At 43.6% G+C, this 144179-nt stretch overlaps 5 protein-coding genes across 10 annotated transcripts in view; 1 reads left to right on the top strand and 4 right to left on the bottom strand.

The window, feature by feature from the left end:
• The window catches only part of LOC121850063 (macrophage receptor MARCO-like), a gene marked incomplete at its 5' end in the record, with an annotated part of 4928 nt that extends 3133 nt beyond the window's left edge, over positions 1-1795 (bottom strand). Inside the window, one exon of the mRNA XM_042340112.1 lies at positions 1754-1795. Coding sequence (XP_042196046.1) covers positions 1754-1795 — 42 coding nt within the window. The remainder of the gene's footprint in view (positions 1-1753) is intronic.
• Positions 1796-7926: 6131 nt separating this feature from the next.
• LOC103188205 (heart- and neural crest derivatives-expressed protein 2) lies at positions 7927-11458 on the bottom strand. The gene is made up of 2 exons (XM_007908101.2): positions 10688-11458; positions 7927-9345 (listed from the first exon to the last, which is right to left on the bottom strand). The coding sequence occupies exons 1-2, from the start codon at positions 11177-11179 to the stop codon at positions 9247-9249; spliced, it is 591 nt and encodes a 196-aa protein (XP_007906292.1). The 5' UTR covers positions 11180-11458; the 3' UTR covers positions 7927-9246.
• Positions 11459-53187: 41729 nt separating this feature from the next.
• larp1 (La ribonucleoprotein 1, translational regulator) lies at positions 53188-84236 on the top strand. Of its 3 annotated transcripts, none has more exons than XM_007908102.2 (20): positions 53192-53616; positions 62411-62472; positions 62856-62915; positions 65333-65359; positions 66245-66425; positions 66716-66853; positions 67323-67481; positions 67651-67816; positions 68923-69067; positions 69249-69399; positions 70835-71004; positions 71771-72133; positions 73296-73419; positions 73634-73845; positions 74199-74305; positions 74687-74844; positions 75231-75375; positions 77415-77524; positions 77789-77916; positions 78622-84236. In XM_007908102.2, exons 1-20 carry the CDS (start codon positions 53262-53264, stop codon positions 78823-78825), a joined length of 3165 nt encoding a protein of 1054 aa, XP_007906293.1. In that variant the 5' UTR covers positions 53192-53261; the 3' UTR covers positions 78826-84236. The 3 variants fall into 3 exon arrangements, 2 of the variants coding, with proteins under 2 accessions (XP_007906293.1, XP_007906294.1); XM_007908103.2 differs by lacking the exon at positions 53192-53616 and adding an exon at positions 59237-59356 and having other exon boundaries at positions 78622-84235; XR_488963.2 differs by lacking the exons at positions 71771-72133; positions 73296-73419; positions 73634-73845; ... (4 more) ...; positions 77789-77916; positions 78622-84236 and adding an exon at positions 70558-70684 and having other exon boundaries at positions 53188-53616; positions 70835-70893.
• A 4056-nt stretch (positions 84237-88292) lies between these two features.
• Positions 88293-95059, bottom strand: faxdc2 (fatty acid hydroxylase domain containing 2). The gene is made up of 9 exons (NM_001293000.1): positions 94992-95059; positions 93957-93998; positions 92694-92785; positions 92215-92318; positions 91756-91877; positions 91050-91255; positions 90416-90521; positions 89436-89602; positions 88293-88635 (listed from the first exon to the last, which is right to left on the bottom strand). The coding sequence occupies exons 2-9, from the start codon at positions 93996-93998 to the stop codon at positions 88482-88484; spliced, it is 993 nt and encodes a 330-aa protein (NP_001279929.1). The 5' UTR covers positions 94992-95059; the 3' UTR covers positions 88293-88481.
• Positions 95060-115688: 20629 nt separating this feature from the next.
• Positions 115689-142650, bottom strand: LOC103188209 (glutamate receptor 1). 4 transcript variants are annotated; one of them, XM_007908105.2, is made up of 16 exons: positions 142263-142650; positions 141874-142017; positions 133199-133438; positions 132880-133064; positions 132012-132065; positions 130281-130442; positions 129913-130080; positions 129565-129669; positions 129256-129366; positions 128357-128563; positions 127837-128207; positions 124784-124982; positions 124334-124581; positions 120718-120832; positions 117684-117818; positions 115689-116768 (listed from the first exon to the last, which is right to left on the bottom strand). In XM_007908105.2, the coding sequence occupies exons 1-16, from the start codon at positions 142342-142344 to the stop codon at positions 116601-116603; spliced, it is 2694 nt and encodes an 897-aa protein (XP_007906296.1). In that variant the 5' UTR covers positions 142345-142650; the 3' UTR covers positions 115689-116600. The 4 variants fall into 4 exon arrangements, with proteins under 4 accessions (XP_007906296.1, XP_042195841.1, XP_042195842.1 ...); XM_042339907.1 differs by lacking the exon at positions 120718-120832 and adding an exon at positions 119499-119613; XM_042339908.1 differs by lacking the exons at positions 115689-116768; positions 117684-117818 and adding an exon at positions 119520-119613.
• Positions 142651-144179: the final 1529 nt, after the last annotated feature.

Here is a 144179-nt window from a genome sequence, read left to right as displayed (position 1 = left end):
CGAATGGTACCAGGTGACAGCAACAACAGCTTGCATTTATATTGCGCTCCTTCACCTAGAGGAGGGATGGGGAGGAGGGAGGTGATTGGGGGCACAGTCAAAGAGATTGATTTTTAGTCTGATTTTGAAGAGAAAGGCAGCAAACTGGTGAGGTTGAGGGAGTTCCAGATGGAGGGATCATAGTGGCTGATCCTTCGATCAGCCTTTGATGGGCGGGTGGAAGGGGTGGGGGCCATGCAAAATTTGTCAAATGTAGTAGTAGGTAGGAAAGTGAGGCTGAAGAAGATTTCAGAGAAGGGAGGTGCGACAACACAAATTGATTTGTAAGTCAGGAGCCAGAGAGAAAGTGGAGTCCGGTGTGTATAGGGGATGATAAGTAGACAAAGGTTAATGCAGCAGGTAATGATGTGGACAACGGATCTTTGGATGAGCTAGATGGTGAAGCTGGGGAGAAAGACAAGGAGGGCATTTGAGACACCGAATAACAAAGGCCTGAATGAGGGTTTTAACAGCAATGGGTGTGGGATAGGGAACAAGGGGAAGGTGCCTTGGTCAGGGAGGAAGGAATGGAAGCTGAGAGTTAAACTAAATGCTAAGATTGCATAGTGAGAGACTGGGGTGGCATCCAGAAGAAATAATTATAATAATCCTGGCAATTGATATAGTGCCTTATCGAGTCTTTGAGATGTCTCAAAGTGCTTCATAGAATATACTGTAAAGTGAATTGACTATATTTTGTGAGCGAAAAAGCAAGGAATCATTGGTGGGATTTGAAGATATCCATATTCAGCTGAAGAAAGTTTATGCTCATCAAGGAAGTTGGTAGACCTGAAATCAAGGGTAGGAGTAGAGAAATATGTTTGGATGTCATTTGCATATATATGAAAACTTAATATTTGAGGATGAAAGTCACCAAAGGGGAAATGTAGATGAGGATGGGACCACAGGTGATTGTGCGAGAGGAGAAACTATTTGAGGAAACAAAGTGGAGGCGATGGATCAAATTGGATTGGAAATAGAAAAGTTTGGATCCACAGATGTAGATGCGAGAGAGGAGAGGCAATCGGAAGATTCAGTGGTCAACAGTGTTCAAAGAAATGGAGAGCTTTGAAGGATTAACTGGGAAGATAACAACAATAGATTACATTTGTAATGCACTCTCTGCACTCTCCACCTCTCAAAGCCAGTCAGGAACCTCGGCGTTTTGTTCGACCCTGAGCTGTCCTTTCTCCCTCACATCCGCACCACAACTGGCACCGCCTTCCATCACCTCCGGAACATCGCCAGACTACGGCACTACCTCACCCCTCACGCTGCTGAAACCCTGGTTCACGCCTTTGTCACCTCAAGGCTGGACTATGGGAACTCTCTCCTCGCCGGCCTTCCCGCCACCTCTCTCCACAAGCTGCAGGTCATTCAGAACTCTGCAGCTCGTGTACTGTCCCGCACCAGACACCGCGACCACATCACTCCCACCCTCGCTTGCCTCCACTGGCTCCCCATCCCCCAGAGGATTGATTTCAAGATCCTCATCCTCACCTACAATGCCATTCACGGCCTTGCTCCCTCCTACCTCTCCAACCTACTATCCCCCTACCTACCTGCCCGTACCCTCCGTTCCTCCGGCTCCGGTCTGCTCCACGTCCCCCGCCCCAATCGCCCTACCATTGGTGGTCGGGCCTTCAGCCTCTCAGCCCCGAGGCTCTGGAACTCTATCCCCCAGTGCCTTCGCCTTGCTTCCTCCCTCTCCTCCTTCAAGGCCGGTCTCAAAACCTTTCTCTTTGACCGAGCCTTCAGCTCCCCTCTCGACTCTCTTCCCCCTTCTCGCTCCCTCCCCTCACCCTGACCATTTCCCCCCTCCTCGCTCCCTCCCCTCACCCTGACCATTTCCCCCCTGCTCGGGTCATGACCCAACTGTGCAGCGCCTTGGGACGTCCTCCTGACGTGAAAGGCGCTTCATAAATGGAATCTTGTTGTTGTTGTTGTTGTATAACGCCTTTCACTTCGGGAGAATGTCCAAAGGTGCTGGACAAGCCTGAGAAACATTAAATTATGCTTTTTACTGGATCCATTATTTCCAGTACATTTCATGGTCGTCTCTTGTTGCTGTCAAAATCACTGGAGAGATCAGCTGAATCATTGACAAAGAGCCTTTAGAAGAAGATCATAACCTCCATTGCCGTCTTTCAGGGAAATTCAGAATGGAACTTGTAAAGAGTAATGAGGTGTTATCTTCTGTGAAACGTCCTGTACTTGTGTTTCTCATTCCATGCAGTTACGTTTGTATCTCCTGTACATTTTAAGATTGTGATTGCGGTGACATGTGTTTCAAGCTGTATTTTTCAGGGCTGAATGTACCCCATTTGTGAGGTCACGCCCAACCTCAGGACTTGGAAGTTGTGTTTCAGTCCAGTGTGTTTGGACTGTACACATTGCATTTCAGTGCTGTATATACAATGCTGTTTTTTCATGCGGTGTGTTCATTGGGCCTTGTGGTAGCTCTCATGTCTGACACTGGCTCCTACATCGCAAATCAGAAAGCATTCTTAGATTTTTGAGCCTTTTCATTATTCTTAATTTGAAAATCTTAAGTAAGCATTATTTATAAAATCAGTATCACTAGGTGAAACAATTTTTGATGTATATTTTATTTCAATAACAAAAATCGATGATAACTTTGCCATAGTTTGTTTTTCATTACAGAGAGGCCTAGTCTGGGTCTGCATTGCTTTACTTCCATCATTAAGAATATTAAAGGCTGAATAATTAAATATCCAATAGGTGTGTCTTCCAAGTACTGTGTTACTTTTAAGTGAACAATTTAAAGTAGCTCATGAACATATATACAAAGTCAGACTTTCCCATCATTGGCTAATCCTGCTTTGCTGTGAATTTAGCCACTGCACTCTGACTTTTTAATGTCAAATGGGTATTTTGTTTGGCTCCATGCTGTCTACCAGGCTGGTCATGTTAACCCTTTGTTTGCTCGGTACCTCCATAAGGACTGATAAGAGGGAGACTCCTAGATCTTAGATAAATAAGCTGGTGATTGAACTGAAAAACAGCCTGCAATTCACTCAGCAATGTGAGATTGTTGTGGGAAAACTGATTTCACACATAATTGTATTCCCTTAATCAAGAGCACAAGTGGAATCTTGTTAGCTGTTATTGCTGGAATGAAGAAATAAATTGCTCCTAATCAGACTTTCAGATTACAAGAATGCCTGAATTATTTGGAATGTATAGTATTTGGTTACTTGGGGGTTGATATTTGTTGGTCTCACTCCATTTTACATCACAGGTATATTCATATTGAGATGTTACTTTCTTTGTTATAATAAATTGCATTATTAGTAAGAAAGACAATTATTTGGGATTCATTTCAACTTTAGCTTCCTAAATATTGGTGAAAAGTCAAACTACCAAACTAACTGCATTGACCATTCAGAAGGATTTTCTGTCTTAACTTGTAACTTGCATACTATCGTCATGGTGTGCATCATATGCAAAAAGGTATTTTCAAATGACATTTATCAAATGGAATTTGTTGATTTCAATCAACACATTCCCTGTCTAAGGTTCTGAATGTGCATTGTAATTACGTAGTTTGTCTCACAATAAACATTGTTAATATTTATATTAGTAATAATGAGCTTCAAATTTATGCTTCATTAAAATATCAACAATAGTCTTTTCAACTATCTCTCACCATGAATAGCTACAACATAAATTGCAAATGCGTAAAAACAGACATATTGTGAAACATCTAAAGTTTAAAGCATTCACCTAAGGGAGAACAAAATTTAGTTTTACACTTCCTGTTCATTAAATTGAAATTGAAATTACATCCACTTATATAGAAATGGCTTGATTTGGGTAGTGAACATTTATAACTTTTGGGAGAAAACTTGCAATATATGATTAAATACTACACATTTATGTCTTGTGTTCAATTGAAGTGATGAAACAATGGTTGAAAACAACTGATATTTTGCTTTTTTTAAGTTGAGTATTTGAACTTGATTTGATTTGCAGTTTGACTAGTTATAAGCATTTCTATCTTAGAAACATTTTAAAGAAAGCATCAACATTGAAAGCAGATTCAACATTTAACTTAATTATTTTAAAATGATTTATTATAACTTGGATTGTTGGCATGCACAAAGTGGGTATTGTATGGAAAGCTTTCGCTTTAAAGTACTAACTTTCCATTTTTTTTTATGAAGAGAGATCAAGAGTTTTCAGAATAGAGCACTTCCTGTTGAGCAATGTCCATCTCTCTCACACCAGGTAAACCTGGGAAACATACAAGCTTTTATTTACATTTACTATGTACCTCTTGACTACAGGTTTACAAAAGCACCCGTCCTGTTCCAGTCTGATCCTTTCCATTATTTTATTATTCAAATCATCAATCCTTATGGTAGTGGAGTCCTGTAGTGTATTGGTAAGAACACACAACTCACAAACAAGAGGACCTGGGTTTGATTCCAGGACAGGACAAAATGTTAGGCGCATGCCTCTCTTTACCTAACAGTAAGTAGGAAGCTGGTTGTTAGTCGATAAGGAGATTGGTTTACCGGTGATAATAATTCCTTAAAAAAAAGTAATGTATGGAAGTGTTTCGCCTAAAAATGTACCATCAATTTACTTTACAGTATATTCTGTGAAGTGCTTTGAGACTTCTCGAAGACGTGTTTAATTAATCTGCCATTAAAGAGAAAATAATTTTTGATGCGTCTAATGGATAAAGCATATTTGATGAATTAATTAACCCCTTTCCAACCCAAATTTGACTTAGTTTAAAGGAATTGGAGCAGATGTTTGGCAATACATTGCCCCATTAGCAAATGCTGGATTGTCATAATTTTCCACAATGGGAGGAATGTGAAGCATTTTCAGATGTCCTGCAAAAGTTAAAAAAGCATGATATCAAATGGAAAGATTAGTAAAATTATTATTATATACACAGCATATAGGGAGAGGGAGGGCTGCTTTTACACACACAGTACCTGAGGCTACGTTTATGTAAACGGAAAAGCAGAGTGGGGAACTGTATATTTTGTCAGTGAATGCAGCAGTCAATTTGCATACAGCAATATCTCAGAAACAGCCGTAAAGTGAACTAACCAATTTTATCTGGGGGATTGTTGGCTAGGACAACGAATGAATCTTCCTTCTATTTTTGAATAATGCCATGGCATCTTTTAACATTCATTTGAACAGGCAGATGGGACTTGATATGTTAATGTTCCAACTGAGGGAACAATGCAGCAGCCTCCTAACACTGTGGCAAAAAGTCTACCAACTGAGCCAGGCTACCACCCAAGTGTAACAACCTTGTTGTACTTTATGTGCAAGGGAAGCCCCACCTGCTGTTCTGTGTGTGCAAGTGCTGATCCGCCCACAATATTTCTGAAATACTCCTCAGTGGTCTCCCTGGCCTTGCCCATTTGAGATCCAGCTTACCTAGACTTCTACAACTCTTTGAGCTGTTTCTCCATCAGCCCATTCTTCCCAAGCTCCACTGGCTTCCTGTTCCCTGCTGACTAAATTCAAGAGCCCTCATTCTAACTTTCAAATACCACACCTTTGCCCCACCTGAATCAGCAATTTCCTTCAGCCACATACTTCCTCTGGGCTGCAAAATTAGGCCTGCTACATGTACCCCACCTCCTCCATCCATTATTTGTATCTGAGCTTTCAGTCGTTACGTTTCAGGAGGAAATTCCTGCTCTCTGGAACCCAGCATGCACAGTCCCGTTCTCTCTTAAAAACTTTTCTAAAAGCCTAACTCTTGGACCATACATTTGGTTGACCTCCTATCCATTCCCACCTTGCTATGGTTTCCATTTTTTTTCTCTTGATTTCTTTTCAGATGTTAGAATGTGAATGTATTATGTAAAAAGTTGCTACGTGAGTGCGTCAGGTGCTGACACTGCTGTGCTGTTGTATAACCTCTGCTCTGCCATGTATATATGAATATTAATATATATTCATATATGACTGAAACTATTCCACACTTGAAACTGGAGCTACCAATAGTGCTGTGTTCCAAACAGAAATTTATATTCACCAATCTAAATTCAAATGGTGAATATATCATGTTATGTAAAACCGCATTCAGATATCAAGTTATTGTCCCAAAGTGTTTGGGAAAGTGGAAGGGAATTTGATGAAATCCTAAATATACTGAACTGATGTGAATGGCTTAAGGTAGACAGATATTGCCACAGATGTTAAACAGAACTGGGCTTGAATTCCAAAATAGATTTAACCTGACAGCATTGTGACAGATGTTTGCAACCCACCAATGAACATTTTTTCCATTTAAAGTTGTAGTGTTTGTTTGTGCTCTGATGCGCTGTCAATAACATGTATGACCAAATATTGAATTTAATGAAGTCTGACATAATCATACCGTTCATCTTTGCTGTCCACGGCCAATAACTAGAGATGCTTGGTTGATGTGGCATGTCCCAACAGGAGAATCAATAGCTGAGAAGTTTCAGCTGAAGAGAGCACGTGTGCAATTTAGTTACACATTTGGCAGAATAATAGAAATATTCAGGAAAAATAAAATATTCCAAGAAAATTAATTATTTACTTGGCTTCAACAACTAACTGTAATATGAAGAGACAACATTGAATTGTGCCATTATTGCTATCACTAATGGCTCCCTTTGTAAATTCCCTGTTGACACCAGCCAAGTTTAAGGGAAAGACTTCCCAAACCCTTGCCAGAGATTGTAGCCCTTCCCATACTACAAATATTTTGTGTGACTTGGTGAACAGCGATTGGAAAATTCACCTTTCAGTCCCTTTTGCTAATAACGGGGCACTGCCTTTATCACGTGCCACACTATCCGCGATCTTGCATATGTTGACGTCACTTAACTAAACCCTCAGGTCTAGAATGGGGCGATAACAAAACATAGCACAAAAATACCGTGAGCAAAATCCTCTTAATCCTTTTGGGCCTGGTCAAATGCTTATTCTGTCAAAACGTATGGCAGATGGAAGTTGAGATTGCGATATACAAAATGTAAGCGCTCTGAGACGCTATCCTGTGTGAAATGCGCTATATAAATGTAAGTTATGTGTGCTGGGCGAGGAAGTTGCCCTGATCTCCGGAAGGACTTGCGTAACATCGCTTTAAACAAAAACTGTGCTCAGTGTTCTGTGCTTTAAATCATTCGCTCCTAGACCCAAGTTCAAACGTGTATTTTTTTAAAGTTTAAAACAATTTTCATTCCATAAACTGTTATGGTATTAGGTTAGAGGCTTTGGGACGGGATCCAAATTTGTTGACGTTCTGCGAGTGATGTGGAGGTGCTCATTTATAAAGGTGGATATTATCACATTGTTCATCAACTCATTGGCTCATAGGATTAAACATTTACGATAGTTTACAGTCTTGCCGTTTCTGAAGGATCCCAGCCCACCTGAAACCCACCTCCTAGCGCTGTTTCATTATAATACACACAAGCGGTGTTTAATTGGTGCCATTGATGGACATAAGCAATAGTGTGAAGTGAGCTCAGAGGTGAGGAGGCCTTTGGATTTGTAATGTCAGAAACTGAAAGCTGATGTCAAAAGCAATCTCAGCAGGTCCCAGAGAAGAGAATCAGTTTTGAGAGAATGAGCATCTCAATTACTTGAAAACAGTCAAATAAAAAATAGTTATCCCTTAGAAAAATAGACTGCTCTAGAATTCATATTTATAAATTCAAAAATTCAACCAAATTGTCTCTTAGCAACATTAGTTATGGTTTTGACATTAATACACAAACTGGCATAGCTAGTGGTGCCGAATACATTTTCATTCATATTATTTTGCAACACTATTTTTATTCATCTGAAAATGATTGAATGCTAAAAGTCATAACATGCTTTGCTATAATTTTGTGGCAAACCATTCCTCCTAAATAAATTTTGATATTAAAAATAGTTCAAATTCAAATATTGCTGTTACTATAAATTTTCCAAAGATTGAGAAATTCAGCACAAATTCCAGAGAGGTCAGTTGTGATTTTACTGCTTAAAGTTCTTTCGCTGGATTGGGTATAAAGGTCCATGAAACACTGAAAAGATACCACGACTCAAACTTTTAAGCTTTAATATTCGCCGCAGCTGGATCCATGTTTGAGGTATCCACATGTTGTAATATCTCAGCATTTACACAACCCATTCCTTCGGGAAAGCAGCAAAGGTTGGAATTCGATGGCTACATCATTGCAAGTAGTTTGTGAGTTTTGCTGGAATGTAACGTCTATTTTTAATAATAATAATAACATTTAGCTTTAGACCGCCTAACCATCTCCGCAGTTCCAATGAAGAAAGATTAATATTTCTCCGTTTCACTAAAATTTATTTTAAATTAAAAATTGAAATTTGTATTCTTTAAAGAATGTAATCAAGTTTTGTGAATATCTTGATCCAATTTCATACTTATGGGAAATGGCAGAATTTCCCCTCTAGAGCAAGAATGTTCCCGGCTCTGAATCGATCCAAACAAATACTTGGTGTTACATACACTAAAGCGCTCCGAGACACCGTCCGGTATGAAGGGCGCTACATAAAGGGCGCAAGTTGTTGTTGGTGGAGGTGGTTAGTGCACGAATTAACAACACTTGGAAGTACAACCGCCTATTATACTACGCTGCAAACAAAACTATTTGAAATTGTAGTTAAAAACTTTTATTTAAATAAAGTTTTCAATCGCACGTCCACGATTTGCAACTTTTGTTTGGAGAAAAGGGGAGCAGGACGCAACATTCCCTTCAAGCCTTTGGAAGTTGCTGCTCAATATCGCTGTCAAAATATGTTAGAAACGCTCTGGTAGATTATATGGATGACCACAATCTCGATGTAGCATTCGGATGAGTTAGATAAAATGTATGAACCCTCCCCTCCCCCGATTGTTTTCTGTCAGAGAATTCCAATTTCTGTGTATAATTCCAATTTCAAGATCGATTTTTTTGGACAATTTTTTAAGCCAGAGCTGGCACTTTATCTCTGGCTATTGTGAATCATACACTTTTGACAAATTGCAGTACCAGTGAAAACAATATTTTAAATGGTTATTTTTCCCTTTTCGCAGTCCTTAACTTAAGAGGATATAACATTGCACATAAATAGTCCTTGAAGTGGTTTGATGCCCAGTCTGGAAGCTTAGCAGGTTTCTGGGATCAGGTCCAGTCCTTTTGAGTCTGAACAAAGTTGTGAAAGTTTTCAGTTTGACTGTCACTGATTGAGCTCCAGAGCCCAGACCTGCTGTGGCCAGCCCGTCCGCCCTTTCATCTTCTTGTCACTGCCCCTAATGGAGCCGTTTACTATTTCATTCTAGGTATAAAAACAAAATAGTGTTTAAAGTGATTTCGGTACATTCGTGAAGGATCTATATAAAAGTCATATTTATAACGTATTTGGTTGTTGTGGAAACAAACCCATCTTAACTGGAATAACCAAAGTAACCAAACTCACATTAGTTCAGTTTCTTTTGTACAAATGAAATGAATGGAATAGCAGAATTCTACGTTGAGATTATCTAAATATTATCCATAAGGTACTCTCAATACTCTTCTCAGTGGTGGAACGATTTGTTTAATATGTTAAAAAAAACAGTACACAAACTAATCTGGAAAGGAAAGCAATTTGATATGAGAACGTTTCGATTGTTTATTAGGTAAATAACCTAATAAGCAATGTGCACAAATCGCTGTGGGATTATTAAATCAACCAAATATTGACTCTTTAAAGAATGGAAATCTGGTATGAGCTGGATCGCCGCACTGTTCGCTGTAATTTACTCGGGTGAACATTTCGGGTATGATAAGAATTATAATTGTTGGGTGGTACAGAGAAAACAACAAAGGACCATCAGATTTCCAAACTGCCCTGAAAATCATTCTGGACAATTTTACGAAAACTTAGTACAGTAATTCCTGCTATCTTTCCATTCAATTATGAAAATGATGCAACACATTGCAATAAAATTCACGAACTAAATTACACTGGTGTAAATTCATAAGTGTTGGGTTTATATGTTATATCCTCTCAACAAAAAATACACTCGTCCTTAATCACATAATCTCAAATTCCAGTAAACAACAACATCAGCATTCAAGACGCAGAATATTTAAATTCGAGAATTATGAACGTTTACCAAAAAAAAGCGATAATCTTAAATTGATAGTTTACATGGTTTCACTCTTTCAATATTTGTATTTCAGATTTTTTTACATTGTAAAGATAGTTTAGATTCAAAGATGTATATTTAGCAATTAGGAACTACCCGAATGATTAAATATGAGGGTTCCAAGATTCAACGGTTATTAGTGTTTCAGGCATTGGTTTCATTAATTGGGTTCAGTTCCTCAATAATTGTTTCTACCGTCCACATCCTATTTTGATGAGAGTTGGAAAATGTAACATTTTGTTTAACTTTACATTTATTTACCTGTTTTAAGAGATATGAATACCCATATCTTGTCAATCTAGTTTACGGTAAAGTGTAACATGTTATGTGTTCACTGAAAAACACGTGTACATAATCGAAACGGATTTGACATCTAAACGCGGTAAAACGTTGTCTGGTCAAAAGCTACAGAATCGAATTGAACTAACTTCAATTTAGTTAGTTAAAGTTTGGATAATTCTTTCATGTAAATCGTGAGCTTTTTACCATTTCTCGTTTGCGTTTCCCTTCCTTGCTGTCTATTTTCTTGAGATCTGCTTTGAAAGCCTCAGTCTCTCCATTCTGGGTGTCTTTCGCCAGAAGGTCCATGAGATAAGCGATGTAACTAGTTGCCAGTCTCAGCGTTTTGATTTTAGACAGTTTGGTATCTGCCGGAACATTCGGGATACATTCTCTTAACTCAGCAAACGCACTGTTGATGCTCTCGGTCCTGCGTCTCTCCTTCTTCGGGATCGCGGTTCCTCGTCGCCTCCCAGGCCGATCTGCAACCGCCCCAAAGCGGCCTGGCTCCTGCGCCGATCCGCTGATCCCATAGTCCGGGCTGTAGGAAGGCTGTCCCGGGTAATCGGGAGATAGTTCTCCCTGGTTTAACACCCAGCTTTGGAAGAAGGGATGGTCTTGGTGGCAACGACTATTTGTGGCAAATGGGAAACCTTCATGCATTAAAGGATGATGTTGGAAACCTCCAACTAAACTCATGTTGTCGAATGGAGATTCAGTGCAGGATCCGAGCTATTCAAATGCGCAATTCCAAACTCCAGATCCTTAAAATGTAAAGTGCCTTTTGAGAAATCTACTCGCCATGGGCGATTCCAGCTCTATTCCTGTTATCCGACTCTCCCAAATATTTCTTTTACCAGTTTTTATCAGTGTCTTTTACAACTTTATTTCCTCCGTGTTTTCCGCCTCGATGCTTACAGGTACGTCTATGCTTTGCTCGAATTGCACAGTTTAACCCTTCAGTTAATTCCAAGTTATATAGTAGAGTCTCAATCCATGTGAAGTATTACAACCAATAGACCAAGGAGCAGTGGAGTGGGAGGAGACTGATAGGGCCGTTTACTTTACTAAATACTTTGTTTCTTTAGGCAATTGGTCACGTTTCTAATCGCTTCAGAATGAAAGAGATACGAGGTGAAGCGCAATGAATGTGAGGATTCGGAGAATAAGTAAAGATTGACACTAGAATAAGATGGATTTATATTATATTCTTTCCCAGTGTTTTAAATAATCCTAATCTCGTTTCTGTCAGTTATTTCCCGATTCGAAACGGAACTACCACAATTTCAACCCTACCACGCAGATACCGAACCCCTAACCCCAACCCTAATTCTGAACCCCAACCCTCACCCTATTTAATGTTTATCAACAGCAACAACAACTTGCATTTTTAAATTTCAGTGAATTTATGGTTAGGGTGATTCTTTAGTGACTTGAAAAACCTTGATAGATGCAGCAAGATCACTGCTACTGCCATTGATTTTTTAAATTAAAATATTACAAATTAAAATAGACAACCTTTTCAAACCGTTTAGCATTTACAATATTGTAATCTAAATTATTATATTCATGTTAAACAGGAAGTATGTTTTTACTTTGAATGTATCAGACCTTATTGAGAAATTACATCAAGTTCCATGGAACAGTAACAAACATTTAACAATATAGTAAATTGCTTCTAAGCTGTTGTTGACAATAGTCTAACAGCCATGTAACTGCAGGATCCACATGAAATGAGTTACGCCTCCTTGGTTAGTGAATGGTATGACTAAAATTGTACCAAGAATAAATATGTTATAGAGTAAGATATGGAAAAAATGCTCCACCACTGCCTCTCCCGACAGGCTGTTGAAACCCTATCCATGCATTTATTACATTTAGGCTCAACTATGCTAACCCGTATCAATTTGTCAGCTCGCTCCACTGAGCAGCCTCTGGCCTGCTCCACGTGGCCTGCCTGGTCCACCCCACCATCAGCGGCCAGGCCTTCAGATTCTGCCGCCACCCTTTGGAACTCCATTCCACAGTCTCTTCATCTTGCTCCCTCCCTTGCCTCCTTCAAAGTACATCTCAAGACCCTCCTCTTCGACTGCACATTCAGCCACCATCGTACTCCTACCCTCCCTGCCCTCCACTCCTTTGATCTCAACTCCTGCTTGGGTCCAAATCCCTGACTGTCCAGAGCTTTGAGACATCCTCCCAATGTGAAAGGCATTTTACACATGTAAGTTGTTCTTCTTAAAGTGTAGTTGCTGCTTCATAGTTCCATGCTTACAAATACATAGTCACTGTCCTTTACAGAAAGCTTTGTGAAGCATTCTGCGAGATGTTTTAAGCTCTCCCAGATGCAGTCTGGCTTGAAGGGCGCTATATAAACCCAAGTTGTTGTTGTTTTTGACATGATGAGGTGCTTTGCCAAATGCAAGTATCTTTATATCAGAGATATAAGATTTATATATATATTTATATATATATAAGATATAAGATTTATAATTTATAAGATAATAATGATAATCTTTGCATTGGATGTAGCACCTTATCATATCATCAGTGTCTTGAAGCACTTCACTAGAATTACTGTGAGAGTGGTGGTTATGTATTTTGTAGGAGTATACAGTTGAGAACCCATTATCTGCACTAATTGGGATAAGCCTAATTGTGGATATGGAACAAGGGTCAATCAGAATACTAATTGGCTGCACTGCTAACTGAAATTGTCTTCTTTTGGTAGTTATTTTTGCCCACAAAATATACAGTCAATTCACTTTACAATATATTCTGTGAAGTGCTTTGAGACATTCGAAGACGTGATAAGGTGCCATATCAAATGCAAGGCTTATTATTATTATGATACTGTCACACTGTACTAACTCTTAGTTAGTACTGTACTCTGTCTCTCTGTTTTTTTTCTCGCTCTTTCTTTCTCTCTCTGTGATACTCCTCGAATTTCTTTTTCCCTCTGACACTTTCATTCTCTCCCTGAGTTAAAATCATAGAAACCATAGACATTTAAAAATAAAAATAAATCATTGCATTTCATATGGCACCTTTCACATCGGGCACCTATGTCTGACACTCAATCAGACAGAACAGCAGTGGAGTCACCGGTACAGACAGAGAGATAGAGTTGAGTGCCCTCAGTGGGCACGTGCAAATGGACCTTATGTCTGTGGATTTGGTGACTCATTATCTGGCCACTGCTCTTTGCTGCTTCTCTAAAATGCCAAAATGTCCTGACTACAATATGACAACCAGAATTGTATACAGTACTGCAGAATTCCACATAGCCTGTAAACTATCAAACAGAATTATTAAAAAAAACTTAAAAGTCAGTCTTAAATGGAAGCTGGATTCCTGCAGTTCTTAATAAGAACTGACTTTCAAATTAAAATTGTTTGTCTTTTAAAAATCTGCCTATTCTTAACATTTGAGATAAAATTCATTTTTTGCTTCATGGCTGTTTGTGGGACCTTGAAGTGCACAATACCGCTGCCACATTTGCCTACTTTTGTTGGTGTAAATAGCAGCCAATTTGCACGCAACAGTGTTCACAAACAGTCATAAAGTGAATTTTATCTGTTGGCCAGGACACCAGGAGAAACTTCCTTCTCATTTTCAATACTATAATATAATAAATTGGTCACTTCAATCCACGACTGTTTGTGGGACGCTGCTGTGCGCAAATGGCTGCCGCGTTTCGCCCACAAATATACAGTCAATTCACTTTACAGTCTATTCTGTGAAACGCTTTGAGACGTCGAGAAGATGTGAAAAGTGCTATATCAAATGCAAGGATTATTATTATTATATTGTTCGATGCAATCTTTAAAGTCCACCTGAACAGGCAGATGGGACTTTGGTTTAATTTCTCATCCCAAGGACTAAACCTCTGACAATGCACTCAAGTGCAATCTTCCTTAAAGATAAAAAGATTAGAGCTTTTAATTCCTAAGTTTATTTTTTGTGATATTTAGTGAAGTTGCACATCACAAATTACTGTTTTATGGCCCCTCAACAGGTTTAACCATTTTTTTCACCTTCAGGTGGCAATGGCTGTTTTATGTTGTTGGTGTATGTATGTGTGTGTCTATCTGTGTGTGCTTGTCTCTGTGCGTGTGTACATTATGCCTCTGTTTGTATATGTAACTACATAGATACACATAAATATAAATTATTTATAATGTATCATTCTGACAAAAAGATTGTAAACTAGTTCTCACCGTATTGTGCCTTCATGTATGGAAATTTCCTTATGGAAATTATTTTTCCAAAAGATTTCTGCAGGACACACACTGAGGGGCGGAGAAGACTTAGGACACAACCTTAGTTCATTAGTTCTAATCGGCTGTTTTACTTCCTCCGTTCTCAGTTAGACACAAATATGATTTATGCTCTTTGCTGTTTTCTTCAAAAATGCATTTTGTTGACAGTCCTTTAATCATCATGCTTTATTGTGAAATGGCGATTGTTTTGTTTTCCTGCAAATCTTTATGTCTTAATTGTTTCAACCAATGTTCAAATGGGATCTGCAATTTCAAGACGAAGCTATACCTTGTAGCATGTTGTTATGTGACTCTCAGCTGCTGCAGCCGGAGATGTGCTTTTAGCAACTTTTGAAAGGAGCCAGGAAATATGGTCACCGAGTGTGATCAACCGAAAATAATCCATATTGGAATAACAAGGTGTTTTACAGGAAAGTGTCGGATCCTGTTAATGTTTAGAACTACAAATGTAGTTCTGCAATGTGTCTTTTGATTTTAACTTGCTGCGATTTGGTAGAAAAGGTGAAAGGTCGGAGATTCCACGATGGTCTATAAATTACAAATGTAACATCGGGAAACCTCAGTCATTTGGCCGAAAGGACTTTAGGTGTAGATGAAACTGGATTAAAGCTATTGCCGTATTTGTGTTATGATACCGGTATATTTATTTCAGCAGATTTGATAATATTATTAAATGTACATTAAATACAAGTGGATCTGTCTGCATAATTTTGCAAGATCTTTTGATGGAATCTATTAAACTGACACTGATTGTGGCATACATTTCTAAAGTTGAACAAGAGTGATGCGAGCACTGGGAATGAAGTGAAAAAGTGCATACTCGCTAAACTGCAGAGTTTTTGTGAGATTGGGTTAGTGAATTTGTCCGAAAGATAGTGTCTGTAATTACTCAGTGAGCTTCAACAGGGTTGGGGCATTAGGGTTTATTTGTTAAAATACATTTTAATCAAGTAAACATCTCAAATGTGATCCAAATACTGAATACAATTCCCTGTATGTCAGAACTCAGTAACTCGCTTAACATTGCAAATGCTGAAGTTATTAAAAGTGGGATTTATGGAAAAACACACCGCTTTGATAGGGAGTAAGGCATCTCAGAATTGGGGAAGAAATAGTGCTTCAAAATGCACAGGGTTTTGGGAAGTGATCGTTTTATTTCAGGTGACAAAATATTTTATATAAATCAAAGTATCGACAAATTGAATGTGGTCATGAACGAGTCTTAAATTCAAACCATAAAGTTTGAACCCAAACGTCTGTATGTTATTACAGATTAGGAGTGAAAAATAATTCAGAAGTCACTTTCAAAGTGTAAGTGTAAATGATATGAAACGCTCAATCATTCAACCAAACAGACTTTTGATTTCTGAGTTTTGTATGTGGCAGTTCAGTCCCAGCAATAGAGTTTTCTGTAAATATCCCATACACGTATCTATTCTGAGAAAACGAGCGCAATTTTCAACTGTAATTAGAATTTCCAGATCTTTTGAGTTTGGACCATCTCTGTCGCCGATATAATAAACAATCTCTCGGGTTAATTGAGAATTACATTTGTGCTTCTGTTTATAAAAATAAACCACTTACAAGCTTCAATAATTTGTTTCCAAAGTTAACCCGAAACTGCGATTTCTGCAGATGTTACTGTAGCCCGAGCCGCACTGGTGTGAAACTGTTTTATAAATACACAGAATGCGGAAATGGGATGAAACGTCTGTTTTCATTTAATGTTTATGCTGCCGATTTATCCTTTATTAAATTTGAAGAGACTTCAACTGTGGCCACATTTTTATTGGGCTATAAACATGGATAATAATAATAAAAGGTGGAAAATCCCCGCAAGTATTAGTTGAGAAATATCTCCATCATTGATGTCAAGAAGACATTCACACTGTGATAACTACATCTTACAACCGATATGTACACTAAAACCAAGAGAAAGAGTAACATTCAGCCAAGAATAAATCGAAACTATTTGAGTTGCTGAAGCGAGTTGCTGTTCTTTTTCAGAAACGAAGTTACCGAGAACCTAACTCTGTTGACGCTAACTCTTCCGACTCGAAATCCACCTTTAACTTTTGTCCTCACAACTCAGAAAAGGTAAACAATTCAACCATAATTACCAGATCTATGCTGCAGAGGGTACAACATTGAGGAGATAGAGAACTGGACACCAGTTGGATGCTGTAAGGAGAGGAAGATAGTGTGGAAATAATGGAAGGATGTTCCAAATGGAACAAAAGACATTACTCGCCTGTATCTTTCGTCATCTTATTTGAGTCAAATAGTCCACAGACATGATATTTCCACACACACACGAACAATGACCACTTGGCCCTATATCGTGTTTGTGGAACTACATCCCAACTGTTAGAAAGTGCATATTTATCAGGTACAGAACCACGTTCAGCCTCAGTGGATTGTTACTTTCATAAGTTGCAACAGTCAAGCAAAATGGTAGAATGTAAAATGACAAATTGTGTTAACTATATATATTCTATATGTGCAGAATTACAGGTACCCTTAAATATGTTATTAACAAGTAATAAAAAGAATAACAATGATGGGTTGTTAATGATAATAATTGTATTTGATATAGCTCCTTATCACATCTTCGAGATGTCTCAAAGCGCTTCACAGAATATACTGTAAAGTGAATTGACTGTATATTTTGTGGGCAAAACACAGCAGCCAATTGCGCACAGCAGCGTCCCACAAACAGCTGTGGATTGAGTGACCAAATTATTATTATTTTTTAAAAATGTTTTAGAAGGCCCAATTACCCTTCAGAAAAGTGATTCGCCAATCGACTATCAACTGGGTTCCTACTTACTGCTGGGTAAACAGAGGCTTGTGGAGTAAGGAAACTTGCCCAAAGTTTTGCCCTGCCCAGGAATCAAACCTAGGATCCTCTCACTTACGAGGCGAGTGCTCTGACCACTGAGCTAATTACATGATTGATTGTTCAGTGCCTTTCACAAAGGAAGGAAGAGTGAATAATTATACAAAAATAGGTTTTGAATATATATGACTGAATTAATAATAGTTAGAGAAAGCAAGATTACAATATATCAGGATTACATAACCCAGCCAGATATAGAACTTGACCACAAGTTCAAAATATTTACAAAGTACATATATAGGATAGGTTAATGTTTTACAACTTTTCAGGGAAGATGCTACAATGTATTTCATTCAGAGCACTGAGCGCCAAAGTATAAATAATAAGCCTCTGCCTTTGGGGATAAAAATTGTGCCTTGAATTGTATAAGGAAGAGGTTCTCTTTGATAGTAATCTTTAAATTAGCCTAAATAAAAAACACCCAAACCAGTTTTGCTGTAACTAGAAACAAATGATAACTGCATATAAATTGTTACATCACAAGAGCTAATTCATCAGCTATCTAAATAATTCAATGTTGAATATTGTGTTGCTTCAAAATATATCACATTATTATACTACACCCAAGTCCCAGTGATGCCAGAATGATGCAAACACATTGAGTGTGCTCATTCAAAACCTTAATCTTATTATGTGTAAAATAGAAAACATGAAAACAATTGCTAATTTATGATCCACATCTAAAAGGCAAAGCTGTCCATAAACATTTAGGAAAACCAGAAATGTTAATCCCTGTAATAAATGTAATATTATCCTGATGCATTTATATTCAATTATATTTTACTTGGAACAAGTGGAACATATCTCACTTTTTGCTGCTTTCAACAGTGAATTCCAACAGAAAATGTCTGTGCTGAAAGCTACCGCTTGTAATAGCCATTAGACCTTTAATTCTATTTACAATGTTACTCCTGGAGCATTCACTGCCTGTATTGCAGTTGGTGCAGTTTATGTTGAACACCTGTATGACCAACACTGTCTGTGTGGAAGGCTGCACCGCAGTATGTAAGATATTGCACTTTTCAAATGGTGCAGAACTTTGTAAGAGAAAATGTGATCACTAGATGATTCGTCCAAACAATATGTCTTTGAAATGTATGGAGGAAGGGGCTAAGATATCTCCCATTTAATATTGGAAGATGTTTTTGGATCCACTGCTACGTCCTTTTTAATTTCTCTCTCTTTGTTTTTTTAACCTGCTTCTGTCTCACCCTCCACTTGTTCCAAATGTATTTCTTTTCTTTCTCACTACAAGCTTCGTAAACCATGTTTTTTCTGAGTCTATCTTAATTTTCCTGTTGGTGCAATTTGAATCATTTGGGTTTAATTTGCTTATGGTGTACTTAACCGGCAGGTTCTACTAATATTTTTGAAAGAAAATAATATTCCTTGCATTTAACATAGAGCTTTTCATTAGAGGAAAAGTTTCAAAGCATTTCAAAGCATTTACGGTAATGTTTATTGACTGTGTGTTTTGCAGATGAATGCAGCTGCTAATTTGTACACAGTAACATTCTGCTGACAATCATGAAGTGAATGACACATTTTATCTGGGGGGGGGGGGGGGGGGGGTTGTTGGACAGAATACCAGAAGAAATAACCTTCTCTTTTCAAGTAGTGGGACCTTTAACGTCCTCCTAAACAGGCAGACAGGATCTTGGTTTAATGTCTAATCTGATAGACAGGACCTCTGACAATGCAGTGCTGGAGTGTCATTTTAGATAATGAGTTCAAAATCCTTATGTGGGGTTTGACCCTCAATCTTCTGACTCAGAGATGAGAGTGCTGCCAACTGAGCCAGGCTGACACACATGATGTCTATTTATCCTTGATGATTATTTTCGAGCAATATTTGACTACATCAAAATTAATTCATAAATTCCTGAATTGTCCTGTTGCTTGTTCCCAGGAATTTCTTTCCTGGGTGGACTTAATAATAACTTAATATAATTGTATAAAATGTTGAAATGTTACAAAGTAGTTTTATGCCATAGTGCACTTTGTCCATGTCAGATCCCCTGATATTACAGAGAATTATTGGCCTAACTTGTCCGCGTTATGTTAATACCCATCCTAATCCCCATCCCAGCCTCCCTCATACCCCTCTATCTCATATTTATGCAACTCTATATAAAAGAAAAAATACTTTGGAATTCTGTCCTGTTGATGTTTGACACGTATATAAAAAGTTTACAAAAGAAATCTCCAAATCAAAACAGCAAGCAAATATTCTAGAAAAATCTGTAAAGTAAGTGAACCATATCAAGATTATTTTAATGTTCTTAAATTAATTTTAGTCATGTCTGAAATGCCTATGACATTATTAGTTTAAACTATTATTAACCAGGTTTGTAATCTGAGATAGACCGTCCTTAAAACTGATAAATCTTTCCAAGAATGCTCTGCAGCTTTTCCTGAAAGATTTGTTGATATCGCCAGGGGATTTGTACCATTGTAGTTTTAACTCCTGTCTGCCCTTGTTTGTTGCATTTAACTCCTATGGTGCTCCTAGTGAGCTAAGAATCATCACTAGAACATGTGTCTTTCGAAACAATATGACATCTTGCAATTGACAAATATAGTGGCACTCACCAAATGTCAGCCTGGCTCAATAGCAGGACTCTTGCCTCTGAGTCAGAAGGTTGTGGGTTCAAGGCTTATATCAGGACTTTGAGTTCTGTTTTTAGGCTGACATTCCTATGCAGTGCTGGAAGTGTGCTGTGGTTTTGGAGGTGCTGTCCTTGATAATGTTATTTGTAATTTAAAATGACCGCATGGTTATTTACCCTGATGTGGACCCTGATAGCGATATACATAGCGATATGCATCAAACAAATACATACACCGATATATGTACACTAGTGCACACATGCACATACACCACCACTAATACCAAGACACAAACTTATGTAGGTGAGGAGATAAACATTGCGAATATGTCTCAAAGGAAGTGAGAGGCCATTGTATATTCATCAAGCAGAAACAATTTGGTTTTAAAAAAGCTTAACGCATTTCTACAATTTTCTTTAATCTGAAAATCCAATAAGTGTTGTATTCAAAAATAAATCCACTAATAACTTAAAAAATTACTTAAAATGCCCTCAGGCCACCACTTGCTTTTCTTTGTTTAATTTCATTATGACATTTGCATTAAACATGCATTGCCCGCCTGGCTGATTTACAGAGCGCAGCTTGTAATAAGAGATTGTATCTGGCTTCTAGGGCTGTTAGAAGCCAGGGCCTGAAGGCTAAGTTTCCCTGAACTACAAATAAATCCCTCTGTTTTGTACCCACTGTCTCAGACCACCAACAGCCGGGCCCTGAACACTGCAGAAAGGTTGGGCTGTCTCTAACATTATGTACCGATTCCCTTAAGGTAAATGGTAGGAGCCTGAATTTTGGCATTGTTGGAGTGGTGTAGCAATTGCAGAGTGGGTGAGGAACACTGAGCTGCCACTTTAGGAGGCAGCAAAACTGCAGTTTTGCAGCAACCCAACCGTGTTCTCACCTAATGCTCATATACACACACATTCTAGCGGGGTGTTTCTGAATAGAGATCAAGATTAAGAATCTGTCTGATTCCCCCACCTGTTCTGATATCAGTCAGTCAGCAGAGACCAAAGAGAATTATTTTTAATGAACCTTCAACTTTTGAATCTCAGTAGACACTTTTTGGGAAAGGGAATCACATTCTGTTGTTAAAGGCTCCACATCAGCTGTTGTGTAAATAAAACAATGCCCATTTATGGAAACCCTCTTCTATTTAATTCTGCCAAATATTTCTGAAAGCCTCAGTTGGGATCCTGCATGGTAGAAAGTTACTAGAAGTGCTGTCCATGTGTCTTGTCATATTAATGTAAGGCCTAGAAATTAGGCACCATGGTAGAGAAGCTTAATTTAATTGTTATTCAGCATTACACCACTACATTATTGGCAGAAGAAATAGTGGGAACTCGAGAAGTATTTTGGCTTGTCCAGCATTCCCAGTTTGTAAAAATATATTAAATAATTTAAGATTATAATATTACAGTCACGCAAAGGCAGCTTCACAAAATGCTACATAAGCAAGTTTCTGTACCTTATCTGTCACTCAATATAACAACTAACATTTATATACACTAACACCCTTCATGTAGGTTAATATATCTGAGTGGGGGCAGGTGGCAGCAAGGGTGGGGGTGCGGAGAAGATGACCATAAGAGCGGCAACAATAACTTGCATTGATACAGCGCCCTCACACAGGGTCATCCCTGCATGAGGGGCGCTACATAAATGATGTTGTTCTCCTTGCAGTTTTAGACTTAGAAAAGAATTTGCACAATTTGCCAATCCTTTCAATTTAGCATTTATCATCAAACGTACTGGAACCCTCCCACCTAGACATTCCAAACATACTCCTTGCAGGTCCCCCCAGTTTCACCATCTGTAGCTCCAGCTAATACAAAACTCCATTGCCCACACCCTCATCTGCTCCAAACTCCATCTGCCTATGTCCTCTGCCCCCACCTGCCTCCCAACAGATCAACTTCAAGGTACTGACCTTCACATATAAATTCCTCAATGCCCTAGCACCTCCATATCTTTCTGATCTTCTCCTACCCACCCCACCCCAACCACTTGTCAACTTGGACAGCCCCCTCCATCTCCATGCCACCATTGGTTACCATGCCTTCAAGTGAAGGGGTGGGGAGGAGAAGGTGAGCATTTATTGACCATTTTCAGTTACTATACTCCTTACCTCTGAAATTCCCTCCTTCTCGTCCCCTCTATGCCCATCTTTAAATCCTAACTTAAATCTTATCTTTTCAACCACTCTTATGGTCACCTTCTCCCCTCTGCATGCCCCACACACCCTTGCTGGCATCTGACCCCACTCAGATACATTAACCTACATGAAGGATGTTACTGTATATATATATATATCTTAGTTGTTGTATTGAGTGGACAGTTTGAGCAATACAAACTGTAGTTAGAGGTGGAAAAAGAACATAATCACTGGTAAATAAAGTTAATACAGTTAGGTGCAAGGTCCTGTGTATAGAAAGAAAAAGTAGGCGGCAAATGGACTCAATGGATGGGCCAAAACTTGCCAAGGAGAAAGTTGAACTAATCCTAGTGATTTTAGTTCATTTTCAATCTACGACTGTTTGTGGGACATTGCTGTGCGCAATTGGCTGCCGCGTTCGCCCACAAATATACAGTCAATTCACTTTACAGTGTGTTCTGTGAAGCACTTTGGGACGTCCTCCCGACGTAAAAAGCGCTATATCAAATGCAAGGATTATTATTAGTATTATTATTAGTTGATTTCTCACTCAGCATGTCCCAACAGTAATGAGGCAATCCTGCCCTGAAGTTTGGAGAACAGCTCAGGTTGCTGTAACCTAGGCATTCGAGGCAGTGAGGCTGATGCCCAGTATGAGAGAAATGAGCTACAAAGAATGATTAGATAACTTTCTTCATCCTTGAATAGAGAGGTCTACAATGAGACATTATAGAGGAATAAAAGATGCTTAATAGAATAGAGTAATAAAGCCGAAAGCAATACCTTCAGAAACATTAAGGAAGTAGATCAAGAAGGCAAAGGTTCAGTTATGAAGAGCATGTTTTGGCCACAAAATACACAGTCAATCCACTTTACAGTATATCCTGTGAAGTGTTTTGAGACGTCTTAATGATGTGATAACAACAAATCTTATTTATATAGCAACTTTCATGTCAGGAGGAAATCCAAAGATGATAGACAGTGAAGGATTTGCACCCAAGCTGGGTGTTGAAGTTAAGAGGGCAAGGTGGGGGGGGTGGAATTGGGAGGTGGGGGTTGGAATTGGGAGGATGACTGAAGGCACGATCAAAGAGGAAGGTCTTGAGACAAACCTTGAAGGAAGCAATGGAGGGGCGAGACAGAGGGGCTCTGAGATGGAGTCCAAAGGGTGGGGGGAGAAAACTGAAGGCCTAACTGCTGAAGGTGGAGCAGGGAGGGCAGGGACATGGAGCAGGCCAGTGCTTGCCAAGCGAAGGGAGTGGACAGGTTGGTAATGTTTTAGTCGGTCACAGAAATTGGAAGGAACAAGATTGACGAACGTAAGGTCTCTGCTGCTTTAAGCCTTCAAAATCAGGAAAGATTTGGCACCTCAAGTCTGGGAGAAGTTCTTTTAACTCCTATTCCTCATGTCACAATCTCAAATTCAGGCCCTCTTGTCCTGAAATCTATCTGCAGAGAGTATTTTTCATGCTTAATTCTCTCAAGCCCTTTCATTATCTTGTCATTAACCCCTCAATCGTGTAACCTTCTTTGCTCCAATGGAAAGAGTCCTAAGCTCTCTCGCTGCTCCTCACCGCTACAATAGTAATTTAAATACCAAATTGTTTATAATACATTAGAATCTGGTATATGTTTCTTGCTTTGAACTTTTCTCTGAATCCACTTTCAATTATTCATCCTAAAGGTACGGAACATCGCTTGCTATGATAGAAAATGTTTATATTGATTTGAAATCACAATTCATTACCAAGCGGTTAGAGCAGAATTGTGCAGAAGCTTATTGCTGACACTTGTACAAAGTAACCCTGTAAGAGGCCCATGTGAAGTGATTGTTATCAGTCTCTTGTGATCACCACACTGGTGCCAGGGCTCACGCTACCAGCCTCAAGGAGGAGCCAGGCTCGTTCGCTCTCAGGGCTTCCATGTCTCTTTCATTCTGGGGCTCCATATGTGAGAAAGAACAGATGTCGACCCCTGTTTCTCTGTTGCTAACTGCAGTCTTAGAGAAACGTGACCTTTGTAATGTCTTAATGGCTAAAAGATTCATGAATATTTCAATGGGAAAGAACAAAATATGAATGAAAGAGAGCTGACTGTAGCATGAAAGCTGAAAAATAAATCATTAATTGTATAGAAAAACATGTCAGTGGAAAAGTAAAAGAATTAAGACTGAGATAAAGATAATGTTTAGCTCTGCTTTACAGCTGTTAAATTAACTAATCCTGTTAGCCTCTGTGATGGTAAATGCTCTTCTCAATAATAGTGCTAAAATATAAGATTTTATGCAAGAAAACGGTACTAAACTCGAAAGTACTAATTTTACTTGATTCAACTGCTAAGATTATTTTTACAAGTGTGCATTGTTTCTTTGCGCTGAAGACTAATTTTAATTGTAAGCACATTTCACTGAGGGACTGGCCCACCCTCATTACAGCTCGGCAATGCGCAGGGCTGGTTAGATGGCAACAAAAATTATATTTTAATTGTTGTTGACACATAACAAAAGATAGTGTCAGTTGGAATGATTAATGCCAAATTTGAAAGACAATATTATTTTGATATACCAGATATGAAAATTATGGTTGTTTTGGGTAGCCCTTGGAAGGGCAGAACAGTCACTGGGGGCAGGGACTCTTTGCACTCAGTTCCTGTTAACCCTGCAAGCCAAAGCCCTAACAGTTAGAGTTGTCCTTTGTGGACAAGCAGTGAGAAAGCTTGCCATCAGTGTCCTCAGTGGCAAGCTATGCAGTTTTAGCTGGTTAGAATCCACCAGTTACCCCAACGCACACTCTGTAGTGTGAAGTCCCCAAGCCTTGACTCTTGCCAAACTGCACCTAATACTCTCCGGAATTAGGTACAGCAACAACTTGTATTTATATAGTGCCCTCCAGGCTGGACGGCGTCTCAGAGCGCTTCACAATAACGGATCCCGGGGCCGAGCCAGGGGGAGGGGGAGGAAGGTGTCCAAAGACGCGGTTGAAAAGAAAGGTCCTTCAGCCAAGACCTGAAAATAGGAAGAGAGGGGACGAGGCAAAGGGAGTGAGGAAGGGAGTTCCAGAGCCTCGGGGCATAGTGGCTGAAGGCACGGCTGCCGATGGCGGAGCAAAGGACAAGGAGGAGGCCAAACCCGGTGGAGCAACCGGCTGGAGCAAAGGCAATCGGCACTGTTGTAAGGAGAGAGGAGGTCAGAGAGGTAGGGAGGTACAGAGGAGTGGAGGGATTTGAAGACAAGAGTGAGGATCTTGAAGTCAATCCTCTCTGGGACAGGCAGCCAGTGCAGTCTGGCAAGGACTGGGGTAATTGGGGAGTGGAGTTTGGTGTGGGTAAGGTAAGTAGGATGCATCCCTCCAGGGAAAGAGTCCTTATTCCATTCCAACAAATATCTCTGAATTTTCATGTGTAGGTGGGATGTATGGAACTCTTAGGTTGGTTTGGATATTCTTAATCATGGTGATGGGTTTCCATGTGTGTCAAACAACCGGCTGACCAAAATAAATGCATTATCCAAGAGCGTTTTAAAGTCCTTTCTTCATCAGGAATTTCTGGTGTAAAAGAGGCTTCCTTTTCCACTTGCTAAAAAGAGTAGCTAATTTGTAACATAAAAATTGGTGACTAAGAAGGAGAATTGAACTGAACGTTACACAATATAATAATAATAAATAATAATCCTTGCATTTGATATAGCGCTTTTCACATATTTTAGACATCTCAAAGAGCTTCACAGAATAGACTGTAAAGTGTAGTGACTGTCTATTTTGTGGGCAAAATTTATTGAAGTGACCAATTTTTTAATATATTTTTGTANTTTTTTCGTGAGGGATTATTATCAGGCATGTGGAGTAAGGAAACTTGCCCATATGTTTGTGGAGAACCTTGCTTTCAATAAAATGAGTGTGATTTTAGTTTTATAAAGTTTTATGTGAAGATTGGACCATTTAAGACTAACATTTCTGTCTCCTTGCCTTCTTCTTTGATGTTATAGTTCATTCTGCTAATGACTGGTGGTTTTCTAAGACTGTAGAATGTTGCCTCCAACTCCTCCCAATGGGATCATAGAGGGACATAGTGTAGACCTGCTTACATCAATAGTAAGCCATTTTAAAGAATGATATTTGTAATAAATATTAAGTAATAATAAATATTTCACTTAATAAATTTCTGTAAAAACACATCAAACTTAAGGATTCTGCACAAAACACATTGCATCCTCCAGTTTGTAACCAGCCGTATGGGAAGAGTTTCAATAAGGGCCTGGTGCAGCCCTCCCACTCCAAGTGCACACAAGAAGGCATTTGTGTTGGTTTGCTATTCATATTTCTTTAGTTCTATATTTCTACATTGAGAAACTGTTGCACAAACTGAAGTTAATGTTCCTGAGATCCATCGCCTGCTGCTATTTGCACAAAGTGCACTTTCATTGCCTGTTCACCATTGGTAGCAAAGCACAGATATAAATGGCAGCACTGAAAGCAAGGTTTTTCATCTCTTTGATGTCACTTTTCACTACAGTATATAAATCCAGACACTGAGGAAACCAGATGCCAGAATTTACAAAGCAACAGTTTAGATACAGGCCTGGTGACTGGAGAGCTTGTGGAAAGTGTACAGCATATTTGTCTCACTTCTAATGTGGATAGAAATAGGACATTCTATTGGAATGGAACAGTCTTCTATCCAATTTTTTTTATAACTGACCTAATATGAAAATATGAAATTGATGTTGATGCACATTTTGTTATCAGGAGCTTAGTATTACAAATTTGCATTTAAATTGTTTCTTATATTTGAAACCAATTCCAACCATAAAAAGGGTTTTATTGTATGAGGAGCCTGATACAGAGGTCACCTCCCAGAGACAATCAAAAGAACAGAAAGTCTCTCTAATTAGCTATTTGGAAAGTTGTTCTTCATATCACAGAATGGCTACATCCTATCTGCAAATCTCATTGGCGTTCCCAGGACTTGACGTCAGGGATGCCTGGACTATTGTAAGATTTAGATCTCAGTAATGGTTTCTGTTGAGGTGCTTGGTATGCCCATCAGCACTAAGCTGGGGTACCCCCCCCCCCCCACACACAAACGGAACAAGACCCTGACAGCCCCTCAAGAGCTCCCTCAAAGTTTATGCAATGTGACGTCCTCTCCAGAATTTAAATTCTCAAAACTTTACAGGCCTCCGAAGACTGATAGCAAATTACAGAAAATCTAAGTTTGACATTTCTGTATTAAGCAGCAAATGTTCCTGTTCAGTGGCAACATGGCACCTGTTTCTGCGCTTGTCTCATGCTAATTCAGACTTTCTATTGACCTGCTGGCTGTAATCCATTAAGTCCTTTCCCTAACAATCCCTCTACAGCAATACATACAAGCTAAAGGATTTCAACTTATTGCCACTTAGAGTCCCCATATATAATCTCCAGTTTGTATTTCACAAACCGTTCACAATTACTTGCCAAATGTCCTTTCATTCTGTAATATATTATAATATAAATAAACCATTTTCTAACTTCAAACATGCCACTCCAGATCTATGGCTGCAGATTACATAGTTTGTAAAAGCCTGAGCCCCTCAATCACTCTGACAACCTCAGCTTCTCAGGCAATTGTAGATCCGTGCTAAGGTTTATGGTAGGCTGTCCCATGACTAGGCAAAATCCCTTTTTTATGTCTTGCTTATGCATTCTTTGGGAGATGGTTTACATACCAGGCCTGGGAGCTCCACTAAATCAGCTGCCGGCAGCAGATGTGGAAAGTGCCGCCCAGCTGACTGCTGGGATTAATGAGCCGAGATGTCAGTAAGCAATGGTGTTACATCACTTCCCAATAAATTAATTCTCAAATCAATACAAATGTAAGAAACAGAGCTGGGTGGATTCTATTTAAAACAAATCCTTCCCAATGTGACTGAAGGGATACTCTGACTTTTTTTCTTATTGTAGCTGTTGGTTTTAAGACCCCAATCCTCAATGTGTACCAGTTTGAGTGGAAGTTGCAGTGAGGGCTCAGTACTGCAATAATGTGACTATACCTGAATGTCCCGCACTCTAATTATTAGGCAGAGACTGTAAAAGCTAGGAACGGTGAATTTATCAACTCATTAGCTTTGAAAAGAGAAGGGAGGTTCTCTTGATGAAGCAGCAAACAATCACCTATGTAAAATTGGTTATTCGCTTTGTGGGACATGACTTTGCCCAAATTTGCTGAGGAGGGACGTGGACAGTTGGCCAAATTTGTCTAAAATTGTTACTTATTTTACTAAGGAAATACAGTTTAGTTTCTATCAGGTATTTGACTACACTTCTAGGGGAGTATAGCAGCAAAGTAGCAAGGACTCGAATTGACCAGTTAATTCATCAGCAATTTAGACAAATATGGCCAACTGTCCATTTTCTTACTCAGCAAATTTACACACAGTAATGTCCTACAGAGCGAATAACCAATTTTACATGGGGGGATTGTTTGCTGGTTCACTGAGAGAACCTTCATTCTCTTTTAAAATTGGGCCATGGGAACTGTAGCATCCATCTGAACAGGCAGACAGGACCTCAGTTTAATGTTTCATTTGAAGGACAGCATCTGCAACACTGCACTGGACTGTGAGGCAGAACAGCATGAGTTCAAAGTACTGATGTTTGGTTTGAACCCACAATCTTTTCAATGCCAAGAGTGCTACCAACTGAACCAGGCGATACCCCTGACACAGTGGGCCAAATGATTAAATCCCTGCTATACATTTCTGATTCTATGAAGGAGGTGCCCAAGAGCATTGATGCAAATTATCCATATGCCTTTCACTTTTAGTTCCCACAGCATTCCGTTGGGAGGAGGAGGATATTTGCTGGCTGCACCAATGGTTTGCTGCTCAGGTGAATTCACAGCATTTGCTACAATATTACGATAACTTTGGGTAAAAGTATTCCATCAGATAGATGCATATAAATAAATATTATGTCACAGGCTGTTAGCTACACGTTTGTAAGGCTTTTTGAATGATAGCACCCTTTGGCTTCTGCTTCATTCTCAGAGGCCAAGCCAGTAGCAATTCACAGCAGTTAGAGGTGCCAGGGTTAGGGTTTGTGGATCTCAGTGGTCACAGGAACATACCCTGTTTAGGAATGACATGAAGCAGCTGTTAATAGGCAGGATATGGAAAAAAAAACCTTTGTAACATGAAGGGTCTTTGACTATATGTAAAAGGACAAATGATATCTGAAACAGAAATGATCTCTTTGAGAAATGAATGGTTTTGCAACATAATGTTTTGTAACACAGTCTTTGTGCGTAAAAACTCACAATCCCAGATCTGCTTCACATTGACGTACCTTGATTTCATATAAACACACGCCGGTAGAGGTTTCCTGGCAGGACTTCAGACCCAGTTGACGTGCAGTAAAACATTTACAGTCTGTGCTCAGCACAAAACATTTTGCATTAGCCAGACCCCCAAACCCTCCAATCAGCAAATGAGAACGAGTGCAAGTCAAAGCAGACTTGGAGCTGGGTTCAATTTGACTTCAACTCAAGTCAGAGAAATAGTCTTTTCTCCATTCAGGCCAGATAAGTTAGTATTTGTTCTAAAACTCAAGAGCAAGTGATGAATATTTCCCCCTACATCCATCAATGTAGAACAATGCTATTACCATTTGAAATGGTACTGTATCGCATAAGGGGTGAAAACTGTGAATTCTTAAAAACAGTGTTAATTCTTATATTGTTATTAAATATAATCAACAAAATCAATCAAATAGATTAAGACAGTCAAATAACAGAAGACCCCACACAACATGCCCAAAGACTCCACCACAATAGATGGGCCTGAAGATAGCTGCGGCATTTCCCTTCAAGACGGCTTTGCCCACCTTTTAAGCTAGAATCCATGAACGTTGTGATGAAGTTGGGGAGAGGGGTAAACTTTAAATATTGATCGGCCTCATTGGCCACATTTTTCAACAATGTGATACTTAGCACTAGTGTTTACTGACATATTATTCATCCCATAAAGATTACATAGACAAACATTGTATCTAACCTATAGCACCAATGTCGCTAAAACAGCATCGAGAAGAAAGTAAGCCTGATAATGGAGATATGTTGGCCACAACACTGGGAGAAACTCCCTGATTTTCTTTGAAGTATTGAATGGAGGGGACGGGGGAGGGGTGGGGTGTGGTTAGTGGGGTCTCTTTGGAGCTACAAGGTGATATGCATAGTAATGGAATGTCGGAATTGAGTCATCCCGTCTGTGACAGGCTCCTGAGACAGTTGGGTCCATAGAACTCCAGGGCACTGCTGTTGACAGCCAAGCCAACTTGGATCATCAGCAGGACTTGGAGGGGCAGATCAGTCACTCGGGGCAGGGACTTGTTCTACTCAGCAACTGTTAACCCTGCAAACCAAAGCCCTAATGCTGGAGCCAAAGCCCTAACTCTGGTCCTGGCTGGACAAGAAGCGAGGTTTGCCAGATGGTCTTCTCAATGGCAAGCTATGTTAGACTTTAGCAGCTACCCCAACATACACCCTGGGGTCCCCAATGTCTTAGTGCTTGCCAACCTGAACTTAATACTCTCCCGAATTAGGTGAGCAGGTAGAGTTTGGATACTCTTAAGCTTTCCACATGTATTAGAAACCTGACTGACCGAAATAAAGATTTGAAAGTGTGCTACAGAATCTTTATTGTCTACCCAAACCACTGAAATAGACCAGTATTTTATTGAAAGCCCGGCCACCGATGGTAGGGCGGTTGGGGCGGGGGTGTGGAGCAGACCGGAGCCAGAGGAACGGAGGGTACTGGCACGTAGGTAGGGGGATAGTAGGTCGGAGAGGTAGGAGGGTGCAAGGCCGTGAATGGCCTTGTAGGTGAGGATGAGGATCTTGAATTCGATCCTCTGGGGGATGGGGAGCCAGTGGAGGCTCACCCCATCACCCTCACTGTATTGTTAGCTTGGATTATAAATTTAGGTATTGGTTCAAGGTTCAAACTCCTAATCTTCTAGGAGACATCATAGTTGCAGAATATAAAGAAAGAAAAATCAGCTTCTTGCCTCTGACAAGATGCTTTTCGTCAGGAGTCAGACTGTGTTCCTTGTAGGTGAATTCAGGGTCTGAATTCCCCCAACCAAAACTATTTAATGGGAAATCAATGAGTGGTCTTCCATCCAAAGCAATATTGTACACTGGCTATCCGCAGTATTATCCATTCAGAGTATCAAACAGTATTTGAGGAAGCATTATTGATCATTTTAAGATTCAATCAGTGTGTAACAATAAAAAGGAACTGTTCCTCTTTAAGGAATTGCTTTCTTTAGTGTCTGGTTAATACATTGCTAATTTATCGTGTCATAGTGTAGACAAGATTCTGTAGGCCTCCTCTTTGATCTTGTTCCACTTGGAGCATAACACCACATTTTCCACTGTGTTTAGATCCAAGGACCGTCTAGTCATTTATCTTACTTCAAAACCATATGCTGTATCTTTGGCCAGAGCCTGCTTCGCAGTTCTGTGCATCACATTGTATTAGGAGATTCATAATTCTTGCCTCAGGCTCACCTGAACATATCGTGTTCATTTCTGGGCCCAATCATTTTTATGTTTTTATGCATAAACCTGTGGAGTTTATCAATTCAGTCATTTAGAATATTAGTTGATACAATATCAGTTCACTGAAGTATGACAGTGGACAAGGGGTCAAGCATTGGCTCCACCTCTACAGTAGATTTTTAAACTGGACTACGGTTACTGTTTGCACTTTGTGTCTTCATGTGAGACACAATATTTTATTCCATTACGTTGCCTTTTAAAAGCCAGTATATTTGGAACCTTACATAAGAAAGCAGTCATTCAGTCCATTTGGCCCACTCCTTGCATTGCCCCAATCCCTACCCTATCATGGACTTTACCCCATCTCCCCTCTCTCTTGTGAGTAAGTCGCTGATCCCGTCAGGTAACACAGCACAACCCTAGAATACTTTTCTGCCTCCACATCAAACTTGTTCTTCTCTGCAGAGAAAATTGACAGGGAAACTAAATTAGGTGAGGCCAGGAGGCTGCAGTGTAAATGTACCCACTCTCAAAGGAACGTAAGGAAACCATTCAGCCCGTCAAGCCTGCTCCACCAGTTTATTAATTCCTGTTCAAGTAGTCATCAGAAATCCAGAGAAGTTTGAGTTGTTCAAACAGAAATGTATGAAATTGTTTATTTTGCCCAGGTCTCTCATGTATTACATGGGCCCTTGTCTCAATGCAGATGTAGATCCATTGTGAGTGATCTTACTTCCCTTTAATACCAATCAGTAGTGTCATTTTAATATTGATTTTTTAAAAACTTGCTAACAATTTTCACAATGTAATTTTTTTAGCACTTTCTACTCAATGACAAATTTCACTTACTTACTTTAAAACTGGGACTGCTGTGACTCATGCCATTGGCTAAATATTTACTTATGTTGATCCTTCACCTGTGATGTGCTCCTGTAACATGATCTCAAAGTACAATCGATTCCCCTCCCAGGCCAGTTTGTTACTTGTCTCCCTGTTTATCACCCTAATGTCCAGCATTCTCCACCCCTCCCCCAAACTCATCACAGTGTGGGCTGCTGCCACAGCTCCTGATAAGACCTGATGGATGAGAGAAGTTTGGCTCCATCAGAACCATTTAGTCTTCACTTGACAAAAGAGTTTCTTCAAAAATCCCATTTCAGTACTACTTCATTTATTTTTTATTCACAGCAGAAGTGAATTTACTGCTACTCTAATTAAGTGATAGTATAAAATCCAAAGTTCCCTCCACTGTGCCATCCATTTATTTCTACTGTGATAAATTGTCCTAAAATGCACTCAGGAAATAGTTGTTTACTAAGACAAGTACATGTGTAGAACATACATCAGGAAATTTTTGCGCAACACTGACATTTCAGTTCTGTGCTGGAAGAGTGCTGTATTGTTGTGGAAAAATTTCCTAATGTATGTGCCACACGTCTTGGTAAACAATGATTTACTTGTCTCTGGGAAAATAAATTGTTCTAACAAGTCCAGCCCATGAAGTAAATGACCACTTTATCTTGAGGAATGTTGACAGGATAAAAGGAGAAACTCCTTTCTGTTTCATGGGATCTTAAACATCTACCTGAATAGGTAGATGGGACACCAGTTTAACATTTCATCTAACAGACCACACCATCATCAATGAAGCACCTCTCCAGCACTGCATTGAAGTGTCAGTGTAGATTGTGAATTCATAATCACAATTTGGCACTTGAACCTACATACTTCAGACCCAGAGGCAAATGTTGATACCTGACATTGATGTAGCAATGTGTGCAGCTGTCTTATATTCTTTCCGTGAATATTGCCTGTGCTTCTGCAGAGGTTTGTTCTGTTAAGTATATAATAAGAAAAGAAAGTGTAGGCTTTTGCACTTCTTTCTTACCTTTGTAAATACAACAGTAAAATGTAACATTATGCAAATGAAGGGATTATTATTGTAAAATGTTAATTTCTTTGACCCCAACAGCCCAAAAGTGCAAATATCACAATGTGTTTACTTCATGCAGGGTTGCATAGAAATTATATTGTCACTGTTCTTAAATCCCTTGTCATGTACTAGGTGCCAAGGAGGTTCTGCTTATCTCCCCTCCTCTCTCAATGTCAGGTCTTTAAACTTTTTTCTCTTATTCCTATATTTGTTTCCACTTCATTTCATCCCCATTATGTTGGAATGAATACTAATTGCAGCATCTTCTGCGCTAATATATCACCTTTCTTAGAACTCTGGAACTCCTGCCCTCCCTCAGAGATTCGGGCTCACTGGACTGGATCTCAACAACAACTTGCATTTCTCTTCAACCGTGCCTTCAGCTCCCCTCTCGACTCTCTACCCACTCCTCGCTCCCTCCCTTCTCTCCCCTCACCCTGACCATTCCCCCTGCTCGGGTCCCGACCCAACTGTCCAGCGCCTTGGGACGTCCTCCCGACGTGAAAAGCGCTCTATAAATGCAATCTTGTTGTTGTTGTTGTTATATAGCACCCCTCATACAGGGTCCCCTCCAGCCATGCCTTTAATGTACTGGATTGTAATGGTAAGTCATTTAGAAGTTCACCTAGCAGGAAATCACAAGTGCATGACTGGACATGTGGCTCAAACAAGCATCTCTTTCAAACATTATTACTGATATAAATTCATAGTCTTGGTTATTATTTTTGACACTGTTACAACTATCAATCTGTAAGAGTGAGATGCTGAAATATTCCAGCAAAACTAATTATGCAGCAATCTGACCCTCTTAAGTAACATTTCTGCATCTTAATGCTCCACACTGCAGTGCTAACATTGTTCAGTTTAGTGACAGATCGAAGAAGATATTTGTACCTGGTGACGTGCCATGGCAATAACCTCTTGTATCTGATTAGCTGAAGGGTGTGGAGACTGAGTGTGAGCTGGTTACAGTGATAGGCTTCCCAGAATAACCCTAATCTGCTGCACGCTCACAGATAGGACTCATACTTTTCTTGGAGGCATTTGCAATGTGCCATTACAGAATGAAAAGCCTCACTTATGTATGTCAGCATTGGATAAAGGATTCTTTCTTCCCAAAACCTTAGATACACAGGAAAATTGGAAAATGAAACAGGAGGAGGACATACATAGAGCTTGTTCCACCAGTTTTATCAAATCTTGGGTGATCTTTTAATCCCAATGCCCTGGTTTTTAACCATACCCTTCAATACCTCTACTACCCAACTCTCTGTTTATCTCTCTTTTAAATATCTATCTTAATTGATAGATTTTACAGCAGTTATTTTTCATAACCTTCTGCATGAAGAAATGCTTCCTTATCTCAGTTCTAACTGCCTTGGTTGAGAATTTAAGGCTATATCCCCTTGTAATACCACATCGCTTAAAAGATTTGTAAACACAAGCTTTTTTGAATTCTTTGCATTTATAGCTGCTAAGAATTTATAAGTATTGCCAAGAAAAAAACAGTACACTGACCCAACAACATATTGACCTGAGTTTGATTATCTTTTCTGAGGTAGAAAGCCAGACCTTGGAATTAGCCTTATTACCCTTGGTCAAGGAAGGGGTAAATCAGGCAGAATTTCCACCCAGTGATCTCTACTGGAAACTCTATAAGGCAACAACAAATGTGAGGACAGGACCGGGTACAGTTGTGATGCTTCCATGACCAAATGTGCCAAACTTCACTGTCATAACAGACAACCAATAAGTCAATAATTTGTCATTAAGAACATTAATCTGTAAAGTCTACATGTCATGCTTACAATATATACATGTTCATGTATACATGCTGAGCCCCAGGAAGGGAGCTATGGAAACAAACTCAGTGAGGAGGAGGGCAGTCAGATACAGTGGTACAGAGGCAGCACCAACAATAGGAAATATAGTGAGCTCCTGTTAACTCGACCCTGGTTTAATTTGTCACCATGCTGTCCATACCCAGCCACTTCCAATGCAAAATATTAACAATGGACTCAGTTTTACTTGTCACTCCACTTTCCATGTAACTAGTCATATTCTAGAAATCCTTACAAGTACTTACAATATAAAATTGTTTAAATAACTTGTCCTATAAGATGGTGTCTTGGATCGCAGAGGCATCTACCCCTATCTGAGAACCAGCAACAGTCAGAGTACCCCTCCTGAAACCAATGCTACTCAAGTCCAAATCACTGACTGTCCTCCCGACGCGAAAGGCGCTTTGTACATGTCATTTGTTGTTCTTGTGGCCTGAGAGGACCTATGCTTACCTCGCCACTATAGATAACTCAGCACTGATCCCTTTTCCTTTGAGGTAATGAGATATCCAGAGCTTAATGTATTTAAAGAATAAAAACGAGACAATAAATCACAGCCATTTATTCAGCTTTAAAGAGGTATTGTATGAAAAGCAGTTTAAAAGCTTATTTTGTTTAGAAAGAGAGAGAAAAGCCTTAGTCCTTGCTGCATCTTTTCTTGAGAGAGGATCTAAATCACTGTGTGCTGATTATGCTGACATGACATATAAGTACACAATGAAAATGCTTTGAAAATTAAGTATTTCTGTCATGTAAAAGGAGGAAATTCTACTGAATTGATTTGGTTTAAATTTGGAGGTTTAGGCCCAATGAGTAGTGTACAGCAGCAATCTTTGAGTCTGTGTGTGGAATTTAAGGCACTCATGCTGTTCCTCACTCTTACTCTTGATGCTGTCCATACGTTAAGGAACCATGTCTAGCACCAAAAGGTCTCATTCCACACAATGCAGAAACACTGTATCCTGATCTTTTCCTGAGATAGCACTAGTGGCTGTCGCATTTGACTAGTGGGAGAGGCATCTGGCTCAACTGAGGTGTTTAGTCTAGCAATCAGATTGGTGTCTGAATGTCTGCTGATACCCAAAGGTGCAGCAAGTGCTGCTGGGTACTGCTGACACATAGCCAGACATGTCCAGCGAGGTTCTGCAGGTCCCCTCTGACACAGAACAGTTACTTGCACTGAATGCAAGAACACAGTAACAATAATACATTGTGTTGCATATAACCAGGGACATCACTGTGTGCGTGAGCAAATCTTCACTGCAGAATGACCAAAAATAGGCAAAAATATTGACTTTAACCATCACACAGATCAGTAAGAGGTGAGAATTTGTTGTTCCATTCACTGCTATGATGCATATCAAATCTACAAGATTAGATCCTGTTTAGATTCACAAATGTTATGTGTGGATTACAGGACCATTAACGGCTGATTTTTACTCTCCTAAACACCAATTTGCTGATGAAATGATCATATTATTGTACAGCAAATCACTAACTGCACTCAACAAACATGTCACAACCAAAAATCATTCCATTTGGAATATCTCGGACAGAATGCATCTCGGACAGAATGCATCTCGGACAGAATGCATCTCGGACAGATTATATATCACACAGATTATATCATATCGAATATATCGCACAGAATTTGATACACTTCAATAACAACAACAAAATTACATTGTATAGCACGTTTCACGTTGGGAGGATGTACGAAGGTGCTGGACAATCAGTGTTTCACATAACAAGGCTCAACTGACACAACCTGCAGTTATTTTCTACAGTTTTAAAATAATGCAATATTGAGTCATTCTATTAGAAATATTGGAAATGCCATTATTCCGTATTTCTGATAAGAAACTTCATTATCCCTCAGGGCTCTGTCCTCGGTCCCCTCCTCTCCACCCTCTACATGCTCCCACTTGGTGACATCATCCGCAGACATGGGGTAAATTTCCAAATGTATGCGGATGACACACAATTCTATCTCTCTGTCTCCACCCTCAACTCCAGGACTACTGGCGTCCTGACCGACTGCCTGTCCGACATCAAGTCCTGGACGAGGGACATCTTTCTCCAACTCAACGTCAGCAAGACCTAGGCTGTCCTGATTGGCTTGCGCCAGCACCTCCGCACCTCGGTTACTGGCAGCATCAGCATCCACAGCTGCACACTCAACCTCACTAAGCCAGTCAGGAACCTGGGTGTCTTGTTTGACCCCGAACTGTCCTTTCTCCCCCACATCCGCACCATGAGCAGCACTGGCTACCACCAACATTGCTAGACTCCGCCACTGCCTCACACCTCAAACTGCCGAAAACCTCACCTACGCATTCGTCACATCAAAGCTCGATTATGGAAACTCCCTTCTCATCGGCCTTCCCAACTCTTCCCTTCACAAGCTGCAGATCATCCAAAACTCTGCAGCTCGTGTACTCTCGCGCACCAGGCTCCGCGATCCCATCACTCCCACCCTCGACCGACTCCACTGGCTCTCCATCCCTCAGAGGATCGAGTTCAAGATCCTCGTCCTCAATTTTAAGGCCATCCATGGCCTTGCCCCCTCCTACCTCTCTGACCTGCTGACTCCCTATCAATCTGCCCGCTTCCTCCGTTCAGCGGGCTCCGGTCTTCTCCATGTCTCCCGCCCGATGTGAAAGACGCTCTATAAATGTCATTTTGTTGTTGTTATCACAAAATAATTTCAAAATAGGTTTGAACTCGGAGCAGTGAAAGGGTTTGGTTTGCGTTCTGCTGATTGAACTAAATTAGCACAATTGGTCAACAAAGAGAAGCAATGAGCAAGCTATCCTGGAGGGAAGGACTGGTTACTGGCTGCACCTGTTGTTATGTTGAAGGGATCTCAGACAGGGTGACACCCACATTTACCTCAAAACACAACTGGGTTTATTCAATAGTTGTAACTTTAGTTAACGCAGAATCACAGGAGTAAATGAGACTCTACAATCTGATAACTGGAAAGGAATGCTATATCTCCGTGACTTCCATTCGTGACATCATTCCAAATGTTCACAGATACAACCCTTACTAATTCCACTTGTACATATTAGGGGCAAGAGTTAAAACAATGGAATTCCACAATACTATTCCAATGGACAACCCACTGTAATCGTCTCTGTAGCTTTCCGTGGAACTACTCAAAGTGCAATTTCTAGAGCTTGTGGAGTTACCTCTAACTGACAGTTCTGTACACTAGCCACGACACACCCACACTGACAACTACACACCCACACTGATCACTACACACCCACACTGACAACTACACACCCACACTGATGACGACACACCCACACTGACCACGACACATCCACACTGACCACTGCACACCCACACTGACCACTGCACACCTACACTGACCACAACATACCCATACTGACTGCTACAAACTAACACTGACTACAACACACTCACACCGACCACTACACACTGACACTGACCATGACACACCTACACTGAACACTATACACCCACACTGACCACTCACTCTACACTGACACTGACCGCTACAAACTAACACTGACCACAACGCACCCACACTGACCACTACACACTGACACTGACCACCACACACCAACACTGACCACTGCACACCTGTGCCAATAGATTCACACCAGCTCTGATACCAATATCTCCACACTGGTGCCCCTGTATAGACAGATCTGCACTGATAGCAAGCGATCGGCATGAACACAAATTCCATATTAAGGAAGGAAGCGTATTATAAATCGCAGAGTACAGTATTAGAACCTGATGTCACTTTTGCCACTTTGACAAAAATATGTCATACAACAATAAGAATCAATTTCACACTTACTTGCACAAGGTTTCTTGTTTAAGGTCACAGAGGAGATAATGTTCATGGGGTGTGAAACCATCTGATCAAGAGAATGCTACAGTCTTACTGAGGCTATTGGCATATTCTGTAAACATGTTTAAGGAAAAGAGCAGCTATCAATAATCAAAAGCTGTTCCCTGAGATTAGACCTCCACTTCAGGCACAAAGGGCAAAGCAGAGGCTCAGCAACAGCCAAGCCAAGCTGAGCAGGAGACGGCTGACTTCTAGAGCAGCTAATTAAGCTGTAAAAGGGGAATTGTTTATTTTTTTGGCTAAGGCGGTGTGATATTGTCATTTATAACACCTCTGAATTACAGGCAGTGGGGGAGTGAATGGCTTAAAGTAGTTACTTTGATTTTGCACAAAATAGGCCTGGGTGACTCCTCTTAAATCATGCAACAGAACCTTCTCTGGAGACGGTGTTTCAGGACACATATTGTTTGTTAAAAGGTATAGTGTCCATGGGGAGGCTTAGGGAGCTCAATTATTGGTAACAGTAAAAAAATTGAAAAAAAATCTTTTGGTACAAGCACCAAACTGAAATCAAATTGGAAACTATCTGTAATGGGTCGTGCAGTTACTCAAGAAAATGCAAGGTGTGATGCAGAAGTGCTTTAATACCATAATGCAGCTCAGTCCATCATTACCATCTCAACTAGAAAATAATAGCTTCTCTTCCATTTTTAGAAACATTTCCCAAGCACATACAGTATTACACGTGCCTCTACACTAGTGCCAAGTGCTCTTGAATGGCCCAATGTGATCCATGCAATAGATTCCCATACTACTCATAAGGAGTTTAGAGTTTTTACTGTTTCTTGGTGGTTCTTGGGGTGCCTGTGGTGGTCCCAGCTGGGTGTGCATGTTCGATTTCTCTGATGGTTTCAATATGCTCTGGATGTAATGGATGTTCAGAAGGAATGCATATGCCTCCTCACTGCTGGAGCATATTGGGAACATAGAAACAGAATTTGGACATCAAGCTTATTTCACCGATTTAATTGGATCAAGGCCGATCTTTTGAATAGCTCAATTAATTTGTCCACCGTCTGGAGCAACAGCTCTCATTGTGAATAATGTGAACTCTCCAGGTGTTAGCACTCTCACCTCTGAGTGAAAACATTGTGTGTTCAAGCCCCACACTAGGGACATTGAGCTCATTTTCTAGGTTGACACTGCAGTCCAGTACTGCGGGAGTGCTGCAATGTCATGAATGCTGTCTGTTAGATAAAACATTAAACCAGGGTTCCCTCAATGCCTATTCAGGTGGATGTTAAAGATCTCATAGTACTATTGAAAAAGTGAAGGGATTTTGTCCTGGCACCCAGGCTAATAATTCTCCAGATAATATTGATCACTCACTTCATGGCTGCATGTGGGACACTGCTGTATGCAAATAGTCTTTGCCTACAATACACTTTATGATAAATCCCATGAAGCATTTCAAGACCTTTCAACACCACAATCAGATCAGCCCTTAACCTCTTCAGCTCTAAACAAATATACCCCAAGTCCGGCCAGGCTCTCAACAAAGCTAATCTAGCGAAACGTGGCTGGATAGTTACTAAAGCTGTTATATTTTTCTGAACATTGATCAACCAAAACTGAACACATTTCTCCAAATAAGGTCTGAACAATGGTCAATGTAACTTGATCAAGACTTCCTTGACTTTATACTCCAGATCCTTGTTATAAAGTACAGCATAACATTAACCTTAGATATTGCTTTGTGCATCTTCAAACTAGACTTGATTAATATAATTTGTTGTTGTTATGATAATAATAATCCTTGCATTTGATATAGGGCCTTATCAAGTTGTCAAGACGTCTTAAAAGGCTTTACAGGATATACTATAAAGTGTAGTGATGGTATTTTGTGGGCGAAATGCAGCAGCCAATTTAGCACAGCCATGGAGTGAGTACCCAATTTTATTTTGGGAATTTGTTGGTCAGCACACTGGGAGAAATTCCATTCTCTTTTCGAATAGTGTCACGGGATCTTTAATGTCCACCTGGACAGGCAGATAGGACCTCGGTTTAACGTCTCATCCAAAGGAAGGCATTTCCGACAATGCAACCCCAAGCCCACCCTCAGCATTGCATTGGAGTGTCACCTTAGACAATGTGATTCCAAGTCCTGACGTGGGGCTTGAATCCACAATCTTCTGACTCTCAGACAAGAGTCGTACCACTTACACACATACTGACACACAATCTGAACAACTTGTTGTTGCGCTGATAATGTTTGGACTGAAATTGCTCTCCATTATCCAAGGATTTTTATTTCTCTGTTTTGGAGCAATAAAAGTTTACAGATGGAATAGTAAAACAACATCTAAAATTAGATAGCTGGAAAAGGGTTGCAGCATATACCAGTTAAAGGGTGTGAAACACAGAATTCGACATTAGATAGCACCCTCACTTGGGCTAATAATGTTACTACTACTGTTGGATTCTTCAGACACATTTTAATGTTGTGGTTAGAATAAGCCACAATTTATCCTCCAGCTGAATTGTGCAGCAATTGTGAGCACAATCTCCTTTGCTTGGTTTTGAAGACTTTCCTCATGGGTTATCTGTTATTTTACATCAATGTGTATAATTCAAAATATTATCAATTTATAATAATAATAATCGTTGTATTTGATATTGAACCTTACTACACCTTCTAGACGTCTCAGAGTGCTTCACAGAATATACTGTAAAGTGAATTGACTATGTTTTATGGGCGAAACGCAGCAGCCAATCGTGGCAGCCAATTAATGACCAAATTGTTATTTTTTCGAAGGTATTATTACCCCTGGAAAGTGATGCGACAATCAACTAACAATCGGTTTCCTACCTACTGCTAGGTAAACAGAGGTGTGTGTGTGGAGTAAGGAAACATTTCGCCCTGCCCAGGAATCGAACTCAGGTCCTCTTTCTTGCAAGGCAAGTGCTCTAACCACTGAGCTACAGGACTGCAACTGTGACTGACCATATTGTTATCAGTCAAGGTTCTTTCCTGATGCACATTTGTCTTGCTAAGAAGGTGGTGGAGCATTAATTAGGGATTGGTGGAATTGTTTGTCCAATTGCCTCCATTGTTTTCAGATTATATCAGCAAACGTTTGTTTGGTTCCAAGATTCAATAAACAATTATTTTGTGTGAAATGTGGCTCCATGATTATGGCCTTTGTTACATTGCAATGGAGATGCCCTATAGCTTCTACAATAATTGCCTGAGTAACACAGCTGCATGTTGATTACACCAATAGCAGAATACATGTTCCAACAGATAACTTTCTACTGTGCTCCATTGTTCAAAAATTATTCATGTGAATATCTTGGTGTACAGGTTGTTCACTATACATAACCTGCATTTATATAGTGCCCTTCATTTAGGATACATTGATCACCTCAAGGCTGGACTATGGGAACTCTCTCCTCGCCGGCCTTCCCAGCACCTCCCTCCACAAGCTGCAGGTCATTCAGAACTCTGCAGCTCATGTACTGTCCCGCACCAGGCTTTGCGACCACATCACTCCCACCCTCGCTCACCTCCACTGGCTCCCCATCCCCCAGAGGATCGATTTCAAGATCCTCATCCTCACCTACAAGGCCATTCACGGCCTTGCTCCCTCCTACCTCTCCGACCTACTATCCCCCTACCTACCTGGCCGTACCCTCTGTTCCTCTGGCTCTGGTCTGCTCCACATCCCCCGCTCCAACCGCCCTACCATCGGTGGCCGGGCCTTCAGCCTCTCAGCCCCCAGGCTCTGGAACTCTATCCCCCAGTGCCTTCGCGTTGCTTTCTCCCTTTCCTCCTTCAAGGTCGGTCTGAAGACCTTTCTCTTTGACCGTGCCTTCAGCTCCCCTCTCGACTCTCTTCCCCCTTCTCGCTCCCTCCCATCCCTCCCCTCACCCTGACCATTTCCCCCCTCCTCGCTCCCTCCCCTCACCCTGACCATGTCCCCCCTGCTCGGGTCCTGATCCAACTGTACAGCGCCTTGGGACGTCCTCCCGACGTGAAAGGCGCTCTATAAATGGAATATTGTTGTTGTTGTTGTTGTACAGTCTCAGGGCACTATGTTCAAGCATAATTGTACATTTCCCTCACGGACTTTCAATGGAATGTTAAATGGGTTAAGCTAGAAAAAGATTCTATCAGGTTTTCTGTTATATCGGTGCCTAGAATTATCGGCTACTAGTTAAGCTAAAATGCCTCCCCCCTAAAAATATCATTTTTATTTTTGCACCATCTGTAAATGAACTTTTCCCAAGTGAGGAATGTCTTTATTATTTGCAGCTATATCAGGTAGAGAGAGCGGTAATGGCAGCATTAACTTGCAGCAATATGAAGCTCAGGAAGTAAAATACAAAATGACTGCCTTTAATTCATGAGCCTTCACATTTCATATTGAATTGATAATGATTTTTGCAATGGCTCCTTATTTTGAACAGTGACCTTAATTCTAGCAACAAAATTGCATGAGTTCTAGCCATACTGTCAAAATGAATTAGTTACTAAACATCTACTCCTGTACCTCCCTGCTTTAAGATGAATGCAATGGCAATTAATTTAACTCTCAGCATCTGCTTTGCATTATTTCAGCAGCAGGTTAATTGCAGCTGTTTTTCTCTTGAAAACTTTGTTGAGTTACTGAGTTACTGTAATGAATGGCACGAAGTGGCCATTTCGTTCCTTCCTACTGCCTGGAGTGCTGGCCAAACAAAATTATTCCATTAAGTAACTGGTTGTAAATTTCTCTGAAAGTAATGAAAAGGCTGAGCTATTTAATGGCACAACCATAAACACAATTTCAGAAGCAAACACTCTGTTTACCAGTAAAGGCAAATGGTTTATGCATATATTTGTCCTTTATTCTTTTTTGAGATGAGACAGTTAAAGTACAGTCCATATCCAGTGTAGGCCTGGGCAGCCTTACGTTGTCAGAGAAGGCTCCAGTTACTGTTCAGAAGAATGCCTTGACAAATATCAGAAGAGTTGCGTATTGTTTGTTTAATGAGTTAGTGACTTGCCTACACAGGGGCACATATTCTTTCTTGCAGCTGCTCTAATTTTGTCATATCCTTATTCTGAATTTGTACGTAATTTTATGGTTAACCAGACTTATAAACCAGACTTATTAACTGGACAGACTTATTAAACAAACTTATTAAGCTTAATGTGATGAAGAAGATAATCCTGCTCTGCTGGATTTGTCTCCATCCATAGCATCTTCCCCGCCAGGTCACCTGCGGTGATCCCCAAGGCTCCATCCTTGGCTCCTTTCTTTTCCTCATTTACATGCTCTCTCTCGGTGATGTCATCTGCAGACATGGGGTCAACTTCCACATATATGCAGATGACACACAGTTCTATTTTTCCCCCTCCAGCTGCGATCCGACGTTCAGTCCTCTTGCTTGTCCACAGGCTGCAGATCATCCAGAACTCTGCAGCCCATGTCCTCTCCCGCACTAAGCTCCGTGACCCTATCACTACCATCCTTTCTGAACTCCACTGGCTTCCCATCACACGGAGGATACAGTTCAAGATCCTGGTCCTCACCTTCAAAGCCCTCCACAGTCTTGCTCTCCCCTACACTCCGACCTCCTAACCCCCTTATCACCCTATTCACTCTCTCCGCTCAGCGGGCTCCGGCCTGCTTCATGTCCCCCGCCTCGCTCGCCCCACTATTGGCAGGCGGGCCTTCCGCCACTCTGCCCCGACCCTCTGGAACTCCATCCCCCAGTCCTTCCGTTTCACCCCCTCCCTTCAAGACCCACCTCAAGACCCTACTCTTCGACCGTGCTTTCGATCTCCATGCTTGCCCCCCCGCCCTCCACCCTCCCCATTCCCCTGCTCAGGTCCGTATCTCTGTCTGTCCATCATCTTGGGACGTCCTCGCGACATGAAAGACGCTTTACAAATGTCATTTTGTTGCTGTTGTTGTCAAATATCAAGCCTGGATGAGTGCCATCTTTCTGCAGTTGAATGTTGACAAGACTCCTTGGCTCACATCAACATCTTCTCAACTACGGCTCCAACCTCTTTAATCTCCCTGTTCTATCCCTCAGACTTACTGAACCTTTGCATAACCTAGATCCCCAGCTGGCCATCCTTTCCCAAAATCGGTCCCTGCTTTGCTTCACCAATGCACCTGAAACCCTTATCCACATATTTCTCACCTCCTGTTTCAATTATTTAAGGCAATTATTGCCTTCCTCGCAGGTCTCCCCAGCTCTACTATTCATAATATCCAATAAAATTCAAAACTCCACAGCCTATATCCTCACCCGCACCAAACTCCATACCCCATCTCACCCCAGTCCTTGCCAGGCTCCACTGGCTCCCTATTGCAGAACAGATCGATTACAAGATCCTCACACTCGCATACAATTCATTTCATGCCCTGGCAACTTTTTACCTCTCCAATCTGCTTACCCTCCACTCCCCACCACCTTCGCTCAGCTGGCTTTGGTTTCCTGTATTTCCCTCCCTCCGCCCTGCTTTCAGCCACTGGGCCCCAAACTATGGAACCCTCAATCTCTCTAGCTTGCTTCTTCCTTGCCCATCTTCATATCACACCTGAAGACCTTCTTCTTCGACTGTGTCTACCATGGCTCGGTGTCATGGTTACGTGCTCTGAGACACTGCTCGACATAAAAGGCACTTTATAAATACAAGTTGTTTTCATTATTGTTGTTGCTGTTACTCAGCAACAATCGATGGTTCTACAGGGGAACTTCTCGGTCTGTTGTTCTGAACTGTAATAGGTTGTCCATCTATCCAGTGATAATGTCTCCAGTAATAATAATTCTGATTAGCTGCCCCAATCCATTTCATTCTAATCCCTCCAAAAAACCAAAAACAATAATTAAATTGGTCATTTTCAATCTACGACTGTTTGTGGGACATTGCTGTGCACAATTGGCTGCCGCGTTCGCCCACAAATATACAGTTAATTCACTTTACAGTGTATTCTGTGAAGCGCTTTGGGACGTCCTCCCGACGTGAAAAGCGCTATATCAAATGCAAGGATTATTATTATTATTATTATTATTATTCTCCAGTGATGAGGTATTGATTCCATCTGCAACTAACTATATTCTGTGAATATATTTGATATAATAAATAAGTATATTATATATTATAAAAAATAAATATATTATGTTGAAACATAAAATCAAATATATTCCTTGAAGCACTTTTCAACAACATGATACGGCACTATATCAATTGCAAAAAATATTATTATTATCAAATAGCTGGTGCCCAGAAACCAGAAGCAGAAATGACATAGAGTTTAAAGTAACTTTCGTAAGTAATTTTACTGTCACCCGTTCTATTTGTAACTGGCTCATAAGCAGCCTCCATTTAAAGTTCTCAGAAGCTGCAACTTGTCTCATATGCAATCTGTCATTTCTTTTCATCTCCCCAAAATGAGTTTATGTCCAGATGTGGTTAAATAGAGTTGGTGGGTATCCCGTTTCAATAACTCCACACCTGTGTATTTGCCCAGATCTTCTCACAAGGATAATTGAGCTGGAAGTAGAGGTTGTGGTTGATACCTGAAAGTATGTTGAGAGTATCATTGATTTTAAGGCCTGGCAAGAGGTGGAATAAGGGAGGGATTTCCCAAAGCAATAATCGGTACTAATTGGGCCACTTTCAATGTTATAATTACAACCGTACCTTCCCCCAAGACCATTGAAACAGAGAAGCAGGTAACCTTTTTGTAAGTTAATTGAGCTACTTTATGAAACCAAAACCAATTTATAGGAGAAGTCATGTTTGTAATACTTCAGGAGAGTTTGTAAATATAGTATTAATTTTACTTCTTTTTATTAAACTGCTCTTGGTATATTTGCCACTGTCTGTAATAAACTTTACACTGAAATTGATATTCCATTGCAAGAGTTTCTGATCACGACATGAACCCAAAGCTTACAGACTGCAGCCCACAAAAGCAGCTTGTAAAAGCATGGGCTCTAATTGCTAATTGCCTATTTAACGAGAGCAACCGCTTCACTTTCATGTTGGTGTTTTGGTTTTTGGTTTTACAGAACGACTTTGTAAAGTGAACTAATGGTCCAGTTATATTACAGACAAGGTGTTTGGAACAGAGCCATTGCAAACACAAGAACAGAACATGTGATGCCTTCTCCATACTCCTCAATTTGCTGTTAATGCACGTGAGGTGCACTCTGCAGGGGTTCATCCCATCATAATCAGTTTATATCCATCCTCACGCTTTACAACTTACTTCACCGACTATCTCAGTATCAACTGCAAACTGCTCAGTGAGAGGACAATTCTTGTCTCACATCCAGGTCAATTGTATGTAGAGTGAAAAGTTGGGCCCTTGCACCAATTTCTATGGCACACAGCACCCACAGACCAGAATGTGTCCCTTTTATCAACAACAACAAGAAGGTTACACTTGTATAGCGCCTTTCATGTTGGGAGGACATCCCAAGGTGCTCTGCCATTCTGTCTCTCCGCCATCCTAATATGCTATGGTTTGTATCACATATTTATTATTCCAAGGAGTGGACCTAATCTGCTACACAATTGCAATGCATTGCTGCACTTATCCATTTAATAAGAAATGTTCCATTATGTAAAATGGCTGAATGTATCAAATGTACATCTTGGATTGTGCTTACATCAAAAGCTAATATTTTCACTGGTGTGAACTGACTATTTAATGCTGTAAAATCCCCATTGAATTGTATATTTCCTTTCCATATGCACAATGCCAGGCAGGCGTGACATTTCATTGAATGAACACAAATGATGACAGCTCTGCAAACAGAAGCCCAGCTCTGTGCTTGCAGAATGCAGAGTTAATATAGTTCAATGCTAGTGAATCAGGTAAAACATTGAAGCCAGTTTCAGGGCTCTGAGGAACAGAAGCAACAGTCAAATCATGAAAATAAAGAGGGCGCTTCATGCTGCCCAGATTGGCCACATCTTCAGCCAATTAACATTCCTTTAAGGGTTTACAACCCGCCATAAGACTGAGGCTTCACTGTCACCTCGTAAAAAACACAAACATCAATTCAGGCAAACCATTACTGTCATTATAATCGCATTAAAGTAACATGTGCCACAATTTACGACATGGAACTAAGACAAAACAGATGAAATGTGTAGCGATCAGGAAGTATTTCTGAGACTCAGCCCTGACACAAGTGAATCACACAGTTGCAATCCTTGATAAATCAGATTATATTTTATTGTGGGGTTTTGCTCTTGGTGTCTAATGGTGGAGCAGTTACAACTTCTGCAGTGTTCTCTTCATTGATATGCAACTTGTGTTCTGATCAGTGGTTCCACAGAGGAAGGCAAGTCCTGTTGTAACAGATTTAATAATGTCTGCAGGTCAAAGGGCATGGCCTAATAGCTTACATCTTTGTTTTGTCAGTGCTCCTAAACGGTTTAAAATAAAATTACTCTGGATATTGTAGCGTTCGGTAACAAGCTTCAATCCATTTTCAGAGCGTGTTTGATTCCCAATTTTCTCATTGGGGAAATAGTGTTGTTTCCAATCATTGCTGGCACCCGGACAGGACCTGTCAACATGTTGCAGAGAATTTTAAATCAAATTGTGATCGGAGGAAGGAGCAGCATTAAGTGGGAACGTAGTTGGTGCAAATATACACTGAGTGTTGGTCGCAGGGCAATGGGTGCAGGGTAATTCTGCTGCGAGTCAATGTCATAGTTCGTTGCAACAGATCTTCATTTCTGCTGATGTGCCAGACTCAGCCACTCTCGATTATGTCATCCATTTCCCTTTTACACAGAAATATTAACAAAACAAATTAGAGACAGAGGCGCTGGAACTTGTTCAAGAATGATTATAATTTTTCTTAACCATTTACAGGTAAGGTTATATTCATGTTTCATAGCAATGTTGGAACTATAACAATTTACAGCACTGAAGAAGGTCATTTGGCCCAACATGTCTGTGCCGGCTCTTTTAAGAACATTCCTTTCAAGCCCATTTACCTGTCCTTTCCCTATACCCTTGTAGTTAACTCCTTTGTAGATATTTATCTGGTTCCAATTTCAAGCTAATATGGATTCTGCCTCAACAACCACTCCCAGCAAAAGCATTCCATATCCTAACTATTCTGTATGTGAAAACAATTCTCCTGACCTGCCCATTTGCTACTTTGTTAACTATCTTAAATTGATGCCCTCTAGTCACTGACACACTGACCAGTGGAAATAATAATAATTCTTGCATTTGATACAATGCTTTTCACATCTTCGACACGTCTGAAAGAGCTTCACAGAATATACTGTAAAGTGAATTGACTGTATATTTTGTGGGCGAAACGCAGCAGCGATTCTTCCAACATGAAAGGCCTTTGTAATTGTAATTTTTTGTTGTTATACAAATTCCCACCAACCTCCTGTTAACACTGCAAGGCAAAGCCCTAATAAGTAGGGTGGTCCTAGCTGGACAAATGAACAAAATTCCAGATGATTTGTTTTCGTGGCCAACTGAGCAATGTTTTGGGGGGAAAATATGTTCAAATGTTTCAAGATCCAAAATGAGGTTTTTGCAGCACCAAAGGCAAATTAAAAAGAGAAAAGATAAAAGAGAATTGTTTTTATTGGAAACAAAGAAGTAGATAAGCTGAAAATGTAAAATAATTTGTTATATTCAATGAACTGGAGACTCTTTTATGGGTTATTGCGAACAGAGAGTGAAAGCAAGCGGCAGTCACTCCAGCTGGATCTCACGGGAGAGGGAAATGATGTGGTATCCTGAAAATAAACTCTTTGGGTACTTCTTGTAACTTAATTCCCTTAGACTTTGTTACTGTCATAACTTCTTCATTCTTGGATTCATCAACAACTTCCAAGAATTCCTCTGTGACCACAGAAGCGCTGTAGAAACAACAGAAGCTTCTGTTATATGACTGAGACCAGCACTGGGCTAGATCTCAATAAGCAGAGTAAGATTGCAATATTTGCCTCTATTCCTATACTCTCCAATGGAATAAATTATTGCGTGATCATAAGTTAACTTTAGTATTCAGCCTGTTACATCCTCAACCACTGACACAGGCGGTAACAGTAGAAAATGTGTCCAATGCGCCACCTTGTGGGTATTCCTATTCCTGGTTAATAATCCTTGCACAGGCAACAACGGTAAAGCTTAACACCCTGAATAAACATGGCGAGTCCCATACCGTAGTGGTTAGCACACAAACCTCGCAAGTGACATTCATGAGTGGGGCGAAACCTCAGGCAAGTTTCCTTACAACACACACCTTTGTTTACCTAGCAATGTGAAGGAACATGGTTGTTGGTCAATTAGTGGATTGCTTTCCAGGGGTAATAACCCCTTTTTTAAAAAATAATAATTTGGTCACTCAATCCACAACTGTTTGTGGGGTACTGATGTGCTGCTGAAACCCTGGTCCACGCCTTTGTCACCTCAAGGCTGGACTATGGGAACTCTCTCCTCGCCGGCCTTCCCACCACCTCCCTCCACACTGCAGGTCATTCAGAACTCTGCAGCTCGTGTACTGTCCCGCACCAGACACCGCGACCACATCACTCCTACCCTCGCTCGCCTCCACTGGCTCCCCATCCCCCAGAGGATTGATTTCAAGATCCTCATCCTCACCTATAAGGCCATCCACGGCCTTGCTCCCTCCTACCTCTCTGACCTACTATCCCCCTACCTACCTGCCCGTACCCTCCGTTCCTCCGGCTCCGGTCTGCTCCACGTCCCCCGCCCCAACCGCCCTACCATCGGTGGTCGGGCCTTCAGCCTCTCAGCCCCCAGGCTCTGGAACTCCATCCCCCAGTACCTTCGCCGCTTCCTCCCTCTCCTCCTTCAAGGCCGGTCTCAAAACCTTTCTCTTTGACCGAGCCTTCAGCTCCCCTCTCGACTCTCTTCCCCCTCCTCGCTCCCTCCCTTCCCTCCCCTCACCCTGACCATTTCCCCCAGCTCGGGTCCTGACCCAACTGTGCAGCGCCTTGGGACGTCCTCCTGACGTGAAAGGCGCTTTATAAATGGAATCTTGTTGTTGTTGTTGCTGCGTTTTGCCCACAAAATATATAGTATAATCTGTGAAGTGCTTTGAGATGTCTCAACAATGTGATAACGTGCTACATCAAATGGAAGGATTATTATTATATCAAAAATACCATACATTTATTTCAACAATAGCTAACCTTCCCCCAGATCTGAAGTAAAACCTATTCATTTGCAGACAATTGAACTCCAATTGACACTAAAATGGGAATTGGATTTCCTGCCTCTTCTGCAGCTGACTCACAGCTCTGTCCACAAATATCATCTTTTCTGACACAAAATTTAACTTTTTAAAATCTTAACCAGGCTCAATCATTTCTGGGTTAGATGTGTGTTTAAGCCTCATGTCACAGTTTGAATTTGCAATCCAAGCTGACAACAACAAAATTACATTTATGGAGCACCTTTCACGTCGGGAGGACGTCCCAAGGCGCTGATTACGGTGCAGTACAAGAGAAGTGCTGCATTATCAGAGGTGACGTCCTTCAGATGAGACATTAAACCAAGGTTCTATCTGTCTGATCAGAACAATGTTAAAGATCCTGTGACTCTTTCGTAAAAGAGAAGGGAGTTTCTTCCAGGATCTGTGCCAACAATCCTCTGGATTATTGGCAAAGATTCTGTCTGATTTCCAACCTACCCTTCCTTGCTAAAGTCCTGGAACAATTGTTGCAGGTCAACTTTGATCACAACTCTCCCTCCATTCCCTCCTTGAGCCCCTGCAGTCTGGGTTTTTCAGCTCTGGCACTTATTGATACATTCAATTTGGTAAATATTGTATTCACTGCTGAAGTGAATCCCTTTTTTGAATTACATCACACATTCAAGGAGGTATCTACACCCTGGACACTGCTACAGGTTGTGTAATTCTGCTGCTGCTCTTGCTGACCGGCTGCTGCCCTGGACACCGGAGCGGCGCTCGGTTGGTTCCATGTTGAGCTGACGGGCCGCCTGGAGGCATCACTGGTGTTAAGTGGGAGTGGGCTTTGCTGATGTGCTTTGCTGATGTGCAGTTTGCTGACGAGCTGCTGACCAGTGACTACCATTGACCAGGAGATTAGATGGCGGAGACTGCGGGTCGGAACAATAGCTGCCAATGTTACACAGGACCGCAGTCAGTGAGAGCGCGAGGGCCGCATCCCCGGGTTTCCCGGTGCGGTTCAGGAGTCTTTGTGGTCATCTTTTGTCACTGATTTTGAAACCGATCGCCACGGTTTCCGGCCCCAAACCCCACGTGGCACAAGTTACACTTGGACATTGCTGTGGAGTGGAACGCGATGTCCAGTGACTGACCGTCTCCCACTCACCCCCCGCGGGCAGTGAGGTCAGGGTCAGGGCCCGCGGGGTTTACGGACTGACCGGCCAGTCCCGGCCCCGGGAGCCCACCGCAGGTCAAGGCCATCTCCCTTTGTGCGCGCGCGCTCCCGGTCCCATGAGTCCGCGCTGACGCTGCGCGCCACCCCACCCCGTTGACGCTCTGCGTGCGCGCACCCGGCCACACGTTGACGCTCCTGTGCTCGTTGCCGCTGAGCGAGAGGCCGAGGCCGGACACACGGCGGCGAGAGGCCGAGGCCGGGAAGTCGGGAGCCTCGGGGCGCAGTGAGTGACGGCCGAGCCATGGCTACGCAGGTGGAGACGCTGTTGCCGCCGAACCCGCTGCAGCCTCCGGGGGCCGAGGCCGCGCAGGAGGCCGGGGAGCAGCCCTCGCGGGCTCGAGCCGGCGCCAGGCCCGACACCGCGCACCTCGTGGCGGCGCCACCGCCTAAAGTCAACCCCTGGAGCAAAGCGGCCCCGGGTCAGGCCGAGCCCCCGGCACAGCCGCTCCCCGAGGGGGACGGACCCCACACACAGCCCGGGGGCCGCAGGAAGGAGTTCATCGAGGCCCCTCCGCCCAAAGTCAATCCCTGGACCAAGAAGCTGAGCAGCGGCTCCGCCGCCACCGACAGCGAGACTCCGCCTGAGCCCGGAGCAGGTGGGTCAGGGCCCGCCCCGGGCAGCCGCCATTACTGCCTGCCTCCCCCTCCCCCACTCACTGACCCCCACACAGACACTGACCCCCACACAGACACTGACCCCCACACAGACACTGACCCCCACACAGACACTGACCCCCACACAGACACTGACCCCCACACAGACACTGACCCCCACACAGACACTGACCCCCACACAGACACTGACCCCCACACAGACACTGTCCCCCACACAGACACTGACCCCCCACAGACACACTGTCCCCCACACAGACACTGTCCCCCCCTATAGACACACTGACCCCCCCCCTACAGACACACTGACCCCCCCCACAGACACACTGACCCCCCCCCACAGACACACTGACCCCCCCCCACAGACACACTGACCCCCCCCCCACAGACACACTGACCCCCCCCACAGACACACTGACCCCACCCCCCACAGACACACTGACCCCCCCCACAGACACACTGACCCCCCCCACAGACACACTGACCCCCCCACACACACGACCCCCCCCACACACACTGACCCCCCCCACACACACTGACCCCCCCACACAGACACACTGACCCCCCCCCACACAGACACACTGACCCCCCCCACACAGACACACTGACCCCCCCACAGACACACTGACCCCCCCACAGACACACTGACCCCCCACAGACACACTGACCCCCCCACAGACACACTGACCCCCCCACACTGACCCCCCCACACAAACACACTGACCCCCCACAGACACACTGACCCCCCACAGACACACTGAGCCCCCACAGACACACTGACCCCCCCACACACACACTGACCCTCCCCCCACACACACTGACCCCCCACAAACACACTGACCTCCTCCCCCACTAACTGACCCCCCCACAGACACACTGACCCCCCCCCACAGACACACTGACCCCCCCCCCCCACAGACACACTGACCCCCCCCACAGACACACTGACCCCCCCCACAGACACACTGACCCCCCACAGACACACTGATCCCCCCACACACACACTGACCCCCCACAAACACACTGACCTCCTCCCCCACTAACTGACCCCCCCCACAGACACACTGACCCCCCCACAGACACACTGACCCCCCCACAGACACACTGACCCCCCCACAGACACACTGACCCCCCCACAGACACACTGACCCCCCCACAGACACACTGACCCCCCCACAGACACACTGACCCCCCACAGACACACTGACCCCCCCACAGACACACTGACCCCCCCACAGACACACTGACCCCCCCACAGACACACTGACCCCCCCACAGACACACTGACCCCCCCACACACACTGACCCCCCCCACAGACACACTGACCCCCCCCACAGACACACTGACCCCCCCACAGACACACTGACCCCCTCCCCCACTCACTGACCCCTACACACACACACTGATCCCCCCCCACAGACAGACTGACCCCCTCACAGACACACTGACCCCTTCACAGACACACTGATCCCCCCCACACACTCACTGACCCCCCCACACACTCACTGACCCCCACACACACACACACTGACCCCCCCCCACACACTGCCCCCCCACACACACACTGACCCCCACACACACACTGACCCCTCCCCAGACACACTGACCCCTCCCCAGACACACTGACCACCCCCAGACACACTGACCACCCCACAGACACACTGTCCCCCACACAGACACACTGTCCCCCACACAGATACACTGTCCCCCGCCAGGCACACTGACCCCCCCCCAACCAGACACACTCCCCCCCCCCCCCCCAGACACACTGGCCCCCAAACAAACACTGGCCCCCACACAGACACACTGTCCCCCACACAGACACTGTCCCCCACACAGACACTGATCCCCCCCCTCAACCCCCACACAGACACACGGGGACTGGGCCCCCTCTCCCAACGCAGACTGGGCCCTCTCTCCCCACGCAGACTGGGCCCCCTCTCCCCACGCAGACTGGGCCCCCTCTCCCCACGGAGACTGGCCTCCTGCACAGATACCGAGACCCTTTTTTTCAGGTGTGTGTGTCCACTGATCATTGGCTATTGCTTTATCCGGCTGAGTTGGTGTGAGTTGTTGCTGCTGGCTGTAATACTGTAAAACTCACAAGTCATATTAGTCAGGACTGTAACATTTTATGTGACTTACACAAAGTCCGAGTTGCAGGCAATCTGTATAAATTGTATAAAATCCAAATGAATCAATAATCTATATTGCGGGTGAGTAATTCAATGCAGCCGGTAAGTGCACATGTGGTAGTTCATTGCTGCAGCGGATAATGCACATATAGTGACAGGTCAAGGCTACGTTTCCCGTGTTTCAGTGTAGCCGGTAAGTGCAGCAGTAATGGAGCGGAGCAGTGTTATGAGTTAGAAGATGAAAAATCCGAATAGTAGAACAAAATCTAAATGGTTTTGATAGAAAACTGAATGGGACTTGGGTGCACATACAACTTTGGTGATTGTATGGTGTATCAAGATAAGACTTAAACGAAACACAAAATATTGCAGATGCTGGAAATCAGAACCAAAACAGAAGGATAAGACTTACACGTTTTACTGTCTGCTGTACTTGTCCCTGTGCACTGTGGCTCCACCTCCTGGGACAGCCTGTCTCACTGTACACCATGTGCTCATTCTTCCAGCTGCTTCCACAACCAGATCTCCAACCTGAGCACATTTTGGCATAGAATCTCTCTGTACGCATCCAGATTTGTAGGGTATTTGCTTGACTGTGCTAAAGATCATGCAGTTAGTGGAGATAAATTCTCATTCCCACAAAGCTTGGGTTAATTTCCTCTGTAACATTGAATAGGCATGCAATGTCACCAGAAAGCAGCATGATAGACAAGTGTCTGGCTATTATTAATACTAAAAGTAACATGACTAATGCTTGTCAAATGAGTTTTAAATGAATATTTGGATATTGAAAGCCCTTTTTAGTTAATACTGGAGTTAATTTTAATATTTAAACTACGTTTTCATCTTTTTGACAAAATTAAACCAGGTTACATGATAAGTGAGCATTGGCAAAGATTGAAATGCAGCACTGCCACTTTCCCAGCATAAGAAGATGTGTTCTTGCCGCTTGCTCTGGTACTGGAAAGTTAAGAATAGGACCAAAGCATTCCTGGTCTGAAATTTAGTGAAGTAAATGTTTTAAATGTACTGGAGACAGCACGGCTGCCCACTTGCTGATATCGCATAGTGCCTGGGTATTTTGTACTTGTGGACTTTTTGTTATGAAATTCAGTGATTGAAAAATGCAATACACCAAACTGTAGCTGTGGGCGTGCTTCAGGCTGTTTGTATGTTGCTGCCCTGGGGTAACTATACAGGGACACGTTGCAGTGCTGTTGATGCAGATGGGAAAGTTGCACCAAAAAACCTCAGTACCTGAGAGGTTAGTATATGTGACATTTTTGACCTTTTTAAAGTGAGAACGTTAGTGATTGTTCTAGGCAGATAGTGCATTTACCCCACCCCACAAGGTGCAGTGTAGAATAGAAGATGGGGTCAGCCTTTGTGAGTATTAGAAACTTGTAGATTATAGTAAGACAGGAAGACAAAGGGTGGTAAGGGGTTAGAATCGGCAATAGTGTGATGAAAATTGAGAAAAAAGATTCTGATCTCCTATCTTACTCTCGGCTTGCCCCCTCTCCGCTCTTACTTGGGCCTGCTGCGTGTTTCCCTCGAGCAGGGGGGCTGATTTTGCCCATCTTAATCCCAGGGGCACGAGACCCAAATGCTGCCTTGGTTGAGAAGCATATCCTCTTCTTACACTGTGGCAAGTGTTGCATTACTCACAAAAGAACAAGGTGTGGAGTAAGCTAAGGCTGAGGGGGATTATAAAATATAATCCTTACATTTGGTATAGCTCGTTTCACATGGGGATAATGTACTGTAAAGCGTAGCCATGGTGTATTTTGTAGGGATGTTTAAAAACACTAGAAAATTAAAAATAATGAATAATCTGCACAATTTGTGTTTAATTGTAAAGTTTCTGGGAAGAGATTCTTTTAAACTCGTGGCATGAGGTACACATAGTTTACATTAAATATTTTCTACAGAAAGAGAATCAGGGGATTTAGTGAGACCAACCAAATGGGAAATAGTTTATTGGGTCAGTGGATATCTTTGTATAGTTCCTTTTATTGAATAGTCAACATAAGGCAATTATCCCAAATAATGTATTGGCAGTATTGTAAAAATCTGTTCCAATAGGGTTCTGATAGTGTTGCACTAAATAAATAATGCATTTTCTGTTGCAATCTGCAAATATTAAACTGTGGAAAACAAATTCCTTTGGCATTTCTCTGTTTGAAGCACTGATTTCTCAATATGTATTATTACATTGAGATTTCTTTCCTGGTAAATGTGTGAACCTACAAATGGGGGGTTCGTGGTTCAGGGTCTATGTTTACATGGCATGTGTTGTTTGCCTTGCCTAACTGAATTGAAAGCAGAGCTGAGAATTTAGTTTCAACTCGATCAATAGTTTTTTTTAAATGCGGAGCTTCTCACTTTTAAGTTGGATTGCACTGTTCCCACTATATTATTGTGATCTTCAGTATATCTACAGCACCATGAGCTCATGGATTCCTTTTTCACTTGAGTTCTGGTAAGCAGCTTTCGATCTCCCTGCTCCCCCAACCCCACCCCGACCCTCAGCTAGGGTCCGTAACTGTCCAGCGCCTTGGAACGTTCTCCTGGCCTGAAAGGCATGATACAAATGTAATTTTGTTGTCGGTGGTGGTGGTATTGTTTACTGCTCAGTGTGTAAGCAGCTTCAAATTCCTGCCTTTTTTATTAACAGAGGCAGCAACATTGCTGAATGCTGCACTTTCTTTTTTCTGCTTTTATAGACCTTTGGTAAAAACCATGCTCGAATAGGAAATTTGGGATAAACACTATGCTGTCACCTTGCAGACCTGGAAGGGAATCCAACCCATCCAATGGGAAGTTTTCCTATTGTTAACTGAAAGGTTTCCATATGAACACATTTAAACCAGTTCCTAGTACGTGTGAATTCACTGCACAAAAGAGCCACGGTTAGTCATGGATTAGAATTCTGTTCAAACAAAAAGAATGATTGGCTAATTTTAACGGTTAAGGGAAATAAAGGAACTCTTCAAATTTTAAGAGGATAAATATTAAATAATAATAACAATAAATAATAAATTATATCATTATTATCGATATTAAAACATTCCTGCAGGTTTGGAAGGCATAAACTCAGCATTGTCATTGCAAGAGTTAAGCAGGAGGTTAGAAGAAATGTTTTCCAAATAAAGGGTTAACAAACACAATGAGGACAGAGCAGAGGGTTAGGATTTGAATAGAGAGCTCCAATTGGAGCTGGGTGGGCCGAATGACCTCGTGTTATAATTTATCTGATTCTATGAAAATGGGAGTGGAAATAATTGATATGCAATATATACACCACACTATATATTATTTTAAGCTTATAATTGACTTAAGTTTGAAATAAAACACTAGTCTGGGTTGAATGGGGAGATGAACGCGAAAGGGACACTGCAGCATGAGGTTGCATCAGCCTGGATTCCCAGAAGTAAAGTTTGGCAGTTACCATAGTTGATGAGTCACCATTTTCGGATTGGTCAGTGGCTGTATGTAGGCAGTGCTTTCATGCCTTGAAGCTAAAAATACTGGAAAGCAACATGAAACACTAAGTGTTGTGAAGCTGGAGAATGAATAGAGAAAAAGGTAATTAACAACTTGTGGATAGAGATCCTAGTTGTGTATGTTACTAGGTTTAAGAAATTCATTGTAAGAAGAACATGCATTTATAAAGAGGCTTTCTTGTAAAAGAATCTGAAAGCATTTGACAAATGTAGTAGTGAACACTCAGTAGGATATGAGATTTAAAGATTTGGCCAAAAGCAAATAGATGTAGTTTTATGAAGTTTTTGAAGGCATGGAGTAGGTACGGTGATTTTGGAAGCGATTACAGAGGACACAATGGCTGAAGGCTTGATAGATGGTGGGTTGTGAAGTGAGCAGCAAGCAATAGTAAGGTATGGAGGTTACATATGTATCTATATATAGAAAAATACATATTTGAGAGTGAGCTACAAGGCTGAATCAATATATTCAGGTGATTCATAATCCACAAGGTCAATGTTCAAGAAATATTTATTTAAAAAATGCTTTTTGCTTACTTTTGTTTTGAATGTTGGCAACTTTATTGGAGGGACTGAAGGAGGAGCTATTACTAAAAATGGCAGGCATATTTTTGCTGCACGTGTTAGTACAACAACAATTATATTTATATAACACCTTTCAAGTTATAAGGATGTCCCATGGCACTGAACAGTAGTTGTAGTAATACAGTAGTTAACCCACAATTCATAGACACTGTGCCTTACATTATATCCTGCGTAGTGCTTTAGTACGTTCTCCCGAAGTAAAAGACAAAATAGCAAATATAACGATTATTATCTGTCTAGTGTCATCCGAGCGCAAACATTTGGTTCTCTTTATTATTATAAGTGCCACAGCGAGACAGAAGAAGAATGGCTTGGTTTCCGCAAGGCTGTGCTGGTGGGTATGATTGCATTGCTCTCTGTTCATGGTGAAGTCAAGTCATGGCTTGGAGCAATTCTGATGGTTTCTGGCACCTTTATTGGTGACACGGTTTTTTGGTTGACTTTTTGATCATTGAATGAGCTGAATGTCATTCTGTAAACGCAGTGGTTGGTTCAAATTCACAGCACTGGTATGAGCGTTAACACTGCAGAGTGGTGCTGTTGGGTAGTGGCAGCTGGCCTTGCCTTTTTATGCAAAGTGTCCACAGTGTAAGGGGAGCATTAAAGCATTAAATATCGAATTTTAACTGCAATAATTTTATCTCTACAATAAACAAAATTTGTGGGGAGGCTGAAAATTCAAGACTGAGATAGATTTCTTATTGCAAAAGGGATTAAGGGATATGGGGATAAGGCAGGGTCAGGTTATTAGCTGGAGTTAGATTAGAAGATGAGCCATGATTGAATGGCGGGGCAGGCTCGAAGGGCCAAATGGCCTACTCCTGCTCCTACATTATGTGATGTAAAATGTACCCAGTGATTTTGTCTAATAATCCAAAAGTACAAAGTGGGTTCTGGTTATCAGCTGCCCATCATTATTAATCACTAACAAAGTAAAGGCCAAAGAATGCAATAGTTTTAATACCTAAAATTTTGTGCCCGTACAGGCAAAGGTTTTTAGGTACAGGAATGCATGTAATAAAAGCAAAAAAAATTATAATTTTTTATTTTTTATTTTCTAAATACAACATGGAATCAAGAACCAAAATTATTGGGGCATGGAGAGGCAAGGTCTGAGATGGGAATTTTATTGAGTCAGCAGCCACTTATAATTTCAAAAAAATTACATTGAAACCACTGAGAATATATTGATATTATTGCAACAACGTACGTTATATATAAATTCTTGGGTGAGAAAGAGATGGCCAAGGATGAGAACAGGCTGCAGGACCCAAAGTCAAAACCAAAACCGTCATGTTGATGGTATTTGCTGGAGCCACAATAGGGAGATTCTCAGATGATCAGTGCTGTTGGGTGGTGGCTGCTGGCCTTGCCGTTTTATGCAAAGTGTCCACAGTGTGAGGGGCGGTGTTACTGTTAGCATTAAATATCGGATTTTAACTGCACTAATTTTATTGGGATACTTACTAAAACTCGAGTTTATAATAGCAATTAGAAGGGAATTGAGCAAATATTTGTGGAATAATAATATTAAAGGCTACGGGAAAATAGCAGGCATTTGATAGAGGAGTTGGCTTTAGTGGGGGTGCTAGCACTTGTCCAGACACAGTGGTTAATGGACTAAGTAGGCCGAACTGTATTTATTTTTTAACTGCATCTGTAAATCTGCATATTTTCTAGTTTCATGCTTTTTGTCAATTGTTTAAAACTTATTAAATCAACAATTACAATATGCTAGTTAGGATTAGGATCCTGCCATGAACTATCCGAACAGAAATAGATTTGCAGCGACAGGAAATCATCTTGAAGTCCAGGGAGGAATAATTTTGCAGTGTCAAAGTTCAGCCACTGGATGGAACTAAAACACCAGCGAAAATATTAGAGTTCTCTCTAGTAACACACCTGGTATGGCAGCAATGCATTCAGTGAAATTAGTGTCATTCTCTGTGCACCACCAAGTTCTTACAGAAAGTAACTTTCCAAATCATGAGAACTATATTATTTCTTTACTTTCAAGAGACTGCACATGTAGCTCAGTGACTGATGTGTTCTTCCAGGTCCTGCTGACGAGCTATCGAGCTAGTCTGTCAGCAACAGGGCCTTGACGTTGAACCTGTCTGGTTTAGGAACTGGACCAACAAAACCATCTCAAAGAACCAACTCATTTCTGATATTTCATTTTGAATGCAAGTTATTGAGTTAGTATTCCAAATGCATTGGAGGACAAAAATACTAATTTCAGCTAATCTTGTAAAATAGCTTCGGTTTCATGCATACTCGTCCTTATGTAATAGTCCTTGTTCAGATGGGGGAAAAGTCTGCTGTATTATCAATCTTGTAAAAGACCAGATGTGTGGTTCCCTGTAGCTGTGGTTCAGCCCAGTGTGAGCTCACACGGCCGTTGTGATGTCACCAAGATGTCCTCATTGAGCTCATCTGTCGCGGGTCAACAATTGAGGGTAATTTTCAGCCAATTGGCTCTTAGTATTCAATGAGGTGGTGACCAAATAAACATTTATACTTAGCGTTTATCCGTTTCCTTCTTCTCCAGAAATGCCAGCACCAGCCAAAGTCGTCAAGGCAGGGAACCCCAGAGCAAAGAAAGGAAACAAGGTAAAATCTCAATCACGTGATAAGGTACTATATTAAATGTAAGGGTTATTATTAAAAGTGTTGTCATGTAAAGCAATACTATTATCTTTGTTAAAGATTATTTAACTAGTTTAATTTTCAAATGTTATTAAATAGAAGGATTGAGTCTTGGTTATCTTCAATCCACGACTGTGTGGGACATCGCTGTGCACAATACACAGTGACTTTACTACATATTCTTTGAAGCGCTTTGCGATGTCTCAATGACATGACAAGGCTCTATCTAATGCGAGGATTGTTATCATCTTGAACCAAAACTATTTTTAAGTACTGTAAACTATTTCTTATAAACATATTCAAATATGAATGGTGGTAAAGAAAGAAACCTTATGCTCTTGTTGCAGGTTAGTGATTTTGGTGACACCACAAACTGGCCTACGCCTGGTGAAATAGTAAACAACAAGGTATGTCCAATCATCCCGATGTTTTTTTTTTTTACTTAATTTATCAGAGAATTGTCAAAAAAAGTAATTGTACAGCTTGTATAATGGTGATGGTTCCCAGAGGTAGCGCTGATTTTCAGAGAATCATAGAATTTTTGCTGAATTTTGAGACTGAATCAATGATGATCAGCTTTGACCAAATTAAGTTGCTATTATCAAGGCTGGATTACTGGGCAGAAAAAGTTCTGGTTTGATGTGCTATGATTTGGGTGCTTCCTGTAGTGATTTCCGGGTTGAATAGAAGCACTTTGAGGCATTTACCAGCTCACGGCTTGGAGCATAGAATATGACGAAGAATACAGATTCTTGACTAACTCTATGCAGCAGATGTGAAGTCATTTGTTCCTGCATTAGAATACTCCATGGAATGATGGCTTTACTTATTTACCTGCACCTACGTGTTCCGCTCCGCCATTCATATTGAGCTGATGAGTGAGAGGGTGTGTAAATTCAAATGTTCAGAAATGAAAGGGAGCAATTTTCTCAGTCTTGAAAGTATAGTGCTGAGTGCCTCAAGTAACATGAGTTGCCCAACTCTTAACGGTTTGCTGATATGCAAGTGAGTTTCAATTCCTATTGCTGGCATTTAAACTAAGCCCATGTCTATGATATTGCTTTGCAGATTGTCGAATCCACCTTGCTCTCCAGGATTAGTACCTAGATCATTCTTATTGTTTGTGAATTGTATTTTGATTCTATTCCAGTAGACCTTTGTGGGCTAGGGAGAGAAAAATCAGCCAGAGTTTCTATTTGCAATTACTAAGTAATTTCCCTCTGCAGGAAAATGGGTTTGGATCGCGTCACCCTGCAATGCCCCTCCCAACTGCACATTATTATAATAATAATTAATAATAATAATAATCTGCTCAAGACTGCCCTCACTCGTACAGTGATAATAACTGGTACTGTCACTACACTTAACAGTACAATGGGTAAGGTGCCCTAAGAAAAACACAGTCACTACACTTAACAGTACATCCTATTAAGCGCTAACCTGAAAGACAATATATCAAATGTAAGGATTATTTGTTATTTACTTCATGAGAAGAGGATACGATTTCTGGTAGTCTTGAACTAAAAGTACAAGTTTAAAAATGCATTGTGCTTCGAATAGCAACACTATTCTAGGGGACTTCATCTTCGCAACACGCTTGCCCATCTGACACACACATCCAGATCTTTTGGTGTGCAGAGTGTGTTTTGTACATCCTGCACGGTGAGTGTTAATGTTGTTAGGGTTCTGTCCACAATGCTTATCACCACTATTACTGAAGTGAGGTTTCTGCAAAGGAGCTGGGCAAAACCATCTTTCTACTCTGATAAGTCAGTACTGCTGTTTGGAGCTCTGGCATATGCTATTTGTGGTGTTCTATCAGCAGAAGGCGTGAATTCTATTGTAGTACTGAGTCCTGGGATGCTACCATGAGTGAGGGGACATATATAAATGCAAGTTGTTGTTGAGTGTGCTTGTCTAATTTGCAAGCAGCATATTATGATCAGAAGAGAGCACTACAGTAGAATACTAAGCAGAATACCTTTTGCCTTGAAAACCTATTTAAATTCAACTTTGTTGGACTTTGGCCCCCCCAAAAAAGCACAAATAAAAACACCTGATAATAAACTGGGTGAATCTAGGAGTATTGTCTGTTGAACTGTTTCATCATCCCGTTAATGGTGCAAGTTGCAGGCCTCAGAACTTAGCGAGTAGATAAGAAACAATCACAATGTATATTTGTATAACCTTTTGCAGTCTAGGAGAGACACAGGAAGCTCTTAGATTAGAATACACCAGTTATTGACTGCACAATACAACAACAACAACAAGATTCCATTTATTGAGCGCCTTTCACGTCGGGCGGTTGGGGCGGGGGATGTGGAGCAGACCAGAGCCAGAGGAACGGAGGGTACGGGCGGGTAGATAGGGGGATAGTAGGTCGGAGAGGTGCGTGGGGCAGGCTATTTAGAGCTTAGAGGAGTTGGGGTGGGTGGGGGGTGGGTGGGTTGGAGATGGGTCAACCTAGGAACGAATATTCATAAATGTAACTGATGATCTCAAATAATTAGGGTTGTGGAATTCTTCACCAGATTGGATAAGGTATTAGAGTCATGCTGGTCTATACAGCCTTTAGGATTTTTGAAGACGTCAGTAGATTCTTTTGATTCGTCTTTTCTCCAATATGAACATTTCCAGCTTCTGCAATCTTCTATGGCAACAAGAATTGCCATTTGAGCCTGTTCTAACATTTATTGTTCGGTTTTGTCAGGTATTTTAATCCCATTTTCTGTCGTTTTCTATATTGCAGTTAGTGTTTGCTACTTGTTGCTTGGATGTAATTCAGTTTTCATTATGTTGAATTCTTTTTATTTTTCTGTTCCAGACATGGGAGCCAGTAACCTCGACTGAGGTAAGCAGGCGGTCGATTGTACACTTTATGCAGAGAGAGCCTGGACTACACAGTATTAGTAGTTGATGTGCGCATAAGACAATCACTATCATGAGAAATGCTTCCTGTAGCTTTGGGTGGGGTTGAAAAATGCCATATTCCAGAATCCACCACTGCCTCACCGCTCAGGCCGCCAAAACCCTCATACATGCCTTCATTATCCAGGCTTGACTATGCCAATGCCCTGGTTATCGGCCTTCCCAGTTCTTTCCTCCACAAGCTGCAGATCATCCAGAACTCTGCAGCTCGTGTCCTCTCCAGCACGAGGCTCCGTGATCCCATCATATCCATCCTCGCCCGGCTCCACTGGCTCCCCATCCCTCAGAGGATAGAGTTCAGAATTCTTGCCCTCACTTTCAAGGCCCTCCATGGCCTTGTCCCCCTCCTACCTCTCCCCCTGCTAACCCCTTTCAACCTGTCTGCCCCTCTACTCAACAGGCTCCGTCCTACTCCACCATCGGTGGTCAAGCCTTCAGCCTCTCTGCCCCCACCCTCTGGAACTCCATCCCTCATTCTCGTCGCCTCACTCGCTCCCTTGCCTCCTTCAAGGCACGCCTCAAGACCCTCCTCTTCGACCATGCCTTCGGCCACTCTCTGCCCTGCACTCCATCCTTGGATTTCTTTTTTATACATAACACAACTTTATTGATTGGAAGCAGGAAGATAGTCTTGCACTTTGCACAACATTTCTGAACAGTTCAGATGCTGATTCTTCCTTTCAAAGAACCATTAAAATCAGTTTTTATTAACAAGATTAAAAACCCATGATGGTGATGAGTACAGTTTAGAACTGCTAGGATGTTGTATTCTGTTCGGTCTCTGGTAATTTATTCTTCCTCACTTCAGCATCCACATAACAGTAAACCACAGCCAAACAAGAAGGTTTCCATAAAGAAAGACGTGAAGGAGAGATCAGAGAAGAGCGACAGCAGCGAGAGTAAAGAAAACCAGAAAGCCAAGGCGGATGAATCACCAGAGGAAAGGAGTGCTGATGAGGATTCACAGAAGTCTACACAGAAGAGAAAAGGTGCTATCATCTCAAATGTAAATGTTGATGTCACAGGAGGTGGCTATATAAAGTGGTTGGTGTTCAATGAAAACTAGTTCCACCTTATGTGTGGAATAGTGCATCAGTTCCATGCCATTATCTGTGATAATTGAAGAGGGCCAGCAGATTACCTTATGGTAAATGATCTTCCTGGCATATTCTCTTTGTACAACTCCCAATGCCTAAAGAAGCTGCTGTCCTGCTTCAGGTTTGGATCTAGAATTTGAGAGGTTTGAGATTTAAGATAACGGTTGATGGTCTTTTCTTAGGCTACAAACAAAGATGGGTCCCACTGCAACTGGATGTGAAATCGGAGGGTTCCCAAGACAAGCTCGCTTCCAGGAACAACTCCCGTCCCCAGCCTGAGCCACTGAGACCACCAGCCAACAACCGGAATGAATCCAAAGGTATATTTTGTACTCATGAACCACTCATGGTCTGGATGCTGACCCTAGCCTAGGCCTGCAGCCCCCTATTCCATTCCCACTTTAAAAGATCTAAAGGACTGAAGGTTTGATATTTGCAAACGAGATACGAAGGTGCTATACAAATGTAATTTGTTGTCGTTATGCTAATTGCAATATGTGGTTTGCATTTATTTGGCATTGAGATTAGTCAAACCTAAAATAATAAGGTTTATTTGCAGCAAGCCTATGAATCAGGACTTAAATGGTCACTACCAGGAATGGCTCACCTGTTCAGCGTCAGTCTCATCTACAGGCACAGGCTCCAAAAACGATATCTCTTTGCTACTTGAAGTTAACCTGGGCACTGATGATGTAATCTAGGCGTTAATGTCACCTCTTGATTGTGGGAGAGAGATTTGGGGGTAAACATTTGGTGCACCAAATATCTATCACTCCTTCTTTATTTAAGGCTACCATCGTGATGATAAACACGACTCTCGCGACTGGAGGGACGATCGTGATGAAATTTCCAGTGTAAAAAGTGAGGGAGGAATTATCCGAGGAGGATTCCGAGGGCGAGGGCGAGGAAGAGGCCGTGGAAGAGGACGTGGCAGAGGGGGTTCTCGCTGTATGTATTGGTCATTAGCACCTAAAGCACAATAGTAGTAACTGTGCCACAGCACTCTGCATCTAGACATTGTAAATATAAATTGTATCAGTTGAATTTACTGTAGTTTTTTGTTAAAGGAAAATTGAATTCTAGTTTTGGGTTTAGCCTATTGATTCCTCTCCTGCAGCTCACTTTGACTACCATTACAACTATAACCCAAACGCTGAAGGCAATGATGGAATATACAGACCAAAATTCGGTGGTGACATCATCTATTACTATGATAACCAGAGTAGTGCAGAGCTGTATACAATGGACAAAAAGCTACTCAAAGATTACATCAAGAAACAAATGTAAGTACTGGAAATGCGTCTTACTTTGAGAATTTAACACTCTTTATGTTTGAACACTTTGGACGTTTAAGAGTAAGTATTTCTGTATGTTGTTGGAAGGCATCCTCAGTAATGATTACATGTTAGCCTTGATTTGTTTAGTGTACACTCTTGGGTTGTGAGTACCAATATAAGTATTTATATTCATGATGGTTAAACCATATAACTGACCTCAATTCTGAAAAGTGTAATAACTAGTTTTGTTGCTTGAAAATGAGTATGAAAATGAGATTATGAGCTTGTCTCTGCCTTCCCTCACCCGTACACCACCCCTCCCCCATGCTCGGGCCCTGACATTTGACTGTTCAGCGCTTTGGGTCATCCTCCCGACATGAAAGGCACTCTATAAATGTAATGTTGTTCATGAGAGCCCTAGTTGTATTAGGGTAGTGAATTCATATTTTATTTCCATTCCAGCCTGGAGCCACCTTATTTATCTTAGCTGCTGAAAATTCCTGGCTGTGTGAGACACACTAGTCTGGCTATAATAGTGACAAATTACCCACCTACCTCTTTGTTGCCTAGTTGCATGCAATTTGTTGTTATCTGAGATGAGTAGATCGGGTCCTCCGACACCCTCTAGTGACGTATTCTGCACTGGAGGCGTTTGCCTGTACAACCCAGTGCTTGGACCATATATATATATTTACAACACTATACAAAATTACATTTGTATAGCGCCTTTCATATTGGGAGGATGCCCCAAGGACCTGGGATACCCCAAGGAACCTATAAGTGCAACTTTAGGTTCACTGCACAGCTGAACAGGGCTGAGGTTGTGTGTGTCGCTCTAAATGTGTGAGTTCTGAGCTCTGATACTAGTAGGTGAGAGTGCTGCCAGGTTGACACCTAACATTCTGTACCATTTCAAAAAAATTATGATTTAATCTCACGTATGTTCTTTTCTTGGCTGTGTTAATTATTTAGATATTTAGCATTTAATAGGGATAAATCTTCATAACATGTTCATTCAATTCATTGAGGTTTTATAATGTGTTATTTTACCTTAATTTTTCTCTGTTGCCGCTGTGAATATGCAATGTTCATGTGTTTTTATTTTATTTCAGTGAATACTACTTTAGCCTTGAAAACTTGGAAAGAGACTTTTTCCTGAGGAGAAAGATGGACGCAGAGGGTTTCTTACCAGTCTCCTTAATTGGAGGCTTCCACCGAGTCCAGGCTTTGACCACAGATGTCAATCTTATCCTGGAGGTGAGTGGTAGTGTTAACCAGCTCATGGTACATGCATGCACCCTCACTTTCACACTCATAGATGCACACATAAACAGAGACTCACATGTGCTAATTCATGTGGAGTTATTTATAGTTTCCGAAAATAAAACTCCTTTGTTACGATTAGTAGGAGTTCTTATTCTGAAATTATTCTTTTCAGGCTTTAAAGGACAGTACTGAAGTGGAAGTTATCAACAAAAAAATTAGAAAAAAGGAAAATCCTGAGAAGTGGCCTTTGCCAGAGACTGATTTCACCAGATTGCTGAACTGTCCAGAGTTCATTCCAGGACAGACTTACAGAAAGCAGACTGGTAGGTACCACAAGCTTAGAGTCCATCCTTCTGAGGTCTATTCTTGATTGTAAATGTTTTAATTGCAATCGTAGTGATGTGTGCAGTATTGTACACTGTGTTGGGGCGATGCTGTGGTGATCATGCTCATCAAAATGTGAAGAGAAAGGAGCATAAAAGGTTTGAAACTGAGCACAGACCAAGCACTGTATGAAATAGAACCTAAGGAGACAGAGTGAAGGCCAGTTTGAAAAATAAGCAACTTTGCTATGTAGAAAATAGATACCTGAGTGATCATGGGGTGCTAATTAATTAGTCAAGTGGTTTTAAATGACAAGCCACATGAACATAGCTGGCAAGTCCTATCCAATTCTGCTTCAATGCAACACAATACCACTCCATTTGGGGGCAGAGCTCAGGGGGATGGGAGAGAGTTTAATCCTGCTGGCTACTTGGAAGTTTATCTCTTAAGTTTCAGAAAGTGAGGATATTTCCACTAGTAGATAAATTAGTAACGGGCTCAGGAACAAACTTTTTATATAATGTGTTATCGGAATGTTGTGCCACAAATGGCAATTGAGGCTAAGACATTAGCATTTAAAGGTAATTGGGTAAGTGTGAAGAGAAGCAGTATGAAAGGGTATTGGAATAGGGCAGGGGATTGGGTTTAGAGCAGGTAGCTCCAATGGGGATGCTAGTAGCAGCAGAGACACAATGACTAAAGAGAAAGGGAATGGGATTGGGGTAGTGAGCTCTTGTGGTAAGAACTTGCACCAGCACAGACACAATGAGCCAAATGACCTCCTGTTCCTTAGAATCTGTGTCTCCAATGCCATGGTGATTTGCTGTTTAGTGATCAAGTGAATGGCTGAGGTACTCTGGCTTTAAGGCTGATCAGGGCCTGTCTTATATTTATGTGGCGCCATATATCAAGTCAGCTGTGTAGTGCCCCCACTCCATGTGTTCTAGTTGAACTTGTTCTGCTCAGAGCTGTGCTGTGTCCCAAAGGAAAAAGGGTTGCTCTCTGATCCATGACCAGGAGGAAACTGAATTAAACACAGCAAATGCTGGATATACACAGCAGGTCAATCCGTATCGGAACCAGAAAGCTAGGTTAACGTTTCGGGTGTGACCCTTCATCAGAACTCACTGAAACGTTAACCTGTCTTTCTCTTTCAGATGCTGATTGACCTGCTTGGATTTCCAGCAGTTTTTCTTTCTACCCCAGGAGGAAGATTACTGTATGAGATAAGATGGGTCTGTCTTTAGAGGTCAGGCTTGTGACTCAGTAAATGAACATTTGATGGTATGTAAACTCAGGACAGGGTTTCTGGATTTAAACAATGCCCCCAAAAGGTGCTCTCACTAACGTTCAGCAGCTATTCTCTTTAAATGATGTTTTTGTTCATACAGTATCCTATAATGTAAATTGCATTTTTTTTTCTCTCAATGAAAGAATCTGCTCCAGGCTCTCCTCGAGCTGGAAGTGCTGCCAACTCCAAGACTGATGAGCCAAGTAACTTGAAGACAATGCCAAAGGGCCTTTCCACCAGTCTCCCTGATCTGGACTCGGACACGTGGATTGAAGTGAAGAAAAGACATCGGCCTTCCCTTGCTAAACCAAAGGTGCTTTGTCTGTCTGTCTGTCTCTCTGCCTATCTCTGCCAGTCTCTCTGTCTGTCTCTCTCTCTGCGTGTCTGTATCTCTGCCTGCTTGTCTCTCTCTCTACCTGCCTATCTCTCTCTGTGTGTCTGTCAGCCTCTCTCTCTCTACCTGCCTGCCTCTCTCTCTCTGCCTTTCTGTCTGCCTGTCTGACTCTCTCTCTGTGTCTGTCAGCCTGTCTCTCTCTCTCTCTCTCTCTCTCTCTCTCTATACCTGCCTGCCTCTCTCTCTCTCTGCCTCTCTGTCTGCCTCTGTGTCTGTCTGCCTGTCTCTCGCTCTGTGTCTGTCTGCCTGTCTCTCGCTCTGTGTCTGTCTGCCTGTCTCTCTCGCTCTGTGTGTGTCGGCCTGTCTCTCTCTCTCTGTGTGTGTCGGCCTGTCTCTCTCTCTCTGTGTGTGTCGGCCTGTCTCTCTCTCTGTGTCTGTCGGCCTGTCTCTGCCTCTGTCTGCCTGTCTGTCTCTCTCTCTCTGTCTGCCTGTCTGTCTCTCTGTTGTGCTTAGAGTGTACACTGAAAAGTGGAGAATTGAACATTTACCAAGAATTATCTAAAAACCTTTCTGTTTTTAGTTCTGTACCGGGCTGATAGTTAAGCTGACTTAATATATTGTACACTATATGTCTGAACAGAAATATTGAAGCAAATGCAGCACTATACAATACAAAATTACATTTGTATAGCGCCTTTCACATCGGGAGGATGTCCCACTAATAACATTGTTGTGGATTTTTCAGAAAGAGGAACTCAAATCGCCCATAACTGGAAAGGTGGTGCTTGAGGAGCAGGAAGAACAGGAAGAGCTGGACTTCATGTTTGATGAGGAGATGGAGCAGATGGACGGTCGGAAGAACATGTTCACAGACTGGTCAGACGAGGATTCTGACTGTGAAATAGATGATCGGGATGTGAACAAGATCCTGATCGTCACTCAGACACCTCCATACCTGAGAAAGCATCCCGGTGGGGACCGCACTGGGAACCACGTCTCCAGAGCAAAACTCACATCGGAGTTTGGGAAAGTCATTAATGATGGCCTTTACTACTATGAGCAGGACCTGTGGAAAGAGGACTATGAGCCAGAGTATGCAACAATAAAGGTAAGCCTGTGTCCACTGATCCAGTGTCAGAGGAAACCTTATCGAGTGGTAACAATGCTTGAACCCTATCATTCTGATAAATTCAGGTTTCCTATTCTCATGCTTGCCCAGAATAGAGTAAGGAAGATGGGAGCCTAACACACCATGCTAGGACAATTTTTGAGCCATCATCAGGTGAACTGGGTGGCAATACTCATGGTCATCAGCATTTGTTTAAAACTGGAAGTTTTCATGGATTAACTAGGTTTATTCTAAAAACTTCTCTGTTGCTGAATGCCTGCTGAGACTGAATGTTCCAGGGTTAGGGAACCCCAGCTGTTTCTGTCTGACCTGTGTTTTCAGCCAGTCCTGAGGGAAACAGCTGAATACTGCAGGTTTATTTAACTCGTCATTCTATCACTTTCTGTTTTGTATTTTGTAACATTTATTCATAGAAAAGTAAGCGAACCACGGGATGCTCCTAGATTATAAATAAATGGGAGCAGATTATCTGAACTGTCTTGTTATAGCTGGATTTGTGATCCCATGAACCAGGAATTTAATCTTTGGACCAAGAAAATTTGGATTGGAGCCCCCACTTCCCCCAAACCCTTTTATATATTTCTCCTTTTCAGATATTTATTTCTCTCTTAAAAGATAATATGGATTCTGCCTCAACAACCATTCCAGGTAGGGCATTGCACATCCAAATAAGACTTCTGTGCAAAATAAATTCTATTTTGTGCAATCTAGCAGAATTGAGTGGACATACAGTTCCCCTGAACTGCTTAGACATTCCTTCTGTAGACAGTGATCAGCGGCTGCTCAGAGAGAGATGGTAGAGAACCAAGAAAGGAATGGGGGTGGGAGATTTAAAAACGAGTCTTTTAAAACAATTTGTTATTGTACTGTCACATCCTCCCAACATGAAAGGTGCTGTACAAATGTAATCTTGTTATTGTTGTACTTTTAGTAATTTATTTTGTGTTATTAATACTTCAATGTAAATCCTTGACCTTAAGTGTTTTTTTTTAAAAAACACTATCCCATTAGCTAATGTTATTTACTTACTGGACCTAACCAATCATAATTCCTCACTCTGTACTTCCTCTCCAAATGTTTTTTCCAATTCCATTGTGAATGGCTGTGGTTGTCGGACTGACGGGTGCTGTTTGCATTACAGCAAGAAGTTGAGAACTTCAAGAAGTTGAACATGATCAGTCGAGAGGAGTTCAACACCCTGACACCTGAGCCTCCAGTTGATCCAAATCAAGAAGTTCCGCCCGGACCACCCAAACAACAGCAAGGTAACAGTTTAAGAGTGACTTCCCAGGGTTAGGGGATTGCCAATTGAGTTCACATGCATCTACAGAATGTGTGGAGCTAATTCCAGTTTCCGTGAGGTTTGCTGTGTGCAAATGTCTCCCACATGCTCTGGGTGAGGGCATCTGTTTATTTAGCTGTAGTAGCACATGCACAGTGTACAAGTTTAACATGAGAAAACAATTCATCTTCTTTCAGTACCTACTGATGCATTGGCCAACAAACTGTTTGGTACAGCTGAGCCACCTGTGTCCTATGTCGCTCGATCTTTGCCAACAACTGTGCCAGAGTCGCCAAACTACCGTGGTGCTCGCACTCCTCGCACACCTCGGACACCCAGGCTAAAGGATCCAAGCCAAACCCCCAGATTTTATCCAGTGGTGAAGGAAGGACGGCCCATAGATGCAAAGGTAAAGCTTGAACCTTATGGGATTGTGGTATCACTAATGTAATCTAAGCATTAAATATTGACTCAGTTTTTTTTGCAATTATTTAAAATTAACGCTACCCTAAAAGATTATGGATTTAGCTGTGATACTGTAGAGTAATACAACTACAACAATACCTGCCATTTATATTGTGTATTTCATGTTGGTTAGTATCTCGGAACGCTGAAATACCAGAAACATGAATTAATATTGTTTAATCCAACCAATTACCTCGGCCTTGGTCCCTGCTTCCCACCACCCCTGGCTGTCTGCTCCCCATCCACTGCTGGCTGTAGCATGAGCAAGCTTTGATAAATTCCTGTATTTTGCCTTAGACTCCTCGGAAGAGAAAGACGAGGCACAGCTCAAACCCCCCACTGGAGAGTCATGTTGGTTGGGTGATGGACTCCAGAGAGCACCGACCGAGGACATCTTCCTTCAGGTTAGAGACGAGAAAGTTTCTCTTCACTCAGTTCCTACATTTAATGGTGTGGCCTTTTGTGCTGGAGTGAGTTAAAACAGAGTTGGGAGTCACAGTGACTGTACAATTCTCCAATGATGTTACGAAAAGCTCAATTGTGACCGACCAGTTCCATACTTCGCTATTGCTCTGTGTAGGAATTGACATGATCTTAGACTGGGTTTAGGGTGGTAATGGGCGTGGCGGTAGGGCAAGAGTGGGGATACCACTACATATCAGAGTTGTTTTCATCATTCATTTCCTGACTTTGTACAGTAATTAGTGCTCACCCATGTGCGGTGATTGCTACTTGTCATTCAATGTGATGTTCAAGTTGATAGCAAATGTTCCTTTTTCTATCAGCTCCAATGCTAGTCCTTCAGAGGGAATCCCAATGGCTGGAAGTTCTGGCTGCACCCCCCAGTCTCTCCCAAAGTTCCAGCATCCCTCCCACGAGTTGCTGAAGGAGAATGGCTTCACCCAACATGTATATCACAAGTTCCGCAGGAGATGCCTCAATGGTAGGTGACTGGGTAAAAAGGATTTATTTTTACAACATCAAAATTACATTTATTAAACTCTAGTTCTAGTAGAACTTCCAAATGTTAAATACAATTTCCTGTTCTCCTGATGGCTCAGCTCCCTGATCTGAGTTCCTGATCTCAGCCATTGGAATGCCTGGATTGCACAATGCACCTCAGTGCCCCTGGGCTGGGGAGTAAGAAACAAAAATGAAATTACATTCTTTATCATTATCCAGTGGCTTGTGCAGGAACGTTTCACTGTGAAGATATTGTACCACTGGGGGTGGGGTGGATTTCCTCAGTAAATAACTTGAAAGTAATGAACATGTGGGGAATAATATTTGCCCACCAGGCGGTTTCATTGACATTGTTTTCTCTGACAGAGCGAAAGCGACTAGGCATAGGACAGTCTCCAGAGATGAACACACTTTACCGATTCTGGTCCTTCTTCCTAAGAGACCATTTCAACAAGAAGATGTATGAAGAGTTCAAGCAGTTGTCTGTTGAGGATAGTAAAGAAGGCTACAGGTATATACCTCTGTGTCTCAGAGCAAATACAATGTATTCTCACCAATAAGGTCAGCAAACGGCCTGAGAAATTTTGCCCAAATTATCGGGTTGACTTCAATAGTGCAGTTGAATTCCTGCACAACCGTATATATTATAATGTGAAATAAAAAATATGCAAAAACGGACATTAGCAGGCTTAGGTAAGGTTTTGGGAGAGATTGGGACAGAGGCAGGCAATATGGAGAAGCAGTCTTGGTCAGGAAGGACAGCCTAGGATGTATCAAATCAAGACATTTTCATCACAGAAGGAGGCCACTTGTAACATGCCAGTGCCATCACGAGGTGTACTATTTATTGCCTTTTGTTAATCTCGCTTTCCAGCTGTTACTTGTGTCCTGTGTTTTAAAATTGATGCTGATAGTGAAAGCAGATTTACAGCATTAAGATGTCAAAGTTTGCACATCATTGCGGTATCAGCAACATAAGGTTGCAATAAATGTGTCAATTCTTTTGTACATTTTCTTGTTAAATTTTTAAGTCACTAAGGTAATTTCCTACAGATGATGGATTGTGCAGAGCCGCCCTGGCTGCTTATTCTGATTGCTAAGGGCTTGTAATTAGTTGTTTTACAATGTTTGGTGCAAAAAGATTGCAATGGGATATAGATAGGCTAAGGGAGTGGGTGAGTAGGTGGCAGATGGAATTTAATGTGGGGAAGTATGAAGTTATTCACCTAGGTAGGACAAATAGAAAAACAGATTATTTTCGAGAGAGGGAGAGATTAGATAGTGTTAGTGTTCAGAGGGATTTGGGTGTCCTTGTACACCAGTCTCAAAAAGTTAGTTTGCAGGTGCAGCAGCAACTTAGAAGGCGAACGGCATGTTAGCATTCATTGCAAAAGGTTTAGAGTACAAGAGTAGGGAAGTCTTGCTGCGACTTTATAGGGCCTTGGTGAGACCGCACCGAGAGTATTGTGTGCAGTTTTGGTCTCCTTATTTAAAAAAGGACGTACTTGCCCTCGAGGGGGTGTAGCGTAGATTCACTCGGTTAGTGCCTGGGATGAGGGGACTGACCTATGAGGATAGGCTGAATAAACTGTGGTTGTATTCTCTAGAGTACAGAAGAATTAGGGGAGATCTTATTGAAACATAAGATTCTTAAAGGACTGGACAAAATAGACACTGAGGGTCTGTTTCCCCGGTAGGATAATCTATAACCAGGGGTCACAGTCTTAAAATTAAGAGTCAACCTTTTAGAACAGAGTTGAGGAAACATTTCTTCACTCAGAAGATAGTGAATTTATGTAATTCACTACCCCAGAAGGCTGTAGATGTTCAGTCCTTGAACATTTTCAAGGCTGAGACTTTTTATAAAATAGAGCGATTAGGGGATATGGGGATAGGGCAGGTAATTAGAGTTAGGTAATCAGAAGATCAGCCACGATCTTATTGAATGACGAGGCAGGCTCGAGGGGCCAAATGGCCTATGCCTGCTCCTAATTCTTATGTTCTTATGTTTTCCTCCGTCTGCTTCTACAGTGCTTTGAAGCAGCATTTGAGAGCTTTCTTTCAGTATCACTTTCTTCTCACACTAGGTGAGAAGAAACTCTGCTCTCCGATCACCCCAGACCTTTCCAGACTGCACTGGCTCCCTATCCCAGAGAGGATCGATTTCAAGTTCCTCAACCTCATATTCCAAGGCCCTGCACTCCTCTGCACTCCCCGACCTCTCTGACCTCCTCTCTCCTCAGCACAGTACCCATTGCCTTCGTTCCTCCGGGTCTGGCCTCCTCCTTGTCCCCAGAGTCCTCTGCTCCACCCTCGGCGGCCGTGGCCTTTGGCCCGAGGCTCTGGAACTGCCTTTCTCACGCCCTTCGTCTCACTCCCTCCCTTCCCATTTTCAAGTCTCTGCTGAAGAGCTTTCTTTTTGACCGCGCTTTTGGTCACCTTCCTCCCCCTCCCCCGGCTCCGTCCCGGGATCCTAAACTATAAAACGCTCTGAGACGCCGTCCGGCGTGGAGGGCGCTATATAAACCCAAGTTGTTGTTGTTGTTGTAGGTATGGACTGGAATGCCTTTTCAGATTTTATAGTTATGGTCTCGAGAGGAAATTCAGACATGAGATCTTCAAGGATTTCCAGGAAGAAACCCTTCTGGATTATGAAGCTGGTGAGAAGCTAATTCAGCCCCTGTTGTTAATTCTCCTTTCTGCAATGAGTTGAACAGTTTCTTCTTTTTCTTTAAAAGTGAAAAATGAATAAAAACATTTCCTCAGTAATCATTTCATCTTTTTAATGCACCTTTTTAATTTGTCTCTTAAAATTCTGAATTCAGAAATGTTCAATAAATGCGTCAATTCTTTTGTACATTTTCTTGTAGATTCTTAAATCACTTGATTTATTTGTGCACATGCGCTGTTTTTTTAAATATTAGGTCAACTCTATGGACTTGAGAAATTCTGGGCCTATCTAAAGTACTCAAAAGCTAAAAACCTGCATATTGAGCCACAACTTCAGGAAAACCTCAGCAACTTCAAACGGCTTGAAGATTTCCGAGTAGATGTGAGTGAACTATTTTTATCTGTACTCGTGTATTTCATGAGCATTTTCAGTGCTGCAGCTTTACACTCAGCTACAGTTCCATATTCAATCCCAGTTGTAAGGTAGTCTAGCCCAGCCTGCATTCCCACCCCCTTCATGCTGACTGAGGGACAGAGGTGGTGCAGACTGCTGTCCCCGAATGTCACAAACCAGCAGTAATGCAGACAGCTGTGGACAAGCAGTAGTTAATCCTACATTAACCTTCCCAGGATATTTGTCCTGACCCAGCTGTGAGTAAGATTCAAGACCTGAATGATTGTGAACTTTCAATGTTTGTTTTGGGTGCAGTTAGCATTAGTTGACGGACACTGCTGTAACAGATGGTTCTCACGAATTTATCCCCACTGGTTGGTGGGAGCAAAGTAATTGCAATAAATACAATGGAACTGTGTTATAACCTTTTGTTCGCATCTGTAAAATTCCAACCTGTAATTGCAAGATGCAATGGTAGGTTTAACTGTGCCTGCGGCTTCCTGTGCACCAGCCAGTTTTTGTGCTTAAACAACAAGTTCCAAATCTCTAGGTTGTTAGGTCCCTTCAACTTCACTCACTGCTTTCCACATGGAGCTGAATATCCATCCAATGACCCAAGATATCAGATTGGGTAAAATTGCAAGTTGCTTTGACCATATTGTGCCACTGAACATTCAAATATTCTTCTTGCAGCCTCCAATTTGTGATGAAGTTGGTCGTAAACATCACTCTTCCAGTTCATGTGCAGAAGAGAGAAAGCCGCCTTCTCTCCAGTCTTCCAGTGAAGCCACTGGTCTGGCTGAGACCTCGATAACCCATCTGATCAAGAGCAGCACAAACACCAAGCCTAGTCCTGCTTCTGTGCAGATCCTGGAGCCCGAAACACCAGACAAGTAGAGCACTAGACTCCTTCTTTCAACCTTGGATCTTGTTTTTGAACATTGCTATTGTCACCTCAAGGCCCTAAAGAAAACCTGGGCCTGATTTCAGACATTCATCACCGCTAGCCAGTGGACCATTGCGTAGCTGCCTGAAGACTTGCATTCAAAGGCTATTGCAAGCCCTTCACCGTATGAATGTCTGCTGCATGAGGACGATTGGCTGACATATAATTTCACGCTTCATTTGGGGTCGACAGTACAGCTGCGCTTGGATATTCTGAAAAAAGAAAAAAAAAAACCTCCTTTGAGGAAAATGGGATTTAAAAAAAAAGATGCCTTATTTTACTGCCTGCTCCTGTGGTGGGCAATACCTGGTGACTACACTCTGCTTTCCCAGGCTAATGACTCCTATTGGCTGTTAATCTTCATAAAATTATCGGTTCTTTATCCTGGAATTTGAATTGTCAAGGTTTTGTTCATAGCCATTACAGATTACCGCAGGCGGGAACAAACCGGGAAAGCGTTTTAAAAGAAGAACAAAGTCCAATAACATGGCAGGTCCTCTTTGTCAGGCCTTATTACACTTAGTCCTGGTGCTGGAGATGAGGGTCAGAGCCGGTAGCTGAGATAGCGATTCTATCTAGCCGTCCGTCCCACTCCTGCTGACAGTCACTGTGATCTGCCTTTGGCCACCAGCTGTTTTGTAAACTGTTGTGTTCGACATTTGTTTCCGCTTCCGCCTCACAACCTTGATTATAAAATCTACAATATGACCCCATCCTGGGAGATGGTGAGGGTAAGAGCTGGATAAATGAGAAAGGCCAACTTTGTTGAAACTTATGATGGCGAAATCATCTCTTAAATGGTCACATGTTTGGTCGCAGTGTCACAATATAACTTTTAGTAACTGCTACAACAGTGATTTTTGTTAAGAAAATGGAAAATTTTCTCTGCCTTTCTCCTAAAAAGGTAATCATCTTCTTCAGGAACCTAGGTCTTGAGATTGTTCTGTGAATTTTATTCATCATATCTTTGGTACACTATCAGCACTATGGAATTGGGTAAAACAATTATTGCAGATTGATACATCAGTTCAGTATATTGTATATCATAATGTGATGCTCATAATCGTAGAGTATTATCCCATGATTAGTCTTTCTGAATAGATGGGACAATTGTGAGGATGGTGGACATGGTGATGGACCCATCAGCAGCTGCTGGAGAGTTTGCTCATTCAACAAACAGTGGGTAGGTAGTATGTTGGGTGCTTTGCGGGTGTGTACAGTGCAAGTGCTTGTGTCAATCCATTGTACAGCTGTAGAAAAATTCACAGCCTGACTGGCCCGCTGTGTTCATCTTTCCCAACTGAAAGTACCTTTTTGAGAGATGAATTCAGTGCTCTTTTCATTGAGAGTAAATCTGAGAAATATTTTACTGTCCATTATCTTATACCAGGTAGTTTTCTCCAATACATTTGGTACTTCTGGAGTAGGCCTTATTTTGCCACTTGTTGCTTGAAGTTCTATCGGATGCAAATATATACATACACACACATATATATATATACATAGTGCTTCTAGTCCCACCTCTACAAGTTAAACCAGCAATGGAACCTCTCCTTTCAAGGTATTTAGCCAATAACTACATATTTCTTAACATGCTCCAATTCCTCAAGGCATTAAAGTGGTGACCAACAACAAATATTGACCAATGAGGTGATGAATAGCACAGCTTTTAGTGTGATTAGTGACCAGTTTCCAACAACACTGAGGAGAATGTGTCCCTATAAAAGGGACCACAATTAGACTAGGACTTAGCCTGACCTGGAACAGGATCTCTGACCTGGCCAACCTTCCTGTATCTCTGCCTGATGTGCTGCAAGTTAAAACAATCATCTGTTGTGAGTTTCTGATTAAAACATTTATATTGTTTAAAGCTTACCTCATCCATTTGAGAGTTCTACATCCAGTCTCATGACACTGTGCCATGTGGGTTCTGTAATACCAGGCACAGCCATATGTGATTGTTGGGATTTCCTCTTTCAACAAACCGTAAAGTACCTGTTTTAGGTGAGACTAAACCTGTGATATTTAAAGCCTGAATACAACTTGTCCTCTTGACTCATTCATTTTGGATATGCAATGCTACTTTTATTTAAGTGAACTGCTTTTGAATTGCCTTCGCTGGAAATAGTATCTTAAATCTGTTTTATTCTACGTAATTGGAATGTACGCTTCTGTGTTGTTTTTTGCATTCTTGCTTGTATCAGATTGTGCTGTGTTTATAACTCCAGAACAGCTGATTAATGTATATAATACTTGGGGATGATTATAGAGCTGAATGTAATTTGTTTTCTAAGTAAGGAATAATTGAGAATCTAGCCATATTTGCCAAAGAAGCATTCGACCTGGATTTACACGGATGCTGAATAAGTCAGTTATACCTAGAAAATAACACCATGCGTGTGGATCAATTCCTGTTTTTTCCAGCCTCTAGGATTGCAGGTTTATCTGAAATTGTAAAAAATGAAAGTATTGAGTATAACAACGAAGATCTGGGGTTGGGTCCTTGCCCCTAAAGTTTCAAATACAGCAACCATTTCTTTCAGGACAAATTAATCCGCTATTTCTGTTGTTTGTTGACTGATGGCGAATAACTCCACTTCTCGTGCCTTTGACTTGAGCAGAAGTTGTGGAATTTGAGTAGGGCTCTCTCAGATTTGCCTCAGTCAAGTTACTTCTTGGGGGAGAAAGGGATTATGTCAAACTCGGGCTGCGACTTCTGCCTCCACAATAAATGCTGGCATTGGCAGGTCACCTCATCCTAATGTGAACTGCGAGGGCACACTCCCTGTACAGACTACATTCAGAATCCTCAATTCTTCTGTTTGAATTGTACTATTATGTAAGATTTTCTTTCAAGTAACTAGGCAAAATCTTTGTGAAATGCTTCTGTTTCCCAGGAAGCTCATTTCTGGGCCAGACAATTCTGAGCAAGAAATAATTAGAGGGGATTATGCTTTTTTCAGAGCGAATTTTGAGCAATCGATTTCCAGAGACCCTTCTCCCGGGGACATAGCTTCCTCCATTCCCTGGGGATTTACGTCAGAACCCTTCAATAACTCCCCCATCAGGATTGCAATAGTTCCGCAACCCCTTATTAAAATATGTTTGAGTGTTCAATGGAAATGTTTTCCACAATGTTAATATTCAACTGCAGGCTTTAGTGCTTTAATATCTATTGTCACCAGGCAATTAGCAAATTTCTCCAGTTCCTCAAACCTTTGCTAAATGGGCACAAATGATGTTTTAGTCCTGGGTGAATAGTTTCATGTTTTCCAATTATATTTTAGGTTTGTTTATAGTATTAGTAGAATGGCCCAGCCCATTGGTAGTTTTGAGTCTCGTGTCTGGTCTTCAAGGCTGCTCCTGATTGGTTGGATGTGACTTTCCCCAGTTAAAATTGGAAACCTCCAGCTTCCAGCAAGTCCGTCTCAGGGTCTCAGCTCCACACAGCTGGGAAATAGAAGGTGATTTTCTTAAGCCAGCGAGACCCACTATTGTTAGTGCTGAACCTCAGTGGAGCTGACAATGAACGTAACTAACAATGCTTGTACAGTATGATTTGCTAGATACAGACCAGTATGTGGTTACAATTACAAATGCAGGCCAGAGATGCGCTTAATTTTGCAAACAAAAGTCACGTCACCCGCCCCTAAATTCAGAGATGCCATGTGTTAGACTCACCAAAACATAGCCAAAGAAGGTGGCTTTCAAATGGAACAACTGCACAGGCCCACTGGGGATATTGGACATGTTTGAAGTTTGGTTTGAGAGTAACTGGTGTAAATTATGCTGTGGAAAAATGAATGGCGACAATATTTTGCTTTGAAAGATTGGGTGGACGGTTTGACATTCCAAGCCACAATATTGGAAACTTACCTGGTCACACTTAATGATGTACCTTGACGTGAAACTAAGGCTTGTTCCCTGTTGAGCTGTGTTTTGGTAATTTAACAATAACTGAAGCATAAGCAAGGCAGAGAAATCAAGAACTTTCCAACAGTATCCTGGGATAGTCTTTATCACAGCTGGAAACTATATTCCTTGAAACTTTTCATTGGATTTCTTGGTGAGTGGTGGTAGAAGTGTTGAGCCTCAGCTCTGGGTATCTGATTCACTGGGTAGCTATTTACTTGCATGAACTAGGCAGAAAGGGTAATTTTTGTAAGAATGTGAACACCCCAGTGTCCAGTCTCAGATGAAGTAGTTTTAAGTGTAAATGTGGTGTATTTTGAATAGGCAACCTTTTATTTTGGAGTTTGATTTTATTGCAGGTTGTTGCTAGATATGGACCTTACTTGCTGAAATCTTCATGCTTCATTCATTGAATTGTTTACATGAGGGAGCTGGACTAAAGGGCCAGATTTGCATCTCATTTCATTCCCAGGCATTAAGGTTGTTTTGAGCTGAGAAACATTGAATTTTAATTTTTTTGTTCCATCCAAATCTAACACTTGCAAAAGCGATATTTGTTTTCATTTTAGTTTGAATCTCATACTTTTAAATCACTACTTCAGACTCCCATTTTCTTTTTAAGGCATATCTGAAAATGGCCTATGAAAATGCATTGTTTTATCTCTACTGTTAACTATGTAAATGCTCTCGTGTCAGGGGGAGTGCTCTGTCATGCTTACCTGATATTCTTAACTGGTTTGGACTTTATCATTGAATTGCTGTTGGGTTCCCTCCTGCTGGAGAGAAAGGAGCTGGACTTCTCACCAATGATATTTTCAGCCCCTGTTTTAATTTCAACTGACTGACCTATTTAAAAGACTATTTCCTCCATTAAAACTTAAATCAGATTCCATGACGGAAACAGAAAGCATGACTGCTGTTTTTATTACAGCAAAAATGCAAAATAAAATTGACCAGACTCGTTTGGAGAAGGGATCTAAAGGTTTAGTGAGCTTGGATCTCTTTAGGTAAAGATGGGGTTCAAGTATTGCAATCCCTGTATCTGTTGGGAGAGTTGTACTTTGGAATAATTAGATGTTATAACAACCCTGAAGTAAATGGTGGCTCAATGCCATGTTACAGTGGATGCGCTGGACATGATCTGTTTTTGTTGCTGTGACATATTTAAAACAAATGCAGGTTTATCCCACTTTTAAAACAAAATGTAAGATACTTGAACAAGAGCTTGTATTGTATCATAAAATATTAATCAATTAGAGTATTTGCTTTTTAGTCTGTGATCCCTTCCGGGTAGTGTTTATGCCTTGTAATTTGTGGTAATTCTGCTTTCCTTTTATATAAAAAAATTTAAAATGTACAAAAAATTAAAAAAAACAAAGACTTGTGGTTTGTCTTTTTTTCAGCCTAAGCAAAGCTTGATTTTAACAGCTTGGATGATCTTAAAATATATTTCAGCAGCACAGGATTCTACTCCAACCCCCCCCCCCCCCCCCCCTCATTTAATAACCAAAATGTGTGAATCATGCTGTGACTGTAAATTCAACAGGGATATTGCTACTCATAGTGTGAAGTGTTTAGCAATATCCATCTCTCTCTCAATCATTTTTTTCCCTTGCTTTTCACCCCAAAAGGCCTTGGGTTTTATCCAATTCATAACTGAAACAGCAATAAATGTTTTTATTTTCATCATATGCTTTAATTAGAGCAGAATATTCTGGAATTTAGCAAACAAGGTAACTTTTGACGAGATTAAGTCTTGGGGTTAAGAGCAAAGGCTGACAGCAAACAAGAAGAATAAGCAGCTGTCAAAAGATACGTCCAGTGTGCAGTATCAAAGTTTGCCTGTCCAGGTCAGAAAGCATAGAACAATGTTACTCCTCAAAACGGCATAAGATGCGGGAATGGTTTGTATAAATAATAATAATAATCGCATTTGATATAGCGCTTTTCATGTCGGGAGGACGTCCCAAAGTGCTTTACAGAACACACTGTAAAGTGAATTGACTGTATATTTGTGGGCGAACGCGGCAGCCAATTACGCACAGCAATGTCCCACAAACAGTCGTAGATTGAAAATGACCAATTTATTATTGTTTTTGGTTTTGGAGGGATTATTATTAGGCTCTGTGTGGAGTAAGGAAACTTGCCCGAGGTTTGGCCCTGACTGACCCCCCGGGGATGGAACTCAGGTCTCTCACTTGCAAAGCGAGTGCTCTAACACTGAGCTACAGCACTGATTGCAATGCCACAAGTGATACCAATACAACACAGTATCACAGCTCAAATAGGTGGTTCCTATCTGTGACCGAGACTTCACGTAGAAACACGAGTATAGGATAGTGACAACACATAGCCCCCCCACCAACCCCCTCCAACATCCCCAGCCCAGACAACACGTAGCCCCCCCCCCACCAGCCCCCTCCAACATCCCCAGCCCAGACAACACATAGCCCCCCCCCCCAGCAACCCCCTCCAACATCCCCAGCCCAGACAACACATAGCCCCCCACCAGCCCCCTCCAACATCCCCAGCCCAGACAACACATAGCCCCCACCGTCCACCCCCACCAACCCCCTGCAACATCCCCGGCCTAGACAACACATAGCCCCCCCACCAACCCCCTCCAATATAATAATAATCCTTGCATTTGATATAACGCTTTTCACGTCGGGAGGACGTCCCAAAGCGCTTCACAGAACACACTGTAAAGTGAATTGACTGTATTTGTGGGCGAACGCGGCAGCCAATTGCGCACAGCAATGTCCCACAAACAGTCGTGGATTGAAAATGACCAATTTATTATTGTTTTGGTTTTGGAGGGATTATTATTAGGCTCTGTGTGGAGTAAGGAAACTTGCCCAAGGTTTCGCCCTCTGCCTGGAATTGAACTCCGGTCTCTCACTTGCAAAGCGAGTGCTCTAACCACTGAGCTACAGCACTGATTGCAATGCCACAAGTGACACCAATACAACACGGTATCACAGCTCAAATAGGTGGTTCCTATCTGTGACCGAGACTTCACGTAGAAACACGAGTATAGGATAGTGACAACACATAGCCCCCCCCCAGCAACCCCCTCCAACATCCCCAGCCCAGACAACACATAGCCCCCCCCCAGCAACCCCCTCCAACATCCCCAGCCCAGACAACACATAGCCCCCCCCCCACCAACCCCCTCCAACATCCCCAGCCCAGACAGCACATAGCCCCCCCCCACCAACCCCCTCCAACATCCCCAGCCCAGACAACACATAGCCCCCACCGCTCCCCCCTCCAACATCCCCAGCCCAGACAACACATCGCCCCCCCCACCAACCCCCTCCAACATCCCCAGCCCAGACAGCACATAGCCCCCCCCCACCCAACCCCCTCCAACATCCCCAGCCCAGACAACACATAGCCCCCACCGCTCCCCCTCCAACATCCCCAGCCCAGACAACACATCGCCCCCCCCACCAACCCCCTCCAACATCCCCAGCCCAGACAACACATAGCCCCCCTCGGGATGTAAGTGGGGTGCGTTTGGGGCTGGGGGCTTAGCTATCGTGCGATGTGTTGACACGGGATTCTCACCTTCATCTACAGGTTGAGTTCTGGGATTTGACCAATTTATTATTGTTTTTGGTTTTGGAGGGATTATTATTAGGCTCTGTGTGGAGTAAGGAAACTTGCCCAAGGTTTCGCCCTCTGCCTGGAATTGAACTCAGGTCTCTCGCTTGCAAAGCGAGTGCTCTAACCACTGAGCTACAGGACTCCACTAAAGTGGTTCCAGCACAAAAACAATTTGAGGATTAAGAATTTAATTAAAAAATCAATGTTCTATGTAAATTTGCTACAATCTGATTAAAGTTTATCCATGTATGAGTGGAGGAATTTGCCAGTTATGCTAGTTACTGAAATGTGTAGAAGCCACAGTTCTGCTGCTCAATGGAATTGTTGTAGTTCAATCAATTTCCAAAAATACAATTAATTTTTTTTAATCCCTTTTTTCAAAGATGCCCTTGTTTTTCCTTCCTCCATTGTATGTGTGTGCATTGCTGCACCAGGCAATCATTGGGAAATGCACTTTTCCTGAGTCTGCAGTCAGCCTCCAGCTCACCACTGAGGTACTGCCTTCAGGTGATGAGTAAGCATATGTACGAGTACAGTATAGATATGTGAAGCAAGCTTTAATCTAGTGGTTAAGTTAACCAGTGTTTTGTGTTGCTGTACAGGAGACAGCGATAGAATATACCCAAAGACGAGAGGCCTTGATAAACAGACTAGCTGTACCCGTTGCAGCTTTGCGTGCAATGAAAGGATTCAATATGGAATGTAGATTGACAGACAAGACATTTCACCTATCTATACTCATCTGGGGGGACTCCTGTGGGAGGACTCAGCACTTTAACAATGTAATTTTGTTGTTGCGGCTTAGTTTCATGGTCTTTATTTTGTCCCGCCACTTGACTGTGTGTGCTCTGTGACGCAAGATGCCACAGTCAGCCAGCGCAGCTAGCATGCATAGCTGCAGTGCATGCTTACATAATAGCAGATATTGGGGCCTGGGTGAGTGCAAACTTCCTACAGCTGAATGTGGACAAAACGTAAGCCATACTCCTTGGCTCCCATTAACGTCTTCACTCCTGCGGATCTGAACTCCTCAACCTCCCTGGGCTCTCCCTCACACTCACTGTATGCAATATAGGTGTCAGGTTCGACCACCAGCTGTCCTTCCTCCCTTTCATCCAGTCCCTGACCAGGACACCTTCTGCCACACAGCCCGCCTCTGACCGTACCTTACCCCAATGCAGCCGAAATCCTCGTGCATGCGTTTGTCACCTCCCGACTGGATTACTCAAAACACACTCCTTGCCGGTCTCCCCAGCTCCACTGTTCAAAAGATCCAGTTCATTTGTTGCTTGCATACTTACTCAGACCAAACTCTGTATGTCACATCTCACCAGTTCTCGCCCAAACTCCATTGGATCCCCATCACCAAACGAATCAACTTCAAGATCCTCACACTCATGTTCAAATCCCCTCACTCTCTGGCACCTCCCTACCTCTCCGACATCTTCACTCCCCAATCCACAACCCGGCATATCCGCTCGACCCACCATCAGAGGTGCTTACAGCTACTACGTCCCTGAACTCTGGAACACTCTTCTCAATCCCTCCGCCTCGTCCCCTCCCCTTTTTCCAAGTCTGAAAACCTTCCTCTTTGACAGCCACCACACCCCCACGTACCAGGCTCAGATTCGAGCTCCACCACTGTTCAGCACTCTTCTGAGACATTACCCAGTGTGGAGGTGGGGTGCACTATATAAGTGCAAGTTATTGTAGGTGCTCTGTGATGCACAATGCCAGCGCCACTATAACTCGGCAGCCACCAGGTGTAACTGCAGCAAAAAATGCAAAACTGAAAATAACTCGTGAATGATATGAGATACCCAAAAATAAATATGCCCGTGTCACTCCCACTTGCCAGACCTTTCCGATGAGGCATAGATCATGCCTCTTATGTCAATCATTTATTGAGATCCTTCTTCAAGCGCAGACAGAAATTGTTGTTTTATTAGTATAGATTAAGATGGGCGAAGTGTGCCGATCCCAAACAGCAGATTCCTTCAGATAAAATCAAACCGCAACATTCATTATTAAGGATTATTAAAGCAGGAGAAATGGACATCTCAACTGTTTGCTTGACCCCGCGTCACTTTTCCTTGGGGGAATTGGGAATGCTCTCAGACAGCGGAGTTAGGCTGAGCAGAAGTGTGTGCCGCTCATAAGCTTTGGTTTGTCTGAAAACGGTATCTGTGCCATGAAGACGATCCAGGACACCGAGTACACCATAGCACTGATTGAACCTGCAAGAGGGAACAGGAAATGCCATTCAGTCAGTTAAGCTGAATATATCACAGACCATTCCATACCATTCTATACTGCGACAAATCTAATCTCACTAACTCATCTCCCAAAATTTTGGAATGTATGTGGCTTCAGCCTTCAGATCTGGAGTTCAGGTTCATGAACACACGCTCCTATAGTGAGGGTAGCTATCTTGTAGAAAGGAAAGTAGCTGCTGCTCTGTCTCTGGGCCTCTAACTGAGGACGAACGCTCACTTAATAGGAAGGGGTGTGTGTCCAAGCTGGGCAAGGAAGATGGTGGTAATGGTCTCATACATTTCATGCTGAGCTGCACTGTTCAGCAAACTAGCTAGTTTCTGTTACGTGCCATCTACCAAGTGCAGGCTCAAATCTGCACTTATCAAATACCAAATAACAAAGTAGTGACTCCTCCTGAGGGGGGGAGAGGCAGGAAGGTCAATGAGGCCTGAACTGACTACAATGCCACATTTGGCAATGGAAGGTTGGAATCGAGTCTGTCTTGGTTGTCCAGCTCCTGAGCCAAGGAGATCCACATTACTGCAAGCCACTGCTGAAGACAGGCCAGGCAGCTGGCTCATCTGGAGGACTTGGAAGGACAGACTGCCGTTTAAGATTCTTCCTCCAACTCTTGTTAACTCTGCAGACCAAAGCCCTGAAAGGGTTGTCCTGCACAACTGGTGAAAAGCTTGTGACACTGGTTTGTGTCTACTTCGCATGTAGATCTTGCCGTTGTCTTATTGGCTGAAAAGTATAATAAACATGGTTACCCAACACTTACTTCAGGTGATGGAAATCATGGAACTCTGGTGATGGCAGGAATGGCAAATGGTAGCCACAATGTGAGATCGTGGAGACCAGAAGTGCTAAACAGAACCAAAGCATTGTGGTGGCCACGTGTGATCCCAAAAGTATTGGTCCAACCATAGATGGTAGCATGTTAGAAAACTAAAAGACAAAACACAATTTCTATTAAGACATGCATATAATATACATGCAATTGACATACGCACTACAATGTGCAAATACCACACATGCAATCTAATTTGTGATCGCTCATTTTATAGCAATTTAATTCCTGATTTTTTAAAAAAATTCTGACAACTCATTGCACTTTCTCTGCATCTTTCCCAGGCACTCAACCTGTGGAACAACTCTAGCCTCATTCTTCCCTTCAGGCTATTAACCTCAGACTATGCTCTTCCAAATCTCTACCACTTGATTAGTGTTGCTACATTGTGGGCCTTGAACCTTCACCTACTTTTCTCAATTTCAAAACCTATCCTGCACTGTAAATAGTTGTTGTCACGTGCTGTCATAACTTTCATGTGAATGTTGACAGAAATGAACAATTCTCAGCAATAGGAGTTGATACCTCTGTTTGAAGGAAAAAAATGCTCATAACTGGAGTCAATCCCATAGATTGCTGTGTATGGAGATTCACTGGTAAAAGTGAATGGCTCCCATACATGAGATTCATAGTTAAAAGTGAAGGTATCAAAGCATTTACAGATTAGATTGTGCTGACCAGTTATTACAGATCCATCTGGAAACCCACTGGGTGTGAGTGGGGAGAATGCAGGTTATATATCAGTGGTACATTGTCAACATTAATCATCAGGATTATTCGGAGGACTCAAATTGGCATTTACTCCCTCAACTCTCCTTCACCCATTGACACTCTGGACTAGGCACTGCTAACACTTCCTGCTGACAATGCGAGTAGAGCTCAGTGCTACACCCTACATAACTGCAGCATACCACATGCTCGATGGGATGTGCGTATAGGGCGATCACACCGATCGGCGCTGTCCATTCGTGGTGCTTCTTGTGGATTCTCGTATAGAGAGTTGGGTGATGAAAAAGCCTAAAAACAATCAGACCGTCAGAAACTCCAGTGTCTGTGCAGGAAGTCTGACAGGCACTGTGATAATCAGCCTGCTGATTAACAACACAGAACTTAAATGAAGCAGTTCTCCACTTCCCTGCATATAACTTTCATTACACTTCAGATTAGTTACCCTGAAGCTTCAAAACATTTCAATGTTCCAAGGACTAAATCATTTTTTTTAATAATTCACTTGAAAAAGGAAAGATATTCATGAACAATAGGTTATTCAATGACAGCAAGATCTCAATGGAGATGAAGCTTGTGGCACATTAGACAAATGTCCAAATAGTTCACGTTTATGGGTCTGAATGTCAGAATCAAGTCCACTCTCTGTGGCGGTCTCTAATCCAGTCCAAGCAGTGCAGGTTCACAGTCCTCCAGGACACAGCTAATGACAGACTAACTCAGCCTGGCACTTAGAGGAGCAGACTGTTCATTGGGAACAGGAAATCTTTCACTCAGCTCCTATTAACGCTGTACATTTGCATGATCAGGGCCACTTACCGATGGGAATAGTAGAAGAGCAGCTCCTCCAGCAGCCCGAAGACACTGAGCTCCAGCAGCACCCAGTGGAAGGTGGGCAGCTCCGGCCCACATGGGCTCCCCCGCCATTGCATGACAGGGTACATCAGCACCACCATCGGCAAAGAGAGGCAGAATTGATTAACAAGCACTGTGGCAACTGCCTGGTGAAGCCGAGATGGGTCCAACTGCAAGAAACCAGACAAAGGGAGAGGTAAAAACAGTGGCGATAAGTAGGTGGGTGACTGAAAATCCAGTTGAAAAGATGAACCTTGAAGCAGGTTTTGAAGTTGGATTTCCCAGATAATTTCCCAGAAAATTATCACTGTTTTTAGGACATAGGACAAAGGCTGTATTTAGCTGTTCTGAGTAGAAGGGATCTTGTGTTGATTAATATTTGACTTGTCAGCACAGTTTGTGAAGTTGATTCAACAGAGCTTTGTGTTTAACGTTTCTAACTTCCAACCTCACAATAAATAATTCAGAAATTGTGACCATCGCACAGAGTTTGGTGGCTCGACAGAGAGTGAATAGGATTTTGAGGTTTAGTTAATACAGCAGGTCAGAGGAAGTGATAATGAAGTGGTACTTTCCTATCCCAGCTGGAGTCCTGCAATACTCAGGTAAATACTTGAGCAGTAAATACTTGTTCAGTTGGATAAATGTAAAAAGATCAAGTTGAACTTACTGGCTGGTTCTTACCAATCTGAATCTTGTAGCGAGCTACTGCTCTGGGCTTTCCCGTCAGATCCACCATGGTCAAAAGTGCATTAAACAGCCAAAAGACAAGAGTGGGAATCACCAGAGTGCCTACACCAACAAACACAGCTACAGTCAAACATTTGTCACTCAATACTGCTGACAACACCTCTGCAGCAGCGTGCTGAATGACATCACAACAGATTCCAGATCTCACCCATTGGCTTCATGATGTTACTGTCACTTTAGCTCACACTAGAAGCTTAGGAAGGAGATTGGATGATACAATGTGTACCTGATATCTGCATCTGTTAGTTACACTGAAACAGCTATCAGGTATGACTTCAGCATAAACACACACACCTATGAGCTAAACTGTCTTGTCTGAAGCTGCAGCTGGGAGTTATATCGTTTTCTCTGTCATCGTCAGCCATTCCGATCCACTCACCAAGTAAAAAGAGAGCCCACTCTTTCCCGCCAAAGAAGCTGTGAACCTTTTCCCAGTGGGATTGCCAGAAGTCTCCAGAAGCTCCCCAGAACCACTGCAGATGCCTGTTGACAGAGCAAGAGTGGGTCACTGGTCACCCGCACATACACCTATAGAGAACTATAGTGCAGGGGAAGTACAAATACTGTGGAAAAAACATTAGAAATGACACAAGCAGAGAAGATGACAAAGACAATCTGAACTACCCAGACTTTCTAGAAGTTTCTGACAACAAGTTTCATAGTTACAAGACATGAACTGAAATGGGCTCAAAGGAAAGCAACTCAACAGTGTCATCACACACTGCTTTGTGCAACTCTCTAAAATAAGTGTGAAGACTGAATGTTTGTATAAGGGCCCCCCTGCCCCACTCTGTCCCTCCTGCTACCCTGCCCTGTACTCACTGCCTCCCCACCCCACACCGCACCCCAACCGCTTACCATGTCAGTGTGTTCCTGAATGCTGCAAATACCAGTAGTCCTGAGCCCAGGATGAAAGCTGCTTTTTTCACTGAATCCCAAACATGTCCTTCCTGTGAGCCATAAGACAATGGAATTATTTTATTCAGAGAAACAGGTACACATTTACCCCCATTTACAGCATTGCCCATCCAAAGCTGCTCAGATTAAATTTCCATCTGTAATGGTACAAATGCCATATGTATTAGTGTCTGCACCATCGAGAGACAAGAGGATGTGAGAGACACTGAAACAACTCATATACACATGATCAGATAGATAATGAGTGAACAAGCGAGAGAGAAACAGAGAGAGAGAGAGACAGAGACACATGTGAGAGAGATTGAGAGCGAGCATGAGAGATGCAGAGAGAAAGTGAATGGGACCGATTTCGAGCTAGAGAGACATTACCAAACTAATTTCCTCAATAGTGATTTGCAAATGTATTCAGCTCACCATGTTAATAGTTTGTGTCCAGTTTTAGTGCAGTAACAAACAGGCTAGTGAACAAAAGGCAAAGTACTGCAGATGCTCGAAATCTGGTATAATCACAGAAGTCGCTGGGAAAGTACAGCAGGTCAGGCAGCATCCATGGAGAAAAGAAAATATGTTAACGTTTCAGGTCTACGACCTTTTGTCAGGACTCATCAGAATGAAAGGTCATAGCCCTGTAATGTTAACTCATTTTCTACTCTCCATGGATGCTGCCTGACCTGCTGCACTTTCCCAGCAACTTCTGTGTTTATATCAGGCTAGTAATCCAATGCATGGTATGTGATTGTGTCTCTGTCTCTCACTCACTATGTCCATGTGTGCCTCTTTCACTACGTGTGTGTGTGTGACTATGTTTATGTATCCCTGAGTACAATAGAATTCAGACAGGACAGATGACCACCATTACTATTGAGGATTGTGTCCAGCCCACACTGTGTGAGCAATTAACTCGCCTCCTTTACATTGCCACTTGGTAAAAATGGCGTCATCTGTAACTATGCTTCAAACAATGAACTGCAACTAATTGTGGCTTCTTACCTCATCTTATATATCACTGCTCACTTATTGATCATTATTATTTGGTTCATTGTCCACTTCCTGGTAATAGAACACATATCAATCCAGCATAAAGTACACAAAGAATGCTGGACATTGAGGTTGGCAGCTATCATATTCTGTGTTATTTGTTCTGAAACAGTGTGTAAGCCCTCAAATGTGCTTCAGAACTCAAAGGATCAAACTTCACAGTACCTGTCTCTGAAGTGCCAAGCAATGGTCAACTTCACCTCTCATCTGAAAGAAAAAATGAGACTTTGACCCAGTTTACAGAATATCACTAGTTGACAAACAGATCAACCCTTTGGTGTGGCTCAGCATTAACATTGGAGACAGGGTTCAGCCCAGACTATAAATCGAAAGCCCCAATAACCACTGTTGGATCCTACAGTCTGATTTGGCTTTTGTTGAATGTTAAGCGATCGATATTCACAGCATCATTTACCTACATCCACCTTCAGGAGGTGCTGAGTTGCTGAGGTAGGAAAGGAGTCGGCTACAAAAAAAGATTGGAATCAGAAAACAATCAGAAAACGTTCACTTTTATAGCACCTTATATCATTAAAACGTGCCAAAAGTGGTGACTGTATTTGTAAGAAAACCTGGTGTCCATCTCCACACAAAGTCTCACAAACAACAACGAAGTGAATGATGAACTTATTCACCTACAAATTACAGTACTACACTTCACAGTAAATCATGTGAAGCGCTTTGAGACGTCTTCCTGGTCTGAAAGGTGTCACAAGAAATGCAGAGATTTGTTTTATCTGGAGAAATGTCGGTCTAACCTTTGGGAGAAACTCTTTTCTCCTTTCCAATAATCCAGCCTCCCCACACCAACCCCCGCAGCCTGGACTGAGCTCCCCCAACCCCCCCCCCCGCACAACACCCCCACACCCCCCGCCCCACACACAGTTACTGACTGAGAAACACAGAAATCGCTGAGGCTTCAGAAAGGTTTCCCTATAAAATATAACTATTGTTACGGGAACTTTCATCTCAACAACTCTTACTGAGAGGCCGGAGCCGAGAGTCAGAGCCAGGGGTCCGGTCCTGAAAAGGGGAGTCGGTGCTGGAGCCGGGGATGGAGGCCGGGAATGGGGGCTGGAGCCGGGGATGGAGGCCGGGAATGGGGGCTGGAGCCGGGGATGGAGGCCGGGAATGGGGGCTGGAGCCGGGGATGGAGGCGGGGAGTCGGGTTTCAGGCGGAGGGATGAGCTGCACAAATACCTTTCACGATGCGCTTCTCGCGAACAGTCAACAACACTAACAATGCAAATCCAATTACGACCGTAACTGAACCCCGAAGTCGGGAGAGCCCCGCCCCCGGGGAGAGCCCCGCCCCCGGGGAGAGCCCCGCCCCCGAGGAGAGCCCCGCCCCCGGGGAGAGCCCCGCCCCCGGGGAGAGCCCCGCCCCCGGGGAGAGCCCCGCCCCCGGGGAGAGCCCCGCCCCCGGGGATACCTTGTTTATCACAGTATTATGGAGCTCATTCAATCTCCACTTCCTAATCTACAGACATTTAAATTTTGACAACAATATTGGTTTTAAAGGCCTGTGTCCGGCTACGCTGCTCTCCCCAGATCGCAAGACCCTGGACACAGCAACAATCTCTGACTGGCCTCCTCCGTGTCCCCCGAATCCTCCATCGGCAGCCATGCCTTCAGCCACTGTGCCCCGAGGCTCTGGAATACCCTTCCAAACTCCCTTCGCCTCGCCTCGCCCCCTCTCTTATTTTCAGGTCTCGGCTGAAGACCTTTCTTTTCGACTGTACCTTCTTCCCCCTCCCACTGGCTCGGCAATGGGATCCGTTACTGTGAAGCGCTCTGAGACGCCGTCTGGGTTGGAGGGCGCTATATAAATCCAAGTTGTTGTTGTTGACAATGTGATTTAGAGGGTGAGGACCAACAACAACTTGCATTTGTATAGCGTCCTTCACATGGGTAGCATCCCAGAGCATTTAATGACATATGGTTTGATCTTGCAGGTGAGGAAGGTAACTGGGGATTGAACCTAACATCATTGAGTCTCAGGAATAGGCGGGAAGGTTCGGAACCATTGGTGAGAAGACAGACGAGAGCCAAGGAGGATAGCTTCCATCTTTTCCATGTCATGTTGCAGAAAATTGGTGTTCATCCGGGCCTTGATGTCAAACCACAGCACAGAGGTTTAACATGAACCTGTGTGAAGCAACAGCATCTTGTTCCTCACATTGTGAATCTAGAATAACAGCAACTGCTGCAGTGCTTCATTCCTTGAAAATAAGCTGGGTAGAGTGTGAGGCTGGTTAACGTGGGTTCAGGCTGGGTTCAGTTAGTAACAATCTGAGTGAAGGGGGAAGGGGTAGAGTGGGCATTTATAATTTAATTTTGTAATTTAACTTGGTGTCAGTTTGCCTCAGCCAGTTGCACTCTTACCTCTGGCTCGGAAGATCATAGGTTCAAGCTCCACAGTTGGGAACTTGAGATCACAGTTGTGGGGCGTGGTGGGGGTGGAGGTGCTATATTGTCAGAAGTGCAGTCCTTTAACCTTAAACCCTGTCCCACTATTGGATGAGAGACAGGAGTTTCCAGCCAATTATCCTCCAGATTAATTAGTCATTCAATTCATGTCTGTGTGTGGCATCTTGCTGTATGTATAAATGCTCTTGTGTTTCCATACAAAAATATGCAATTGTTAGTAATTACTGCAATGTACTTTAAGACTTATCAACATAATGTTTTATGAAATTGTAAGTTCTTTCTACCTCTGGAGTTAGAGGAGAGGAAATATTGGTATTTTCAACATCAATAATGTGTCTCAGAATAGCTGCAATCAGAATTATTCTAGTTTAATATACACGGTCCCTTGAACAGAGCATGGAGATACCCAACACATTGCCAGGGAGTCACACAGAACTTGCCCAGAGCTGGGCAGAGAGGAGAGGAATGAACCTCCAATCCTGGAGAAGAGTCTGCGTAAGTACCAACAATCACCACCTCTACATCACTGACATGTTTACTGACCTGGTTCATCACCTCAAGCTGTGAGATGAGAAAGAGATCAAATGGTTCCCGAAAAGAAATGCTCTTCCCTCAAACAGGACGATTGAAAACATGGTAGTCTTAAAATTAGAGCGAAACCAATTAGAAGTGAGATTCATAGACTATTTCTTTATATGGAGGGCAAGGGTTCAGGAGTGAGAATTTACTGTAAAAGAGAGAAGGCAGTAGAGGCAGAAATAATTAGCATGTGTAAAGCAAGGTACATTCATTGAGGGATATGGAGAAAAGGTGGTGATGAGAGTGGATAATGGAACATTGAGTGACCTTTTCCTGGGCCATAAACTTGCACGATTTTCAACTGCATTAACTGATTGGTTCCTGCATTGCCCAGTTCCAGTGACAGTGTTACTGTAAGAAGGCTCAGCTCTATGTGGTTCTCTTTTCCCAGGTGCCAAGGATAAGGTTGATCCACTGGACATCACTCCCAGTTCTATCCCATCTGATCTCATCAGTGTATCAGACTTTGATTGTCCTATCTCTGCACAAGGTAAGATCTGAGGTGATAGAACAATGACAGTATGCACACATTCCTGCTGCTCTCTCTGTCCCTTATGCATTCACCTTGTTGCTTACCCTTCACACCCTGAACCCGCGCATTCCTGTTCTGCCACACTGGCATATCTAAATTTTTTCAGGGTTTAATTTCTCAATCCCGTTCATAATCTTATATACCTCTAAAATGTCCCCCTTAAGTGGTCTTTCAAGGGTGAAAGTGTTTTAACTTATCCAATTCCTCAAAGCTTGTCTCGCACACATTGGCGATCAGCTTCGTGTCCCTGCACTGCCCGTGGGACCTCTTTAAGTTGGACAACCACATGTGTGCATAATGCTGGCAGTGAAACAAATGTGGGAACTGGAGTATCTCTCAGCACCAGGAATTTATGTTGATCATTTTACTCGGCCTGACTGCTCCAGTTCTAAACACTGACAGAATGTGGGTTACCTGTGAGGATGTATCTGGAGCCCACTACCCTGTGGACACACCTTCTGCAAAGAGTACCTTGTGTGCTGCCTGGACTACAAATCGCGATGCCCTCTGTGCAAGGACACACTGCAAGAGGCAAGTCCCCAATTACACTGGGACCAGAGACCTGAGGCCTGAAATGCTTAATAGTCTTATTTTATGGACCATTTTGTCGAAATGTGCAAAATTGTTAAATTCAGTCCTAATTTGGAAGCTTCTTCCTGTTCCTATATTCCAAACTGTCTTTCAAATTAAGGTTGAATTCACCATAATTTTGCAAATCTAAAACGTTTAAATGAAACAGCTGCACAGACTGAAACTTGGGGCGATAACTGGGGCTGAGCCCGGATTGTTTTTTTAAACTGTCCTGGATGTAATACCTGGCCTCTACCACTAGAGGCTGCAATGGTACTGCTGGGGCACACGGCTGCCCTCTGGTGGCAGAATCTAATTACTTCAGTGCAGACTCTGGTCACTTGCAAGTTCCTCTCCCGATTGATTGACATTGGATTAGAGCTGCCTCTGGCTGCAGCTGTGAAACTGAGCTACCCAAACACCTCATCTGGGAGGGAAGTTCTGACAGAGCTTTTGAGGCAACCTGACAGAGCAAGACTTCAGTCCAAAACAACAACTTGTATTTACATATAACCCTTCACATTGGATAATGTTTAAAAGCATGTTACACAAGCATGTAAGGAGAGGTGGCCATAGTCGCAATTAGGTTGTAGCTAGGTCTTAAAGACAGATGAGAAGGGAGGGCAAGATCAAGGGTAGAAAGAGGGCAGGGGCATAGTATCTAAAAACTTAACCACTGATGGAGGCACGTAGCAGGCAGGGAATATACATGAGGGTGGGGTAGGTGAAAATCATAGAATTATACAGTACAGAAGGAGGCCATTTGCCCCATCGGGTCTGTACCAGCTCTTTGAAAAGAGCTATCCAAGTCAATCCCACTCCCCCGCATTCTGCTCGTAGCACTACAAAGTTATCCTCCCCAAATAATTATCTAAAACAACACAACAGCAAAATTACATTTCACGTCAGGAGGACGTCCCAAGGCACTGGTTCGCAGACTTTGGCTGTATCCCGAACATTAAAGAGATCCATTAAAAACCTACCTTCTACTCTCTTAAAAGAACAGCAAGATTGCAAGATACTAGAACTCTATTTGTCTTCACTCCCTAGCTGGAGACTCGTTTGTTGAAACTATTGCACTCAGTTGTGGATTCACACTGTGCTGTGCTGAGCTGTCCTGTGCTGGGCTGAGAGCTGTCCTGGGCTGAGCTGTCCTGGGCTGGGCTGAGCTGACCTATGGTGGGTTGGGAGGTGGCTCCAGATTAAATAACTGCTAATGGATAATTCTTTGCTCATCTTCCTCAGTCCTTGCAACAGCTACAATGCAGCATTTCCTGGGCCTTGAACAGTATCGTGATATCTCACTTTAGCTCCGAGGTGACAGAGAGAAAGCTTCTGAACAAGATCGAAATGGCTGAACTGTCCAGGTAACTTCCCTCTCCAGGTGCAGGGTCTGAGCCTGTGGACTAGCTCCAACTGACGCCAGTTTAGCTGTGTCTCAGGGGAATGCGTTCTTTTGGAAAAATCAGAAATCTTAGTCAGCGTAAAGATTTTAAGCTTTAAACTAAGTGCAAAGCTGTGCTGTGGAGAGGGCGAGTCACTGAAGACAGCTGGTGCACAACTATATAATGAGCGAATGTGCAACTTAATTTCAGCTCTTATGCACACACACACATGCCCAGCTACAGATTCAACAGCCATTGAATTTGTTTCTTGATAGGTTTACGAGTGGGTTCAATGTCTGGGTTGAATAAGTGATAAGCAATGGTTTAGATTTGATTTATTGCAGTGCTGGCTGCACTGGCAACTGCTCCCTTCTTCAACATTTGTGGAGTGTGGGGGCTATATAAACTGATTCCACCCCAACGACCGGGAGCAACATACCCCAGTGTTTGGAAGCTTGTGAGGAACTTCAGTGAGTTACAAACCCTGGGATGTACAGGGCTGGTTCCTGGCACTCAAATAAAATAATCCTACTCTCCTCTACCTCGCAAACACCAAATATTTTTCAAATCTCTCCAGAATTTATTGATATAATCTGTCTTCACCACCTCCCTGGGTCACCCACTCCACACACTCACCAATCTCTGTGCAAGGAGCAGTATCTGGGCTCTACCATGAGAGGCTCACAGCACTGATATGGTGCATTGGCTGGAATCTGTAGGTAACTGTAGTTAAATCTGACGTGTCTGCTAACAAGTGGTCATCTGCTTTGTGCCACAGCCTGACATGTAACTTGCCGATCTTTGTCTGCGCGGTGGCTTATCTCGACATTGCCTGTGGGCTGCACATCTTTGAGTCCACATTACCATCTGCTGATGCGCAGATGTATAGAGACCTGGACCAAGAGATTTGGGATGTATATGTATGAATATGGAAAAGTGTGAGTAAAGACTATGCCAGCATCTGGGTTTCACTAGTTTCATTGGGTTTTGGTACTTTTCACAATGATGATATTCATAAAAATGGATATTAGTTGGTAACTGACTTACTGCATATCGGATACTGAGGAGCATTGGCAGTGGGGAGCACAGGCTGGCACTAGGATGTGCTCAGGTGCTGTTGGGCAAGGGGTCACTGTGTAAATTTTTAGTCTTTAGCAGACCATGGTTGTATCCTGAGCATTAAAGAGATCCAGCAGCTGCCGGATGGCCGCTCGCTCATTGACACACTAGGCAGACAGCCCTTCAGGATATTAACAAAAAGTCACCGAGATGGGTACAACACAGCCAATATTGAGTACTTAGAAGGTATAAGAGTAAGTTACTAGTCAGAGAGATAGACACCAACTTTACACAGGGCTGATGCAACTATTGAGCCTAAAGTATTGCTCAATCCCCCACTGGAGCTCCCTCATCTAATCCTATTACTCTACTCTTCAAGAGTGAATCTTGAGTTTATGCCCCTTTGTTATTGATTCACTAACTCGTGGAAATAATTTTTGACTATTTAACCTCAAAATCTTTCAGAGTTATGAAAACATCCAGCAGATCCCCTCTTCACATCTGTTCTACTGGATTTTTTGTGGACCCATCCTCATAATTATTATAATCAATAATAATCCCCGGTTCCACTATGTGAATAGACCAATGATCAGCCTGGGCTCAATCCAGGGATTGGGACAGGCACATTGTTTTTCATTCATAACAGATGTTAATTTCCTGGTTTACATGTAAACTTACATTCTAACAAATGGCCAGGTCCCACTGTTTGGATGATCCTTTACAGGTGACCATGAGCAGGTAGCAATCTGACCATCTGTCAATGTGCAGGTTGAGGGAGAGGAGATAGCAGAACTACACCATCTGCACAACTGTGTGTACAAACAGGTGCGGAGCTGGTTCCAGTCTCTGACAAACTCATTCCAGGCTCAGATCCTGCAGCAGCACGACTTAATGCCTGAGAAAGACCCTATTGTGCAGGTAAGGAACCCACTGCTAGTCACTCACTATTAATTACCTCACTGCATGTTACCACATGTTTATTACCCAACTGCCAATTTAGATAATTATTTGGGGAGAACAAGTTTGCAGGGCTATGGGGAGAGATCGGGGGAGCGGGATTGAATTGGATAGCTCTTTTCAAAGAGCTGGCACAGACACGATAGGCCAAATGGCCTTCTTCTGTGCTGTATAATTCTACGATTCTATGATTAGTCTCATACTCTTGGTGCTGAGTCAGGCGGTTGTGACTTCAATCCTCATGTTGGAACTTTGAGCTCATAGTCTTAGGCTGACACTCCAGTGTGTGATTGGTGGAGCTCTATATTATTGGATGCCATATTTGTCTGTTCAGGTGCATGTTAAACATTCTGTGAAACTATTCGAAGTATTTTCTCCTAGTGTTCCTGGCCTAGAATCCTCCAGAAGACGTGAAAAGCGCTATATCAAATGCAAGGATTATTATTATTATTAATAATAATGATTGCTGCCATGTGTTCAGTCCTGGGCACAGCTCTCCTGCTGACCTGTGACCCAGAGTGGACAGTTCCACCATCAGACACTTGCTTTCAGACCGAGATTGACAACAAATAAATGGTAACGTTTGTGGTGACTTGGCTCTGCCGCAGGGTACAGTGCTGATACTATCACCTCACACCTGCGGAATGAACCAATAATCAACAACAATTTGCATTTATATAGCGGGGCAGCATCTCTGAGCGTTTATCAAATCGGAGGTAATGGCTTGCAGGTGTCGAGTGCCTCCCACACCGGCAGAAGGAGCCTGTGTTGCTTTTCTTCTCAATATTAAAATGCAGTTTGTGTCAAACATTAAAGATTACAGTGAAAGATTTATTCTCAGTTTATTGGGAATAAACTGCCTGTGAGTGTAATAGCCAACAGCAGGAAGGAGCTTCTCAAATCTGGATCAATATTTAAATACAAACAAAACAGGAACCTCTGTGACTTGCGCAGCGCCTTGCGGTGATTTAGTCACTGAACCACAAGGGAAGCTTTGTTTGATTGTGTTTATATGAGATTTATTAAAGTGCGAAAATAAAATAAACGCTTATAAACTGTCTGACATGTAACTGAATACCATTCAGAGACGCAAAGCAGCAGTTTGTGTCTAACTCACCACCTGCTCCCTGGACCCTATCCCCACCCCTCTCCTTAAATCCCAGCTCCACTTCCTTGCCCCACTACTCGCCGACATCATCAACCTCTCCCTGTCATCTGGCACTATTCCTATCCCCCTCAAAACAGCCACTATCATCCCCACCTTGAAGAAACCTTCCCTTGACCCATCACAGCTATCCAGCTACCGGCCCATCTCCAACCTCCCTTTTCTGTCTAAGTTCCTTGAGAGAGCCTTTGCCTCCAAGCCTTTCCCTCTCTTCCTACTCCCCCCATGGAAACTGCTCTGGTCAAGGTCATAAATGACATCCTAACCATGTGTGGCCAGAGCTACCTCTGCCTCCTCGTCCTCTCTGCTACCTTTGATACTGTGGACCACTCAATCCTCCTCCACCACCTATCCTGCCACCTCAACTTTCAAGGTTCTGTCCTTGACTGGTTCAGGTCTTACCTTTCACACCGCCTCCACTTCGTCTCAGCAAATGGCTTCTCCTCCAGCCCCCGCACCGTCTCGTGCAGTGCTCCTCAGGGCTCTGTCCTCGGTCCCCTCCGCTTCACCCTCTACATCCTTGGTGACATCATCCGCAGACATGGGGTAAATTTCTACATGTATGCAAATGACACCCAACTCTATCTCTCTGCCTGGCGTCCTGACCGACTGCCTGTCCCACATCAAGTCCTGGATGAGGGACAACTTTCTCCAACTGAACGTCAGCAAGACTGAGGCCCTCCTGATTGGCTCGCACCAGTGCCTCCGCACCTCGGACGTTGGCAGCATCAGCATCCACGGCTGCACACTCAACCTCACTAAGCCAGTCAGGAACCTGGGTGTCTTGTTTGACCTTGAACTGTCCTTTCTCCCCCACATCCGCACCATGACCAGCACTGGCTACCACCATCTCCGCAACATTGCCAGACTCCACCACTGTCTCGCCCCTCAGGCTGCCGAAACCATCACCCATGCATTAGTCACATCAAGGCTCGATTATGGAAACTCCCTTCTCAACGGCCTTCCCAACTCTTCCCTCCACAAGTTGCAGATCATCCAAAACTCAGCAGCTCATGTATTCTCACGCACCAGGCTTTGTGACCCCATCACTCCCACCCTCGCCCGACTCCACTGGCTCTCCATCCCTCAGAGGATCAAATTCAAGATCCTCGTCCTCACTTTCAAGGCCTTCCATGCCCTTGCCCCCTCCTATCTCTTTGACCTGCTGACTCCCTGTCAACCTGCTTGCTCCCTCATTCAGCAGGCTCCAGCCTGCTCCATGACTCCCACCTGACCTGCCCTACCATCGATGGCCGGGCTTTCAGCCTCTTTGCCCCCACACTCTGGAACTCCATCCCACAGTCCCTTCGCCTCGCTTCCTCCTTGCCTCCTTCAAGGCCGGTATCAAGACCCTCCTCTTCGATCGTGCCTTCAGTCGCCCTTCCACCTCTCTGCCTTCACTCACCCAGCCCCCATGCTCAGGTCCCGACCCCTGACTGTCCAGTGCTTTGGGACGTCCTCCGGATGTGAAAGGCGCTCTGTAAATGTAATTTTGTTGTTGTTGACTTGCAATACCAATACCAACCACATGATGGCGGAGTTACATAACATTACACCCTCAACCTGAGAGAATTGAGGTTTGTCACCTGTTAACAGCCAAAATGTGAAATGAAATATCTATTCTGGATCTGTGGGAATCACAGAGAGGCCACTGGCTCCAGAGGAGTACTCTCAGGGCAGTGAAAGTGATTGTTGTCTCTGGCAGTGAGTGGCCACTGACTACCATCCATCCACACACACAGTCTCTGCACTGAGGTGATAGTTGGACCGTACTCTGGGCAGTTCTGATTCTGGCTGTGACAGGGTGCAGTGTTCATACGGATGGACACAGGGTAAGATGTAGTCATACACTCAGGCACATGGCAAGGTGTAATATAAGAGTTTGAGGAACGAGCAAAGACCACACAAAAGTTTAATCTTGTGAAACTTGCTGCCGACATTCCATCTGCTCCAATTCCTCAACCTCGAGCTCATGGAGTCATCTCCACATTTCTGCTCCTCAACACCTCCTCCAATAACCAAGCTGCTGCTTTTCCTACAGAATAAATCCAGAAATTCACTACTTTGCTTCATTGCAACATACTCCACGACTCGACATTCCCAGAACATGCTCCACAACTCAACAACCCCCGAAATTCTACCCCCACAGACCTGGCCAGGGAGGTGCTCTCTTCCCCCAACCTTCTTTTAATTATCAGTTTAGCTCAAGTGCCGAGGAAGCTGCAATTCTAACTTTGCCGCTTATTATCCCGGAAATGTGACCGATTTTCTCTTGTCATTGGGAAACTGACCTTTCCCAATACCCATTAATCATTCCCAGGCATCAATGCTATGTTACAGATTCCATCTCAGTTCCATACAATCAGCCTGAGACACATTTACCAGAGAGTCTCAATGAGGGTTTTGTTCACACTTGTTTGTCCCTTGGATGGAGAGAATGTTTAATGTATGGGGGCAGAGGGGCTGGGTCCAGGGTAATAACTTTGAACAAGAGGTTTGTGAAGCATTCGTTGACATTCTGAGGTCAATGGAGTCCTGTAGCTCAGTGGTTAGAGCACTCGCTTTTCAAGCGAGAGATCTGAGTTCAATTCCAGACCAGGCGAAACCTAGGGCAAGTTTCCTTACTCCACACGCCTAATAATAATCCCTCCAAAACCCAAAACAATAATAAATTGGTCATTTTCAATCCACGACTGTTTGTGGGACATTGCTGTGCGCAATTGGCTGCCACGTTTCACCCACAAATATACAGTCAATTCACTTTACAGTATATTCTGTGAAGCGCTTTGAGACTCCAGAAGACGTGAAAAGTGCTATATCAAATGCGAGGATTATTATTATTATTAATAAACGCAATGGAGTTCCAACAGACTTAGTCAAACAGGTGACATATCCTACATTGATTGTACAATAGACAAAAACAATCAACTCTGATACGTCGCTCCAGAGAGAAAGAATTGGATAAGATGTGTCTGAAGGTAGGATGATGGGGATGGGTGCAGCCTGACATTGACTAGTCATCCCAGGGACATGGTGGGTTGTGTGCAGTACCAGCTACAGTGATATCTCCTGCAGGTAATGTAAGGCTGAGATTGGCCTTTAGGTTGTACACAGCTATCTCACGAAGAGCCAGTGATTCTCCAGGTAAATAATAATAATAATCCTTGCATTTGATAAAGTGCCTTATCACGTCTTTGAAACGTCTCAAAGCGCTTCACAGAATATACTGTAATATGAATTGACTGTATAATTTGTGGGCAAAATGTAGCAGCTAATTATGCACAGCAAATGTCCCACAACAGTTGTGGATTAAAGTGACTAATTTATTATTTTTTAAAGGGATTATTACCCCCAGAGAAGCCATCCACCAATTGACTAACAATCGGGTTCTTACTTATTGCTAGGTAAACAGGGGCGTGTGAAGTAAGGAAACTTGCCCAGTGTTTCGCCCCATCCCAGGAATCAACCAACGTCTCTCGCTTGTGAGGCGAGTGCTCTAACCACTGAGCTACAGCACTGCACAATGTGGAAAATGTGGAATCACAGTGGAGTGAGTCCCTGGTAATTACTGACCATCACATTGCTTTGCTTTGTTAAACACTGAGTGGTGTAATTGGGCTTTCTGACAGCTGATGGAAAGTTGCGGGTTTTCGCGGAATCCTTATTACTGTGTACCCAGAGGCTACGATGCAATGAATTATGCAAAGAATGGAAAGTGGTATAAAACAAATGTATTTCACAGTTTTGGAAACATCGCACATTACAACATTACATAGAAACAAAATGATCCTGCCAAAGGCGACAGGATGGTAACATTCGCTGTTCATGACGTTCCTTAATCCTGCTAATCTGACAGCGACAGCAAATTACCAAAGTTTTGGAAAGAGCTGTATCTACAATGCTTCCCTGGGATCGCAGCATTGTTGCTTGTTACACTGAGGTCAGTGTGTTTGTGGCCTGGGCCTCAGGGGCTCCCACCCTGTCTCACTCCTATACCATCTATCATCAATATATCGTCCCATCTTGTAGCTATTACCGTGGCAGGGAAGTGGTCCCAGTCAGTGTTGGCTATGTCATGTGAAAGGTTAGGGTGAGGCCCAAGACCAGGGGTGGGAGTAGGAGTGGGAGAAGAAACACCTTATTATCATTCTCAAATAATCAAGCCACATATTGCATTTAAGAACTTGTAACAAGGCAAATATTCATTCACCTGCTGCTCCATGCAGACAATCCCAGAGTGAGGTGTGCGCTGATGTGAGCAGCGTCTCTCAGCCTCCCCCACCCCAGTGGCTGGGAGCAAATTGCTGGATATATTGAAGCGAGAAATGACCCTGTGCCAAATTTTGGGGCGATTAAATTCACATATTCTCTGTTAATGAAGTATGAAATAATGTCAGAGGAAGTTATTATTTGAATAATAAATGTAATTTCACACAAACTAATAAATAAGCCCCGACTTCAGCAATGTTACTGAGCAACTGCTGCAGAACGACAGTAAATTGTAATTGGCTAATTAATAGCGTAAAATTTATAAATATTAATGATTGGATTTTATAAGGAAGAAACTGAGAGCCTGAGATGTGCCCAGTGTTAGTTCCTGCTTCACTGCTGATCCCCGACATCAATTATCCACAAGCCCTGATCCTCTTCCTCGTGAACTGAAGAACATGGTCTTTCTGTGTGTATGTAAATGGTGTCCAACCTACAGTATATGCATGTTTATCACCTGGTCCATGTTTATCACCTACTGCATGTTTATCACCTACTGCATGTTTATCACCTGGTCCATGAGCACAGGCTGAGACTTGCTCACCTCTCCTGGCCGTGCGTACCTATCCTATTCCTCTGATACGTACCACTGTGCTCAGGAGCAGAGCTAAACACAGGATGCAGCGGGTGAGAGGGGGTGATTCAAAAATTAAATGTTTACATTTCATAAAATTATAGGAACAAACTGCTGAGATTCCCTGTGTGTCTCAGAACAGCAGACCGACTGGGGCAGCCGTATATTTGCCTGCAGCTCCCCCCCCCCACCCAGCGCCCCCCATCACCACCACGACTGTCAGCCATTTGCCATTATACACCCACTCTCTCCCTCCTCGCCTCCTCTCTCCATTTTCAACCTCCTCCTGAAAGCCGACATCGTCCCTCCCCTCTTGTACGGTGATTCCACATTGACCTTATGAGGTGCTTTGAGATTTCACGAAGGATAAATGCAAGTTTGTGCTGTTGACCATTGCTTGAACCAAATCTATGGTTGAAGCAGTAAAGTGTTAAACACATCACTGGATGGAAGCGAACAGTAATTACGGGGCTGCAGAGGTAGGCGAGTGATGCAAACAGCTACCAGTTATATTAGTGTTCCCATGGCAACAAAAGAACATTCATTCCTACATGAAAAATTCGCAACAACATATTGAATGGGTTTGTTTGTTTTACTGAAAACTGAACAACCACAACTGTTTATTGGAGAGAAAACGTTTACCAGGAAGCAGAGAATGTAAACCACAAAAGCAGTATTGGTGCATTGCCTCACACACACATTGCTGAGTGTCTGCGCAACACACTCCATACAATCCCACATCTGATGTAACTTCAGTTTACAAAGATAATATTTCTGATGTAACACATTGAAGTAATTCAGCTGTAAGCAATGCGCGGTGGGTGGGGGGTATATGTAAATCTATTCATCCAATAATTTATTTAAATTGAATTAGTGAATGTGCTTAAAACCTTTAACAAGACAGAACTTGCATTGTGTGTGTCAGCAGGTGTCGACTTGGCTCAATTGCCTGACCTCTGGCTCTTGGCTCCAGAGTCAGAAGGTTAAGCCTCACGTGAGGAATGTGAGCTCCGAGTCAAGGCTGACACGATAGTCCAATGTTAACCAGATGCTGCATTGTTGGTGGAGTTGTCCTTCGGATGAGATGTTGAACATAGGTTGTGTTTGCCTGATTAGGTGGACGTTAAATAACCCATAGCACTATCTGAAAAGGAAGGGAGTTTCTCCCGGGCATCCTAGCTAACAATCCCCAGATAAAAGTAGTCATTAACTTCATGGCTGTTTAGGGAACATTGCCATCTGCACATTGGCTGCTGTATTTGCTCACAAATTCAGTCACTATATTTGAATTAAGTTATGGGGCTCAGAGACAAGGTTCATCCCCAGGATAGACATTGGGTTACCTGGAGACAATGGTTTGCTGAATTGTCAGGATCTTCTTTCAAGTTTGGGGAAAGTACAAAGTATTAAGTGACTACACTGAGATGCTTCAGAAATGAAAAGCAGCTGATCAGGAAAAACCGACGGTTCCAAAAGCAGTGAAAACAGATAAAAGGTTGTCATGGAGATGGTTGACTTGCACTGCAGGGCAGGATGACATCAGAACACCACAAATAAATTACAGTTTTATTCACTGAAAGGAAGAAAAAGCTGACAAATAATTTGTATGTTTCACATCTTCATCACCACCCAAATCTGTCATGTCTCAACAACAACTTGAATTTATATAGCTCCCCTCATGCGGTAACGTCCCAGAGCACTCTCAGCCACACAGCATCCCAGCTCCCCATAACACAACCTCGCCCACAAATACACATACTCACATACACGCTCACACCCTCAACCCTATCCCCTCACACACACAGACACTCTCACACATATCAGACGGTGGCTGGTCTCACCATTGTGGGCGTTTTGCCCACAAAATACACAATCAATGTACAATTTACAGTCTATTCTGTGAAGCGCTCTGAGACGTCTCGAAGACATGATAAGACACTGTATCAAATGCAAGGATTATTATTATTATTGTTTTTGTCATCAATAATGACTCACAGTCGGTGCTGCCAGCTATCTGAGGTTCCCAGGAAACCCCTGTATTGAGATTTGGGTCCTCAGGGGGTGATTAAAAAACTGAGACATGGGAAGTGAGGGTGGGAAAAGATATAGCGTAAAATGGTGTTAAGGCAAGTACAGCAACCGAGAAAATGGTGGTGTAAACAGGCCGGGTGGGAAGGTTCCTCCTGTGATGCATATGTATCTATGACACATCATATATCACACATAAGAATCAGATACTTGTGTTATAGAGTATCCCTGGGTAAAAGGGTGGCATTGGCATTAAAAGGTTCCCGAGATCTCGGAAACTGGTGGAACAGGCTGAATGGGTGATTGGCCTCCTATTCCTATCAGCAGGTAAGTCACAAACATACCCTGACAATGTTATACCACGGTTTAAATCAGAATCACTGTTTTAAAGGTATTAAAGCTCACTCTTAAATCAAGCTTGTTTGTCCCACTGTATGGCTGAGTATTTGTGTGTGTGACACTCACTGAGCATCACTGGCAGCGAGGCATTATAATCAGCTCCCGGTGCAGAACTTTTCCATTTGAAGTTGGAATTATTCATCACTAAATCCTCCTGAACTCAAGGTGTCCAGAAACAGATAAGCAGGCAACGGAGCAGCAGACCTCAGTAAAGAGCTTATAGCGATGCCTTTATAACGGAGCCCAGTGACTGAGCTCCTCACTAAACAGCCGCTGTCGGCAGCAGCTGTACATTAAGTGAGGAACTGATGTTTCTCAGATAATGAGATCATCCAAATAGCTTTAAAGCTGTGACTTCTGTTCTCAACCAAAATCTCAAATCAGATTTAAATTGTGGAGGTGCTGAGACTGCACTGGAGCTGCCCTTGTGCTGCATTGGGGGTGGGGGGGGGGGCTACACAGGGTGGGGGGGGAAAGGGGCTACACTGAGGAAGGGGTTGCGCTGGGGGCCCAGGGCTGCTGTCTGAGGGGGGTGGGGCCACTGCGCTGACGGGACGGAGCCGCTGCACTGAGGGGGGTGGGTGGTGCTCCACTGGGGTGTGTGGGGCACTGGGGGGATGTGTGGGGCACTGGGGGGGTGGGGGGGGAGTGCTGCAATGGGGGGGCTGCACTAGCCCTGGATCACAGGTTCCGGCACTGCACACCTGTTGACGAGCCCCTGATCTTGTTCTGGCCACAAAGGTCTATGAACACTGACAATTCTGGTCAGGATGAGAACAACGGGAGGGCTGGAGGCTGACCTTGCAGGAGAAGCAATGAAACCAATTGGAGGTCAAGGCTGCTTCAAGCAGTGAGGCCGGATTAAGTACTGGAATGAGCATTATTATATTTGGTGATTGAGAAAGAAGTGAAGAAGCTGCTGGATCTTTAGCTTTCCCACATTATACAGGAATCCTCTTTGCCCTTCACTGAAGTCTGAACTCCGCCCTCCCAGAGATTGCCCTGACATTGCCCGAGAGCCTCTGCTAACCAGTCGTGACTGAGTTGAAATGATGAGTTTCATTCTTACATAGACTGTAAACCAACAGACTTTATTTCACACCTTCCCAGATTGATGCCTCATTGCCAACCAGTTTTCTTGTGATATGGTCTGGAGGCACATTAGTCGATGTATGTGATGTACGAGTTGTTTAGTCTGTGTGTTATTGATTCTGAATTATAGAAAATGGTCTAATCAATCCTCCCAGTTCTCAATGCTTCTTCTTCACGTAGCATCACTCACTGTCTGTTCTGTCCTCTCATACACTCAGTCTGGCCTCCATTCAGCCCACGAGAAAGAACAGATTGATTTTCTTCCACCTTCCAGCTCCGGAAGCCTCTCGTTTTCTTTCACTTGATTCTTTCGGGATCCCAGCTCCCTCCCACTGATCCCACCCCAGCCCTCTGATCCCACCCCCTCGCCTGCCTTTGTGCTAAGCTGTCATATGGCATTGTGCCTTTCCCACTTTATCAGTTTCGCTCCATTAGTTTGAGAAAAGCTACTTATTGATTTATTCGCTTCAGACTTAGCCCTGTTAATGAACAGAAACACTCTTGAACACAATTATTCACAAAGTCTGTTTCTTTTATATGTCAAAATTCATCTACCCTGATTGCAGATTACCCCAGGGGCGGAAGTGACATCAGTCTGTACAGGGGAATGGTGCACATTGTGAGCAAATCGCTACTGAAAGGTTAGAGGAAGCCCCTCACAGTGCGGCAATGCAGAACAGACAATTTATAAGCAGTTTATATTGAGCAGAACTGATCCTTTTTTTAAATATGCGAGCACCAGCTTCCAGCATTGAAGTTAAATGCAATCAGGATACAGTAGGAATGAGAGGTAACTGATTGACCTAACGCTGTTATACAAGGGCCATAGGCTCCTGCTTTGCTGCCCAGAGAAAGTGACTGTCGCTAGTGAGAGGGTGGGACTGACTGGCTCCAGGTGCCAATGACATTTAATGGCTGCTGTTCCAGTCATGGCCTGAGGATGCCAACACTCTGGAACCTTCCATTAATAAAAAGGCACTGGGTTATCCTATCACTCTTCGTGGTACGTTGCTGTGGGAGGTACAATAGCATTCCCTTAACACCCAACCCCGCCAGTATTCATCCAATTTCCTTTTAAATGTTGGTAAAAATTTGGCATCAATGACCATGACATCGTTGAGATGTCTCAAAATGCTTCACAAAATATATTGTAGTAGTAGTAGTGAGTGTAGTAGTATATTGTTATGACTGTGTATTTTGTGGGTGAAATGCAGCAGCCAATTGCGCACAGCAGTGGCCCACAAACAGTCATGGAATCAGTGACCACATTTTTTTTGTGAGGCTCCTCAACAGCCTCATTCACACAGTGAAACCCTCAGACACAGTGTGACAGCCCTTCACAGTGTCCACATATGTTGACATTCACTGAGAGGATGGGAAAAGACTTGCATTTAATTAGCTACAATGAGAGTGCAATCAATGTGTAATTTTTTAATGAAGGGAGCTGGTACATTATTCTTTCTGGTGAGTAATATTATGCAAAATTTATTATACTCTCATTGCTTATTGCTTTAACATCTTGCACTCAATTTCTTAAAACATCTTGTTTTCTGGAAGCTGCAAGTAATTCAGGAAAAGGGCTTAGATTTATTTATCTGCCACACAGCAGCTTATAATGAACGGATGGTCCAATACATTAGCTGAGCTAAGAATTACTTTTCATTCATGCTGAGGACATGTAAAGCCAGAGGGATTATATTGTGTGCACAAGCTGTTCCTGTGTGGAGTCAGACAGCAGCCCAACAGCATAAAGTGTGAAGCTGTAAAACGTATTCCAATGAACTGTTTACAGAGTTAAGTCTCTTCCTACATTTGGTGTGTGATCTTATCATCTCCCAGTTTCAGATCAAAACAAGGGAAAGAGAGAACACCAATGGAAGGTGTAGAACTTCACTTAATCCTGGCATCTGCTCATTCATTTACTTGCTTTATTACTTTATGGTCAAACTGGGGTCTGACACATGCAGTATCCAAACCACACAGAGCTCCATGCATTCCCACCTACACCTGGAACTCCCAGAGATAGTTGTTGGAATGGAATGCGCACTCGATCCCCGCAAGGACACATCGTTCTTACTCATCCCAGAAAGTATTATGCACAGGTTGGCCGGAGCCAAGGCTTGGGGAGATCCCAGATTATCCATTAGGGGTAACTGCTAACCAGCTAAACCTGGATAGCTTGCCATTGATATTACTGTCTGGCAAGATTTCTCGCTGCTTGTCCAACTAGGAACACCCTACCCATTAGGGCTTTGGCTTGCAGGGTTAACAGGAGCTGAGTGGGAGGATTTCCCCCCCTCCCCGTGACTGCTCTGTCCTTCCTCATCCTGCCAATGAGCCCATCTGGATGACCAAGACTGACTGTCATGGAGGGTTGGCTCGATTCCAACATTCCATTGCCGGACATTTCACCTTGGAGCCAGTTGAGGAGTCGCAAGGGGACGTAACAGGAGCCTAAGAGGATGCCTTCCATGTTGTCCATTTTTATCTGAACAAAGTTAAGTCTCAACCAGGATTTGAGGGGACTGGGAATAGAGCCCTGAGGTATACCACAGGTGATCGTGTGAGAGCGAGAGGAGAAGCCTTTAGGTTTAAGTGGGATTGCAAACCGTGGAGGTGAATGAGAAAGGAAGATAGAGTGGTCAACAGTGTTGAAAGTAGTAGAGGACGAGGAAGTATAGAGAATCTCATTGCAGAATGAGAGAATATCATTTGTGTAACGTGGAAGCAAACCGTGCTGACAAATTGAATAGGTTCTGACAGATTTCATAGCCAGCAAATGTGTATACACAACACTCCTGTAACAGCTAATGTGGTGATTCACTGACAAGCTGCAACCTTCTAAACATTCACAACAAACACAATGTTCCATGCAAATGGAATGATTATCCAATATTGCTAAGATATATAACTATTTGGCTTGACATGTCACCACATTTCATAACTAGCCCCAGCATTATTTGGCCTTATTTCTTCCTTCAGTAATGACAGTCTGAGGAACAGACAAGGCTCCTGTCATTTGCAGCTGCCCAAATGCTTATGTGAACTGAGCTCAGGATTCAAGGTTCTACTTAGAGTAAAACTGTAAGAACTTTACTATCAACATTAGCAAGAACTTCCAGATCCCAGGCTGCCCTAATGATAATAATACTTGGATTTGATTATAGCACCTTATCACATCATCAAGATGTATTTAGCTTTAATGATTTCCACCATTTTCCTTTTCTAAATCATTCAGTAATTGCTCTGCTAAATTAAATCCAGCCTCCAGTTCTGCAACTGTAATGTTGTTATGTTGCTTAAGTGGATGGAATTTTACAATCCATTACCGCTGCCCGCGCCCCCTCCCCCTATATATACACAGTGCTTCACTACAGGATTTATTTTGTAATGTGGAACATGTAACCATTGATCTTGCTCTTCTCGCAATGACTTCCAAATGATAAACAGAAAGCAGCAATGCTTCCCCACTGTCCCATTACATTAATACTTATAATCAATATGTACATTAGTACGTGTATACAACAACAAACATCAAAATTACATTTATAGAGCACCTTTCACGTCGGGAGGACATACCAAAGCGCTGAACAGTCAGGAGTCGGGGCCCGAGCATGGGGGAGGGGTGAGGGAAGGCATAGAGGTGGGAGGGAGACCAAAGGCACGGTTGAAGAGAAGGGTCTTGAGACCGGCCTTGAAGGAGGCAAGCGAGGAAGTGAGGCGAAGGAACCGTGAGATGGAGTTCCAGAGTGTGGGGGCAGAGAGGCTGAAAGCCCGGCCACCGATGGTAGGGCGGGTCGGGCGGGAGACATGGAGCAGGCCGGAGCCTGATGAACGGAGGGAGTGGGCAGGTTGGTAGGGAGTCAGCAGGTCAGAGAGGTAGGAGGGGGCAAGGCCATGGATGGCCTTAAAGGTGAGGACGAGGATCTTGAACTCGATCCTCTGAGGGATGGGGAGCCAGTGGAGTCGGGCGAGGATGGGAATGATGGGGTCATGGAGCCTGGTGCGTGAAAGTACATGAGCTGCAAAGTTTTGGATGATCTGCAGCTTGTGAAGGTAAGAGTTGGGAAGGCCGATGAGGAGGGAGTTCCCATAATCAAGCCTTGAGGTGATGATTGTGTGGGTAAGCTATAATACATAACTGGTTATAAGTTAACACTAAATAGATGTATCCTCATCGCTGGAGCTCAGTGAGGACCCCACATTAACACAGGAGCACTGACCCTCAGCATTGGAAGCAAACCTGTTGGCTACAGTGTGAGAAACACACTGTAAACATTCAGTATGAAATGTATGAGCGCATCACTGCCATTCTGGTGCCCCCCCACACACACATCCCTATTCACTGTTAGATATGGCGAGTGGGATTAACTCCCTGGGACTCATCAACTTCTGCTTCCATTAAAGAGAGCACAGATGCACCATGTCTTTACTTCTACACAATACTTTACATTGATTTGTGTTGAACTTCATTTTACCACGATGGACCACAGTACATACCCTATGCAGCTCTAGGTGAGATCTTGACTACTTCCAATCCCAGGTTTGCCACGCACCGCAAATTTGGTTTAAAAATAAAATCTGCACATAAACATGTGAAACCTTTGGCCTCAGTCCCTCAGCAATGAACAAAGCAGAAAGTGTGTGATCAGCACCTCCCTCCCTCCAATTACCTGTTAATGTGACACCAGCTGAGCAAGGTCTCTGTTAAGAATTGACATTTTCTCTCCACACCAATCTCAATGCTCCTCTGGTGCTCGGAAACGAGTGTGATGCATGGATTGTCATCGTGTCTGGGTTAACGTGCAGCTGTTGAGCGGTACGTTTTCATTAAATTCCGCAGACTCCAAAATACCTCAGAATAATGTACATTGTCTTTAATCTCGTACAAATAATGATATAAAAGTCCCTTTTAAAGACTTGCCACCGAAGTTGTACCAATCCGTGGTGTAAGATTGGGCCGCGACCTCCATTCTGACCTGCACCTGGGACATTCATTAGAAAAGTCAATTTCAGGATTGGAAACAAGGATGGGAGCAAGGACAATCATAAAAGCAGAGGCACAAACATCACACAGCACACACACACCAGCATCGACACTTTATGCACAGTAACAGCTTTAGTGGGGAATTAGTCATTGTTAGAAACTTAACAATACTTTGTGATGAGTCAGGACATGTTTACAGAAACAATAAACATGGGCTTGAAGTCACAACAGCCTTTACAAAGTCATGTTTAATATTTCATAAGAGGGCATTGCTTTGGGGGCATTTAGTGCTGATTATGGCCTTAACCAGCCTTTGAACTGGGCCAGAATCTCACAGCGAGGCGGCTCCAGCCTCTAACACTCAGAGCTTGAGTAACTTAATTCTCTTTCCCCCATATCATTTATATATGAATCTAAATCCGTTTTTTCTCTTCCCTCTTTTCCTGCGGGAGATTGGAGCCGGTCCCTAAACCAGGAGAGACAGTGAGTTTATCCCAACTTCCTCAAACTGTGGACACTGTGTAGCCAATGGCAGCAGCCAGGGACCTGGGGACAGGAAGTGACCAAAAACAACGATTAATCCTGGACCAGGATCATTGTGAAAATACTAAACACTGACTTTCCTCAAAGTCGGGCTCTGCGGAGTGTGCGCACGGTTACACTCTGTCCAGCTCCACAATTATTGCAACTTTTAAAAATATTTTGCAACAGTTTTGTACATTTCCCCAAAGTCCAAGTCCTCCTGCTCTGGCGGCTGAGATACTATCGGTCTCCCAGGCCCTGTTATGAGACACCTGTCGCTCCCAGGCTCATCCCAGCCGCGTGGCTCATACAGGGAAGCGTTTGCATGGATTTGGGATAATCCTGAGTAACAATCCGGCCATTCTCTCCCGTGCTGCCCTGTGCTGTCATTGTCCCACTGTTGCTCTTCAGGGCCTCGCTCAGGCAGACCTGGGGAGACAGAGATAAACGTGTAAACAACAACTTGCATTTATATGGAGCCCCTCACGCAGGGTACCATCCCAGAGCATAAGCAAAGCCAGGTGTCACCGCATGTTCATTGCAGACGTCAGGGAGGCTGGCGTCGCTCACACTAGACTATCATATTCCATTTGGTTAATGGGATTGAAGTTCGGATTACTTACTGTTTGACTGAATGTATAAAGCCTCACTGTCAGTGAGCTGTCTGCAAATCACTTTTGAATGAGAGTTGGCCTGTCACTGTCAGCTCTCTGCCAGCAGAGAAACTCCACAGCGTCAATTCCACACTGTACACATTCCCTGTTATTGCTGAGAACAGCTGTGCTCTCTGCACAATGAGTGTTGCCACTGCATCCACACAGAGCTGCTTCTGCCAAGAGGGAGATCAGTCCCCAGGGTGGTAGGGGAAGCACTGGTGGTGGGGGGGGAAGAGATGGGGCGTCAACATACTGGACGATTACAGAACACTGAACACCTACAATCTACAATTTCTGATTTGTGCCTGGCATATAATAATAAACCTTACATTTGATATAGTGCCTTATCACACCATTGAGACATCTCAAAGTGCTTCACAGAATATACTGTAAAGTGGACATTCAACTCAAACTATTGCCTGTTCAGTAATCTGCACCATCATTACAGGGATATACAACAGCAGGAAGTCATTACACAGCAGGAAAACACAAACACTGAGTTTGTTGCCAATTAGCTTTGTTCACTACACAACACAGACAAGTTGGGATCATGCACCACATGGCGACATTCCTTTCCCTAAATCTCAACACTTTCCATCCCAAATACGTTGTAACCTTCTTTACAGGTTGCATAAGCCCCTGAACGCTGCAAGGAAGGTGCGTTTAAAGTTTGTGTGCTCTTTGCCACCTTCATTCGTCTTGTTTCACTTCTTGACTTGTAACAGAACTCGACCAAAGCCACCAGCATCGCCAAGCCCAGGCCTCCGATCAGGATGTAGAAGACTCCGGCCACATTACTGAGGCTCAGGGCACTGGTCTTGTCCTGGAGTCAGAACAGGAAAGAAATAAAACACTGCATTAAAACAAGGCACAGGGACCACTCAATCATCAGCCTGCAACTTCCTCCATTGCATATTTATAAATGATATTCATTGATATTACTGTCACTCTATCAGGTATTTGAAGGGCACTTTGTTGTTGAGCATGTTTAATGTGGACACTTTCTGATATTTGGGGCAATTAAGCAATAACCATACAAGTGCTAAACGTTCGGAATAGCAATAACTTTTTACTGCAGGAATCTGAAGACCAAGGACTCAATGCCCAGTTTCATTAACTGACCTGAGATAACTGTATCAGAAATTTTAGCAACTTTCACTAAAATATTTCATATCAATTTGAAGAAAGAATAAGAATCAAGTCTCCTGATGGCTAGAAACTGGAAAGGGGCTATCATGTTATTATGTGTAAATCATGCAGCAAACAAGGCTGTATTATGCTCCAATGTGTAAATGTGCACACAAAATGGGAATTACAGGTGCCATTAATTATGTAATTAACCAAAGAAAAAGGTTGGTTGTTGGATCATTACAAAATCATTTTCATTAATTACATAATTAAAGCACATGTAAATCATTCCAGACATATGTATTTGCACATGGTGCATAATACATTCCTGTTTACACACGGCCTGTAATAGACCATTGTGAGACCATTTAACCAGCCTGGGTCATACCCTGTTCCTCTGCCGGGAGTGAAATTGCTTGTCAGTTTCCTCATCCAGGTATCATCAACACTTTGTCTGAGCTCACTGCTACAGAGAAATACAGTATTTCCTCACAGGAAATTACATAATAATCTCATGGCACTAGGTCAGTAATTATTACTGACAGAATTTCACCCCAAAACAGCTGACCCTCAGGACCAATCTGGTTTAATAATTACTGCCAATCAAGATGTGGTTTCCGTGGATAGGGGAGTGAGATGTGATCACTGTGAATTGCATATGGGAGATGTGGCACAAGGGCGAAGTGGTGAGGTCTAAGCTGTCTGATAATAGGGACATCTTTAATGTACATGTAACCTAACCTTATACCAATCTGGGATTTGATCCCCAGGAACCATCCTGGCTATTTATTATGTACAATGATATCTTCCTCACACAGGTGACCAGCAGTGATCATAATAGTGCAATGGTAAACTGTACAGATGAGCAGAAATTGTGACAGAAACCAGGTGCAATAGAAAAGGTCTCATTAAATGCACATCATTACATTGGGTCCCAACCTCTCTTCACAAAGCTTGCCTTAAAGAATCTATGCAAGAAGTTTATGTGCTGCAGGTATAGATTAGTCACATAAGTCAGAGGTAATTAGGGTCCAGCTCACTCCATCATGCTCATACGTGCAAACCCATCGTGTAAATTGTTGGATTTACAGATCTCTGCTGTAAGGCTAGGGAGTGAGTGTAAATCACACCAGTTTGCAGAACTGAATCCATGTTCTGCACATTGGAGTCTATCATGCGCTTATCAAAAGTTTCATTTGGAGTATAGCAGGCATCCAATCTGCTTGTCCGCGAGCTCTCATCTCATTTGTCTCAGTCCTCAGTCGTGGTAGCTTGGCTGCCTCGCCCAGGGTTAGAGGGATACTGAGTGAGGGGATGAAAGGGGGGGGGGAGGCTCGAGTTACCCTGGGTTTACGCGAGACCCGCAGCGACTGACCTTACTTGCAGAGTCCTTGCTTCCACATTCACCTTTATCGTACCACCATTTGTTTTTCAGCTTGTCTAAGATGCCTTGCTCACTGAGTTTCAACACTGCAAGGTTTACCGTCGTTCTTCCCGTGAAACATAACATAAATAACATTAGCAATGTTATTTTATGTTATCCATTACAAAATGCATTTCTAATTCAAAATTCAGAGCAATATGACTAAATGCTCCATCTGGCATCTGCTCCGACACCCCAGGCTGCAGGGCGAGATGTGCATTACTGCATCACTTCCAGTAAGCAGCAACAGCAGGCACCTGGCAATAGGTCAGAGATAAGGCTGGAGCAGCAATATTCGCTGAGGTTCCTGTACACCTTCGCTAGTGACTCAGATTGTTGAGGTTTATATGAAGACATTACACTGAATGGGTCTTCGGAAGCATTTGATCCACAACCAGCATGACAACAACAACAACTTACACTTATACATGCCTTTCCTGTAGGAGAACGTCTGAAAACAAAGTGTGGAACTGGAGCTCGAGAGGGAAGGTGGCCAAAGACACAGTCAAAGTGTGCGATTGTTAGATGGGTTTTGTGTATTGTGTATTGTAAGAGTTCTCTATTGGGCGAGTGGGGTGCAGTATGTAAAGTGAGTGTATGTTGGGGAGGCCAGGCCGAGTGTCCCTCAGGCACTGATCTCCTGATGGGACTCTGATGCGGAAGGGAGCAAAATAAAGCTTCACGTTTTTAAGCCCCTTGAGCTCACATTGAGCTGCCATTGAGTGCAGGCAACAACACAATAGCACCTTGGCAGATAGACAGAGACTCTGCTGGTGGTACAGTGTGAAGGGGAAACCCAGACCAGGGTGACTGGTCAGACTCTGAGCTGTGAGCATTCCTCGCTCTTACATCTCAATATTGGAACTGATTCTGGTCCACACCCCATTGCCTAAAGCAGCGCATTAATGCCAAGAACAGCCAAACTCCCTGGATAAATCCTGCTCATAGGTGAAAGACACTGGTATATAAATGTAAGTTATTGTTGGTTGAGAAGATGATGAGGACGGAGCCTAACTGGGAAGTAAGAGCAGACACACTGCACAGTGTGGTCCTTGACTGTTATCCAGACTGTGTTATAGCCTTTCTCTGCTTGTTGAAGCCAAGTGTCTGACCTTTGCTGGTTACAACATTTGTGCGTTTAACCCACTAGTTGTTTCTTACTGAGTCTGACCTTGGAGTCACCTCCCCCGCTGCCGCACTCTCCTTTGTCGTACCACCATTTGTTTTTCAATTTGTCCAAGAGACCCTGTTCGTTCAGTTTTAGAACTGCCAGGTTTACTGGATTTCTTGAAATGATAAAAGATGCTGATAAGTTATGAGAGACAGCGGCTGTCAGTCTGTGACAATCACATACAGTAGAGATGAGAAAATTGGATAACTTGGATTATTCCCCGCAAAAAATACTAAAACACATTTGTAGAAAAGAGGATCCCAAGAAATCTGTGAAGAAAACAAGTGTGTAATTTGTGGAGAAAGTGTTAGATAGTAAAGAATGAATCACAGAGAAACAACCATTCTGCCCCACAATGATGGGAGGCACTCCATTGGCCAATGGGAAGGGAAGAGGGGAGCAAGCTTTGATATTGCTCCTAATTTAACTCCTGTCAGTGCAGACTGAGTACTTATTGCTGCTTGTTGTGCTACAGAGAACAATCAGACACAAATATTAATTCATTACACAAATAAATCTATACTATAGAATCTGGTGCAGACTGTGGTGGGGGTGAGGCAGCACCATAGAGAACCGTTGTGCCCCAACACCCTCTGCCTTCTCCGATACTCTAGAATGATGCAGAACCTCCTCCCACTCAGTAACCAGTGGAAAATCACAGCTTCATGCAGTGGTTGGGTCTGTAGAAATGATCCGTGTGGAACAAGCATCCATGTAACTCAGTAAGCCATACTGTTAAACTATATGTTTACTACATGTAATCTAATGAGATATAACTATGATTGCCAGCACAGACTTGAAGGCACTTCTTATGTGCTGCAAATTCCTATGGTTCTGTTTGAACATGTATTCCAGAATTATGCTGCATTTTCTCTATTGTTTATAGAGAAGCCAAGTGTCACATTAGGTCAGGATCAGAGCATGAGAAGCTGAACGGAGGCTTGTTCCACAGGGTGGTGTCTTGGTCGGCAGGACTGGCCAGCATTACAGTGATATTCACCTCCAGTTAAACTTTAATGTTGGTGTGTGCGTCAGTCACCGTTTAATAATATAATGGCAGGAAACACAGGAGCAAAGTCTGCTGCAACCTCTCATGTTCTCTGGAAAATCTGTTCTCAATTTTTTAAATAAATAAATTTGACTTTGCTGATTGTTACTGAGGAGCACCTGTTCTCGGTGACTGAGACAATCTCCGCTGTGGACAGCCAGGCCACACTCTTGGCACACAGCTTGGAATCTGACCAATTGTGGCTGTGAATGAGAGTTTCCTGCAGTAACAGAACCAGGTCAGCAGGTTAAAGACAGTATCTCAGTCATTGCTCCCGAGGGAAAGCTTTGTCCCAGCCCTGAGCCTCAGCATCTTTGTTCTCTACAAACAGGAAGACTTGGAACAATAATCACCTCATTTTCACTCATCAGACTTTTATTTCCTACAGGACTGCCAGTGATTGGTGGATTCATTATAAACATCTGTAACTCTGTTAGGAGTCATTTTCTATTGGTTCAATGCAGCATCTCTGGGTCAGGTGTGGACCAGGCAGAATATTTCCTGACATAAAGCTTGGGTGTCTGCCTCAGTAGTTAGTGGCAAAAACTCCATTCCCTGAAGCTGATCAATAACAGACAGGAATACCTGGGCCACGGCTCCCCATTAGCTGGTTACAATACCACAATCTCTATCATATTTCTCTATTGATCAATGTGAAGCATCTGTCAGTTATTGATCCAACAACCTTATCAATAAAAACAAGGAAGTGACTCCAGACCACAAAGGCTGGTCAGGCAACTCCAGGTGTCACTTGCGGCTGTGACCTGACAGGATGCAATCCCAGAGCCTGCGTTTGAGGCCCAGAGCATCAGACACAGGTCAGAGCCAGAGGAAGGCACGGCAGAGCTGAGTGTCTCACCATAGAGCCACCCATTCACACACTGAGGCCCATATTACCAACACGCCAGATTTATAAAAACATCTGTCTTCAAATTTAAGATTACATGGAGTTGAGGAAAATTCTTGAACTCAATCTCAATTTGGGAAGTTTCTGCAGTTCTTAAAATGATCAGATTCCAAGTTAAGATTAGTTTAGGAATGCTGTGTGATTTGAATTTAAAGATAAATTGGGTGTGTGGGGCTCCATGTGGGATGTGGGACTGTGGGAGCGCAATGAAGCACAGGACGAAGTGTTGGACAGCAATGCAGAAAGCTGGTGCTTGCTCACACCTTCCTCTGGGTGACATCAGCGTCATTTCCTTGAACAGAATTGGAGAGTTCCTCATTTTACATGGAAAAGCATTTGCTTTATGATTATTCTTTGCTGACCAAAATTTCACATATTTATATCTAATCCAAAGTATTAATTGGTGCTGGAGTCATTAACTGCTGGGAGCCAGGGAGCAAGGCTGCATTAAGGATATTGAGTACAGGATGTCTTCCCAGAGCTGGAGCGATGTTTGGCACATTGTTGTGCAATGTAAGTGTGGGAGCCTTTAAACAAGGAACCTTTCATTTGAAGTAATTCACAGCCTACACAGAGGAGGATGAAATGTGGAATTCTCTACCACAAACTGTATTTGAGGTAAATTCCAACAATTCTTCTTAAAGGAAATTAGATAGATGTTTCGGGGGGGATCAGCAACATGAGATTACATTAAGTGATTAAGTGATTAAATTAATAATCCCTTCAAAAACCAAAAACAATAATAAATTGGTCATTTTCAATCTAAGACTGTTTGTGGGACATTGCTGTGCGCAATTGGCTGCCGCGTTCGCCCACAAATATACAGTCAATTCACTTTACAGTGTGTTCTGTGAAGCGCTTTGGGACGTCCTCCCGACGTGAAAAGCGCTATATCAAATGCAAGGATTATTATTATATTATTATAAGTGTCTTGTGGATAAAAACGCCAGTTGCCGACTCAATGGTCTGAGTTCTGTAATAATCTGTGATACTCTGATAAAATCTGACTATTTTGTGTGAAAGTCTTGAGTTTGTTGTCGAATATTAAAGGCTCCTTTCTAGCAACGCAAAGTCTCAGTCTCACTAACTTGTTTCTACTCCAACTGTCATGAATGTACAGTTCACATGTGCTTGGCAAACACAGGAGCGTTACTGAGGGAGGAGGGGGCATCAGCTCCTGTAGGCACACAGCACAGTATTAATGTTCTGATAGAGTCTGTATAGCAAATATTAAATCGGAAATAAAGAGATTGCACACCCAGGCTCTGATCAAGGAAATGTGGGCAAGTGGGAAAGATGGAGGCCATGATGCATGCAGAATGTCACCTCAAAGCCCCAGGGACAGCAGGAAATAAGTTTCACACCACAGCCATGCGTGAGGCGAGCAGCACATCCAACCCTTGGAGCAACGGTAAGTGACTCCAGCAGCTGGAGCTCTCCGCAGGAGAGAGTGCCTTGCCCATTATGTGGGCGAAGTAGATTCTCACAGGCACAGCAACACATTCAGCATGGAGGATCCATTGCTCGATGGTTTGGAAGAAGAAAGTGGAATGGGACGTACCATGCAAGTTCTGCCCCTCACTCTCTCAGCACTGGTTGTACAATCCATCCCAACTCAGTGCAAATAACAGGGAATAGCCTTGTTATACTGTCTCCCGTACCTCAGCGCAGAACCTTTGGGCGTAGCCACTCCATATCCCTTGGAGTCCAGGTTGCCTCCCACCTTCATGGTGTCACACGGCTTCCTCTGCTCGATGTATTCATTCATCGTAGATTCCAGCAGGTACGCGTACTTCCCTTTGGATTTCCGCACTCTGGCCACGCCTTCCTCGGTAGTTTTCACAAAGACCGAAGGTTCAGCTGACTTCATGTAAGCCCACATCTTCTCAAACACCGCAATCTTTGATCTCTGGTACAGAGAAGAGGAAAAAGGCAACAAACGTTGTGAAAACAAACAAAAGCAAGAGCGACAACGATCTGAACAGTAACAATTACGTGACGAGAGGTGATTGTTTACCAGTCCGGTGAGGATAGGAAGTGGTACAACCACAGCATCGCACTGGGAAGTGATCCACGGTTTCTGGAGGACAGAGACGACTTTGATTACTCACCCTGAAGAACTCCTTTGTAGAACCTGCATCCAGCGTCCCGTAGGCAATCTCCGTTTGCTTTGCTAGATCCTCAGCACTCTCGATCGGTGACACCATCCGCTCCACAGTCAGGAATGCGGCGAGGTTGGCCGTGTACGAGGAGATAATGATCAGGGTGAAGAACCACCAGACGCCCCCGACAATGCGGCCTGACAGTGACCTGGGGGACAGGGTGAAATGGGGATGGGAAATAAGATGAGATGCATTAGGAAACAAAGCATATCACAATGTAACTGCTAGAAGATTAACATTGGCCAAACTAGCAAACCTCCCACAGCACAAGTCAACTCAAGAGGTGAAGAGTGACCTAACCTCCACATCTTCATTCACCTACGTTTTGTGCAACTCCTCCCAGCCTTGGTGATGGTGAAGATACTGATGGAGCTGAGCCCTGTATTGTATGTCTTGCCGCTCACCTGGTTTTTTACATTAAATCATTAGGAATTTATTGTGTTTAAATACCTGATGCCAGAGATGAGATGTTACCTTCTCCTAACAGTCAGAGAATTGTTGATGTCTCGTTGGTCCCTCTGCTGGTGTGAGAGTAAACCCTGAGCTATAGCCCAGTGACTGTATCTCTCACACAGGGTAGACATTACAGCACATCCAGTCTTTCAGAAGCAAATAATTTGGTGGTGAGAATCTCCATTCCGTCTCACTGAATAATTGATGCTACAAAGCCCTACCCAGTAATTACTTTCTGTTCAGACGCCCTTTCTACAATTCCAAAAGTAAACTGCCAAGATTCATTCAAGGAAAGGTGTGCGAGTGTCCAATTAGCATCGCTCCGAGTGGCTCCCCGGAGACATCTGCCTAGCACCGGTGGTGTTGAGTGTATCTCCGCACAACCCCCACACTGTGCCAACTCACAGTGGCATCTCCCCTCCCATCGGTGTGACCCATTTCCCTAATTGCCACTTTGTGCTGTCAGCCCACCTTTCATTAAACAATAGGGAAAACTCCACTAGTCAAATACGGATTTCCCCCAAATCCTCCCAGTGCTGGAAATTACTGTATATCCCAACAGGGATGAGTCTATGTTAAACAATGGCTTTCTGTCCTTGGTTGTGCTTATGTACAGCAATGTAGAGCGACCCAATCCAATCACTCACCCTCAAGCACCCGTCACTCAAGCTTATGGGTCTCTTCTGGGCTGAGCAGTCCCATACTGTCCTAGTTGATACACACTGAACACTAAACTCACAGGAGTCAATTCTGCTCAAACCCCAGTTCAGGAATATTCACAATAAACCAAAGTGAATACAAGGCACATTTAACAGTAAAAATACCACCACTACCCACCCCCGCCCCCCCCCCCCCCCCACCCCACCTGACAGGCACGGGTTCCGCTTTCCCCCTTTTCCCCACTATCTCCATCATACAACAACTAGTCATAAGAAATAGGAGCAGGAGTATACCATTCGGCCCCTCGAGCCTGCTCCGACTCACTAGTCACCTCCACCCTCCCTCTGCCTCTGGGTCGGGGTCAGACTCCACCATTTTCAAGTGCAGCGGGATGCCACCCCACATAGTCCCTCCCTGACCCACCTCATTTATTCTAGCAGTTGTTCCTTCACAAAAACCTTTTCAAAATTACAGTTTGTTCAGTGACGTATCACTAGACTACCCACCCACCCTACAGCAACATGTAGTAATCCTTGCATTTGATATAGCACCTTATCACACAAAGTGCTTCACAGGATTTACTATAAAGTATAGCGACTTTACATTTTGTAAGCAAACACAATACTAAATCATCATCACACCCTACTGTAACATAATCCAAGTCTCCAACACACCCCACTGTCCTTGCAGGATTGCCATGATTAGGACTAGTCTCCAGGTTTCAGGTTATAAAATTAAGGCGCATAATGTATGATCTGTTGAAAAACAAATTCTGTGCAGTCAATGTATTAGAAAATCAATTGTTACACATTTCTTATTAGGAAATCTGTTAAGATTTAAGAATCAAATTAAACCACCAATCTTAAGAAAAGTCACTGATATTTCTTAATCCTTCACATTCTGTGAACACTGTAAATGATTAGGATCTTCGAGGTTGGATTTTTGGACCATGAAGACCTCAATTAGTAACAATCCTTGCATTTGGTACAACAGCAATAATGCTGAAACACTTCAAATCAAAGCACTCCACATGTAACAGCTGTCAAGTGCAGGGACTGTCTATTTATGAGTAAATGCATTACCCATTTTACCGTACACATCAAAGCACCACAAACAATTTTTTGGGTGAATAACCAATTTGGAGGATTGGTTGACAGGACAACAGGACATCTTCAAGTTTCTCACAGCTTTGGCAAATCTGAACATCCACCTGAAGGGCTCAGTTTCATTCTTCATCTAAACGATGGTGTCCAACAATGCAACCCCCACCCCCACTCCCTCCCCAACACTGCACTGGAGCAGCAGCCTGGACTATGAGCTCAAAGCAAGGACATATGGCCTGAACATTAACCATTTTAGGCTCCCAACAAACTGTATTGCAGCAGTGTAATCGTCACCAGTCCTCTGACCCCCAACCCCCCACCCAAACATAAACCTCACTCAGCCCACCACAGGCCACGTAGTCCAGCCATAAGCAAGACAAATAACTGGTTCATCAACGTTTATATACACATGATCCATGGACCGTAAAATGGGTCTATGCAGCAAACACACGGTACACCCCCAAGGGCGCTTTGCCTACATTAACTCTATGCATTTTACGGTCTCGGCATGGTGTATATAAGGTCTTCCAGAAATGCATCAATGATCACAATTTCACATCATTCATGCATTTCTCACGTTCTGAACAAAAACAGCCATCTCTCTCTCTTTTTTTATTTTTTTTAAATAAAAAATGAAATAATTTTATCCCTTTTGGACTAAAGAATTTGTTTGGAATAAAACAAAGCCACTGAAAAGGTCTATTAAAATCAACGAACAGGAAGATATGCACCATGGCATCCGAATGGGACCGAAAATGCACAAAGTTATAGGTTTAAGGGACCAACCTTGGTGAAATATCGCATCCTTGCTGCATAAAGGCCCCCAAGGAAAACCACAGGCTGTTAAATATCCCAAACTCGTTGGTCTGATCGCTATTCTGTGGGTCCTGTCCCTCCTCATACTCCTCCGTGTGCCACTCGTAGGGACTGAACCTGCTGACCAGGAAGAGCACCACGCTGACCCCGATGTAGGCAAATACGATGCACATCCAGATCTCATAGGCCAGCGGGTCCAGGAAGGAGAACACTCCCGGTTTGGATTTCTGCGGCTTCTTAATCATGATGGAGATTCCGAGGCTCATGAAGGGTTTGGAGAAATCGATTACCTCCTCTCGCACCAGAGTGATGGTCAATGGGGCAACAGCGATGTCTGCTTTCTGCAACAGAGAAATGATGTTAGAATGGCCTATGTTGTCTTACCCTTCCCCTCCGCCCTCCCCTCCCCACACACTCCCCTCCCCCCATACACTCCTGGTAGGACATATGTGAACCACATAAAGTCGAGATTGACTCTTGTTAGACTTACAGAGTAGACCAGCTCGCCCACCATGCCATTCCACACCTTGGTCTCTGGGTCTCTGGCTCCATACTTCCCATCGGCCACAATGGCCAGTTTGTAGTTGAAGCTCACGTGTTTGCCGATCTCGGTGGCCAGTTCCACGCAATAACCCTCGTACTTGTCATTGCCCTCCAGCTGCTCGTGGTTCTTCTTCAGCATCACGTAGGGAGCCTCCTGTGGGGAGAACCCAGTCAGTCACCTTGCGATGGACATAGCCCACATCTGGCTGACGGGAGCCATGCAGGAAGGTAACAGTGCCAGGTGCTGTTTGTGCCAGATGACGAACACAAAGCCGGGTCTTACAGCCCCCAGGGAGTCTGGGATGCAGCTGGTGGAAACTCTGTGGGGCCCCTCACTCACCGTTGTGCAGAACCCGGAGGCAACAAGCTCCATTCTTATACAAACTCTGAACCTCGGGAGGACCAGAGAAGCTGCTGAGACCTGGTCCTCTCCGTTACCTTCCATCAGAGGGTCTGCTCAGCAGCGGTGAGAGAGTGAGGGAGAGGGCAAGGAAGAGGGTGAGGAAGAGGGTGAGGATGTGGGACAGGGCGCGGTATCGGGTGAGGGAGAGGGTGACTAAGAAGCCGAGGGAAAGGGAGAGGGCAAGGGAGAGAGCGCGGGCGAAGGAGAGGGCGAGGGAAAGGGAGAGAGCGAGGGAGCAGGAGAGGGAGAGGACGAGGGAAAGGGCAAAGGAAAGGGAGAGGGCGAGGGAAACGGCGAGGGGGAGGGGTCAGGCATGTGTGAGGAAGCAGTAGAGGGCGAGGATGAGGGAGAGGGTGAGGGAGAGGGAAAGGGAGCCGGGGTGCAAGGGAGTGGGAGGGGATGAGGATGAGGGAGAGGTGGGGGGCAAGGCGGCTCAGACCTACCAGGATGGTGGTAACGATGTAGGTCCGGTTCTGGATGCCGCTGGTCTCGTTGCTGCTGTGAGGGTCTGTGGAGGTGGGCATGAATCTGTCATCTTCATTCCAATAGCCAATCTGTGGTATCAGAGGAACAGATAATGAGATGCACACACATGTGAGTTTGTGAATGTGAATACATGGGTATGAGTGTGACTGTGCTTCTATGTGTGCCAGTGTACAATTGGGTGTGTGTACAATCCTGTGTTCATGAATGCGAGTGAGAGAGTGCGAGTGAGAGAGTACAAACACATGGCCACACTGTGCTGTGGGTACCTTTCGGACGCCGCTGCTCTTGAGCTCCAACACGCTGACTGTGTAGTTTGTTCGTTGCCCAAACTCATTAAACTGGATGTTGCCTGTCAGCCCCTCAGCCCGGACCTGCCATAAAACACAACCCTGTCAGACAACATGGAGGCACTTCCTAACCAACCCAGAATTTCTGCAACTTTCAAGGAAACTGTAATTTTATTGGTTGTATTTAAAGTTCTCGATGCTGAGTTGCACCATTTATGTGCCCCAGGATACAACACATGGACAATGAGCTACTGAGTGTGATGCACATAATTATCAGGAAGGATAGAAAGAGTGAGTCTATTTGGGGGGAAGGGGAGGAGGGGGCACCTGCTGTAATGCTCTCTGGATGTCGATGCCTTGCCCCCAGGGCACAGCGGGGTTGGCCAGACAATCTCCGGCATTTCCTCGGCGCGAGATGTCGATCCGCGTCTTGCGAAGATATTTGAAGGCTTCAGACAGGACGAGAATTCCATCAAAGGTCATGGCTGAGGTGTACTGGAGACGAGCGAGGATAGAGGTTAGCTGCCAACATTCACGCGGTAAATGGACTTTATACTCATCAAATAACAATCCTTATATTGGATTCATAATGTCAAAACATCTTAAAGTGCTTCAGTGCTTAAAGTTCTTAATGCTATTTCAGACATTGAGAGCTGTGACTACAGTATTGTCCAGAGGTCTGTGTGTGTGTTTACCTTCAGGCGGCTGCCCTCCACACCCTGATATTCCTTGGGATCCAGCTTCTCCCAGCGCTGCAGGAATTTGGTGACTTGAATGTTTGTTGGCAACACAATCTGAAATCCAGTCACGTTGGCTCCAGCATATTGGAATTTATCCAGATTTACATCCAGGAAGCCCTGTAAACAAAGTAACCGCGAGAATAATGAGCGAGCCTGAGGGGATCAAAAGTCATCTGGAATTCAGATGTAAACCAGGAAACCTGTGGTTCACTACTGGCTTTGGAGCCTACAGTGCTCTATGTCAGGCCCCTGTGGATCAGTGAGTGTGAAGAGAAGCGGAACGGGTGGTATGAAACATGGCAGACTAGAAGTGGAAGTTGTACAAGAATGAATGGTTGAGAATTAGTTCCAGACCCCAGAGACACCCTGACAGTTAGTGACAGAGGCTTCAGAACATTCTCAATGTCAGTAAGCTAACTCTGGCTAACTGTGGCAAACACTGGAGCAGGTCCAGGTGACAATCTGTTCATGAGCAAAATCAAACTTAGTTTTGAATAAAATATTTGTGAGTCTGATCAAACCGTATATTGAGGCTCGCATTGCCTCAGTTGTACACAATCTCACGTCTCTGCCACTACCTCTCCCCCAGGCTGCCAAGACCCTAAGTTATGCTTTCATTATGTCCAGACTCGACTACTCTACTCCCTGAACTCCTCTGGTCCTCCCTATACAAGCTTAAGACCATCCAGCATTCTGCAGCCAGTGTTTTCTCCCATACAAAGCTCTGTGAGCCCATTGCACCCTCCTCACTCGGCTCCACTGGCTCCTCTGGCTCCTCATCCTCCAGCAGATTTAAATCAATATTCTCGTTCTTCACTTTCAGATCCTTGCACAGCCTCACCGCACTCTCCTCCCCTGTCCCTCCTCTGCAGTTACTCCATCTGCTCAGCAAACATTGCCTGCTTTATGTCCTCCCCCAAACCCATTGGTGGGTGATCTTTCAGCCATTCTACTGGGAACTCGATCCCAGATTTTCCCAACTTTCCCACTCTCTCTTCATCTATCTTTCCAACTGGCTTTCAGTCACCTTTCCCATCCTTCCTGAACTCCCCACACCCAGCTTAGGCTCTCAGTGAAGTGTAAAGTGTTTTTGGACATCCTCCCAACATGAAAGACACTTGATGAATGTAAATAAATTCTTGCATTCATCGCAATATCTGACCAATGAAATAAATATAATAAAAATGTAGTTACTAATGTAAAGATACACTGTTACACTGCATTACCCCCACAGCAATGTGCCAATACATGAGCTGTAATTGTTACCAACTGTAGATCAGTTCATTAACTGATGATCCTGGTCACCCTGTAGCTACAACAAACTCTGATACCTTGCAGATAGTCCCCGACATGTGCAGAGCCTGGGCTGGAGCCCTTTCCCCCAGTGATTTACAGGCAAAGCTGTGAGAGATGAATTAGATATATTTAAATGTCACTTTATCCCATTGCCATTTGTTAAATTGTCATCTTGAGTTATTGTAGATTTATTTGGTGATTTACAGAAACTGTAAATCAATCCAACATGTCCCACCTGTAATTGTCAGCCTATCAGACAGAAAGCAACCTGCTGCACACTGGGTCTTGCCCTGAAATTAACACTTAAGAGCTTAGAAACGAGTCTTAGAGCTGTCACGTCCCACATTCAGCAATAACGAGTGTTTATACGGTGAAGCCGTGCGCTCTCACCAGGTTGGAGAAAATGTAGTGATAGCCACGGATGTGCTTCCCGATGTTTACGATCTGCAACAAAACACAGTTTGTGAAATGTAACATTTGATTTTTCAAGATGCAAACAGAATTAGAATAATTTACAATTTACAGTTAAATTCCTCAAAGTGAAAATCACAGTTAGCAGCTTTACAGTGACCCACACAAACCCTTCGTCTTATCCACATTCACTGTTTCTAGTTATAAGTTATTTTTATTTATCTAAATTCAACTACATTTGTATTTGTGGAGTCCTGTAGCTCAGTGGTTAGAGCACTCGCTTTGCAAGTGAGAGACCTGAGTTCAATTCCAGGCAGGGCGAAACCTTGGGCAAGTTTCCTTACTCCACACGCCTAATAATAATCCCTCCAAAACAAAAACAATAATAAATTGGTCATTTTCAATCTACGACTGTTTGTGGGACATTGCTGTGCGCAATTGGCTGCCGCGTTCGCCCACAAATATACAGTCAATTCACTTTACAGTCTATTCTGTGAAGCGCTTTGGGACGTCCTCCCGACGTGAAAAGCGCTATATCAAATGCAAGGATTATTATTATTATTATTATTATTATTTTGTGGCTTAAGTGGTCCTGTTCTTCATCAGCAGTTAGCAATTAATGACTCTAGGCAGAACTTTCTCCATTCACCATCACTACTCCTCATTCGTTGAGCCACGTTTCATTCTAACTCACAAATGCTCATTGCCTGCAAGTGTCAACCTTATCCAGAGGTCTCACATGTGGAACTTTACCAAATGCCTTCTTAAAATCCACGTTAAAGTGGACAAATCTAAGTACAAATATTAAACATAGTGAGGTGTGGATTTCAGATGTTGTTGAGTTTACCTGGTTCATGATGGCGTTGAGTTTATCAGACTCACAATCAATGACCACGTGTCGTTCCTTTCTCTTGTCCAGATCTTTGAAAAGCATTCGGTACCCCTCCTCGGTGGTGGTCTCCAGGCTGACGGCCGTGACCTGCCAGTTCTTTTCTGCAGCTGTGTCCAGCACCTTCTGTAACACTGAGAGACCTGGGGGAGAGCGGGTATAGAGAAGGGGTCAGAGGTCAAATCCCACCTGCCCTCAGCCTGGCTTACAAATTTCAATTAGATCTGTGTCAATTAGAAATGAGCTGCTGTACTCACAGATCAACACAAACACTTACCTCGATCAGCATCGTAAATGTATACAAATTTCTGCCACTTGTAATGTGTGATGAGGCTGAGGAGGGCGTCGTGCAGTCCAGGCCTCATCTGGATGACAAACTGGTTGGAGGTGTCCACGGGGAAGCTCGGGGTGATAAAGGACAGATGTAAAGCCCCGCAGAAGGACCTCAGCGTGTTCACCGTCTTTCGGTCATAGAAGCCGAAGATAGCGTAGACTCCTCGTTGGAACAGAGAACAGACTGAACAGGAAAGAGGAAAGGATTTAGTGTAAGACACAGGTCAATAGTCCCCGATTCCCACTCACTCACCTCCCCCACCAGTGAAAAACCAGCTCCGGCCTGTCTCCTCTGTTGTTCACACCTTATTCTTGTTCAGTGGGTGTGGATGTGGGAGGGGTGTCGGTGTGGGGAGGTGGATGGCTGAGAGGAGGCCAGAGCTGATGAAAGAAGCTGTGGATGGGAACATGGGGAGACAACAGCCCAGGTGGTGAAAGAACAATAAATATCTCACAAAGGGATTGGAAAAAGGTCCTGTAAATTACAGTGATTCCCAGTTGCTGGTGAGGAGAGAGATACACAGAGAGCGTGATTGGGTGGGTTGCTGGTGGGTCAGAGTGTTTACCTACAAAATGCATCCTGTGAAGCACGAGGAGACAACCTCCAGACAGGAAAGGCACTACATAAATAAAAGAATTATTATTAATAAATAACTGTCACTGCATTCGCTGAAATGCCACTAATAATTGCAGATTAATGTTGTGGTTTTGGCAAATTACAGTTGCAATAAGATAAAACCAAACCAATTAGAGTTTGAGAATAAAAGCCTTGCCCAGCTCTTTGTGTTCTTCATAGCCATGGCTCTTTATTATCACATCTGTAGTCCTCTCTCGGTCCTCCTCAGGCCACGGTCCCACTCGTGTGGGGCCCCAGTGGGCCGGAAAGTCAGTCACTGTGTATCAGTAATTCACACTCTGTGACATTAATGCCTCTTCACTCAGCAACTCCAGCTCCTCAAGTGTCTTCTAAGGAGTATGGTTTAAGGAGCCTCTAGTGATCGGTTCCAGCTGCATTAATAGTAGTAGTCTTTCACAGCTGGAGCAGAGGCTGTGAAAGACTACTGTGAGTGCACCACAGGAATACTTGGTTCCCTTATTCCTCACAGCAGCTGCTGGATATATGCACTGACCGCTTCACAATCCCCACCCATCCTCCCATTACCCTGATGTTTCTCACCAGTTTAGTGTCTTACTCTCAACCAAGCTTTGTTGCTAACCTATTCCAGTTGTTAATCACTCTGTGTGTAAAGAAAAGCTTCTAATAATCCTTGCATTTGATATAACTCTTTATCACTTCATCAAAACCTCTCAAACCACTTCATGGAAATCACTGTAAAGTGTAGTGACTTATCTATGGAAGGTGTGTGATGTGTGATTTGTCGAGAAGGAGGCCTCACATATTCTCTAACATTTCTCCTGCTGTCACCTCTTGTGTTTATTTCCATCAGAGGATTTTGTTTGGCTATATTCTTTAAAAATAAGGTCTGAATTTGGCAACAGGTTTTCCATAGTTCATAAAATGAATCAGCTTCCAAACAAAGTATGACTTCAAGAATTTTCTACAAGTTTGTAATGTTCACTCAGAATGCTCATGGGAATAACAGGAGTTTGTCAAGCAAAGTAAAATAGTTATTTAGCGATTTCATCACAAGCCCGAGCTCTGGCTGCTTCCCTCGTAAAAGGCCACTGTAACAACAGTGTTGTTGTTGCGGGCTGATGCTACACGAGGTTCGGGAGTCAGACATCAAATGTACGTTTACACCACCAATGGATTGTATAATATAAGTTGATGTTTGTCAAACACTCTAACCCTAACGCTGTACTCTGTGTGACATCTGTTGATCTAGGAGAGAGGGAGGCCATGAGGCAACCTGGAGTCCAACAGCTGTGGTGACATTTGAAAAATGTGATCCCAATGTCCATTCCAGAACACTGCCGCACACACATGACAACAACTGCACTTATATAGCCCCCTCCACACAGGGTAGCATCTCAGAGGTTTAACAGTGGCGGAGCCTGACTCCGAGCTGGGGGAGAGGAAGGTTTTCAGGTGGGATTTGAAAAAGGGGAGTGAGGGGGCAAGGCAGAGGGATTGAGGGAGAGTGTTCCAAAGTTTTGGGGCGTAGTGGCTGAAACCAAGTCCTCCGATGGTGGGGCAGATGGTGCGAGGGACAAGCAGGAACCGATGCCGTTCGAGCGGAGGTGCTGGGTGGTGGATTGGGGAGTGAGGAGGTCGGAGAGGGAGGGAGGGGCCAGAGAGTGAAGGGATTTGAACACAAGTGTGAGGATCTTGAAGTCAATCCGTTCGGTGATTGGGGATCTTCACTGAACGGGATTGTGGAGCTGGGGAGACAGTCAAGGAGTACATTGGAGTAATCCAAGTGTGAGGTGACAAACCATGCATGAGGGTTCTGGCTGCATTTGGGGTGAGGTACAGTCGGAGGCGAGCAATGTGGCGGAGGTTGAAGAAGGTGGTCCTGGTCAGGGGCTAGATGTGGGGGTGGAAGGACAGCTGGGGGTCGAACCGACACCTAGATTGCACACTGGTTCGGTGAGTCTGAGGGAGAGCCTTGGGAGGGTGAGGAGTTTAGATCCACAGAAGTGAAGACATTGACAGGAGCCAAGGAGCATGGCTTCCAACTTTCCCACATTCAGCTGAAGGATGTTTGCACTCATCCAGACCCTGTTGTCTGCCAGATACACTGTCACACGCACACCACCACAAAAGAGAAGAGATTTTTTTCCTTGGCCAACAATTCTCCAATTTGTTAATCACCAATGCATTTTGCCTAAAAAGGCATTACATTGAGGCAGTGATTGCCATGAAGATATTGTCATGTCATAAAATGCAAGCTTCTTCTTAAAAGGAAAGTAATTTAGGTTAGCTACCTACCTGCTCAGCAGTGCAGAAATCACTCAACACAGGAGTCATTTGAGTCTGAATGTTACCAAATGTTACCTATTTAAAGAGATTGTCAATTCCTGGAAAGCCCCACCATTGTTATAATAATAATAATAATGATCCTTGCATTTGATATAGTGCTTTTCACGTCTTCTCAACATCTCAAAGCGCTTCAGAGAATATGCTGTAAAGTGAATTGACTGTATATTTGTGGGCGAAACACGGCAGCCAATTGCGCACAGCAATGTCCCACAAACAGTCGTGGATTGAAAATGACCAATTTATTATTGTTTTGTTTTGGAGGGATTATTATTGCTAGTCAACCAGGCTATTCTACACTCAGCTGACCTGTAAGATTTTATTATCTTCATTGAACACTCTAGTAAATCATGATTAAGTACATGGAACAGTTCTATAGATTCCCTTCATTTTAATGGGAATCATATTAATACAACCATAATGTTTTCCTGCAAATATGGGTGATTAGTGAGGAGCAGGTGATGTAGGAAATTGTTAACAAGCTGCAGTTTCACAGACTCTGCCAGGAGATAGTCTATTAATCTTGTACAAGCAACTTGTCATGGTATCTCTTATAACAGTCCTATTGATTGTGTCTGAGTATTCCAGTGTGGGAATGCTTGTTATTTTATACATCTGTGCATGTGAGAGGTGTGAACATGTTTGCATGTCTGTGTGCAAGAGTGTCTGTGTGTGTCTGTATGCAAGCGTGTTTGTGTGCATGGTTTTGGCATGCGTTCGTTCAGACATGTTTTCATGTACGTTTGTGCACATATGCACATGTAAGTTTGCATCTGTCCATGAACTTAAACATGCTCAGGATTCAGTGGCTTTGTAACGTAAAATAGTTACAGTATCTCTGACTAACAAAGCAGAAAATATGATCAGCTTTAGAATGAGAGCAATGGAAAACTCAAAGGGAGGAAGAGAGAGGAAGAGAAAGACAGAGAAAGCGATGGAGGGCGAGGGAGAGCTGAAGGGCGACCTTACAAAAGGTGTAAAAAAAGATGTCAAATTGAAAAACAGAGGCAGGACTGCAGAGATCACATCACACAACAGGGAAATTCACCCCAAAAACTGTCAACTGAACCAGATTGAAACACATGGCCTTTGAAGCAAAGACTATAAAAGTATACGAAAAGAAATGCTGGGGAGAGCTAAACAAATCACAGTTTATTCACAGACATCAGCAGCTCGCAACCGTTTGTAATACATTTCAGAATTTCAAGTTTCTATCACTGCACAACACACAGACAGGCAAACTGTGGAGTTCTCTATCACTGCACAGCACGCAGACAGGGAAACTGCAGAGTTCTCTATCATTGCACAGCACATAGACAGGCAGGCGGTGAACAGAATCAGATATATATTCTAACAGGAGCCTGAGAGCAGACAAATCATACCTGCAGCTTCATTACACTTTTCTCACTGCCCTCAACACACAGCACATACTCTTGAATACAGCCTGTCTGCATCTCACCCAAAATATTCATACCTCAATAATAATAATATTTGCATTTGATATAGCGCATTATCATATCTTCGCGATGTCTCAACATGCTTCACAGAGTATATTGCAAAGTTAATTGACTGTATATTTTGTGGGCAAAATCTCAAACACATAAATGATGTGAAGGTGGAAACAAGAAATCTTAACCCTTGAAGTCCCATTCTCATGACTCCGTCTCCCAACTCTGTATCAGAAAGCAGAGTCAATGATTGGCACACTGAATTTAACGATGGCCGCTGGTCTATCATCAATCTGGCAGCTTTATACTGGTTGGCAATGAACTGCTGTAACATGCAATGTGTTGATAGTAATCACTAAGTAGTGCCTCCTGCTGGTGAATGTGCACACTTCCCGCAATGACAGTAACTAAAGGTAACTGAAGTCAGAGTGCAGTCCTGCAGAATGATGTTCCCAGGAGCAGGGGTATTAGTCAATACTGTTACACCTCACAGCACATCACAGTACGTCACAGCACATCACAGCACGTCACAGCACCCAGAGCACGTCACAGCACCCAGAGCACGTCACAGCACCCAGAGCACGTCACAGCACCCAGAGCACGTCACAGCACCCAGAGCACGTCACAGCACCCAGAGCACGTCACAGCACCCGGAGCACGTCACAGCACCCGGAGCACGTCACAGCACCCGGAGCACGTCACAGCACCCGGAGCACGTCACAGCACCCGGAGCACGTCACAGCACCCGGAGCGCGTCACAGCACCCGGAGCGCGTCACAGCACCCGGAGCACGTCACAGCACCCGGAGCACGTCACAGCACCCGGAGCACGTCACAGCACCCTGAGCACGTCACAGCACCCAGAGCACGTCACAGCACGTCACAGCACCCAGAGCACGTCACAGCACCCAGAGCACGTCACAGCACCCAGAGCACGTCACAGCACCCAGAGCACGTCACAGCACCCAGAGCACGTCACAGCACCCAGAGCACGTCACAGCACCCAGAGCACGTCACAGCACCCAGAGCACGTCACAGCACGTCACAGCACCCAGAGCACGTCACAGCACCCAGAGCACGTCACAGCACCCAGAGCACGTCACAGCACCCAGAGCACGTCACAGCACCCAGAGCACGTCACAGCACCCGGAGCACGTCACAGCACCCGGAGCACGTCACAGCACCCGGAGCACGTCACAGCACCCGGAGCACGTCACAGCACCCGGAGCACGTCACAGCACCCGGAGCACGTCACAGCACCCGGAGCACGTCACAGCACCCGGAGCACGTCACAGCACCCGGAGCACGTCACAGCACCCGGAGCACGTCACAGCACCCGGAGCACGTCACAGCACCCGGAGCGCGTCACAGCACCCGGAGCGCGTCACAGCACCCGGAGCGCGTCACAGCACCCGGAGCGCGTCACAGCACCCGGAGCGCGTCACAGCACCCGGAGCGCGTCACAGCACCCAGAGCGCGTCACAGCACATCACACCACGTCACAGCACATCACAGCACGTCACAGCACATCACAGCACGTCACAGCACGTCACAGCACCCAGAGCACGTCACAGCACCCAGAGCACGTCACAGCACCCAGAGCGCGTCACAGCACCCAGAGCACGTCACAGCACCCAGAGCACGTCACAGCACCCAGAGCATGTCACAGCACCCAGAGCACGTCACAGCACGTCACAGCACCCAGAGCACGTCACAGCACCCAGAGCACGTCACAGCACCCAGAGCACGTCACAGCACCCAGAGCACGTCACAGCACCCAGAGCACGTCACAGCACGTCACAGCACCCAGAGCATGTCACAGCACCCAGAGCACGTCACAGCACCCAGAGCACGTCACAGCACGCAGAGCACGTCACAGCACCCAGAGCACGTCACAGCACCCAGAGCACGTCACAGCACATCACAGCACGTCACAGCACCCAGAGCACGTCACAGCACGCAGAGCACGTCACAGCACCCAGAGCACGTCACAGCACGCAGAGCACGTCACAGCACCCAGAGCACGTCACAGCACCCAGAGCACGTCACAGCACATCACAGCACGTCACAGCACCCAGAGCACGTCACAGCACCCAGAGCGCGTCAGCACCCAAAGCGCGTCACAGCACCCAGAGCGCGTCACAGCACCCAGAGCGCGTCACAGCACCCAGAGCGCGTCACAGCACCCAGAGCACGTCACAGCACATCACAGCACGTCACAGCACATCACAGCACGTCACAGCACCCAGAGCATGTCACAGCACCCAGAGCACGTCACAGCACGTCACAGCACCCAGAGCACGTCACAGCACCCAGAGCACGTCACAGCACGCAGAGCACGTCACAGCACCCAGAGCACGTCACAGCACCCAGAGCATGTCACAGCACATCACAGCACGTCACAGCACATCACAGCACGTCACAGCACCCAGAGCACGTCACAGCACCCAAAGCACGTCACAGCACCTCTCCGCATGCTGAAAACATGTCGAACGACACAGAAATCTGATTCTATGGTAGAAAATAGTCAAATATATTTAAAAATGAGAATAGTAAGGAGAGTAAAAGCAAAATAAGATAACAGGGCAAGTGTTGCTACGTTATTTCAAATGTAGTTACTATCGTGTTTTGTATTTATCAGTGGGTTATTATTGCACTTCTCATCGTGAGGGTAAATGTACAAATCACGGTTTACAGATAGCACTGGAGACAGGGGACATTATAGCACCAACCCCCCACCCCCAGAAAATAGATAGTACTACAACAACAACAAGTTACATTTACACAACACCTTTCATGTCATGAGGATGTCCCAAGGAGTCTGGGATTTGGACCCGAACTGGGGGTTCGGATTAGGAGGGATGGAGTCCCAAAGGATAGGAGTAATATCAGATATTCCCTCCCCAGCCTGAGGGACAAAAGCACATCCCCCACCCCATCCAAACAAGAGCATATCCCCTCACCCCCACCCCCAGCCTGAGGGTAAAGGCATTAGTAGAACAAACAGTCCTAATCCTTCGCTTCTCACACCTGCTCAGACTGCGGCTCGGCTCCCCCTCGCCCACACGTGTGTGTGTGTCTGTATGTCACACCTCTGCCATCACACAACCCCATCACAGCTGCTGGTTTGGTTGACGGTCCGGAAAGAAAATCTGTTGGGATTTGCGTTTGCGTTTATTTTGCGGAGGAACGTGGGCTGCTGCGGGGAGCAGCGATTCTCCGCAAAATACTATCAATGCGAACCAACGCTCCCCGCAGCCCCAGCGCTGCGGTCGCTTCGAGTGTTTCAGTAGAAACCGCAACACTGCAAATTGCGCTAAAATGCAATCCTTCAAGTACCTGTACAGTAACCGCACACCTCATCCCCGAGCTGTCACCCCGCCGGCGCCCACCTGCCCAGCGACCCCCAGACACTGTAGCCCACGCTGGCTTCCCCACAGCCCCAACAGCGACACACAAACACATCCCAACAGCGATACACAGACACACAAACACATCCCAACAGCGACACACAGACATCCCCATTCTAAGCTCCATTAACTTATTCATATCAGCGCCGAAGCTCCTCGCCGGCACCGGGAACACCTCCCGCCACAGTTACCAGCCTGTGTGTGTATTACTGTCCCTGTACAGGCACAGGGCTATGTGTGTGTGTTACTGTCCCTGTACAGGCACAGGGCTATGTGTGTGTGTTACTGTTTCTGTACAGACACAGGGCTGTGTGTGTGTGTTCCTGTCCCTGTACAGACACAGGGCTGTGTGTGCGTGTGTTACTGTCCCTGTACAGACACAGGGCTGTGTGTGCGTGTGTTACTGTCCCTGTACAGACACAGGGCTGTGTGTGTGTGTGTGTGTGTTCCTGTCCCTGTACAGACACAGGGCTGTGTGTGTGTGTGTGTGTGTGTTACTGTCCCTGTACAGACACAGGGCTGTGTGTGTGTGTGTTACTGTCCCTGTACAGACACAGGGCTGTGTGTGTGCGTGTGTTACTGTCCCTGTACAGACACAGGGCTGTGTGTGTGTGTGTGTTACTGTCCCTGTACAGACACAGGGCTGTGTGTGTGCGTGTGTTACTGTCCCTGTACAGACACAGGGCTGTGTGTGTGCGTGTGTTACTGTCCCTGTACAGACACAGGGCTGTGTGTGTGTGTGTGTTACTGTCCCTGTACAGACACAGGGCTGTGTGTGTGCGAGAGTGTGTGTACAGACAGATACAGGATGCTGTACTCACAGGCATGTGTCACCGCGAAGCTGTTGCTGATGTCCACATTCTCGGTCTGGGTGATGAGCTTGTACAGGGTGTCTGTGTTGTAGAACGAGAGTCCGAAGCGGAACGCGGAATATTCCTGCGATTGTTGTTTGGGAAACAGAGCTCCTGAAGGAGGGCACAGCGGGGGTCAGGGATAACAGCACATTGCGCCCCGCTCTGTCACACACACACACAGGGCTACATGGCTAATAGTAAAACATTTACAATAATTGCACGTTTGAAGATGAAAAATGAAGAAACTTTATACAAACGATACATATGGTGCCGGGGTGTGAGGTGCGGGATGTGGGTTGAGGTTGTGGGGTGGGGAGTGAGGAGATGGGCTTCAGGTGAAGGAATCTGTTACTTACCTATCTGCAAGCTGCTGGGGAAAGCACAGAAGCCCAGCCCTAGCCAGCCCGTGTACACAAAGGCCAAGATGTGCTGCTGCATATTTCCCTTTGCATTTGGCGGAGAGAGTGTGAGAGAGAGAGTGAGAGAGTGAGTGAGGATAGCACCGAATCTGCTCTGTCCCCGCTTCCTCTGGTCTCGCCGCTAACTGACTGGCTGCTCTCCACACTGACAGCACTGTATGTGTGTGTGTGTGTCAGCCCCACGCGGAGCTCTCCAGGAACAGCGAGAGACGGCAGGAGTAGAGCCGAGTGTGGGCTCCCCGAGGCCGGATGCTCTCCAGGTGATGGAGGGGCGCTTCCCCGTGTGGGAGCCTGTAGAGACGCGGCAGCCAAGCCCCCAGCCCAGCCTCACTGGGAATGGCACACAGACACACACAGGCGCCGCTGACACACAGCAATGCCTGGATTCCCGATGTGCTCATTGGCAGGACCATCACCGAGCAACTGGCCGTGAATAGAGAGTGAGATCTCACACATCTACATAATGTTTTTATTATTATCCCAAGTGCTGAGGTTTGAGATCAGGGTCAGCATTAAGCTCCCATGTCAGGGTCTGACTGTAGTCTCTCGGTCTGTGATTCTGCTAAACAAAGGGTTTGATTTTTACACAATGCAGAGAGGAATGAGGTAAGTGGCAGCGAGGCTGAACATGAGCTCCCGTCACCATGGCAATAGTTTAGAAACACCCTTTAGGATGGGAGCGGGTTTGTGCAGGAGAAGCTGCCTGCACATGGGATACGGTAGCACAGAGAGCAGCAACGCCAGTCGGGTATATGGTAACCAGCCCCATGTCCACATGGAGCAAAGGGTACACGTGTGGATCAGGTGGATATGGCTGTCCGTGGACATGTATGATTGCAGTGCTCAGTCGGTAACGCTCTCGCCTCTGAGTCCGGAGGATGTGGGTTTAAGCCCCGCACAGGGTCTTGGAATTTCGCCCACACAGATGCAACAGTGCAGCGCTGGGGGCTTCCTGCAGTGTCAGAGGTGCCATCCTTTGGATGAGACGTTACATCTGCCTGTTTAGATGGACAGGAAAGATCCCGGGTGCTATTTGAAAACAGAAGGGTGCCCAGGGAGCTCTGTATAAATGTAGATCAGTGGCTGTGCTTTCGACCCCTAGGCCCCTAATCTCTGGGATTCTCTGATTCAATCTCTCTGTCTTCCCCCTCTTTATCTATCATGAAATCCAATTTTAACACCTGCTTTTCAACAGTGTATGTGATCACCTCTCCATCACCCCTCACTCCCCCTGCTCCCTGTCCAACCCTGAGCAGCCCCTATACAGTGCTCCAAGGCGCAATTCTGCATGAAGGGTGCTATAGAAATGCAAGTTGTTATTGTAGAAACGTAAGTTGTTGTGTGTCACTTTCTGTGAGAGGTGTACACACATCATGTGGTGTCTGATACCTCCTGGCCTCAAGTAACCAGAATGTTCACATGTTGTTACACATGGCTTAATGAAGTAGCTTGCAAGTATTAAATACTAATTAAGCTAATTATTAGGGTGACTGACTACAATACAACAGGCTGGTGATTTGAAGGGCAATAAATATGTTTGCTGAGATTCATTAGGATTACATTGTAAACCTTCCATCTTGATTACACAATTGATGAAAAATGTTCCCAAATATTCTGCGTTCAATGTGAGTCAGTTTGTGAGTCAACATAAATGGCAGGAATAGTTACTGCACTCATTGGCATTCACTGCACCGTTCCTTGCAGGAGGCTTCATTTACCTGAAATATTGAAGCTATCAGCTGTAATTACCAAATATCACACGTTTGATTAAATAGGACATGAACAACTCTGTGAGCTCAATGCCATCAGTATACAGGATTGTGTGACATCTCTAAGGAGTCAACATTGGACCCT

This window comes from Callorhinchus milii, unplaced genomic scaffold, assembly GCF_018977255.1.
Source record: "Callorhinchus milii isolate IMCB2004 unplaced genomic scaffold, IMCB_Cmil_1.0 Scaffold13, whole genome shotgun sequence".
Lineage (NCBI taxonomy): Eukaryota > Metazoa > Chordata > Chondrichthyes > Chimaeriformes > Callorhinchidae > Callorhinchus > Callorhinchus milii.
The sequence above is the reverse complement of the archived record's forward strand: the minus strand, read 5'-3'. Positions and strand labels throughout refer to the sequence as shown.

Bases quoted from the DNA above. Each gene is read 5' to 3' on its own strand.
- LOC103188209 (XM_007908105.2), bottom strand. From the start codon at position 142,344: ATGCAGCAGCACATCTTGGCCTTTGTGTACACGGGCTGGCTAGGGCTG. The intron at 130,443-132,011 runs GTGAGAGCGCAC...CTTTGTTTACAG, and splicing joins ACTACATTTTCTCCAACCTG to GGCTTCCTGGATGTAAATCT. The intron at 128,208-128,356 runs GTAAGTCTAACA...TCTCTGTTGCAG, and splicing joins TGGGCGAGCTGGTCTACTCT to AAAGCAGACATCGCTGTTGC.
- faxdc2 (NM_001293000.1), bottom strand. From the start codon at position 93,998: ATGAGAGGTGAAGTTGACCATTGCTTGGCACTTCAGAGACAG. The intron at 90,522-91,049 runs GTAAGTGGCCCT...GATTGTTTTTAG, and splicing joins CTCTTCTACTATTCCCATCG to GCTTTTTCATCACCCAACTC. The intron at 89,603-90,415 runs GTATGCTGCAGT...TTTGTCTTTTAG, and splicing joins CACATCCCATCGAGCATGTG to TTTTCTAACATGCTACCATC.
- LOC103188205 (XM_007908101.2), bottom strand. From the start codon at position 11,179: ATGAGTTTAGTTGGAGGTTTCCAACATCATCCTTTAATGCATGAAGGT. The intron at 9,346-10,687 runs GTAAAAAGCTCA...TTTTATACCTAG, and splicing joins GGAAACGCAAACGAGAAATG to AATGAAATAGTAAACGGCTC.
- larp1 (XM_007908102.2), top strand. From the start codon at position 53,262: ATGGCTACGCAGGTGGAGACGCTGTTGCCGCCGAACCCGCTGCAGCCT. The intron at 53,617-62,410 runs GTGGGTCAGGGC...CTTCTTCTCCAG, and splicing joins TCCGCCTGAGCCCGGAGCAG to AAATGCCAGCACCAGCCAAA. The intron at 69,068-69,248 runs GTGAGTGGTAGT...TATTCTTTTCAG, and splicing joins ATGTCAATCTTATCCTGGAG to GCTTTAAAGGACAGTACTGA.